The following is a 144,179-nucleotide window of genomic DNA, read 5'->3' as shown; positions in this document are numbered from 1 at the left end:
GTGAACAAATCTTGACTTCGAAAATATGTTGTGTCTTGTTTTAATATGCACCATGTGTATATGTATGAAAATATGTTTGTACAATCCTTTATTAAAAACGTTTATTTCACTATATTTTTAACAGTGTCCCTCAAATTGTTAGTTGTTGCAGGAATTCTAGAGACCACTAAATTGGCTAGAACACTTTAATTACCTATCGTTGAACGTTATAATGTAATTTCTATTTAAGAGATAATAGGTAAGACAGGTTTACTTCTTATTCAGATACAATTGCTAAACTAGTTGTCATTTTTTAATTAAAAAAGAAGACAAGCTTACTTTCAGATGTATTTTTCCTTCCGTTTTGTGTACTGGAGAACACTGGTCCGACATATGTGAGTTCCTGCTGCTGATTGCTAACATCTTAGTGCATCAACTGAGAGTTAACTTCGTGTTGTGTTGATTTTCATATTTAGGGTTAGGGTTACCAAGAATGATTTAGGACATTTTTCCTGTCACCATACATAACGTTAATTACTTCCTCTAAAAAGTACCTGTTCATATCGTTTGACTGTTTATCAGTTGGGGAAGGCCTTGTATTCTTCTGAACTTGAATGAGTTTTCTATATATTTTAGAAATGAGGCCTTTCTCCAGCCAATATTCATAAAAATCCCAGTTTTTTGCTTCCCTCCTAATTTGGGTGCATTGGCTATGTTTGAGCAAAATTTTTTAAATGTAGTGTAATCAATATTATGCATTTTGCATTTCATAATATTCTCTATCTTTTATTTGGTCATAAATGTCCCCATTCTCCTTCAACGGAGAAATAATCTATTCCTTGCTCCCTGATATTTTTATATAGTATCAGTCTTTATAGCTTGATCGTGAACCATTTGGACTTTTTTTTTCGAGCATATGCTCGAAACTATGCCCAGTTTCTGCCATGCTATTTTCCAGTTTTCCCAGCAGGTTTGGCACACAGTGAGTTTGTATCCCAGAAGCTGGAATCCTTGGGTTTCTCAAACAATAGGATCCTATAAGCATTGATTAATGTCTCTTGTGTACCTAACCTATGCCCAACCAACTATGTCTTAGCCAGTACCAAGTGGGTTGGATGATTGCTGCTTTTTAATAGAATCTGAGGGGGCTGTTGTGCAAGATGGGAGAGGGAGAGCGTGTACTCACCTATGCTGTACCAGAAATTCCTTCAGATATCTCTAAAAGGAGAATCTGAATAAATTTGACTTTTCACCACCTCCTCCTGCAGCCTTCCCTTCCTTCTTTTGACCCCACTCCCTTTTACTCTCCTTTACCCTTACTGCTTCTTTCCTCCCTTTTATCTTCCCTCCCTTTTCTTCCCCCTTCCCCTCCTACTGCCTCTGGAGCTAGGTAGGATTATCTACTTAAGGTTATTGTTCCCTGCTTGAAACAAATCAGATGAGAGTACCTCTCAAACAATGCTCATCACCCTCCCCTCTTTCCCTCTACTATACTTTTGTACTTCTTCCTGTGATGTAATTTACCATTTTCTACTTCCTCCTTTTCACATCTCCTCTTAGAAACCTTTGGGCATACTTCAATCATATTTTTAACATGACATCATTTACTTTATGCCCGTTCCCTCTGCATATATCCCTTTGATATTACATAATAGGTGCACAATTCTCAAGATTTACAGATATCATCTTTCCTCATATGGAGGTAAGCAGTTTGCCCAAATTGAGTAACAAGTCCCCCCCCCCCCCCCGTTTACCTTTTTCTGCTTCTCTTGAGACCTGCATTTGAATATCAAATCGTCTATTACTTTCGGGTGTTTTTGTCAGGAAGGTCTGGAAATCCTTCACTTCGTTGAATGGTGGTCTCTTTGCCTAAAATGTTATGCTGAACTGTGCTGGGTAGTTGATCCTTGGTTGTAATCCCTGCTTCTTTGCTTCAAGGAATATTGGGTTCCACTTCCGTCGATCTTTTATTGTAGAAGCTGCAGGGTCCTGTGTGATCCCGACTGTAGCTCCTTCATATTTGAATTGTTTCTTTCTAGCTGCCTGTAGTATTTTCTCCTTCGCTTGATAGTTGTGGAATATGGCCACGATATTTCTTGGGGTTTTGAGTTTGGGATCCCTTTCGGGAGGGGAACGGTGGATTCTTTCGATGAATATTTTGCCCTCTGGATCTAGCACTTCTGGGCAGTTTTCCTTGATGATTTCTTGGAAGATACTGTCCAGACTCTTTTTTTCATCATGGCTCTCTGGCAGGCCAAGAATTCTTAAATTGTCTCTCCTGGATCTATTTTCCAGGTCAGTTGTTTTTCTGGGTAGATAGTTTACATTTTCTTCTATCTTTTCATTCTTTAGATTTTGTTTGACTGCTTCTTGCTGTCTCCTTGATTAATTGGTTTCTAGTGGCCCAATTGTAATGTTTATGGAATTGTTTTCTTCAGTTTACTTTGGCATCTCCTTTTCCATCTGTCCAATTTTTCCTTTGAAGGAGTGATTTTTTCCAGTTAATTTTTGTACTTGCTTTTCCATTTGCCAAAGTTTCCCAGTTTGGTTTTGTTCTTCCTTTTCCATTTGACTAACTTTTCCTTTTAGAGAGTTATTTTCTTCAGTTAATTTTGTATTCCTTTTCCATTTTTTCGATTTTCCTTTTCAAGGAGATGTTCTCATCAGTGAATTCTTTTTTTATCATTTTAAAATCATTGGTCAGTTTTTCTTCTATTTCTTTCTTCAGGTGTTCCAGGAGAGTTGTTTGTGCATGTGAGCTGTTTCTAGACCATTCTGAAGTTTCAGAAGGAAGTACAGCCCCAGTACTGACCTCTTTGATATTTGTGTTTTGGTCCTTATTCCCATAGAAAGATTCTATGGTTTTTGCCCTTCTGCTTTTTCTTGTTCGTGATATTGATTGTGTGTTGTGGCTTCTAATGCTTTCAGTTAGAAGCTGTGCAACTTGGTGTTGAGCTGACTTGTGAAAAAACTAAGAGCAAGTTTTTGCTTTGTGTATCCCATATCAGCCCTGAGGTTAGCTCCTTAAGTATGGGGAGGTGTGGTCTCGTCACAGGAGATCTCCTCATTTGCACTGAGACAAAAGTAAGCTCAGGGGATGGTGATTACAGCTGCCCTATTGTCTTCCCATTTTCTCCTGGAGTGCTAAGACACTCCTAGATGCTAGTCTGAGTTCCCACCCCTTCTGGAGCCCCTCTCACTGTGCTGAGGCTCGGCTGGGCCCCAGTGCGACTTTTCTCTGCCCTGGGTCCTCTGACCTTCTGGTTTGCCTCTGCCACAGTAGGAGAAATCCCCTTTAGCTATATTCCTAGCCTCAGGTGTTAGGAGACTATTTGCCCCCTTTGCTGTTCCCGCTGACTCAGGATTTTTATGGGGAAATATTTTATGGTTCTTTCACAGTCATCAGGGTGGGAGGAGAAAGCACTTACTGATCACTCTGCCATCCTGGTTCCCAGGAGTTCAAGTAGGTTCACCTTGTTTGATCTGAGGGCTGAAAGTCTCAGGAGCTGCTTTGCTGATATCTGGCACTCAGTAGCTCTCACTGGCTTGGCTTTGATGGCCTCCCAAACATGGCTGCAGCTAAGCCCATTCTGCCTGCTGCTATCAGGTTTCCCGGGGCCCCTCCACTCCACTCTGCTGGCCACACTGCACTGTGTGCTGTGGGTTGACCTCCGCAGAACCGATCCTTCCCGTGGACCTTCCAGTCTGTCCTGGGCTCTGAATCCGCCACAGTCTGTCTCTCACTGGATCGCACACCTCCAAAATTTGGTCAGATTCTGCCTTCAGAGGTATCCGAAGGAGTTTTGCCAAGAGCTTAGGTGAGTCGTTCCTTTCACTCTACTATCTTGACTCTACTGCCCTGTTACAATTACCCTGAATCAATCTGAGAGTGGCAGAATCCACTGTGAGATGGAGTGTGGCAGATTTCCAACCCAGGACGGTCTGGAATTTCGATGGGAAGAATCTCTAACATGGGGCTGGGGGAGCGTGGAGTGCACATGCTGCATCAGCACAGAACACACCATAGTGGAGCACCTGGCTGGACTGAAACTGAAGAAGGTATGCGAATTCTCCAACATATCAGCCCAGGAAAGGAGTCCTGTGTAAGTGAGGGAGAGAGATGTACAGGACCCTTGGTAACAGCAGCAGTCACTCCTGTGACTCTCAGCCCACAGATCCAAAGTCTGTAAGTTATCTACTTGAACTTCTGGGAGCCAAGATGGAGGAGTGATTGTTCAATGCTCTGCCCTTCCCCTTGCTGATCTTTGAAAAACCCTTTAAATAATTCCCCAGGACAAATCCTGGAACAGTGGGATCAGCCAAAGTGGAAAACAGTCTCTTAACCTGTGAGGTTCAGAAAATCTCAAAGGGCTGCGTGGTCCCCCTTGCTGAGGCTGAAGGGGACCAGTACTGTAGGTGTTCTGGAACTAACCTGGAAAATATATCCAGGAGAGAAAATGCAAGAATTCTTGGTCTAACAGAAAGCCATGGTGCAAAAAAGGACCTGGACAATTATCTTCTAAGAAATTATCAAGAACTTCAGCGAACAAGGAAGAAATGTGAAACCCCAGTGCGTTGGAGTCCGCAAACCAACACCAGGAATCTATACATGCCTCAGAATCCTAGGGGACTAGGGAAGACAGTAGTGCAGACACGTTCACCAACCACAGAGTGTTCCTATGCTCTAGTTCAACAGAGGAGATCTTCTGTGGCCAGACCACTCCTCCCACACACTTAAGGCAGCTAGCTCTCTGGTAAGTCCTGGGAAATCTTGAATGATTTCATCTAGCCTCTGCTTTCTCACAACAGCCACCTCAGGGTCAGGTAAGCTACAGCTTTTATTCATTCACTGATTCATTCGTTGATTTCAAGTGTTTATCTATTTTTAGTTTTCAACATTTATTTCCACAAAATTTTGAGTTCCAAATTTACTCCCCATGTCTTCCCAACCCCACCTTAAAACACTGAACATCCTCACTACCCCTTCAACCAATATACCCTCCCTTCTATCATACCCCTACATTCCCTTGTCCCCGTCCTCTCCCTTGTCTTGTAGGGCAAAATAAATTTCTGTACTCCATTATCTTCCCTTTATTTCCTTTTTCCCAGTTGTATGCAAAAACAATTCTACAAAATACGTTCCTCAAACTTTGAGTTCCTACTTCTCTACCTTCTCCCACTGAAAGCTACAGTATTCACTGTAATATATCTGGGATTCTACCTGTCAGAAGAAAACCAGGGGCTATATGAACACATTGACAAAACACTTTTTACACAAGTAAAGTCAGATCTCAGTAGGTATTAAAGCATCCGTTGCTCATGGGTAGGCTGAGTCAATATAATAAAATGACAATTCAACTGAAATTACATTATTTCTTTAGTGCAATACCTATCAAACTACCAGATAACTATTTTCGAGAGCTACAAAATATAGAGAAAGAATCATAATTCATCTGGAAGAACAAAAGGTCCAGAAAATCAAATGACTTAATTTAAAAAATGCGAGTGGAGTGGGGTAGTACTTCCAGATCTCAAATTGTATTACAAAGCAGCATTCATCAAAGCCATTTGCTACTGGCTAAGACACAGAGGAGTAGACCCGACCAGGGGAAAAATATAGGTACACAAGACACAATAGACAATGAATGTCCCAATCTATTGTTCGAGAAAGCCGAAGATTCCAGCTTCTGGGAAAGGAACCCACTGTTCGACAAAAATTGCTGGCGAAACTGGATAGCAGTGTGGCAGAAACTGGACAGAGATCAAAACCTGATACCTACACAAGAATAAAGTCCAAATGATCTCGGTATAAAGATTGATACTATAAAGAAATTAGAGGAGCAAGTAATACTGTATTTGTCAATTTTATGGAGAATGGAGAAATTTTTGACTGAAGAGAGAGAGAACATTATGAAGTGCACAACGGATAAATTCGATTATATTAGCTTGAAAAGTTTTTGCAGAATCAAATCCAATTCAACCTAGATTAGGAGGAAAACAGGAAACTGGGAAAGAAGTTTTGCCACTGGGGTCTGTGTAAAAGGTCTAGTTTCTACTATATAGAGAGAACTGAGTCAAGTGGACAAGAATACAAGTCATTTCCCACCTGGTATGTGGTCAAAGGATAGGGATAGGCACATTTTAGAGTAAGAAATTAAAGCTACTTGTAGTCACATGAACCAGTTCTGTAAATCAATACTGATTAGAGCGATGCAAATAATAAAAAACTTGGAGGTGCCATATCACACTTATAAGATAAGCTCACATGAGACAACACGAAGATGATAATTGTGGGAAACGATGTAGGAGAGTTGGAACATTAATTCATTGTTGGTGGACCTGTGATCTGATCCAGTCATCCTAGAGAGTCATTTAGAACGATGCCCAAAGGGCTACAAAAATGTTCATACCCTTTGATACAGCAATATAGGAAAGGGTCTCCCACGTATAAAAATATTTAAAGCAGCTCTATTTATGATGTGCAAACACTGGAAATCAAGGGCATGCCCATCATTTGGGGAATGGCTGACCAAGATGTGATATATGAATGTAAGGGAATGCTCTTCTGCTATAAGAAATGATGAACAGGAAGACTTCAGAGAGGCCAGGAAAGTCTTACAGGTACTGATGCTGAGTGAAAGGAGGAGAACCAGGAGAACTTTGTACACAGTGTGTGTGTACAACCACAGTGTGTGAGGAATTTTTCTGGTAGACTTCGTCCTGCAAAGCAATGCAAGGACTTCAACAATTCCCAATGGACTTTGGAGGCAAAATGCCTTTCATGTCCAAAGAAAGAACTGTGGGATACATCACAGCATGAAGCAAACCATTTTTTGTGTGTTACCTTTGGTTTGGTTTTATGGTTTTTCCCACTCATTTTAAGTCTTCTATACAACACGACGGAGGTGAAATTGCATTCAATAGGAATGTATTGTATAGGCTCTTTAATACCGCTTGCTGTCTTTGCGATGGAGTAGGGAGAGAGGAGACAATGAGGACGAGGATGCTGAAAAAAATCTAAGATAATGGGAAGTGATTGGACAACACTGAAAGCAAATAAAATAATCAGTAAAAAACCCCAAAGAATGAAAAAATAGAAGACAATGTGAAATATCTCTTTGGAAAAACAAGTGACCTGGAAAATAGATCCAGGAGAGACAATTTAAAAATCATGGGACTACGTGAAAGTCGTGATCCCAAAAAAGACCCTAGACACCATCTCTCATGGAATTATCTCAGAAAACTGCCCCGATATTCTCGAAGCAGAAGGTAAAAATTTCACCTCCTGAAAGAGATCCAAAAAGAAAAGCTCTTAGGAATATTGCAGCCAAATTCCAGAACTCCTAGGTCAAGGAGAAAATACAGCACCCAGCCAGAAAGAAAAAATTCCAGTATGGTGCAAATACAATCAGGAAAGCAGAACATCTAACAGTTTCTACATTACGGGACTGGGGAGTTGCAATATGATATTGCAGAGGTCAAAGGACCTGGGATTCAAACCAAGAATCACCTACCCAGCAATATTGAGTAGAACACTTCAGAGGGAAAAGCGGTCATTCAATGAAATAGAAAACTTTCAAGCATTCACGATGAAAACCCCAGAGTTGAATAGAAAATTGGACTTTCAAAGACAAGAATCGAAGAAGCATGAAAAGGTAAACATGAAAGAGAAACCATAAGGGACTTACTAGAGTTGAAATGTTGACATTCCTATATAGAAAGATAATATTCCTAACTCTTGAAACTTTTCTCAGTATTTGGCTAGTTGATGGAAGTACACACACACACACACACACACGTGCAGATAGGGAGAGAGGGAGAGGGAGGGAGGGAGAGAGAGAGAGAGAGGGATAGAGAGACAGAGAGAGAGAGACAGAGAGAGAGAGGGCTTAGGGTATGTTGAATAGGAAGTAATGATAAGTAAAAATTAAAACTAAGAGGTGAGAGGAATATATTGGGAGGCGAAAGGGACAAATGAAAGGGGACAAATGATCTCCTATTAAAGAGGAAAGAAAAAGCTTTCTCAATGGAGTGCAAAAGGGGTGAGGTGGGAGGGAAAAAGTGAAGCTTAATGTCATCACATTTGGCTTAAGGAGGGAATAACATGCACACTCAATTTCCTATAAATATCTATCTTACGCTACAGGAAAATAGGGGAGAAAGGGATACCTAGGGTGTGGGAAGGCAAATGGGATGAGGGAGTAATTGGAGGTAAACACATTAGGGGAGGGACAAAAATCTAAAGAGAAAACAGGAATAAATACGGGGCAGGATAGGATGGAGGGAAATATAGTTAGTTTTTCACAACACGATTATCATAGAAGTCTTTGGCAAAACCCTGCTAATAGAGCCTATATTGAAATGCTTGACTTCTGAATAGGTATGAGTGGGGAAGGAGGAAAGGAGAGAAGCTGAAATTCAACGTTTGAGGAAAGAATGTTCAGAATTGCTTTGCACCCAACTGGGGTATAAGAAATAGAGGTAATGGGGTATAGAAATCTATTTTGTCCCATCATAAAACAAACAAGATGGGAACAAGGGAAGGTAGGGGTGTAATAGAAGGGAAGGCAGAATGAGGGAAGGGGCAATCAGAATGCAGGGTGTTTTGGGATGGGGGAGGGGAGAGACGGGGAGAGAATGTGGAACTCAAAATCTTGTGGAAATGAATGCTCAGAAATAAGAATTTGTAAAAAAGAAAAGACCAGAGGTGAATAGAAAATTTGACTCTCAAATACAAGAATCAAGAGAAATATGAAAAAATAAACAAGAAAGCCAAGTCTTAAAGAACACATTAAATCTGAGTTGCTTACCTTCCTACGTGGAAAGTTGTTATTTACAATTCCTGAGACCTTTTACATTATTAGGGCAGTTAGAGGTAGTATATGTATATGTATGTGTGTGTATATATACATACATATACATATATGTATTATGTATATAATTCCATATGTCTGTGAGTAGATGCAGATATATATGGGTATGTAAATATGTATATTATATATGCCTATGTGTGTCTCAGTATATATGTGTCTGTGTATATATATATGTGTATATATATATATATACGTATATATTTGTATACATACGTGTATATATGTATACACACAAACAATATAGACAGAGGAAACAGGATGACCTGAATATGAAGCGAGAATACCTAAAAAGATGAAACTTACTATTGAAGGGTATGTATTATGAGTAAGAGCAAGGGAGAGGTGGAATGTAGGAAATCATCTCATATGAAAAATAGAAGGAAAGGCTTTTACAACGGAGCAGGCGAGGGGTGGGGGATAAAGGGAAATAAGTGAGCCTTACTGTCATGGGATATGGCTAGAGCGGGCGAATAACATACACTCAACTGCATGTGTAAATCTGTTTTCCCCTACAGGAAGGCAAAGGGAAAGGGCATAGGAGAGGGAAGATAATATAAGGGACAGCAAATTTGGGAAAGGGATAATCAGAAGCAAACACTATTGTGGCAAGATAGGTCAAGGGAGAGAATGGAATAAGTGGAGGGCAGGATAAGACAGAGAGTAATGTGGTAAGTCTTTTAAAACCAAACTATCTGGAAGTGCCCTGCACTGTTAGACATATATGACCTACTTTGAATTGCTTGTTATCTCAATCGAGATGGGTGGAGAGGGCGGGAGAGAATATGAAACTCAAAATTTTAATACTAAATGTTAAATATTGCTTTAGCATGCAAGTGGAAATGAAGATGTACAGGCAAAGAATTACAGAAATCTATTTTTCCTTACAGGAAAATAGAGGTGAAGGGGAATGGAAGGAAGAAAGTGGGTACTAGAAGGCAGGAGAGACTGGAGGAAGGGGTGGATGGGGTGCATGCTGTCCTGGAGTAGGGGCTGGGGAGAGGTGGGGAGAAAATTTTTAATTCAAATTCTTGTGGAATTATATGTTGAGAACTGAAAAATAAATAAATTACATATTTTTTTTAAAATACTTTTGTTTAATTTCATTGAATAGATTGGGATCCTTTCATTTTCAATCTTCAAAGGACATCCTTCAAGAAAAAGATAAATAAAGGAAGCAAATATGTCTGTGTTTTGTCCTCTGTTAAACGACTGGTTGCCTCTGTTACAGAATTTTGTATGATTTTAGCATAGGATTGGGGATATCATGTTTCAGGAGAAGATTAAACGTTTTTTCTGAGTCAAGGACTTTTACAAATTAACAAAGATATCCAAACACGTCCATTTAAGAAGGTATGGTCTGCTTGATAACAACCTCTGAAAACCTTTTCTTCCCTTATGATGCATCCATCCAGGATACCTTGTATGCAAGCACAGTCCATTCCTATGGTTTATCATGATGAGGACTGTGTGTGAGGCTTAATTGCTGCTGTATTTTTGAGTCACATTTTAAAAAGGAAAGGAGCCTCTCCCTCCTTATGAACTCTTTCCTCCTTTCAGATACCTTGAAAACATATTCCTCAGTTCCATCAAAAGTTTGTTGTACTCATTTAATTGATTGTAAATTTTATCGTTATGCAATTCTTCTGGATATGTTGGTTAGATCCAAGTGTTCTTCCTAGTTTTATCTGTTCAGCTGCTGTTGCCATTTCCTCACATTCTAAATAGGGCATAGAAGAGGAAGAATTCAAATGTTGTAGTTCCGTTATCACCACTAATCAGAAAAAATGTTCAGACCTGCTCCATTTCACGTCTCTATATTGTTCATCCACTGTAACTTATGAATCGACTTAGAACCCTAAGAACTCCACACTAACTTTTCCCCCTACTGCTTTTCATCCTCACTGTTTTGTGAGTTTATGTTGTTAGTCATCTTATGTTCTTTGGCCCTAAGCACAGTGACTAGCATATAGTAAATGCTTATGAAACTCTTGTTGATTGGTTAACTTTCTACGAACTCTTACAGTTGGGCTTGTAGTCTAACTCTATGTTGCCCTTCCCTTCCCTGGCCATCTCTGACTGGCAAGAAAATGAAGTTTCCGGACATTCTCCTTGTGGTAAGAATTTTGCCTTCATAAAGCATCAAGCTACTCTTAGAAAGCAAGGTATGGGATTGTAAGAAGGTAAGCACAGAGGCATAGTGCCGGTAGAGCAGCAAAGTAGTTCAATCATTTTGGAAAGCAGTTTGGAGTTGTGCAAATAAAGAGGGTATGACATTCATACTTTCTGAGCCAGAGATTGCACTATTAGGATCTTTGACAAGAATCAAGTCCTCATCCACAAAACAATATTTATTGCACTAATTTTTGTCATAGAAAAGAATCGAAAAGAAAGTAGATGCCAAAGAATTCGAGAATAATTAAACAGATTATGGTACATGAATGTAGTCAGATATTTATCTGTGCTATAATAAACTGCAAATATCATGAAAACAAAGAATCATGGAGACATTTGCATGATCTGACTCAGAGTGAAGAAATCAGAGCCAGGAAAACAATATATACTCGGACTATGGTAATGTAAATGAAACCACAAGCACAAAACAATCAAAAGTGAATGTGGTAGAATGACAAATAAGCCTGTTCCCAAGGAAGAGTTAAAATGGCACTCCCACCTCACTTATTTACACTGGTGGGAAGTTCATCAGTGTGGAATATTGGTTATGTTTCCAGATTTATTTGTTAAATTGAACTTTTCCTAGCTGTTCTCTTTGTTATAGTTTACTTTGAAAATATTATTTTTTATGTGAGATGGCTCTGGAGGTACAGGAAAGGACACTAGGAAAAATTCTGGTGATGGAAGAAAGCAAAATATATTGAAGAAATGATTTTAAAAAAGAAATAGATGAGGGTCTATATCTTTCCTTTTGACCATTTCAAAATACTTGACATTGAATGTTGATATTTCTGGTGTTGCAGCTGATGTAATTCCATGCTATATCCCCTTTTTTTCTTCAAAGATAATTCTACTGCTTTTCTCTACCAAGATTAGCCTCTACCAAGAACATGATTAAACCACATAGAGATAATTCATTATTAAGTAATTATTATGACAGTAACCCATGATTTCCTTTCTTATAAGATAAATGTCTCCATGTGTGTGTATGTCTCTGAGTGTGTGTGTGTGTGTGTGTGTGTGTGTGAGTGAGTATATGAATGTTCACTATATTTGTTGTCTCCCTACTCGACTAAGGAAAATATTCATGTTATATAGGTGTTAGACTTTTGAGTGGTCACTTTGAGTTCTTGATTCTTAGGTATATTTTCGCACGTAGTTTGTGTTACATTTCCCCTTTTCCAGTTTATCACTGCCGTTATCCCGTGCGACAGTGGTGAATCTTGTTAAATTCTTCAGAGTAGAATTTTCATATTTCCTCACTCTCTCCTGCATATTTCCTTATTGTCTACTACATCCACTTCTATATATTATCTAACTGAGTTGTTCTGAGGAGTGAACTTTGTAAATAATAGCATTTTGAGGTGCTGAATAAATGGGAGGAGATAGTAAATATAATAAGTTAATGAGATATTATAAGTACCATGTGATTTAATGTGATACCATATAACATGGCATAATACAATTATAATATATGATATAATAAAAAGATATCATAAAATATGACATAATATATCATGTGATGATGTAATGTGATGTCATTTGATGTGATGTGATGTAACGTGATGTAACATAACAAAATATAAAAATAACTATAATATATTGCAATGCAATGCAATACAGTCTAACAGAATATATGTACACTAGTGTCTTGTAACTCTTTTCTTAGCAATGTTTGATCCACTCACTGAGACTACTAGACGATCAATGCCCAAATCAAATAAACTTTCTAATTTTGTACCCATAATGGAACTAGTGATGGCAAGTATGGGGAAAAACAGAAAATGAAAAGAGAAGTCTGTCTCCTCATCTCGGCAGACTGCAATATCTGATACCACTCCTTTCATCGCTGCTCCAGTGGAAAAAAAAAAAGCTCCTAACCGTTTTTCTCCTTAAGCTTACAACAAGGGTAAGGGTGGAGGGGAAAGAGTAGCTGTGGGAGAGGAGGTTCAGATCAATAGGAATGTTAGGAATTCAGAAGTTGTTACATTGAAGAATCTGCGATTTACTGTAAAAAATTCAGGAATTACTAAAACTCCTATCTCATTTCTTTATTTTTGTTGCTCTCTATGATTAATCATAATAGGATGACACATCTTAAACATTTTGATGAGCAAGAGGTATAGGTGTAAGAGAAAAATGATTGCATAGGAAATTGGAACTTTGACCAGCTATGTAACTTTAGTCACTTCGTCTCTCTGGATGTCTTTGTAAATGACTTATACTTGATTAGCTCTGCAGATTCCATTGCGACCTTCATAACCAATGCCTTTTGAAATATAGCACATTGTTAGCCTTTTGAACATTAACGTAGACTCTTACAATACAGATTAAGAACCTTTGAGTTGTAATAAAAATTTCAACAGTTCTAAAGTAATTCTTCATATCCAAAGTGCAATATCTGTTTTTCTTAAAAAGCTAATGCGTTACTTAAAAAAACACTTTGAAATTCCTTGGACATAAAAGATCTATCCTGCATCAGAGTTATTTTTCCCCTTTCTGACGTCACGAAGGGATTCATTCAAATTTCTCAAGCATTTGTCATGAATTTTTTTGTACTATCTATGAGTTCGTTGTACTAATAACCTTAAAAGGATCTTGCATTCCAAACTTATATTACCTTCGTCAAGGAGGAGAAACTTTTACTGATTGAGGGAGTTTCTTTTCTTTTTTGGACCTTATTGTAGGAACTGTCTTACACTAGGTAAAGTTTTCCAGTCGCTGAGGCTTATAACCTTGGCATCACTTGGACTGTTTCTTTGCATTCATACCACATATCAGATCTCTTACCGAGTCTTGTTTCTACCTTAAACATCATCTCTTGTATATATCCCATCATCGTCATACAGACCCTCATTAACTGGCTCTTGGACTATTCAGGAACCTTCTTAATGGATCTGCTGGCCTCTAGTCACTACCTGTTTCAAGTCCATATCCTATTCTGCAGACAAAGTGGTCTTCCTAATTCCAAATCTTCTAATCATTTCATTTCTCTACACAATAAATTCCACTGGCTCGTTTTTAGCTCTGAGATCAAATACAAAATCCTTTACTTGATTTTTCAATAACTTCATAAACTGCCTCCTTCCTGTGTTTTCAGTTGTATTACACTTCTCCGTACAGTTCTTACCCTTACAGATATTGTCCCTATTCCTCATAACGATTTTATATCACAGAAATACGAGTCTACAGCATGACAAACAAATGCCCTTAATTGTTCATTTTATCATTTTAAACACTCCTATCACTTGTCTCCTTAAGGACATGCAAAATTTTATCTCAGAATTTGTTAATCGTTAGATCATAAATGCCACTATCCTCCACTGCAGAAAAAATGAAAATATATCTAACCTATTTGAAATAACAATCTACGCAAGCTAAAGGGACATATAACAATGGATAATAAAGCGGACATTAGGCTGACCTAGATGTTTTTAAATAAGTCGTTTGACTTTACAATCTCTTCCCATATATGTACCTTCCCACCCTGTCTAAAGAATGATTTTTTGATCAATTTTTCAGAAGATGTAAAATCCCTTCCCCAGCGTCCCTATCCTGTTACCAAAGCTTTCCAGGACCATTGAAAGCTTTATGTATCATGTAAGGAGGAAAGATGCATTCTTTTTTTTTTCTTTCTGACAATTCTTTGAAAATATTCTTCGCACACATGGAAAATTAGTCTATGAAAAATGTAAAAGCTGTTATAAAACCTGAGCATTCGGCTTCTACTCTGAATCTGAGAGCCACATGACCACTGATAACACATTCTGTTCAGAGAAAGACTGAAGACCGAGGCCTACATGTCCAGGAGTTGGAAAATATTCTATTATACTTAATGCTTTAACTTAAGAGAAGCAGGCACTCTTTAATGGGGAAAAAACCCCACAGATTGAAGTCAGATCATTTGGATTCAAATCCCACGCCTCATATTTCTAGTATGAATGTGGAGAGTCAGTTGACATTCCTCACCTGCATTTTTCTCATATCTCAAATAATGGCGTTGGTTGAGATGTCCTCTGAAATCTCTTATACCTCAAGCTTTATGATTCTAATATTTGATTGACCACAGCAAAAGAATACTCAACAAAATGCAATTGGCATATTTCTACATATGTGGTTAAGATGATTTGATGTTGAACAAATGTACAAATGAACAAAATGTAGTCACATTTTAGTTGTTTAATTATTAATTCTCTGGTATTTCATTCTCTTTCTTAATAAAACTAGTAACTCACATTCAAATAGTCTTCTAATGTTTTCATTATTACTCTTAGTAGTATTCTTTCCAATTACATGTATAGTTCTCAACAATCATTATTGTAAAATTTTATGTTCCAAACTTTTCTCCCTCCTTGATTTTCCTCCCTTCTACCCATGACACCAAATAATCAGATCAAGTTTAAATCAGATAAAATATTTAAAAAATGACAATTCAACCTAAATTAATTTGCTTATTAAGTGCCATACCAAACACAAGATAAATATCTTCTAGAAATAGAATAAATAATATCCAAATTCATTTGGAAGCACAAATGGTCCAGAATATCAAGGGAAGTAATGAAAAGAAATGCTCGGGAAGGTGGCCTATCTCTGCCAGATCTCAAATTATAAAATAAAGCAATAATTATGAAAACCACTTGGCTAAGAAATAGAATCTTAGATCAGGGGAATAAGTTAGATACACAAGACACAAAGTCAAGGAATGTAGCAATCTATTGCTTGATGAACCCATGGGGAAAGGAGCAGGAGGGAAGAGGAAAACAACAATCTAAGTTATATGGATATGACTGTACAACACTGAAAGCAAACAAAATTAGACAAAGAAGAAGAGGAAAAGAAAGAGTTTAAGATGAATGAGTCAATTTCTTATTCTTCATGCTGGGGGAAGGTCTTTGATTCCTTAAAATAGAAAAGCGATGCAGAGGACATAGTGCAGTAAAAAGGTTTTCACCCACTTACTGGAGGAATGAAATGAAAATCTTTAGACTACTAGAGTCTTTCCTTCCCTTAAACCAACTCGAGCCCTTTTTTCATAGAGAAAGTCCTTCACTTTTAACTCTATGTTGTATTGTGAAGTTTCTTAATATTAGCGGTAATCATCTTGCAATCAAATTTTGTTTCACCTATTTTTGGTAATTTTCAAATCTCTTTTCAAATAGTTTTCAAATAGTTTATGATTCAGTCCTCCTTGTCGGGGATATTTTTTTATCTTCAGGATTAGAGAAACGGAGAATGAGAGGGAGCTCAGAATTTCTAAGAGGCCCTGGCAAGACTGCACATGAAAGGCTTTCCATCATTTGCTTTCTTCAAACAGTCTATCTCCTTTTGGGAAGACTCCAATTGTTAGAAAATTTGTCTATACGTGAAATCAAAATTTGTGTCTTTGCAGTTTCCACTGATGAGCAAAACAAGCTTGATATTTCTCAGACGTGACAATTTGAAAATCCTTGATAGGTGCTTTTAACACACTATATTTAGATACATTTTATTGGACATGAATTTTATAATGGCAGAAGGTGAAAAATTTGTAACATACAAATCTAGATAGAAAGTCACTGGAGCCTAGAAGATTCATGTAAATATAAATTCCCCAACTTATCTACTGAGTTCCTAAGAGGAGCAAGAAACATGTGACTAGGACTTAAACAGAAAGTATTGCTTTCCAGTCATGGGGAAGATGTAAATCTCAAGGATGTAGCTCTCCAATGACATGCTACATGTTCTAACTACTTCAAGAGGAATATAAAGAGAAGATATTTCACATTCTTCTATGTTATGGAATACCTTATTTTTCAACCTATTAATTTGTCTATCCCTTTCAGATTATACTTGCTCCACTTCCCCCTTGTCAAGAAAATCTCCTTTTTCAGATTCTCCAGATTTCTTTTTACTTGTTTCCAAAAGTATTTTTTTTAATCTGTGTGAATGAACAGGATAGTTGAGTCAAACTCTTTATAGCTCAAATATTATATAATTAAAAAGTATTAATTTTGACCAAGTGCCTTAAACTATTTTGAATCACAGAGAAGGAAATAAATCTAAAAAGAATTCTTGATGTCATCCAACAACATTTTCTTAAAAAACAAAAGCAGAGAAACAGTAGCCTAACTTATCTTTTCATCCCTATTGCAAGAGATGCATATTCAAGATCAGCTCTTCATTAATATAACTTCATTGTAAAATATTCCCCAAATGAGTTTTGGTTATGTTTTAATATTTGTAGAAAGCCAGATAGCTTCCACCAATATAATCCAAAATCTAAAACGTAAGTAAATTTCTTTTGAAAAACGTTTTACACTGATGTGTTTTTGTGTCTTTGTAATTTTAATTGCATATCTGGATAAAGGAGCTAGCGAAGTATTTGAAGGTCCTACTCCACACAATACAAATGATATCATTTAATGTTATTAGACTGCAAAGCTGCATTTATAATATTCCTTTAGTGGATGTAAATATAGACAGTCCCTAACATGAAAAGTCAATTAGAACATTTTGAAAATGAGGAAACCAAGGCCTGAAGACAGAAAACCCTTTGTGAAAACTCATATGGCCAGCAAGGGGCTGAGCCAAGCCTGGGGATGTTGGAAAAGTCACCTTCAAGTGCAGGTATTTCTTAGTATATATGTATCGTATCAATAGATATTATGCATGCAAATATATACTACACAGTAAATGTAGCTATTTGGCAACTGTTCTTGCAGTAGAATTGCTAACTTTGCAAATTTTCATTGACCATTTTTTGTGTAGGGAAGAACAGGACTGGCTTAACTACCACCTCCTCTAACCCCCGACTATAGTGGTCTCTCCTTTTTATAAATATTTACATATATACCATTCAGTGAGTAGTTCTTTATATCTTACCTTGTATTATAAATGAACTTCCACTATTCTGCATTGGCTTCCCAGTGAAAGTGCATATTCTACAAGGAAAGAGGACATGTCTTACACATAGTATTTGTAACCTGGTCAGAATTAACCATAGTTTAACTCACATAACCGGCATTCACTATTTGATGAAGTGTTGAAAAAGGAGGAAACAGTAATTTGGATTAATTCTTATGTAGTAAAAACTTAGTTGCCAGCATAGTCAGGGAAATTAGACAGGGAAGAAATGATGCCAGTTTTCCCTGGAAGGCAATCATGTGAGTTAAGTCATAATGCCAAAGATGGACTCTAACTTAGTGCTTACTTGCTATACCTTCTACTGCTCAGTTCACACGTACCTTCCCAATTGCAGCCTAAAGACAAAAGTTTTGGAAGGCTAATATTTTAATCAATGTGTCCCAAAAAGAATGCGACGGTAATAAAAGGAATGGGTGGTAGGGGAGTTAATTGGGAAACAAAACATATTTTATTCCAGTATTGATTTCTGAGACTTAGAAATATTTTTCAGGTCATTCTAACCCCAGGCCAACATTCTATCCATAATTCCAGCAACGTACCTCCAAGCAGAGAACAACCTCGTCGTCGAAAATTTTATTTTTCAGTGTGCTGGCATAGATTTCTATTACTTTACCATTGAAAATGGGTACAAGACTGAAAATAGGTTTTGAAGGATACCAAGTATATATATTTCTGTAATTTTTGGCTGGTGTAATGATGAATATATTACATTTAAAAGCACAAAAATGTGAGACACAACTGATAATAGAGAAATGTATTTTGCAATAACAAAGGGAACATTTTAGGGAACTTGACTGTGAAACTCTTCTATGCTTTCCTTAGCCTTTATTATAATAATTTTAGTAGTAGTAGTAGTAGTAGTAGTAGTAGTAGTAGTAGTAGTAGTAGTAGTAGTAGTAGCAGTACTAGTACTAGTAGTTCTAGTAATAGTAGTAGAAGTAGTAGTGGTAGTATTGGTGGTGGTTGTAGTAGTAGTACTTGTAGTAGTGCCATTAATAGCAACAGTAAAACATTTTTTATTGAATTTCTATTTTGCCACTGGGGAGACTCTAGGGAATTGGGAACTAATAAAAAATGAGACTAGAAAGACTCAAAGTGGACTATTCCAAATACAGTCCACAAATGACCTTGGAACAATTTTAATGTTAGCTAAACTTTCAACTCAGGGTAAAGTCAAGAAATAAACATTTACTTAGCTTCTTCTTCTTCTACCACTATGAAGATGACTACTACTGCTAATGCCACTACCACCACTACTACTACAATAATGACCATGACTTTTGTTTCCAACAAGCTGTGAAAAACAAATTCTATGGAAGATGACGTTTTATAAACAATCCATGTCCTGAAGGAATTACAGTCTAGTTGAGGAAACAAGCCTTAGGCACACAGAATGGTAGTTTGATAACAGGAACAACATAAGGCTATCAGTATACAGTTAAATAGCAAATCATGTGGTATGAGATGAAAAGTGGAATTCAGAAGACTGTGAAATCAATAGGACTGAAAAGTCCAAAAAAGCATGTAGCAAAAGAATCATTCTTTTGGAATTCAAAAGGATCTTGGAGGTGAAAGAGGTATTCGTGCATCAGGGTGCTGAGGAACAGATAGATTATGGATAGGTAGCAGAAATGGGGAAGTATAATTAAGCAAGAAGAAGAGCATGACTGAAGTTGTGGAGATGCAAAGCAACACGGTGAGATCATTACGAATAAATTAGAGAATATTAATAAGATTATTCATCTAATTAATTTAATTCTCAATGTCCGTTGGCATGCACAAGTTATATATTTACAAATTATGAAGAAATATCATTTTTCTCTTATTCAAGTGGTTTGATTAGAAGTAAGCAACTTCCACTTCACAGAACTGTTATGGGGATTAAATGAGAAAATAAAGATTAAGGAATTTCCAAATATAAAGTGATGGAAATGACTTAGTCAGTACTGTTACTTGGAAAACCACCTCATTCTTTGCATAAGGATAGAAAAACAAAACTGTCAAACACCTAAAGAGTGAATATAATTATCCCAATTGAAGAGTAGAAATGGTGGAGTTTATCAATCTTGTTTTATGTCCATTTGAACGACAGACGCAGTGTTCAGATAATAATGGTAAAAACTGAAGTTACATTGAAAACACTTTCCATTAATCAATGAGCAACTATTGACTTTTTGAATACATACGTTGCATTTATTTTGATGTATTTCCTTCTGCAGTTTTGTTTCATATCTCCCAAATTATTTCCAAAAAGTGATTTACCCTCTAGTTAAGCTTCTGTCCTGGATGATTTTTGAATGAGTAAGTTCTAGTTGAAGCTTTCTTACTGTAACCTAATAGAAATATGTTCGCATTGTTTCTATTAATTAGTTCATAAATTCATATCAGCTTATATAAGAAGAATAAACCTTAAAAATTAACAGATATAAATATTATGACATGCAACATAATTTCATTAATGTATTCACACTTTTGGTACATTTAGAACTAGAAATATTCTCAGGGACTAGTGAATACAACCACCTCATTTTGCAGATGAGAAAAGCTACACCACAGAGGCCAAATGAGTTACGCACGGCCATAACGGTTGCAATTAATAGAGAAATGAAGTGCAATTTGGCTCCTGAGATTACAAAGCTCTTTTGACTATACCACCCATCCTTCATTCAGCATGGATCAAAGGCTATCTTCCTACATTCTCGGTATACTCCTCATAAAGTCATGCATTCAGCCCTATTTCCCCATTACCACTTTCTGAGATTTACAACACCTCCAAGGCCACCTAGGGGCTAAAATTTGTTTTAGTGCAATTCACAAGGAAGATGGGGCAATGGAAAGGAAGAATTTATAGGTTCCTATTCTACATAGAAACTTTAGGGTTTCCTCTTTCCATTTTTCAAAAAAGTAGAGTACTTTATTTGAATAAGGACATCTATTGTAAAAATTGCGTTTTCTTTACTCCCATAGTTTTCCCTGAAGGATGAACATGTGCACTGATACGCTAGTCAAGCTTGGTAAAAACACATGAACAGATTGATTTGGATTTCTGGAAGCCAAAAGAAAAAAAAAAGAAAAAAGAAAAGAAAAACAGAAAAAAAGATCATTCGCTATCATTCACATCTTGAACTGTCCTTGGCAAACATACAATTCAATTCCTTTTTCTGCTAGAATAGGAAGTACGCTCTTGGCTGCAGTCAATAGGCAGAAAAAGGGGAAAATATGTTAATTCCACCACTTAAGTAAAGGGAAATCATTTCATTTCATTTCATGCCCTAATGTAGCAAAACTGCATACATACGTGTGTGTATTTATACACAACACAAATACACAGTTGTATTTTTATAGATATATACAGATATGCTATAAAATCCTATTTATTTCACTATAGAATAAATTATTGTACATATTATTAATAGCAAATAAAACTGAAAAGCAAAAGAAATTAATATTTTTCCATCATTAGATAAAATTAAGTATCATGTAAAAAAAATTTAACTAAAGTCTAGGAAGTTTTAGAAAGGAAACATAAACTAAAGGAAGCCAATATAAAATTGTGAAAGGAAAAATTGGCATAATGAATTGAATGCCTAAAAACAAATTAAGTTCTAGCATGAAATCATGAGATTCAATCACATGATCGTATATATTAAAATTAAATATATATATTATTATACGAAATTTTTTTTACCCAGCACAATTTGTTGTAGTCTGGCCTCCCACTGCATGTGCGAAGAAATCTCAAATAATAAGAACTGCTATCATACCACAAAAGACTAACCATCTTCAAAAAATAAAAGGCAATCATCCAAGAAACTACAATTGTGTGCATTTAGCAAGAAGTGTTAGTAAAACAGAGAAAAAATAGTGAGATAAAAATATGGAGTGGCAATGCAAAGAACATTTTTTAATTGGAAATGTTAATGTAGAAAAAATACTTATCCTTAATGCAGAATCATAATATCTTTGAACAGCATCACCGTCCTAAATTTTAAAGGGACATAGTGGACAGCATTTGGAATAACATTAAAAATATGATCCAGGGATTAATATTTCTAAAATTATTTCCAAGTGTTTGGAATTAAACATAGATCGACTGATAAATATTTTCAAGTAATTATGAAAAGTGTAACTATATTATTTCACACAATCAAAATTCAGATGTACCATTTCAATTATTCCATAATTGCTAGCATAATTTTTCAGGATTTTCTTCAGGTATAGCATTTCATGTAATTTATTCCATGGCAGAATTAAAATGGAAAACTAGGCATATTATTAGAGACATCAATTCATCAGTATTTATGCACAAGGGATTAACCCTACGTGTATTTATGAAAGCCACATTTCATGGGCTACATAATTTCATTATCAAAAAGAGTCATCTTATTTGAAAGATGATTTTTAAATTTTATTTTCATACTTTTCTTTTTAATTTTATTTTTATTCTATCAGTTTCATATTTGAAATTATTTCCATTTAGTTATTTAAATATCTATATTCTATTACATTCTGTTTAATTATTTTTTTCTTATAATGATTAGGTTCATATTTTATTACACAGTGCTACATTATTATTTTAGTAGCATATTCATCGTATTATTGTTTCTCATTCTCCTTTCCTACATATCAGTATTTTTTCCATGAAAGGTAGTATCATCTGCAGACTGAAAATTCAAATCTTCTTTTATCTTGATCAAAATTACTTTGATTTTCATTTTAAAAAGAAAATGCTTATCAAACTATGACAAATAAGGAGCTATCTCTTTTTCTGCTTTCCCATTTTCATATTTGCACATTTGTTCTCTTAAGGGATTATATTCACTGATTACCTCTTTATTTCTCTCTTCTACCATAAAAATTTGTTTTTCAGTATCAACACGAACTTTGCTGAAGACATCAATACATTCTACCTGGTCATCACTCCATACCTTTTCTTGAATGATGCCTTTGTTTTGCGTATCTTCAAGCTGTTGTTGAAGTAATATATTTTCACTCCAGATGTAAGCTAATCTTTCTTGGATAGATTTATGTTTGACAATATATTTGTTCAGTTTTTCTTTTTACACTTGCTTTGTGTGTTCAAGTTTCTTTGCGTTATGTTGGGCCTGTTTTACTTCTCTCTGTGTGCTTTCCAAAATGGCTATCGTTTCTCTAAGGTAGTCATGTACATGGTACAGCTCATTTTTTTACACTGTTGCCTTTACTTTTAGGTGTAGAGAGCTCTTGACAAAGGACACAATTGCCTTTCCCTAACCTAGACAAGTTATGGTTTAGTTTGTCCTGTAAATGAAGTCACTCATCTCTTTCTCCCTGAAAGGTATGTCCAAAGGCTAGTTTCGATGTCTCACTTTGTTCATGACCTCAATAGTAGAAGGGGTGGTATGATTTCATTTCTGTCTCAAGCCTTTCCTATTTTTCTTTGTTGCATTCTCTACCTTAGTGTTCAACACTACATTCTCAGCTGTCCGAACATTTACTTGTCCACTCTACTGGGATATGATTTTTGTTACTGCTCCTTCATTCAGTTGTAATTCCTCTTGAAGCCCATATTTCTTTTCTTTTCAAACCTCAGTTTCTTCTGGATCTTGATTTTCTTTTGCATGATCTTTAATTTTTACTGTATTTAGCTCCAGTTTGAGCATAGCAACTTTGTACTGTAGGGTTCCAATTTTGTCCAGCAGATATTTTTCTTTTTCATTACTATCATTCGGGACCTGAATACAATTAAAAGGGGAAAAAATGCTATTCAAGATTAAATTGTATATTCTGAGTTTTCCTTAGTAATTCAAAACAAACTCCAAGGGGCCAAGAAGCATACGGAGAAAAAGTAAATCGAGGGAGTTGCACGTATTTCACATTTCGGTCAGACTCAGGTTTCCCAAAGAATAGGTCTTCAAGGTGCTTCATCAATCTGAAGATGTGGGTTGGAATTTTAGGCCTGTAAAACTGTCTGCCTTTCAGCATATTTCATTTCCTTTGCTCTATCGATGGGACACCACACTGATTCATCCTACAGTAATGACAAAGGTAACAATACCTACTATTTGCACAGGCATAGTAGGGTTCTGTGCAAATGACTTTCATTGCATTATCTCACTTCAGACTGGCAACACACTTATGAGGGCAATATTCATATTGTTCAATTCATTTTACAGAATCGAACTTAGGTGAGGAGAACTTGTTAAATGTTCCCCCCCCCCCCCGCCCATATCATCACACTCAGTAGGTTTTAGTAGCAGTATTTCAATCTAGGGCTCTTCATACTCGAAGTCTAACACTCTTTTGCAAAAGTTATTTTCCTCTTAGGTGTTGAAGATAAGAATTTGTCCTATATTTAGAGTCATTATTCTGGTACAATCATCTTAGCTGCAAACCAATGAAATGATGACTGTCTTAAACTTTCCTAATACACGTCTTGAGAAACAGCTCTTTTCTGGGAGAACTGTAGCATTTTCATTTTATCATTGATTTAAAACTTTTAGAAGTTTTCTAGTCTGAACATCTCTTTTAAGGATGGGAAAAGTGAGACCCGCAGTGTGGTCAGTACATTGTAACCTAAACTTCCTTTACCATCAAATTTCAAAAGAATAGTGGAAGAATTATTGAGTTCAAAGTATAAAAATTTGATGTTGCAGTGCCATCAGTTCAAGCAAACTGGGCCCCATTCAGGATAGGTGGAAAAGCTATCTCAAAATGCTTAGAAGATCCATTCTATGAGATTCCTTCTATAAAGTCACGAGGAGAGCATGAATAGGGAGCACTCCAGTACCCAGGCGGCAAAGGACTACTAAGGGCTAAATGATTTACTTGCTAAATGATTTACTTCCAATCGATTTTGGATAAAAGAAATGCAAAATCCTAAATCTGGCATTTGAGGAACTTGATTTTTTATCATACAGAGCAATGATGAATGTCAATTACTGAATCATTGTAATGGAAGGAGCCTTATTTTAGAAATCTAACTGAAAGTTATTCCTGTTACAAATCCTTATGTTCCTTCTCTTTCATGGAACATGTGTGAGACAACATCGTGAAATCGATCAAATTATTATCATGCATTTTATCACTCTTTCCCTCTGCCTATGAAAGCAGAAACGGATGAAATCAATTAATGAAGGAAGGAAAGAAATTTGTTTGAGATATCACCTTCTATTGGTTGCATTCCTTCCTCCCTGTAGGTATTAGTGACACTGATGAGCTGCCCCTTTCTGATTCTCAGAAAGGGCAGAGGTGCTCCCTTTGTCTTCCTTCCCTTCTAAAGACCCCGTCCTTTTTCTTTCCCCTTCCTCTTCTTACTGCTTCTGAGCCTAGTTAAGTTCCATACTTAACTGAGTATGTTCTTCCTTTCTTGAATCATATCTGATGAGAGCAAAGTAAAAACAATGCTCATCTCCCTCCCTTCTTTCCCTTTACAGTCATATATTTTTGTGTCTCTTTAAGTGGAGTAATTTACAGTTTTCTGCGTCCTCCTTTGCCCTTCTCCCATTGCAATCTTTTTGTGATACTTAATTCCTTTTTTTGTCACATCTGTTAGTTTATACCCACAGCCTCTGTCTATGTCATTATAAAGATAAAATTTTCAAGATTTTTAAATGTCAGAATAAAGATAAAATGGTCAAGATTGTGAAGAGTATTGTTGTCCCACATAGGTATGTCAACAGTTTTCTCTTATTGAATAAGCTGATATTTTTTTAAAATGTGTTTTTCTTGTTTATTTTTTCATACTTCCCTTGAGTCTTGTATTTGAAGGTCAAATTTCCCATCAATCTCTGCCCTTTCATCAGGAAGATCTGGAAGTCCCTTCTTTCATTTAATATCCATCTCCTTTACTGAAAGATCACCCTCATTTTTGCTGGGTACCTGACCCTTGGATATAGTCCAACCTTCTTTGCCTTACAGAATAGCATATCCCAAAGCCTCTGACCTTTTAATGTAGAAGTTCCAAGGACCTTCGTGATCCTGACTGTAATTCCATGGTATTTGAACTGCTTCTTTCTGAATGCATGCAGTATGTTCTCATTCACCTGATAATTCTGGAATTTGACTACAATGTTCCTTGCAGTTTCAAATTTGAGATCTCTTTTAGGAAGTGATGGGTGGATATTTTTGATGACTAGGAGAAGGAAGTGGAAGAGGAGGTGGAGGAGGAGGAGGAGACAAAGAAGAATGTGACCTCAGCAGATCATATTAAGGAATGGGAAAGATGTTTACATTTAAATTACCATTACCGAAGGAGGAGAATAAAAAGGAGGAGAGCAAAGAGAAGAAGGAGGGGGAGGAGAGAGAGAGAGGGAAAGGGAAAGTGAGCGAAAAAGTTAAAGGTAAAGGAAGAGGGAGAGGGATAAGAAAAGGAGAAAAGAAGTAGAAGAAACAGAAGAAGAAGAAGAAGAAGAAGATGATGATGATGATGTTGATGATGAAGAAGTAGAAGAAGAAGAAGAAGAAGAAGAAGAAGAAGAAGAAGAAGAAGAAGAAGAAAGAGAAGAACAAAAAGGGGAAAAAGGAGGAGGAGGAGGAGTAGAAGGAGGGAAAGGAGAAGGGAGAGGAGGAGGAGGAGGAGAAAAGGACATCATCTTGTGAGTATCCGTTATTGTTGTATTCAGAAGTCCAGTGATCATGGACCTGAATGAACAGAATGAATGTTAGTAGTGCAGAGTACAAATTTCACATCATGAATGGAAAGCTGCAGAGGAAAAAAAGGGGAAAAGCCAAAGACCATGTGGTCATAGCTGGTTGTATTCCCCTTTGCAAGTACTTCCTGAGCTAACATCAATAAAGATCGCCAATCTGCTCTGCATTATATGTACCTTCAAAACCAAGGCAGCTTTCATGATCTATTCTAATGGAAGTCTGCAACAGGACGATACAAACAAATACAGAGAATGAAAATATCCCTGTCGGAAGAGACATTATAAATTCCAGAGTCCAACCTTGCAGTCAATGTAAGAATTGTGTCTGTAGTAGTCACACATAGTCAGACAGTGTCTCCTGAAGGAACTTGTCTCACAACCAATCCATTCCATTGCCATAAATTTTCATTTTTCTTATAAAAGTCACAACTAGGCACCTTTCATCACTGATTTGACCAATCTGTTCTAGAGATACCCAAGTCAGCACAGCAGCTCTTCACGGATCTGAAATTAGACATCATGCCGTCCCTCAACTGTCTTATTCATTCTTAGTTCATCCATATCACTTGTCTCTGAATTGAGTTCAGCCTTCTCCAGTCATCCTGATTCATATATGGCCAAAGAACCCTGCTGGTTCTGGAGGAGAAAGTGAAGCTGGTGACTTTGCACAGCCATTCCTTATTGAAATCCAATTCAGTGGTAAGCCGTGTCATCATCTTCTTCAAGTTCTATTGCTCCTCAAGAATAAAGGAGATACCAAAGCCTGTGAGTAGCTCACTTTAGCTCAATAGGGACCCAGCTGAGCAGTTCTAGTTGGGCTACTCAGCTCGTCCTGTCCTCTCTCCTCTTTTTCTCCCCGACATAGGGTATCACCTCTTTCCTGTAGGGGGTTCTGCCCAAAGAAAGGTGAGATTTCATGACTCAAACCTACATAGTTACCGGACATTTACTGGTTGGATTCGCTTCTTAACGATAATGCCTTCAACTCAATTCACTCTGCCTCTGATTAAGTGAACTATAGGTCGCTGACGAAGTACCACTTAATGAGTATTTTTTGGCCATCCTGGCTTCAGAGTGAATGTAAATAATAATTGTTTCTCTTCAGGAGAGAAGAGAGTTGAATTTTTTTTTTTTAATTTCCATTAAAGTAGATATCCTTTGATTTACCTTTTAAACAGGCTTCTTCACTGAACTGGCATTGCCTCACTCAAAGTGAGAATTTGAAAAGACATTTATTTCAAACGAACAAGTTTCCTCGGCACACGCTGGGTCATCTCCAGTCATGCTGATCGATATGTAGCCAGTGGACTCAGATGGCTCCAGAGGAGAAAATCAAGCTGGTGGCTTTGCACAGCCCTCCCTCCAATCCAGTTGAAGTATAAGTCATGTTGTCTTCTTACTGAGGTCAAGGTCCTCTATCAGAAGGAAGGACAAACCATAATCACAACTCTTAACTTATCAATATTCCTCTTAATATGTAGCCCCCATTATTATCATAGTCTTGTGGACGGGGACCCTGCAGCCCAGAGGTGAATGGAACTGTTAACTTGCGAGATTTAAACTGTATTATTCTATTACCGTAGCCTTTCTTATGATCAGCTAAAACGAACATCACTTTTTCCAAGAAACTGCTGCAACCCACTCTTCCCCTACCCTTACTTAGGACATATCTAGGGCAATGATAATTTTGCAGAAGCTAGGCTTGAACCCAGGGCTTCCTGTCTAAGGCCAGCTCCACCCTCCCCGTGCCAGGCAGCCTGTCCCTGAGGAATCATTGCCCTCCTCTCCTGAAGGTCAGAAGGGAAAAGGAAGAATGAGAGCAAAGAGGAACCTAGGCTACCAGACATCAGAGTAGTAACATGCTACTCGTTTTCAGTCGGGGCGTCAACGAATTCTTAAAGCCTTGTAGACCCTTGGCGGGCTATGGAGAATCACCTCTTCCTTTTACAGACGCAGAAACTGAGGCTGGGAGAGGAGGTGCTTTCCCAAGTGAAACAACAGAGCCAGTCCGGAGTTCGACATTCGAATCCAAGTCCTCTGAATCCAGCTGCTCCAGCTTTCCCATTAGGTCTCCTCCACCCCTTCACAGCCCCGCCCCTATGCATCCTGTCCCAGCGCGAGACCCGGCAGAACCTCTAGCAGGGGAAGCAGCCAGCCTTGGGCCCAGCCACCCTCGCGATCATGACCTTTGGAGCCTTCCAGCAGAGAGTTAATGGACCTGGCACGTGAGCACTCGTGCAGGCTTAATCTTTCCCGTTGGGCGCGTGCGCATGCCTTGAGCGTCTGTCAAGCTCACGCGCACTTCGGTCTCCCTCGAGGCGTTGCTAGGGCTCCAAGCATCTCCAGGATCGATTCCTTTCTAACTGTTGCCCTGTTTGGACGCAGTTTCCTTGGAGTCTCTGACTATCGAAGTGTTTTGGAGAGTAAGCGAGCTCCCGGAGAAGGCTGAGGGTCTCCAAGTGAGTTCTCCAGACCATCTCTGAAGCCCGCCCTCAGGATGAGGAAGATTTTCAAAATCTTGAGAAGGAGAGAGCGGTCTCCATCTGGCTCCTCCTCTCCCAGGAGAGACAGCGAGGTCCGACCCTTGGTCCCAGGTGCCGGTTATGTCATCAGAATGAAGGACCTCGGGAAGATCCATAAAGCTGCCTCCTTCGGGGATGTGGCCAGGGTGCAGCACCTGCTGCTGCTGGGCCAGGCACACGTGGACGATCTGGATAAAGAGAAGCGGTGAGAGGGCGCTGGGGGTGAGAGAAGGGATGGCCCCCCCCAGGAACAGTGTAAGACACCCCCTCCTCCACCCTCCCTCCACGAGTCTGCATGTGCCTTGGCTAATCCTTGGAAAACTTGTCCTTTGAGCACCTGGGCCAGAGCAGGCGCAGGCTCTGCCTCCTGGAGATTGGATCCCAAGTTCTGAGTGCTGGTGACCCCTGACCCTCCTGCCTGCCCATTTTTAATGGAGGGGAAACTCCTTCCTTTTACTTGTAGTCTGCTTCCAGCTGACTTACTCTTTCTCAGTGACGTGGTGGGAGCAAATGCTGCTCTCTTCCAGTGAAATGTTCTTCTGAGTCTGCTATTTATTTCCCAGACGTTTTTGTTCATCATATCCGGTCAGAAGAACTAATGCACATTGTAGATGTCCTCGGGTGAGAAGGGTGGCCACTTATATTTATTTGGGCAGCGATTTCGATTTCAGGCGGAGTAACAATAATGCATTTTATGTTACAAGTATAGTACCTAACAAGAGTACAATTTTGATTTTCGTAATTACCAAGCATTGACTTAGCTCTCATTTTCATAGCACACCTCTACACCTGGCTTCTGCAAATGGCCATCCAGATGTTGTGTCTCTCTTAGTAGAGAGAAAATGCAAAATAAACCTGCGTGACAAGCACTATCAGACATCTTTAATGAAGGTATGCCCTAGTTAACCTTGCTGGTCTATAGAATGCGTTTGGAGTAAGAAAATGTGCTTTACTAAATTATTTAAATATCACTAATGATGTTTTAGTATACTAAATACTTTTTAGAGTATTGATTGTCTCTTTCTCTACATTCCATTCACAGGCAGTACAGTGTCAGCAGGAGGAGTGTGCAAGGATCCTGCTGGATTATGGTGCAGACCCTGCTCTGATGGATACCCATGACAACACTGCACTTCACTATGCTGCCTCTGGACTTAACACAGCCATAGCAGCAAAGCTGCTTAGACATACAATAGACATGGAAGCAAAAAACAAGGTAGAAGTCTACCTCTTGTGTGAGAAAATATTTTCTGAGATCAAATGTGTAAATCAGGTATTTTCCAATGCACATTATATTCTTGGAAGCATTTCTTTAATGCAAGTATCTTAAAATCCATCTCTAGTCAAAGTTCATTGGCCTTGGGAATTTTCTGATGGCCAGGCAAAACGGGGAGGAGACTCCATTCACAACGGAACTCTTAATGAGGAACTTCCCTCGACTGCTTTGGACCAGGGCCTGTTCTAAGATTTAATCTTCGAGTAGGGTTGTTAACCTGGGATCCATTAATTTCAAAAAAAAATCACCATTTATTTTATAGTTCTTTCAATGTTATTGGCTTCCTTTGCATTCTCTGTATTTTAGGTATTTAAAAGCATTATTCTGGAAAGGGGTGCATGACACACACACACACAAAGAGTTATGAAAACGTGACGTAGGGAATGGTTTGTAATGGTGAAATGTGAAGTGACTTCCCAAGCTCACCTAGCCACTCTAAGTGTCTCAGCAGCAGGCCTTGAATCTCTGTTTCACTGATTTTGAGTTTGGCTCTCCATTCAGTCCACCACATCTGTCTCTCTAGAATTTTCTTTGCATGCTATATTAGGTCTGGTACCCAGAATTCAAAGGTTCCATCAAATATCTGTCTGCAATACTTTACATATAAACCTTTACCTATGATAGTACAATGTTAATTGGTCAAGAAGAAATGTCATAATGTTTTAAAAAATATTCTCTTAAAAATTTGTTCAGCATAAAACTGCAGACAGACATTTTACAAGAACAAATTCTTAAGTGTATGTAGGTGTGTTTTTTTTTCTATTTCCTACACACTATGCCGTTTCCTTTCTAGACTTATTGAGTATCTCCTGATTTTTAAGAAAAGGTTTGACTCTTCGTCACTGCTGCTCAAGAAAGAAAATAAAAATCAAAATATACATTAGGAGGGTTGTGAAGGGAGGGAAAATATCAAGAGAATGACTTTCTTCAAGGTTCAGCCACCTTAAGGCAAGATTTTCTTGAGTTTTGAGGCTGGTTGTAACACACTTCAGGGGAAAGGATGAAGAGAACTAGGCAACTTGAAAACTGACCAGAACTTAGTTGTAGCTTGGCCAAGTACTGGGGAAATAAGGGTGACTGCACGCAGACGATCATTGATCATGACATGAAGACAGAGGAAAGGAAGGTACCCCTAAAAGATTAGGAAAATCTCTTACACATCCTGGTTTTCTACGTCCTGATCACAAATTAATAACTGGAAGCAATCCCAGAGGCTATCTAACTTCATTCCCTCATTTTACATGTGAGGAAACTAAGGCCCAAAGAAGTGAAATAATTTACTTACGGTCACATGGAAATTAACTAACAGAAGCTGGATTTATGCCCTGCTCTTCTCATTCCAGAGTTCCATTGTAGCCTACTTCCTTAGTATGTCATTAGCAAGTTCACAGGATGTTCACAACATGCCTTCAACTGAATTCTATCATATAAACAATTCTTGCATACCTTAACTTGATCTTTAATATGATTTTGCAGGAAGGCTGCACACCACTTTTGCTTGCAGTTAAAGAAAATAACCGAGATATGGTAGATCTTTTCTTAAAGAATGGAGCAAATGTGAATACATCGGATAGGCTTGACAGGTACGGTAATTAAAGCTTCCAAGAAAAAAAGAGGTAACTGTTATTAGAGGAATAAGAACAACTTCAGTCAGGGAACTCTTAGTGAGCAACAATAATTGAAATTGTTCATCACTGAGAAAGGGTGACAATGTGCACAAACATCAATTATGAAAAGGGCTACTATTTATGCTTCTGCAGCAGAGAAAGCCATTCATGTGGGCATGCCATCCACCATCAATTAGTGATTTATTTTCTCAGGTTTCATTGTTTGATTTTCAATGACTTAAGATCATCACATAGCTGTTTTGTGTACTCGTGATGCAATTGATTCTCTACATGAAATAATCTTCATGTCAATCATGAGAATTGATGTGTGTAATTTTTCCTTCTTCTTCCTTTCATTGTTCTTAAGGATATGTGCACTGACAAATACAAATCAATACAATAATAAGATGACTGACTTTCATGATCCTGTGACCTTATCACTGTGAATATTTATGCCACTGGCTGAGATTTTAGTCCTTCCATACTTTCTTATGCTACAGGATTTTTGTCCTAATACCAGAAATTCCACATAGAGGATCCAAGAAAGGCATTGAAGCCTTCTCCTGGTTCTTTTAATATTTGAGGACGATGGAAGCACTTACATTGTCACATTTTCTCTCTTTTATTCTTTTAAAATTTATTTATTTTTACTTTTCAATTTTTTGCAGTTTTCAAATTTTGAGTTCAAATTGCTCTTCTTCCTGGGCCTCCCCCTTTCCCAGGATGTTATGCAAACTGATATAGGCTGTACATGTACAATCATATTCAACCTATTTCTACACTGCTCATGTTTGACAGAAGTAGCAGAATAAAAGAGGAAAATCTGAAGACAGAAAAAACAAAAAACCAAAAGGGAGAGAAAATAGTATGCTTCCACCTCCATTCAGACTCCATAATTGTTTCTCTGGATGTGAATAACATTTTCTGTCATGAGACTTTTTCCCCCGGTTTTCTCAGCATTTTTTGTCAACTAGTGAATTCAGAAGCTGGAATCTTTGGATTTCTCATATAGAAGATTACTGTAGTCATTGACCCTGGTTCTTTGATACCAAACATATTCCACTAATCCTACACTCTGTTTCTCAGCCTGTCCCAAGTGGCTTTGATGATTGTCGATTTATACAATAGAATTTTATATATGGTAGAGATAGACCACCTTCACTTGTATTATTTTTGATTAATTCCCTTGGTATTCTGGACCTTTTGTTCATCCCGATGAATTTTATTTTTTAATTTCTATACAATAATTTTGGTAGTTTGATTGGTATGGCACTGAGTAAGATATTACTTTTGGTAGAATTGTCATTTGTATCATATTAACTTGGCCTACCAATGAATAACTGATATTTTTTAGATTATTCAGATCTGACTTGATTTGAGTGAAAAACGTTTTGTAATTGTGTTCATTGTTGGTTGGTTTGTATTGGAAGAGAGATTCCCAAGTATTTTATATTGTCACAATTCTCTTTCATCGCTCAATTCTTTGCACACTTTTCCTTCTACCTCTCTTATATGATTTTAATTTCCTTTCTGAGCTCTTCCATGAGCTCTCTCTGGGATTGAGCTCACTTCTCTTTTTGCTTTGCGATTTTGCCTATACGTGTTTTGGCGTCATTCTCCTTCTCTGAATTTTTTTCCTCCACATTCTTTGTGGCCACAATAACTTCCTATGGTCATTTTTTCCAATGACTTTTTGCTCGTCTTTTTTTCCCCTTTCTTTTCAATTTGAGCTCTGCTCACAATGTGGAAAGGGCACTGTTTCAGAATTTTGTAGCAGGGTCTCCAGGTCCTGGCTGTTTACCTGGTGCTGCAATGTTTTGCTGACTCGTGTGGGAGCCCTCTTTTACGGTGGTTTGCTCGGGGGATGGGAGTGGGAATGAAAGGCACTGCTGCAGATAGTAGGGTTCTGGCAGCTTACCTGATGCTGTCCCGGAGTTCTACTGCTGATGTTTGTCATGTGCTACGACTGGTGGAGTGTTCTTGAGTTTCCCTAGATGTACCCTGAAGTTCTTGGCATTGTAACCATTGGTGGCTGCCTGTTTCCTTAATCACCTGTAGGGATAGACCCTACCTGTTTGGCTGAGTCTATTCTGAGGCATGTCAGTTCTTAGAACTGGAGTCTGCCCACTCCCTATACTGGGACTCCGAATCTACCATTGCTTTGTTGAGATGAGGCTTGCTGCTGCCCTGTTGGGATACTTCCTGTCCTGGAGTATGCTCCCTTTTACCTAAGTGAGAAAGAACTTCCCTGTCAATCTTCCAAGGTTTGGGGGCTCTAAGATTGTTTCACCCTATACCTTTGATGGTTCTGCTGTGGCAGGATATGTTTGAGGGCAGTATTTTATGGTTGTTTCGAGGTGAATATTGGAGAGTTATGGCGATTTACTGCTTACTCCATCATCTTGGATCGCAAAACTAAAAATAATCTTTTAAAAAACAAACCTAATATTTTAAAAGATAGGATAATATTAAGAGCTAATACTATATTTCATAACTCCATCAGTTTCAATCTTTCCCATAATCCTTTATTCCGCGCCACCCCCAAATATATTGTACTCGTTCCTTTTGCTATGTTTGGTATTGAGATTTTGGATCAGAGAAAAACATTTAAACAGAATCAACATTTCTACCTGCCATAAAGAGTTTATTAACACTTGAATATACCTTAAAATATCCATAATTTCCCCATATAATATATTTACATTACATGGATATTTTTGACACTACTTCCACCTTCCACAGAGTTAGCCTATTATATCGGTTATCACTGCGTGAGTGTTCACCCTTCCTTGCAGAGGAAGACCATGCCATCAGGGCAATACTGCCATGACTTGCAATCGACTTTATTTTGAGCGAGGGAGGGCTGTACAGGTTGCCAGCCTCACATCTCCTCCAGAACCATCTGAATCCAGTGACCAGATATTCATCAGGATGACTGGAGATGACCCAGGATGAGACAATTAGGGTTAAGTGACTAGGCCAAGGTCACACACCTAGTGAGTGTCAAGTATCTGAGGTGAGATTTGAGCTCAGGTCCTCCTGACTCCTGCACTCGTGCTCTATGCACTGCACCACCTCGCTGCCCCATGAGTTATCACGAAGTAATCAAGGAACAGCACACCTCTACGTGACATTACTGATATACCTACAATACTGCCTTAGGCAGAAAGACAGTGAATTATTCAACATAACACAAACTCGGAACTTCAGAAGATCTCTGTTTTCACGATTTTGGATATTTTCTCTACTAGTGCAGCTTGTAATCACACTAACTCTTTATCAACTGCCTTCATGGGTTAATGGGCCTTCCTGAAATCCAATGGTCCTAGCTATCTGGTGATGAACCTTTCTTCAGTTACATGAGCTTGTCCATAAACATTACTTTCAAAGAGCCTCCACTTTCCTTTCAAGGCTAGTAAACAAGTGGAAACTTGGTGTAGGCTCCCTTGAAAGTTCTTCACTTTTGTACACAAGTTACTCTGATGCACTACCTTCTTGTTGTCATGAAAATCTTGAATTGGACAGTTCCTGCTAGAACTCTAAGAGGACAAAAAATACCCCTCTCAATCCTGTCTTTCCTTCTTTTCCTAACTGCCATTTTTCATGCTGCATATAAGCACAAAAAGTACTCATCCCTCACGAAGTATTCATGTTGCACATGCGTATAACCTCATATATGAGATATCCTCTTGTTGCAACATATCGAGAGAAATCTAATTACGTGTGACTCCTTTAAATTCTGAAATGTCGATGGTTTCTTTGTTATTCTAGAACAGCCCTGATGATTGCTGCCCGTTGTAAACCAACAGGTGTAGTCAGTCTTCTTCTTCAATATGATATTGATCTCTCTTGCCGAGATGCATTTGGACAGACAGCTGAGGAACATGCTGCTTTCAGTGGTCATTCCATGTAAGTATCAACGTTTTAATTCTAATAATTTGTATGGAATTGCATTTAAAATCATTTCTCCTCTATACAAAGGAGACTGTCTGGGACTTTCATAGTTGCATAATATGGCAAGCATCTGGCAAGCATACTTCAAGGCACTGTGAAGAAGTTGGTCCAAAGGCCAATTTCGGTTATCCAAGTTCAGGAGGACATAAGCATGAGACGAGTTACAAAGTAGAGTCAGGGTATGTGAGATCAGATTTTTCAGAAGTAAGGATAACGAGGATGATAGGTGCCATTTTTATAGTTCTATAAGGTTTTCCAATGTTTTCCATACATTTTAGTATTTGATCATCCCAAAAGTTCACTTCACAAAAATTTATTTATAAAGTCTGCTTTAAAGACACGGTTTTTTTTTCCTGTTTGTTTCTTAATCTTTGCTGATACCTCTAGTTATAGTAGATTTAAAGTTAGTTTTAGGAAAAGCCACATGATATGTTGGACACCTGAAAGTGAGTGACAGCTAAAGAGAATAAGTAATAAATATAATAATCAACATCAAAATTTACAATGAGGCAGTTTGGTCAGGGGAAAGAGTGCTCTAATTGGAATCAGAGGACCTGAGGAAAAATGATGCCTCTCACTTTATGGATCACCCTGGAGAACTGTTAACCTTTTCTGGAACTCAGTTACTTAATATAGAAAATAAAGTGTTTGGAGTAGATGATCTAAAGCTCTGAATCTATACTTCTCTATTACTGTGACTCTGAGTACATGTATACTAGGTTTAGGCTGAATAATTAGCTATACCCTACAGACTTTATCAAAAGAATAACAACAATTTTGCTGATAATCTGATTATTAAAGTCTAAGGTATGCAGAGACCCGGTACGTATAATTTTATCTTGGTTGATGTAGAAATATTTTGTTTTATCTTTTACTTTGTACATAGTCATTACGAACTAATTTATCAGTATGGACAACAGAAGGCACTTAATCAGCCCCTTTCACTCCAAATCAGCAGTTTGGAAAGGGCTGCTGATTCCAGATTTACCGTGACTGGACCTGCCAACGATCAGGAAGGTAAGAGTGACAAATTAAAAAAAATAGCTAATTTTAAAAAATAATGAAAGAGCAATCTTTAATTTCATATATATTAAATATTTATGTATATAAATATATGTATATATGTTCTATTTCCATTTTATACTTTTAAAGGGTAGGAATTGGTCTATTTTTGGTTATTTACTTAATTATCCTTGTAGGTTGATTATCCTGAACAAAACAGCCTCAAGGTATTTTGTGTTATTAATGTCTGCTTTCTCCAAAAATTTCTTTAAGCAAGTTACAATAACAATTATCAGATTTCTCCATTGTTCTAAATGTAATTAATGAAATCATGTGAAAAATTTTGAACATATTTCACATGTATTATATGTAGTGATATTAGTTATTTTTGATGCTAAAACATGGGAAAAATAAGTACGTAAACGTCTCCTGTAACTGTAGCATGTTCACACACAGAGGCACACCGACACAGATGGGCTCATCTAATATTTGGACATATAAAGGCAGAACGGTAAAACAGCTGGAGAGCAAAGCCTTCTTCCTTTTTGGAAGTCTATGAAAATCACTTATCCAAGCTTTGGAAATGGATACATTTTAAACGTTTCCAACATTTCTAAATGTTCATAAAGCTTTCAGTTCAGAGATACCAAAGAGGATGCAAAAGACACAGAAGTTAGGGGGAACAGGGGACAAAGGTTTGAAAGGTAATACATATATGTTCCTAGATTTTTGGTAGATATTTGCACATGTGCCCACTTCCAACATCATCCTAGGAACACTTCCAATCTCCTGATTCAGGCCGTTAAACTTTCAAAGAGAAGAGATTTTTCTGAGTGGTTGCCTAATATTGAATCCTGCCAGCTGGGCCATTGGGAATCTCAATGACCTGGGCTTGCAATAATAACTTCATCCCGTATTTATGAGTTTTCTGTTTCAAATCAATTTACCCTTTACCTTGTGAGAAAAGCAGTGTGGGTATTCTGTTTACTTCCATTTGAATGGTGATGAAACTAAGGAGCAGTTAGCTTAGATGCCTTGCTCATGCCAACAGAGCTCCAAAGAAAGTGTGATCATGCGCATATTACACTACAGATCTGAAAGAGATGAGCTATGTAAATCGTTCCTTAAAAGAAATAAGAAATCACAATGGCACAAGAAACAGTATTTAATTTTAAGTATATCTAGTACAGTCTAAAATCACATCCTTTTCAGAAAACATTCCTTGCTTATAGCTTGTCAGGTGATGAATGAACTTCATTTTTCTTCGTTTTCTTCGTTTGTAAAATAGTATATCTCTAGCTACATACATGCAAATAGAATGAACTTTTAAGATTAAAAATGTCAAGTTGTATTCCTCAATTTCTATTATGTTATCTAGAGAAAGAAATTTAATCAAATTTTTTGAAATTCCAAATCAAATTGTAATAAAAATAATTGTACTTAGGAAACTCAATGAAGGTGGAATGTCTATGAATTTCATCAAACAAGAAAATTTATAGTCTACAAGACGGAAATAAATATAGGGAAAACTGAAAGGATTGTTACTGATAGAACTATTCATAAGTAGGTTTGTGACAGATATCTGAATGCAGACACTGACTTTATGAAATATATAATAACCAGAATCATTTTCTATAGAAACCCAAATCAGAGTGTAAGCGCAACCATAGTAAGGTTAGAATTTTAAAAGCTTCAAACAACTAGGGATAGGAATAGGAAGAAAAAAATTTCTTTTTTTAAATATATTTTTATTAAATATGTATGCTTTCCTTGAAATTCTGTACCATAAGACATTTATTTGTTCTATCTCATTTATGTTCATCAAAGAATTAGTAAAATTTGTTATCTGATACACGAGTGTGGCAGTACAGCATAGCTTCATGCAGCATTAGACAAAATTGGTGATGACTTTTTTGAACTTGAGGAGTCACTGAGCTGTGACCATGAACCTCAAATCTTCATTGTTTTGAGGGGGAGATGAGAGTAGTAATAAAGTGAGGACATATTTTCTTGAGTTTTATTAGTAGTGAACCCTTTGCGTACACATTTTCTTATAAATCATATTGGCAAAGGAAACCAGGCTCTTATCATGAAGTATGAGTGTGATAGAGTTCCGATCCTGGGGCCTGGTAGTCATTTTTCGTTCCCTGAAGCAACATCTTCCTTCCTTGTAATTATTTCTTGTTTTCTTTTGTTCACATTAATTGAGAATAAGCCCAAATTATTTGTCAGAGAAATTCGAAATTTTCTGGTTTTCTGGCATTTTGACAAATTATTGTATTCTGGGGTGGAGCATTCCCTAATCAGTAATTCTCATTTCTTTGATATTTTAATTCAGGGTTATGGTAGCAAAGTCACAAATTATCCCAAAACATTGCAATCCAAAAGTCTTTTTTCTCTCTCTCCCTGATGATTGATATTCAGTTTTGTTTTCATGAAGCCATTACTTTAATTGAGTAATGTCATCTTGTTGCACAACTCTTCATGGGTAATACAAATTGGAAATGCTGACAAGTAAAAGTTGTCCTTCCCAAGTCAGACAGTGCTGTAGTGTAGCTAGATAAGACAGGCAGGATTTAGGACTAAGTGATCTAGTCCTGGCTCTGCCAGGTATTGTGTTGAATTAAGAAATCCAGTGCTCTTGTTAATTACTTTTCTCTTCTTGTCCTTAGCTTTAGGAAACAATGAGATGAATTTCAGTTTAATGAGTGGGTTATATAAATGTCTGCCTCAGGATACAAGCCCATATCACACAATTCTTTTTGGTGATAAAGACAAGACTTGTATTTCCGTTGGCATGAATTATCTCCTTCTGCAAGTGCAGGTTAGCACCTTCTGTGAAACTTCGGGTGGCAGAGAATTGACTTGAGCACTGAAAGGTGAAGGGATATATTAATTTTCACGTAGGCAATATCACAATCAAAGGTGCAACAATAATCCTATATACAAAAACTTGCACAGTAGTACCTGTTTCTTGATGCATTTACCTTTGTGCTCCCCTCCAGAAGGGCTCTAGAGCACGGCCCCATATTTCAGCGTACCAGAGGACCTGACTTTGACTATACATACATACATATTTATGTATGTGTGTGTATCTATGTATACGTGTACATATACATATATATCAATAATTGAAAATTCCCAAAGTTAATAAAAAGTTTTGCATATGTTCATTGATGCAACCAATTCCTCTTGTCAAACTAATTGTAAATACTTAATAAACAAGAAACCCCTGCTAAAAAAAAGCTTTGAATTTAGTAATATATTGTGGACTGATGAATAGTAAAGGTAATTATATAGTTTTGTATATTAAACAACATCTTAAGACGTTTTTGGACTGATATATAGTAAAGTCATTTAATATTTCAAAATAGACAATGGCTGATGTAGGAATTAAAAGATGTAAAATTTCTTCCTCTAAGGACATGAACGAATTGGGCATGCAGGTGAAAAAGCCAGAACAAGAAAAAATTGAAAATCCCCAAGTAAATCCCCAATCAGAAAGACTGAAAACCAGAAGAGAGATTAATAAAATGGAAATTAAGAAAACTATTGAAGTCATAAATGAAACTCAAAGTTGGTTTTATGAAAAACCACAAAATTGAGAAACCTTTGAGCCATTTGATAAAAAAAAAAAAACAAAACCAAAGAAGAAAAGCAAATTACACTATCAAAGATGAAAAGGGTTGAAGTCACCTACAATGAGCCGGAAATTAAAACATTAACTAGAAATTACTTTGCCCAACTGTATGCCCATAAATTCGACAATCTAAAGGAGATGGATGACTATTTTAAAAAATGTGAATTGCCCAGATTAACAAAAGAGGAAGTTGAGTAGTTACATAACCCTGTCTCGGAAAAAAGAAATTGAACAAGCCATCCATGAACTCCCTAGGAAAAAATCTCCAAGGTTGGATGGATTAACAAGTGAATTCTATCACACATTTAAGGAACAGTTACTTCCAATATTATATCGAGTATTTGGGAAAATTGGCAAAGGAGTCCTCTCAAAGTCGTTTTATGATGCAAATATCGTTGTGATACCTAAACCAGGAAGGGCCAAAACAGAAAAAGGAAATCCTGGACCAATTTCTCTAATGAATATTGGTGCAAAAATTTTAAAAAAGATTTTAGCAAAAAAAAAATACAGCAACTTACCTTGAAAAGAATGGTTCATTATTAGGAAAACTATTAACATTATTGATCATGTCAAAAACTAACAGAAACCACATGATTATCTCAAAAGATGCAGAAAATCCTTGGACAATATACAACACCCATTCCTATTGAAAAGACTGGAGAGCATAGGAGTAGATGGAACTTCCCATAAAATAATAAAACAATAAGTAGTATCTACCGAAAACCTTCAGCAAGCATCATATGCAAGGGAGATAAGCTAGATGTACTTGCAAGAAGACCAGGGGTGAAACAAGGATGTCCATTATCACCCATGTTATACAATATGGTACTAGAAATATTAGTGGTAGCAATAGGAGAAGAAAAAGAAAAGGATGGAATTAGAATAGGCAAAGAAGAAACTAAGCTATCTCACTTTGCAAATGATATGATGATATACTTAGAGAATGCCAGAGGCTCTAGTAAAAAACTACTTGAAATGATAAATCATAAACAACTTGGCAAAGTTTCAGGTTGCAAAATGAACAGATCTTCTGCATTTCTATATATTATTAACAAAGCTCAAGAGCAAGAGATAGAAAGAACAATTCCTTGTAAAGCTAGGTTAGACACTATAAAATATTTAGGAGTCTACCTGCCAAGAGAAATCCAGGGATTATCTGAATACAATTACAAAACCGTTTTTGCACAAATAAAGACAGGTCTAAGTAAGCGGAAAAACACTAGTTGCTCATGGCTAGGCCAAGCCAATGTTAAAAAAACATGACAATTCTACCTAAGTTAATTTACTTATTCAGTGCCATAACAATCAAATTATCAGATAATTATTTTCTATAGCTAGACAAAATAAGATCAAAATTCGTCGGGAAGAGAAAAAGGCCCAGAATATCAAGCGAACTAATGAAGAGAAATACCAGGGAAGGTGACCTTGATCTACCAGATCCCAAATTTCATTATAAAGCAACAATCATTAAAACCTCTTGATACGGGCCAAGAAACAGAAGGGCAGACCGGTCGTATAGCTTACGTCCTTCCGACGCAGTGGTCAAAGAATATAGCAATCTACACTTCGAGAAAGCCAAGGAACCCAGTTTCTGGGATAAGGACTCACTACTGGACAATAATTGCTGTGACAACTGGATAACATTGTGGTGGAAACTAGGGTTAGAGCATTGCCCAAAACCGTACACAGGAATAAATTCCAAATGGATACATGCTATAGGAATAAAGATTGATACTATAAATAAATTAATGGAGCAAGGAATAGTCTATTTTTCAGATTTATGAAGAAGGGAAGAATTTTTGACTAAACAGGAGGTGGAAAGCATTATGAAATTCAAAATGGAAAATGTTGATTCCATTAAACTGAAAAGCTTTCTACAACCAAACCCAATGCAACGAAGATTAGGAGGAAAGCAGAAACCTGGGAAACAATTTTTGCAATTAGCATCTGTGATAAAGGCCTCATTTCTAAAGTAGATGGAGAAGTGAGTCAAATGTACAAGAATAGAAGTCAATCCCCAGCCCATTACCGGTCAAAGGTTATGAATAGGCAGTTTTCAGAGGAAGAAATAAAAGCTATCTAGAGTGATATAAAAAAAAGCTCTCAAGAACTTTTGATTAGAGAGATGAAATTCAAACCAACTCTGAGATACCACATCACAGCCATCAGGTTGGGTAACATGACAAAATAGGAAGATGATGCATGTTGGAGAAGATGTGGGAGAGTTGGAACACTAATCTCTTGTGGGTGGAGCTGGGACCTGATCCAACCATTCTGGAGAACATTTTGGAACTATGTCCAGAGAGCTAAAAAATGTGCACAGCCCTTGACCTAGAACTACCGCTTCTAACACTGTATCCCCAAGAGATCACAAAAATGAGAAAGAGTCCCAAATGTACAAAAATATTTATAGCAGCTCTCCTTTGGGTGGTCAAAACCTGAAACTCTACGGGATGCATATCATTTAAGGAATAGCTGAATAAAGTGTGGCACAGGAATGTAATGGAATACTGTTTTGCTATAAGAAATGATGAACAGGAAGATTAATGAGAGGCCTGGAAATAGTAATGTGAAAAGATTGTGAGTGAAAGGAACAGAACCAGGAGACCTTTGTACACAGCAACAACCGCTATATGGGAGGAATTTTTCTGCTAGGCGTAGCACTTCATTGCAATGCAGGGATTTACATAATTTCCAGTGGTCTCTTAAGGCAAAATGCCTTCCACATGCAGGGAAAGAACTACGAAATTTCATCACATAATGAAGCAGATCATTTTCTTTTATATTCTGTTTTGATTTGTTTTAGGATTTCTCTCATTCGTTTTAACTCTTCTATGTAACATGACCAAGGTGAAAATATATTGAATTGGAATGTAAGTGTAGAATCTATAACAAACGGTATGCTGTCTCAGCATGGACATGGGGAGATACGGGGTTACAGGGAGGGGGGAATCTAAGATATATGGAAATGACTGTTGAATACTGAAAACAAATGATATTTTAAAAGTATACAATAGTTTCAAAGCTTCAAATTTTGATTTCTGAGATATATCTCCAACATGTACATAGCTTTCTTTTTCATTAATGGTAAAATACATATGTGGAAAGGGTGTTTATATATTAATAACTTTGAATTACTAAAGGAGATGACTAAAACCATTTTTCTTTCTTGAAATAACTCTCCAAATGGCAAAAGTTTTTCCATCATGTCTTAAAAATATTTTATATACGTTCTTTCCTATATGGATAAACTAAACTTAAAAAGTAGCTTTTATATTTTTATAGTTTTGAACATACACTTCCATTAATTTTACATTTTCTCCCCCTCCTTCCCTTTCCCCCTCCTCAAGACATTCTGCAATCAGATATAGGCTGTACATGTATTTTCCTATCAAACGTTTTTTCACATTAGTCATGTTATATAGAAGAACTGGAGTGAATGGGAAGAGCCATGACAAAGAAAATAAAACGAAAGGAAAATTGTCTGCTTGACTCTGAATTCACACTCCTTAGTACTTTCTCTGGCTGTGGACGGCACTTTCCGTCATGAGTAAAGAAAAACCTTTTAAGACTGATAAATTAATGGATACCAGAGGTGTAAAGATGCCAGTAGGCAGCACTGGTAAGGAAAGAAATGAAACTGTATTATTAACTGTTATTCTACAAGTGTGCATCGAAGTGGATGTATTCAAAACATAATTCTAGCTCTTTATTTCTGAGATAAGAATATCATTTATACATTGTTTGAAAGTACCTTATTGTGACTGCTTACATATTACGAGAATTTCCAAATTATACAACTAATTAAGGAATCATCCACACTGGGGTCCCTTGTGATATAATTGCATCAATCACTGCCATTGTTTGGAAGATATGATGCTGTGTTGCAGCATCAACTTCATAAGAGCCCCCTGGGAATCTTGAGTATCCATCCCTTCAAAAGAATCACCTTTACATGTGTCACTGTGGAGCATGTTATGTACTGCTCCATATACAAATATGTAAAACCCTTGAAGTAGGGTCTATTTGAAATGTGCGTTGCATGTTGTGTTAACACTATATTCTTGTTTTATTTCAAGAACTGATAATTGATTCTAATTGCTGTGATGCAAACGCCATAACCGGAAGTACACCAAATTATGGCTTTCATTCTTTAATTCACATACTGGGATCCAACAAGCCTATTCGTTTTGTGGGAAGTTGTGATGGTATTATATTGCTGAAATACACTTGTTGATAAACCTTTCATTCTTTTTCTTTCAGATTCTCTTGAGAGACATCAAAATGTGAAGGTAATAAAAATGATACTGTTAATTTACATCTGATATTTATTCAAAGCTTTCAATATAACTATCTTCTTCTTATTGGTTTCATAGTCCATTCAACCCACTACAGAAAAGCATGTTTATTACACGAATGATAACCTGGGAAATGGAGTTCAGGAAAAACGAAAGTCATGTAAGTGTCCTAATTCTATAATTTAGGAAGAAAGAAAGTATATTTTTAAAAACGTAAATATTCATATCCTTTTCTCCTTCCATTTCTCCCTACTTATCTTACAGATTTAGTGGAAGAAAGGAACTTAGATGACTCAGATGATATTGACGGTATTGTCTCATTTTCCCCTTTTTTACAAGTAGGAGATTAAATGATTTTTATTTTCAAAAAATCACACCTAATAGGAGATGTGCCCTGCAGTTTTCAGGTTTTTGCTATTGTGTTATGAGTACCGTATTTCAAGTGGCATTTTTGTACTTGCTGCCTCCTTTCTACATTTCCCAAAGCCACATAAATTGAGTTATGTATGTATTATCGCAATTCAGGTTAGTATTTATTAAGGAACGATTATTTATCATGTCAATATCACATTCTTGCTGCTTTATTGGACGATGGAAAGATAAAAACAAACAGTTTTTTTGCCTCAAGAAATTTACTTTCTCTGAAGGGGTACAACGTACAAACTGTGTTAAAATGTCAGCAGTATGGAAGGTAAGGGAGAAGAATTACACTGCTCCAGGAAAATTGAGGGGTGAGAGATCAGGAGAAAGGGTATTGGTTGTGGAAGAAAGGTTTCATAGCCCCGAGAACTGCAGCAGTAAGGTACCACAGAAGGATTGAGAGCAAGAGAATGGCCAGTTCAGTGTCTTAAAGAGATTACTTGATGACTTTGTGTAGAAGGAAGCAGAGAAGGTAGAATTCAGAAATATGAAGACTGCTTAGTAAGCTATGGCAAAAATCCAGGTAAAAGTTGAGGAGTTCGTGAAATGGGGGTTCTTTGATACTGATGAAAAGGGAGAGGATGACAGATGTGGTGGAGGTAGAATCAACAGGGACTTAGCAGCTTTTGCATGTGTATGTTTCTTCATACACACACATACATATATGGATGAGAGGAGTATCAAAGATACGGGCCCATATTCCTGAGAAGATGGCATGCGTTTACCAAAGATAAAAAGTATTAAAGACTGTAGATTTAAGAGCTGGAATGGAGAGAAAAGAAAATGATGAGTTCAGACTTGTTCATGTTGAATTTGAAGCTCCAGGAGGACATACAGGCTGAGAGATCCAGGAGCCAGTCCCAAAAGATGGTGCCCAAAACACAGAACAGTATTTAGGTGTGGTCTGACGAAGGCAGGGGTCAGCTGGATTTATATCTCCCTTCCTCTGAACGTGATTTCTATTTTGATGAAATCTAAAATTGCTTTGTCTCTCACGGCTATTATATTGATTCAGAGAAAGCACATCATCCAAAAAACTCCCAAGAAATTCTGACAACCATTTCTATGTAATTCTCTATCCTGTTCTTGTACTTGCGTTTGTTATTCTGTCCAGAAAGATGACTTGTAGGAATTTGTCAAATGCTTTTCTGAAAGGGAGGCAAAGTATAATGACAATAATACCCTGTTCCGTCAGTCTAGTAAGATTGTCAAAATGTGAATATAGTCTGCTATGACGTGTTCTGACCCTATCTCAAGAAATCATGAGAGTTGCTAACAAATAGCATCAGAGGAGGTTATCCATGAAGCATAGAACTTGAACAGTATGTGATCACGACCATGTAAGGTCAAGAAAGAGTAAGAACGAGGATAAAGGCTATCAGATTTAGCCTTTAGAGACCATTGCTAATCTTGGAATCAGCAGTTTCTGTAGAAGGTTAGATCCAGGGCAGACAAAAGGGTTTGACAAATGAATATAAATAACTCTACTACTTGGACAGTGAAAAGGAGGGCAGATATCAGATAATATATTCCCCACATTCCGTGAAGGCTAGCAAGCCTCTCTCCTGCTCTTTCATCATTGAGAAAAACAAGTAACCCAATGGATTGATTACTCCTGGCCTAACTACCAAAATGATCACACATGACCATTGTTCATTAGTTTACCTTTAATTTTCAAATTTTACAATTTCATCTGGAATGAATACATAAATCAATCCTCACAGCTTCCTGTGATTTGGTATAAAATGAACATCTCACAAGCTACTTAAAATGCAGCAGTTGATTGAGATTACAGAATAATTTGATGAATGCATGATTAGTGAAATCGAATTTTCTTATATTCATTCCTTTCTTGAAAAGAGAATACAATGGATAACTTATAGCTGTCCTGATTGCCACTGCTGATAAGAGGGGGAGGTTTCATTTCTATGAGAAAAATGCTTCTGAATAAAATCACCTGTTACTTAAACATTAATGCCCATTTAACCCAATAATTGGAATTTAAAGGATCATCAGAGGAAAGTCAAGAAAGTTTTGATAAAAGTGACCTGGAACAGGTATGTAATAATAATATTCCAATTTCTGATATTTTGTATTATGCAAAGTGCCTTTCATGCTAGTTTGCTTGCAAGACTTTCATAACTTGGTTTACTTTTCAATGCTTTTTGCAATAACTTTAGAAAATAATGCATGTTTCAGTGACAACGAATAGGAATAGTTAATCTGAAAATGAATAATTTTAGAAATTGTCTCCTAGTCAAATATGTCCATTGTGAATGCTAGAAATTTAATGATAAAGCTGGAATTTACTTCATTTCTCCCTATATATTAAAGAAGAATGTTTATAATCAGGAAGACGTGATTATATATATTATACATATGATATAATAATATATGCTTATATATCGTTATTTTATATACGTTATATGATATCATACATGATATCATATATATATGATAATTTTCACAAGATTCCGAAATAATGTAGCTTCTAATTGGGTTAGGTGGCATACTAGGTAGGGTCAATAAGACCTAATTGTGAATCCATCCTTGGATTCCTAGCTAAGTCTATGATACTGGACAAGCCACCTTACATTTGTAAAATGATTATGAATATTGCTTGTCTCACAAAATGGTTGTGAGAATGCCACGAAGTTTTGTGAAAATCTGAAAGTGCGACAGAAATGTTAGCCATTGTTGTTCTTTAAATATTTGTTTTTTTAATTTTCCCCTGCTGTCATGTATTTTACAGGACACAGTACAGATGGATGCAAACAATTGTGATGACCTCACTCAGTCTTCTGACACAGCTACAGAGGGTGATGATTTACCTGCCTTAAACTATAAGAATGTTTTGTTAGTGATGGAACAACTTAGTGTTGGTTGTGATGGTACGAACGTTTTACAATTTCCTAAGAAAATAACAATGTTCAACAGAAACCAAAGATGTGTGTGTATGCAAGAAGATACCACTGAAGTCCTAACCCATTTTCTCATAGCAAAGTAGAGGTCAGCTTAATCTCTGGCAGGCCTTCACCAAAGAATCACTAAGTACCTATTGTGTGCTAAATATTCAAAGTTTAGATAAGTTTCCTCATTCAATGTGCAATCTAGTACGGAATATAGCCTACATAGATAACTCAAAAATTAATATGTATATTCATATATATATGTATATGTACATATACGTATATATGTACTATATATGTGTGCATATATATGCATATATATATATATGTATGTTTGAGAAGCACAGTCATATTGCTGTTTGAGGTTCAGTGGGGGAAAGACTATCAACATTACAAAATAAATAACCTGTGTGTGAAGGTAGCATTTGAGTTGACTTTTGAAGAATGAGTATGAATTCAGTAGGTAGAGATCATGGGAAAATAATGAGATGAAATGAACATTTTCAACCATGGAAACTCTGAGTAGAAAGGTAAAAAAGTGACACTGAAAAATCCAGTTTTTCTGGACAATATATACCTGTAAGAATTAAATATGGAAAGTTAGGATATTACACATTTGCACAGGGCCTTGATTTTGTCTGTAGTGCACACACTTAAACGTGGAACTTCAGTTTCATAACGTATAAAATGTCATACTTCACAGGATTGTTGTTGGAGGAGGTGTATTTTGTAAGCCTCTAAGTGCTATATTATATAATCTGTGTTAGTAATATTGGTTGATAATAGGAGAACCATTGAAGAGACTGAACTGACTACGAGTATAAAGATCTCAAGGAGTGAACTCTTTCATGAAAAGAATAGTCAAAATATGATAATCTTTCATAAAATGGCCCCAACTATCAAACATCTTGTAAATATTCTGCCTAGTTTTTATAATTCTTCTCTCAGCATGGCATATAGGATAGTGCACTGGACACGATGCCGTGAATAGCTAGGTTCAGATTCTGCCTTTAACACGTTCCAGTTGTGCGAATCTTAACAAATCTTTTAACTTCTCGGTGCCTCAGTACCTTCTTTTCTTTGAATCGGTGAGCTAACCAGTTCCCTCAGTGTCAGCTTCTCTTCTACTCCAGTATGTCTACATCCAGCAATTGGGTTCTCTCTTGTTGCCTCACTTCAGTTCAACAGTGAATGAATATATGATGAATTGGAAGTTCCCAAGGAAAACCCAATAATCAAGTTCGTTGAAACTGTAACGACATAACGAACATTTCTAACTCTGGATTAGGTCTCAATTTGACTCCATATGTCTCTCAAGAATAAAGGGGCAGCTATTTTCTTTAGTGCTCAGAACCATTTTTGACCTTCCTCTGGTGTTTCAAGTTACCAGAGGTTTCGCCAATGAATAAATGAGGATGGATATTTCAATGTGTGAATATTACATACTTGTTGATATTATAAATCTCTAAAGAGGAAACAGTGTTTCCATACAATTATGTAAAGCAAAACATGTTTATATTTCTAAAATAATTCACTATATTTTCAGTATGTAGATATTAAGTATATAATCCCTTGGATGAATCTTATTTGTCCCACCCAGAATACACCTCAAAATACTTCCTTTTCACAAATATTTTTCTTTCATTGTGAAGAATTCTGAGCTTTCAGATTTTTTTATATCAATTAATTTGTCACTTAGAGATTGTGTTTCATTGCCTACAGTGCACACATAGAAATAGGTTATTGTCATCTTCAATGTAAATTTTTGACAACGCATTATTTTGCAATATGTGAGGATTTATACGTGGATATGATTTTGTCATTGCCAGAGTATTTGAATTCTAAGTATACTGCTACGGTTCAGCGGATTTTAAAATACTCATGTTTTTATTGACTTGCGTTTTTCTCTGTACAGATTTTATTAAACTTGTGAAAAATGAAGATGCAATACTTAGATATGATCGATCAGTGGTACGTAAAAAAGGACATTGTCCATTACTCACCAGGAAAGTGAAGAGTTTAGAAAACAAGATTTGTGGACTGCGGGAAGAATTATCAGAAACAAGGCAAATGGTGTCTGACTTAGAGCAACAAAAAGCAGAATGGAAAAGAGAACTCCGTAGCACGAGGTATGGAACTCATGATTTTAAACAAATCCTTGGAAGCTTTTTTCTTACCGTTGAAGAAATGTTATAGAGGATTTGAGGTTAGGAAGGCCAAAATACCACCTCATTCAAACAGTATTATGAATGAACCCTACTTACTCATTTTTACTCTGTGGATATCAGGTAGAGATGCATTTGTAGTGAATTTTGAAAACTGTAACACAAGTAGCTGTGTTTCATTTTTTTCAACATGAAGTAAAAAATCACTTCACTAATCAATAGTAATGGAAAAATGGATGTAATTTCATATGCATCCCCCTCTACACTTTTCACCGGCGAATTTGAAATGTATCAGAACTCGGGAATTTGGAAATAATCTTTTGTTCCAGCTCCATACAATTTATGGAATTTCTCTTCATTGAATACAAGAAACAAAAGCATCCAAGTGAATATATGATATAGTTTTGATAGAATTAAAATGCCCTGGAGCATCCTGGATAAAAAAAATGGGTTCCCCTCTGATTTTGATGACAACTGGCAGAGGGGCAATAAGTGCCACGCAAAGACCAGAGTACCACGGGCAGGTCACCTGGAATGAATTCACAAACTCAAACATTTTTGACATCAAGGTAAAGCTTTCTGACACTTTTCAGCAGCAAGGGTTCTTAGGGAAACTGCAACCCTAGCTGGGTACAGGTAAAGTTTATATACGATAGTCTATAGGAAAACATGTGCCAAATATGCTAAGCAGATGACTCAAGGTGAGACTAGGCAATGGTTAAGCAGAGGTTATTTGTTAAAGGAACATGTAATTTTGGTATCTACCTGGCAGGTATTATACGCAGAGTTCACAGGGAAATAGCATAAGGAGGAGTGGCAACTGCATAGAGATGCGGTTTTAGGACTGAAACATCCCTAAGTCCACTAGTGGTCAGGACAGACTAACGGATGCCAGATTGGTCTCACGAATATCTTGTTGGACAAGAAAAATGTAAGGGAGTGTTCCTATATCTAAATCGAGGAAACATATGATGGGTCAATGAGTAGTCAATGTCGTTCTGGCCATGTTCACAGACTGTTCAGCCAGCACACAGCTGTTCAAACTTCTGAATTCTATGGTTGTAACTGGCTATTGTATCAGGTAAGGAGATAATAGTTGTTGCTGTGACAGGCTGTTTTCTTGCACTGGGGAGAAACTGCCTGAGATAATGTTTTGAGGCTAGGGAGAAATGCGATTTTGAAAGAGAAACGTGATTTTAGAATTGTGTCCAAGCACAGGCACCCAAGAACTCCATCAGTTTCTGACACATCCTGACTTTGTGAGCCTGTGCAAGTTACGTTTATTCTCAGTGTAATAGGGAACAGAAACAGGTCAACTCAAAAGTGTAGAGCACGGACCACTCTGCATGAACAGAGGGAGTTCCTTGACAGGGAGTTCTCTACATAGATCGAGTTCCCAATAAATTAATCTTCTTTTCCTTTAGAAATCCAGATGAGTATATTCAATGGTATTTCTTCCTTATTTCTACTGCATTGTCATTGAAAAAGGACAATTTTCTTCTAGGGTTCCCGGGAAGCAAGAAGAAATTGAGCAAGACGCTGAAGAAAAGCTAGTTCTAAAAATGAGTCACCAGTTCAGAAAAAAAGAACGATGTGGTGAAAAAGTGGAGCTAAGACAGGAATTTCAATACCCTCTCAGAACTCTGGACCTGGAATTGAGAACAGAAACAAATCATTCGAAACAGGTAAATTGGAATTTTAAAGTCACTATTTCCATCTGTTCTTGGTAAGAAAACTTGTGGGTTCCCTGGGAGTGGGGAAGTGAACATCATACTCTTTTTAATCTTGAGAAAGCACTAGGATTTTTATGTCTAGTGTAAGTAAGTTGGGTCTAATCATTTGTAGATATGTACTCATGAATATAAAAAAATATATATCCCATGCAGTAGCATTAGAATGTAAAATTGCAGTCTAAAGAGCCATGAAAGAGTAAAGTGAAATTAGTACTTTTTAAAGTATGTCTCACAGTAGAGGATCACTATGGCGTAGTGAATAGAACTAACCTGATATCCAGAGAAACCTGGGTTCAAATGTTGCCACGGAGTTCATCTCACCTACCCCTGAGCCAAAGGTTTCAAAGTCCCCCAGACCTGTCCATAGAACTCAGTACTGGAGGATCTGTTTGACACCACTGCTCTATCCTCAACTTTGATAGCAACATAAGTTCCAGAGGATTCCTCTCCATTTTTAGAGAGAGTCTCCTTATCTGAAAATACTTTGGGCAATGCAAGTGCAAGTTCGTTCTCTTTTTCTCTTCCTTTCACTACACTTTAGCACACATCCTTCAGGCTTTCAGAAGAGTTTATTGGTCTCTAGGGTCTTTATGTTTTACTTATTTACGTGTTGATTTACTTAAAATTATTGCAGACTTTCTACATGGAGGAAATGCAAACTCTCAAGAAGTCAGAGTACTGGACTGAGCCTATTCATAACATGATATTTAGTGAGGATTACTGTCAAATTATACAATTAGTTACAAAATTAGGTTCATACGTATGAGTTGGGGGAAATAGGTTTAGATAGCATTTTGCCTGAAAAGATATAAGAATCGTGGCCAGTTCTAAACTAAAGTTGATTTATTGATGTTATTTGAGAACCCAAAAGCTAGCGTAATTTTGCATCTTATTCAGAAAAGTATAGCTACCAAAATAGAGAAGGTGAAAAGCACTCTCTACTCTGAAGTGAATAAGTAGATAGGCTTATGTTGTTTAACTCATTTGTGGCTTCCTCAGAATTATGCTCGCTAATAAGCAGAATGGCAAACAGGATGAGGAAGGCCCTTGGGGACCATGACTTTTGAGGATCTGTTCAAGAAAATAGAGCTATTGATCCTTTTATGTTCAAGTTTTTGAAGGAGAGTCATGTGGAAGAAGGACGAAGCTTGCTCTGCTTCAGTGTAAGGATAAGAGCTAAGAGCCATGGATAAGAGTTGCACAAATGTACATTTTTAAGATTAATGAGAAAAAACTTGCCAACAAAGAGAACCATCCACAAATCGAATGAGTTCACTTGAGATATGGTATCTATCCTCACCTGTGAAGACTTCAAGCTGAGGCTTGTAAGAGTTAAGGACTTAACCCTGGGTGTGGATCGCCCTGAGGAGTGATTGAGGTTCCTTTCCAACTTTGAAATGCTTTCCTTCTTGTTGCTTTTCCTTTTCAGTAGCCTGTTTTTCTTTGAGTTTTTAAAGTTAGTTTCCGTGCTTTGTCCGATTCTGTATTCCATTTAAAGGTAAAATGTTGTTGCTGACTGTTGAAGGAAAATGGTGATGAAAATTTTATGAACTTCTTGTCCGCAGGACGAAGAAGAGCTAAAGGAAACTCAAGGACCACTTTTTCCGGAGCTAAATGTTATAGCTTTGCAAAGTGGGATTCTGAACAATCCTCTTTCGAAGCAGAAAGAAAACAAAACAACTGCTTCCAAAATCACTCAGACTTCTGAGGTATTTACTTTGGTCATTTTCAAATCTAACTACATATTTTGAAAGTTCAGATTTCGGTTCTTCATTTTGGGACATCTTTGTTATCCTCAGTCCCGTCCATCTGTCTGCAACAGATAGTTCAGGACACAGCTAGTGACCAAAATCAGCACAATACTGTTTGTCTTGCTTGACCGTTTCTTTTTCTTTTAATTGAATGATCTCTCCCGAGACCCAACTTTACGTCTACTGAAAAAAGTTCCTGGTGCACAACAGTGCCTCTTCCTTTCTGGACATAGGAAAGGGGCAGCACATCAGTGTCACTAACTCCTAGCTTAGAGAGAGAAAGGAATGCAACTAGGTAGAAGGTGACACCTCAAACACAAACCATTTTTCTTCCTTGATTAAGGGATATCATCTGCTTGTACTTTTCAGGGAAGAGAGTGAGGGTTCTGAAATATATGTTAATAGATTGCTCTATTTCACCTTCTTGTCTCCCTCATCTTTCATTAAAGAAAAGGAATAAAAGTATTTGCCACAGAAATAAATTTCACTTAGGTTTCTGACATAAGGCTCTATCCGGGCCATGAATTCCTCCATTCGCTCACATTCATCATTGCTCAGCATGATAGAAACACAAGTTTCTCAAATGCCAAAATTAGAAATTTTCATTTTCTTCTGTTTTTCAACAGTTGTTTGAAGTAAACCATTTGGGTTGTTGGCCCTTAGTAGTCCTTTGGTGCTTGCACACTGGAGTGCTTCATTGAACTCACCTGTGACCAATTCATGCTCTCCTTCTGGCTTTTTAGAAAAGATATCATAGAATGCAGCTTCTAAGCTATTGGACAAAACTCTGTTCTCTGGTCCTGAACGGGATCCAACGCTCATGGAGGAGTTTGGTTGTGATGGGAGTGCAATAGTCATATTTTATTATTTGGCCCCAATAATTCTTTCATCATTTCTTTAACATGTCATGGTTAAGACTAGGTTACCATCAGTAGGGGACCACATTCTAGGCCTGACTTTTCCCTTCCCTAAAATGAGAGATTTCAACTTGATAACTTCTAAAAGTTTTAAATCAATGATGCTATGAAAATGCAACACATCCATGAGAAAATCGATTATTCGTAAGACTTCTACTAAGAAACATAAGACTTATGAGTTCATTGTTCTGGAGTGAAGTTCATTGTACCAGGGCAAGGAGTCTCCATTTAGGACAAATTCTTAATATCAACTGCTGAAAGGAAATAAGCTATTGAAAAAAGTGTGCTAGATTTGGAGTCTGAAGAGACCTGGATTGAGATATTGCTGCTGATACTTACTGAGTGTGATAATGGACAGGTTGTTCAATAATGTATCCTAACCTAAGTTCTAATCTGTAAAACGGGGAGAAGAATATCAATATTTCCCGCATCAGGGTGTGGCAAGGCTTAGGTGAGACAATGTATGGGAAGTACTTTGCTGAATACCACCAAAGGCAATGTGTCACGAAGACTTTAGAGAGGGCTGGAAGGACTTATGTGAACTGATGATGAGTGACAGGAGCAGCACCAGGAAAATATTGTATGCAGGAACAACCAGAGTGTGTGAGGAAATATTCTTGTAGATGTAGTACCTCGTTGCATTGCAAGGACTTAAAAAATTCCCTTTGGCTTCTTGAAGCAAAATGCCTTCCACATGCTGAGAAACAACTATGAAATTTGATCGCAGAATGTAGCACAGCATTGTCTTTTCTGTTACATTTTGTTTTATGGTTTCCCCCGTTCATTTTAATTCTTCTAGGGAGTATAACTAAGGTAAAAATGCACTTAATAGGAATGTATGTATAGATACAAGATACTAGATAAGATATAAGACAAGATATTGATGCTCTATAAGATCGTACACCGTGTAAGGCAGTAAGTGGAGAGAGAAGAAGAAAGGAGGTGGGGGAAAGGGAAAAGAATCTAAGATATACAGAAGAGATTGCACAACACTGAAAATGAGTAAAATAACTCAACATAGAAGAGGCAGTTTGAAAATATTAAGTATTTTAATTCTATTAACAATATGACTTATCAGCGTGGAATAGAATGGACAGAGCAAAGGAAATAAAATATAAGCTTTCTAGGCCTAAAAGTACACTCCATGTCTTTTGATTAATGAAGCACTTTTAAAATGTGTTCTTTGTGAAAACTGACTCTGAGAGAAATGTGAAATAGGGCAAACTCCCTCATTTTAATTTTGTTTTACTAAAGTATGCTTCTTGGTACCTTGGCGTTTATGTGGAATTGCTAGGGAATAATCAGCATCCATAACTTTATTTTGAGTAGCACTTTTTTTCTGTTTATTATGTTTAGATTCCTGACAGCCATGAGAAAGAAAAATATCTGTTCGACAAAAATCAAATCTTAGAGGATGAAAATGCCATGCTCAAACTCGAAGTAGATACACTAAAAATTAAGAATCGAGACAAAGAAAACCATATAGAAATTTTAAAGGAAAAGAATGATTATCTTCATCAGAAATTACAGTTGAATGCAGAAATACTAACAGCAATCAGAGTACAGTACAGTGAAGAAGTAAATGTTGTGACAGCTGAGAATGCAGTGCTGAATTCTAAATTGGACACTGCAAAACAAAACACAGAGAGACTAGAGGGCGAAATTGAATCATACAGGTCTCGTCTGATGTCTGTTATTGACGATTATGAGCAAAGTGAGGCGTCCAAGCTAGCCCTTGAACATTCCTTTCAGGAAGCAAGAGATGAGTGGCTTCATGTACAGGACAAGTTATACAGTGACTTGTCTAGTTTAAGAGAGAACCATGCTTTGCTTTCTGAAGAACTCTCTCAGGCTGAAAGTGGAGCCAAGAGTTTAGAAAATGAGCTAGGCCATGTCTATGAATCCCTCAGACAAAAGACATATATTGTAGAAAACACACAGAGAGAACTGAACCATGCTGAAGAGAAGGCAAAGGAACTTGAAGAAACAAATCGAGTGTTAAAGGAAAAACTCAGCAGATGTAGTTTGGAAAATGAATCTCTCCAAGAAAGATTAGGGCAAATCCAGAGTGAAAATATGGTGCTTCAGCAAGCGCTTGAAGACACACAGAAGAAAGTCACGATGAAAGAAAAGCAACTGCGTGATGCCCAGGTACAGTTTATTGATCTCTTCAACAAAATTTATGCTGATAGTGAAAAACAACTTCTTCTAGTAGAAGACAGCAAGAAAGTGTTAGTCAGTGAATGTAACCACTTAGGAGAACAAATGTGTAAATATGAAATTGAGAAGGCTGAAAGAGGGTTCGGTCATTAAATGTCTTGGACAAAGATAAAGCTTTTTGAAATGAAAGTCAAAGTAATTTTAATCAAGATAATTTAGGAATTTGAATTCTCAACAGGCTGGTGAGGTTATCAACTTTCACTGGGAAAATGCTGATATGTAAGAATTGAGAATGAGAATCCATAATATGATAAACAGAACAAGTAATATCGTGATTTTGAAGATAATATGATTGCAATAATAAGTAAATATCCTGTAATAAAATATAAGTAATTAACTTAAATGAAAATAATGTGACATATAAAATAATAATTTAAAAACAATATAAAACTAAAATTAGAAAACGCTTTTGTGGATAAGATGACTCATTTTGATTGAAGAAATTCTAGTGGCCATGACATTTTGGTTTCATAAATATTTGTAAGGGAAATCGCTAGTGTATAAACACAAATAATTTTTTATATTATTAATTTTCCTAATATTCTATTTGAATATTGAAATGGAATAAATTAATTCCAACGCTGAAGTTTAAGAGAAGTCTTACCAAAAAATGCTAGGAATAATGTAACAGTTGAAAGATAACATTTCTTTTGAGATACTCTGGAATATTCCCATTAGACATCTCATTAACATTTAAACATGCTCAACATTCTGACGAGTTTCAATTCAGATTCCTCTGAACTACTCTTTGCAACGCTAACGACAGGATGATAGTTGTAGTGAAAATCCAGAGTCTAGACACTCCTTTTCTTTTCAATTTAGGACGGTAATTCTATTGAAAAAGAGGTTAATTTTGGGGTTACTAATATTATTTTTTATTGTGCTTCACTACCAATTTTTTTTTTAATCTCAGTACTTTTTATTGTTTTACTAATAATTCTTGCTCGGTGTGCAAAATTGCAAGTTCTGGTATCACTGCCTTTTAGTTGTTGAGTAAGAACAGCTTTACACAGTCTAATAGCAGCTCTCATTTTCTGTGATTTGTCATATATACAATGAGCGTCCATTGTACCATATATTGTACTGGGTAATAATTTCATCTAAAAAATATGAAAATTTTATCTTGTCATTCAATGGTAGAATTTAGTTAACATGTAAGAATTCAGTGAATTGCGCCCATTTTACTTTCTCAACTTTACATTGTCTTCTTTTAGCCTTACGTTTTCTTCAAAACAACTTACCAGACTTGAGTTAAATTTAGTTTCACAAAGTATTTCAACTTGTCTAATAGGAGAAAACATTTTGATTTCTTTTGATTTGGGGCTTCATTTGGTATTCATAATTTATGCAATAACTTGCCTGGCACTATGATGAAAGCAGAGATGAATTTCTGCAGTATAACAGTCCATAAACACACGACTTTGTATCTCTGTGTGTATATTTGCTTATACACATATGTGAATGAATGAATACGTCTGCAGGTACAAAACTCTGATTTTGTAATGTGCTATATATGCATAAGTGGGAGAGCTAGCATATTTTCCGCAGTTTGATTTTTTTTTGCCGATGGACTGAAACCAGGCGTGTAATTCCTATCAGAACAGGAAAAGGAATTCTTTGAAGGCTTAGCAAAGACTCTTGAAGATGGGAACAGCAGCTAGTGACCATATGTGTTCTTCTCATTGTGGCTTTGAGCAAAGCACATCATTCATGTGAAGCGCTTTTACCAAGCCTGACATGCGTACCAGTACCTACGTTCCTTCCCCCGAGTTAAACAATGAGAGGAAGGAAAATTCAAACGTTTCTTGTAGATGTCCTCTTCATTCTAAAGGTTGGTGCATAGAAATGAGGCAGTTAACTTTTCTGAAAAACGGAATGGGAAACCATTAATGTGGCTATCAAGTACAAAAAAGTATACATTCCTCCCCGCTCATTCCATTCCCTTCCATGTGAGTCTCACCTATAATATTTTAGTCCCTAGATAACTTTTGAGGTGATACTATTATGCTCAAAAAACAGGCAATGGGAAATCAGGCTGAATGTTTGAGCAAGTAGAAAGATCTCATTTGACCCATGCTAAATGAAGGTTGAGTAGAATAATCAAAAGAGCTTTCTCGTGTCAGGAGCCAAGTGTCAATCTTTGTCCCTAGAAACGACTAACGTTAGGAGCTTGGGTAACTCAACTAACCTCTTTGGAGTTTGGTTTTTCTCATGTGCAACATGTGGGAATTTTGTTAAATGACATCTAAGATATTAATACCGCAAATCTATGAAAATTATGAATATGTTGATGAAATTAAATTGCATGCAGAACTATAATGACTTTTGATGTGAATTTTGACATGATATTTATTTCACATGAGCTAATTTTGCTTTCTGAAATCAGCAATAGAAATAATTTGGACATATATCTCTCAGGCCAGAGAAAGAAATCTTCAGCGAGAAGTTCCTGTTTCTGGCAACTACCAAGCCATGAGAATAGTTTCGCAACAAGTTACATCATTTTATCGAAGGAATTATGAAGAGAAGGAAAAACTACCGAAGCAAGTAGATGAAACCAAAAGTAAAGTATGTATGCAAAAAGATCAATAATTTGTTCCTGATGAATGGAAATTGTGTGCAGTGTGACATTTCCCTTTTTCTCGTCAACAGTATAAATTTTCTGAACGCTCTGTCAATTAAGTCGAATTAAATTAGACCTACAAACTCCACAATGTGTGCACACGAATTTCAATACAAATATTCACTCATGATGTCCTTGACAATTTGGTTTATCTGTCTTTACAGAAAGCGTGAGGTGTTTTCCCAAGGACCCATAATGCCTAAATCATTTCTATGATTCCTTATGTTTAGAAAGATCTTTACCATTATTTTCTCTTTTAATTCCGAAGCAATACTGTGAAGTAGAAATTACTTGTTTACTTACGTTGAAACTTCTCCTTGAACAACAGGAAAAGGTTGTCTCTTCACAATTTGTAAATATGTAAATTGTACCTGCAAAATGCAATTGAGAATTCAAGTAATGAGATGGATGATTTCATTAATATCCTCTAACTTCATCGATCTGATCTCACCATGTAGATTTCTGGCTCCATACCTTCTTCACACTCTTCTTCTGGCTTACACACAGTTACACGTCCTCATCTGCACTACCCGTCAAAAACCTATCGACTCTTTACCTCCAGCATGCTTGTGCCTTCCAAAAGCATGATTCGTTTGCCATAATGCCATTGGGACTTTTCACCCATATGGATTTCTGAATCTCCTGAAATCCACTTTTCATTTGATATGACCTCATTGGGTATTTATTGCTTTATGCTGTTCACATCTGTTAACAAACTATTACTTCCGTGTTCTACCTCTTGTTTGCCCAACTATCATAGATTTCCTTGAGGACAGTGATCATTTAGACTTCGTTATTTTTGATAGAACGTTGTTTTCAAAGCATGCTGTCAAGAGAAGTAATTGTTATTATTTTTTCAGTACAAGTAGTACTAGTAGTAGTTCTAGTACTAGTAGTTCTAGTGATAGTAGTACTTGTAGTGGTAGCACTAGCAGTAGAAAAACAGGAACAAGGAAACTCAATGTTTTCTGTTGATTTTGCCAGGAGTTGCAAGTTTACCTAAAATTAAATTTGTTCTAAGGTAATGGTTGGGCTAGAGTACTTTGAGTTTCTCTAGTCTGATTTTATATAAAGTTTCAATTTCCCAGACGCCAAAAGTAGAAATTCAATACGAAAGTATTGTAGTTTCTGTGATCATTCTTCGAAATTATTAAAATGAAAGTGCAGTTAAGCGTACAATAGCATGACAGTTAAATTCTTCTAGCCCCTTCCCTTTAATACTATCAAATAGCTTTCTCCATTGTCAGTTGCTTTCCCACATTTCCATGTATTTCTGCATGCTATTCATCATGGTGGAAGGCACAACGTATAGTAAGGGAGATTTCTGAGATTCTTCCAACCGCAATTTCACCCTGGTAGTCACCATAACTTGAAAAGTAAGTAAGTAACTCTGCCAAAGCAGGTTAAAAAAGAACTTTGGATGATGAGATATTTCTCCACTTAGACGTATGTTGGGGGAATTAGCGATAGAAATTTGCGTCTGGGGTTAGAAAAATCTGACTTCAAATGTGTCCGCAGATTCTGTCTGTGTGATCCTAGGCAAGTCACTTAGTTTTTCTCAGTTTCCTCAGCCACAAAATGGGGATAATACTAGTACATACTTCTCAGGGTTGTTGTGAGAATCAAATGAGATCATTATTGTAAATCTCTTATGTTTATGGCCTTTATTGTTGGCACATATTGGACACTTAGGAAATGCTAGTTTCCCTGCTCCAAAAGCATAAAGACCAATGTCCACTATATATAAATAATACTGCCTGCCACATTTGGATAATCATCTCCTAATATTGCAAAAGAGTTTTCTTAACCTGGCCAATTTCAGTGTACTCAGCTTAGTTAAGAAACTATTATGAATTCCAATCTCATTCTTCTGAAAATGACTTTTCTTTTCAATGTCCATGCTTGAGAAATTTTTCAAGGTGTCAGAAATGAGCACTGGAATGAAATAAGTTCTGTTTCCCAAGCAACGCCCCTATCACTTCTTGTCTTCATTTCTCTCACCTTCTTTCTGAAAGACTTGGATTAAAATATGAACCTTCATAAGCTTTTGGCTTCAGGTTGCAGTCAAGAAACGAGGTGTGAACTGACTCCTGGAAGGTATACCAAGCAAGCAGTAACTTAGAGTCCATCGTTGGCAGCAAGAAGTAGGTCATTTTATGGGCATTCTGGCCAAACTGGCACCATTTCTTGTGTAATTTCCCTGATCGTGTAAGTTTTCAGTATGTAAGAATTTAGTGAAATTACAGTTTCTTCCTTGTTCAAACGTTATTTCATCAACTAGTGAATACTGTCTATGTGAACAACACTGTGATAGATCCTGAGCAGGATAAAAGACTGTGTGTCAGACGTGCACTGTCTCCTTGAAGAATTTTCACTCTCTGTGGAAGTTAACACAAAATAGAGAAACTTCATTTATAACAAACGGTAGAATTTAAACAACTACGAAGTGAAGAATTTTCCAGTAAGCATTTATAAAGGAGATATCACTAAAGTTGCACGTTAGAGCAGATGGTAGTAATCCATTCATGTTTTTCCTAATGCAAACATTACTTGATGCAATTTGGTTGAGTTAGCAGCCCTACTGGAAGAGCAATTGCTGAATACCTACCTATTGTATATCTATATCTATCTATCTATCTGTCTATCTGTCTGTCTGTCTATCTATGTATCTATCTATCTATATTAACATGTACATTTATATTTATATATTTATTTATATTGATATATTTGTTCCTGTGTGCATGTGTATATGCACACACAAAAATATACATGTACACATACGTTGATACATGCACATATATGTGTGTGTTTTTACAAATATGTGTCTGAAGTTTGTTAAAACTCTGCATCTAAGGATGACTTTTCCAAGATTTTGTGTTCTGCTTCAGTCCATTGCCATCCAGATGGCTTTCGACAAATGATTTTCTGTCTTTAGGCTTCTGGTTCTTGATTTGTAAAATGAAGTACTAACTCATCAGTAGTGTCCATTATTGCTCGAACAGTCTATAGTTTTACGTGCGTGAAGTGCACTTCTGTTACACAATTAGCAATATGAAGGAATATAAATATTTCCCTCACAAGGGTGGTGCAAATTTTAGGTGAGATAATGTACTGAAAGTCCTTTCCAAAAACCTTGACATGTCTCAGATAGAATCATCAGTGTGAGACAGAATGTATGGAGAAAAGGAAACCAAATCTACTGAAAGACAGACAGCTTTGTGAGTTCAAAAATGGTGCCCAAATCTTCTGGTTGATGAAGCAGTTTCAGTCGTATTCTTTCAGCAAATTGATAGAAATGGGAAAGAGGTGAAAGTCCCTCAGTGAACTTTTTCTCTAAATACACTATGCTTCTTGGCCCCTTGGCGTTTCCTTTGAATTTTGAAGGAAATATCAGAATAAGTCATTTTATTTTGAATAACACTTTCTTTTCTTTTTCTTATGTTTAGGTTCCTGTTAGGAATGTAAAGGAAAAATACTTGCAGGAGAAAAATGAAATCATCCAGTATGAAGTTGCCATGCACAAAGTGGAATTAAAAACAGTAAAAATTAAGGATCAGCGAACCAGAAAGCACCACAGAGAAGAAACTGAAGCTTTGAAAGAGAAGAATGAGGAGCTTCAACAGGAATTAAAATGGAATAGAGAAGCATTAAGAAAAATCCGATTTCAATACAGTGGCCAAGTAAAGGTTCTGAAAGCTGAGAATGCAGCGCTGAACTCTCAATTGGAGAATGCAAAAGAAAACACAGAGAGACTAGAGAGCGAAATTGAATCATACAGGTCTCGTCTGATGTCTGTTATTGACGATTATGAGCAAAGTGAGGCGTCCAAACTAGCCCTTGAACATTCCTTTCAGGAAGCAAGAGATGAGTGGCTTCATGTACAGGACAAGTTAAACAGTGACTTGTCTAGTTTAAGAGAGAACCATGCTTTCCTTTCTGAAGAACTCTCTCAGGCTGAAAGTGGAGCCAAGAGTTTAGAAAATGAGCTAGGCCATGTCCATGAATCCCTCAGAGAAAAGACATATATTGTAGAAAACACACAGAGAGAACTGAACCATGCTGAAGAGAAGGCAAAGGAACTTGAAGAAACAAATCGAGTGTTGAAGGAAAAACTCAACAGATGTAGTTTGGAAAATGAATCTCTCCAAGAAAGATTAGGGCAAATCCAGAGTGAAAATATGGTGCTTCAGCAAGCGCTTGAAGACACACAGAAGAAAGTCACGATGAAAGAAAAGCAACTGCGTGATGCCCAGGTACAGTTTATTGATCTCTTCAACAAACTTTATGCTGATAGTGAAAAACAAGTTCTTCTAGTAGAGGAGAGCAAGAAAGTGTTAGTCAGTGAATGTAACCACTTTGGAGAAGAAATGTGTAAATATGAAATTGAGAAGGCTGAAAGAGGATTGGGTCATTAAATGTCATACTTGGACAAAGATAAAGCTTTTTGAAATGAAAGTCAAAGTAATTGTAATCAAAATAATTTAGGAATTTGAATTTTCAACAGGCTGGTGAGGTTATCAACTTTCATTGTGGAAATGCTGATATGTAAGAATTGAGAATGAGAATCCATAATATGATAAATAGAACAAGTAATATCATGATTTTGAAGATAATATGATTGCAATAATAAGTAAATATCCTGTAATAAAATATAAGTAATTAACTTAAATGAAAATAATGTGACATATAAAATAATAATTTAAAAACCAAATAAAACTAAAATTAGAAAATGCTTTTGTAGATAAGATGACTCATTTTGATTGAAGAAATTCTAGAGGCCATGACATTTTGGTTTCATAAATATTTGTAAGGGAAATCGCTAGTGTATAAACACAAATAATTTTTTATATTATTAATTTTCCTAATATTCTATTTGAATATTGAAATGGAATAAATTAATTCCAACGCTGAAGTTTAAGAGAAGTCTTACCAAAAAATGCTAGGAATAATGTAACAGTTGAAAGATAATATTTCTTTTGAGATACTCTGGAATATTCCCATTAGACATCTCATTAACATTTAAACATGCTCAACATTCTGACGAGTTTCAATTCAGATTCCTCTGAACTACTCTTTGCAAAGCTAACGACAGGATGATAGTTGTAGTGAAAATCCAGAGTCTAGACACTCCTTTTCTTTTCAATTTAGGACGGTAATTCTATTCAAAAAGAGGTTAATTTTGGGGTTACTAATATTATTTTTTATTGTGCTTCACTACCAATTTTTTTTTAATCTCAGTACTTTTTATTGTTTTACTAATAATTCTTGCTCGGTGTGCAAAATTGCAAGTTCTGGTATCACTGCCTTTTAGTTGTTGAATAAGAACAGCTTTACACAGTCTAATAGCAGCTCTCATTTTCTGTGATTTCTCATATATACAATGAGCGTCCATTGTACCATATATTGTACTGGGTAATAATTTCATCTAAAAAATATGAAAATTTTATCTTGTCATTCAATGGTAGAATTTAGTTAACATGTAAGAATTCAGTGAATTGCGCCCATTTTACTTTCTCAACTTTACATTGTCTTCTTTTAGCCTTACGTTTTCTTCAAAACAACTTACCAGACTTTAGTTAAATTTAGTTTCACAAAGTATTTCAACTTGTCTAATAGGAGAAAACATTTTGATTTCTTTTGATTTGGGGCTTCATTTGGTATTCATAATTTATGCAATAACTTGCCTGGCACTACGATGAAAGCAGAGATGAATTTCTGCAGTATAACAGTCCATAAACACACGACTTTGTATCTCTGTGTGTATATTTGCTTATACACATATGTGAATGAATGAATACGTCTGCAGGTACAAAACTCTGATTTTGTAATGTGCTATATATGCATAAGCGGGAGAGCTAGCATGTTTTCCGCAGTTTCCTTTTTTTTTGCCGATGGACTGAAACCAGGCGTGTAATTCCTATCAGAACAGGAAAAGGAATTCTTTGAAGGCTTAGCAAAGACTCTTGAAGATGGGAACAGCAGCTAGTGACCATATGTGTTCTTCTCATTGTGGCTTTGAGCAAAGCACATCATTCATGTGAAGCGCTTTTACCAAGCCTGACATGCGTACCAGTACCTACGTTCCTTCCCCCGAGTTAAACAATGAGAGGAAGGAAAATTCAAACGTTTCTTGTAGATGTCCTCTTCATTCTATAGGTTGGTGCATAGAAATGAGGCAGTTAACTTTTCTGAAAAACGGAATAGGAAACCATTAATGTGGCTATCAAGTACAAAAAAGTATACATTCCTCCCCGCTCATTCCATTCCCTTCCATGTGAGTCTCACCTATAATATTTTAGTCCCTAGATAACTTTTGAGGTGATACAATTATGCTCAAAAAACAGGTAATGGGAAATCAGGCTGAATGTTTGAGCAAGTAGAAAGATTTCATTTGACCCATGCTAAATGAAGGTTGAGTAGAATAATCAAAAGAGCTTTCTCGTGTCAGGAGCCAAGTGTCAATCTTTGTCCCTAGAAACGACTAACGTTAGGAGCTTGGGTAACTCAACTAACCTCTTTGGAGTTTCGTTTTTCTCATGTGCAACATGATTGAATTTTGTTAAATAACATCTAAGATATTAATACCGCAAATCTATGAAAATTATGAATATGTTGATGAAATTAAATTGCATGCAGAACTATAATGACTTTTGATGTGAATTTTGACATGATATTTATTTCATATGAGCTAATTCTGCTTTCTGAAATCAGCAATAGAAATAATTTGGACATATATCTCTCAGGCCAGAGAAAGAAATCTTCAGCGAGAAGTTCCTGTTTCTGGCAACTACCAAGCCATGAGAATAGTTTCGCAACAAGTTACATCATTTTATCGAAGGAATTATGAAGAGAAGGAAAAACTACCGAAGCAAGTAGATGAAACCAAAAATAAAGTATGTATGCAAAAAGATCAATAATTTGTTCCTGATGAATGGAAATTGTGTGCAGTGTGACATTTCCCTTTTTCTCGTCAACAGTATAAATTTTCTGAATGGTCTGTCTGTCAATTAAGTCGAATTAAATTAGACCTACAAACTCCACAATGTGTGCACACTAATTTCAATACAAATATTCACTCATGATGTCCTTGACAATTTGGTTTATCTGTCTTTACAGAAAGAGTGAGGTGTTTTCCCAAGGACCCATAATGCCTAAATCATTTCTATGATTCCTTATGTTTAGAAAGACCTTTACCATTATTTTCTCTTTTAATCCCGAAGCAATACTGTGAAGTAGAAATTACTTGTTTACTTACGTTGAAACTTCTCCTTGAACAACAGGAAAAGGTTGTCTCTTCACAATTTGTAAATATGTAAATTGTACCTGCAAAATGCAATTGAGAATTCAAGTAATGAGATGGATGATTTCATTAATATCCTCTAACTTCATCGATCTGATCTCACCATGTAGATTTCTGGCTCCATACCTTCTTCACACTCTTCTTCTGGCTTACACACAGTTACACGTCCTCATCTGCACTACCCGTCAAAAACCTATCGACTCTTTACCTCCCGCATGCTTGTGCCTTCCAAAAGCATGATTCGTTTGCCATAAGGCCATTGGGACTTATCACCCATATGGATTTCTGAATCTCCTGAAATCCACTTTTCATTTGATAAGACCTCATTGGGTATTTATTTCTTTATGCTGTTCACATCTGTTAACAAACTATTACTTCCGTGTTCTACCTCTTGTTTGCCCAACTATCATAGATTTCCTTGAGGACAGTGATCATTTAGACTTCGTTATTTTTGATAGAACGTTGTTTTTAAAGCATGCTGTCATGAGAAGTAATTGTTATTATTTTTTCAGTACAAGTAGTACTAGTAGTAGTTCTAGTACTAGTAGTTCTAGTGATAGTAGTACTTGTAGTGGTAGCACTAGCAGTAGAAAAACAGAAACAAGGAAACTCAATGTTTTCTGTTGATTTTGCCAGGAGTTGCAAGTTTACCTAAAATTAAATTTGTTCTAAGGTAATGGTTGGGCTAGAGTACTTTGAGTTTCTGTAGTCTGATTTTATATAAAGTTTCAATTTCCCAGACGCCAAAAGTAGAAATTCAATACGAAAGTATTGTAGTTTCTGTGATCATTCTTCGAAATTATTAAAATGAAAGTGCAGTTAAGCGTACAATAGCATGACAGTTAAATTCTTCTAGCCCCTTCCCTTTAATACTATCAAATAGCCTTCTCCATTGTCAGTTGCTTTCCCACATTTCCATGTATTTCTGCATGCTATTCATCATGGTGGAAGGCACAAAGTATAGTAAGGGAGATTTCTGAGATTCTTCCAACCGCAATTTCACCCTGGTAGTCACCATAATTTGAAAAGTAAGTAAGTAACTCTGCCAAAGCAGGTTAAAAAAGAACTTTGGATGATGAGATATTTCTCCACTTAGACGTATGTTGGGGGAATTAGCGATAGAAATTTGCGTCTGGGGTTAGAAAAATCTGACTTCAAATGTGTCCGCAGATTCTGTCTGTGTGATCCTAGGCAAGTCACTTAGTTTTTCTCAGTTTCCTCAGCCACAAAATGGGGATAATACTAGTACATACTTCTCAGGGTTGTTGTGAGAATCAAATGAGATCATTATTGTAAATCTCTTATGTTTATGGCCTTTATTGTTGGCACATATTGGACACTTAGGAAATGCTAGTTTCCCTGCTCCAAAAGCATAAAGACCAACGTCCACTATATATAAATAATACTGCCTCCCACATTTGGATAATCATCTCCTAATATTGCAAAAGAGTTTTCTTAACCTGGCCAATTTCAGTGTACTCAGCTTAGTTAAGAAACTATTATGAATTCCAATCTCATTCTTCTGAAAATGACTTTTCTTTTCAATGTCCATGCTTGAGAAATTTTTCAAGGTGTCAGAAATGAGCACTGGAATGAAATAAGTTCTGTTTCCCAAGTAACGCCCCTATCACTTCTTGTCTTCATTTCTCTCAACTTCTTTCTGAAAGACTTGGATTAAAATATGAACCTTCATAAGCTTTTGGCTTCAGGTTTCAGTCAAGAAACGAGGTGTGAACTGACTCCTGGAAGGTATACCAAGCAAGCAGTAACTTAGAGTCCATCGTTGGCAGCAAGAAGTAGGTCATTTTATTGGCATTCTGGCCAAACTGGCACCATTTCTTGTGTAATTTCCCTGATCGTGAAAGTTTTCAGTATGTAAGAATTTAGTGAAATTACAGTTTCTTCCTTGTTCAAACGTTATTTCATCAACTAGTGAATACTGTCTATGTGAACAACACTGTGATAGATCCTGAGCAGGATAAAAGACTGTGTGTCAGACGTGCACTGTCTCCTTGAAGAATTTTCACTCTCTGTGGAAGTTAACACAAAATAGAGAAACTTCATTTATAACAAACGGTAGAATTTAAACAACTACGAAGTGAGCGATTTTCCAGTAAGCATTTACAAAAGGGAGATATCACTAAAGTTGCACGTTAGAGCAGATGGTAGTAATCCATTCATGTTTTTCCTAATGCAAACATTACTTGATGCAATTTGGTTGAGTTAGCAGCCCTACTGGAAGAACAATTGCTGAAAACCTACCTATTGTATATCTATATCTATCTATCTATCTGTCTATCTGTCTGTCTGTCTATCTATCTATCTATCTATCTATCTATCTATCTATCTATCATCTATCTATCTATCTGTCTATCTGTCTGTCTGTCTATCTATGTATCTATCTATCTATATTAACATGTACATTTATATTTATATATTTATTTATATTGATATATTTGTTCCTCTGTGCATGTGTATATGCACACACAAAAATATACATGTACACATACGTTGATACATGCACATATATGTGTGTGTTTTTACAAATATGTGTCTGAAGTTTGTTAAAACTCTGCATCTAAGGGTGACTTTTCCAAGATTTTGTGTTCTGCTTCAGTCATTGCCATCCAGTTGGCTTTCGACAAATGATTTTCTGTCTTTAGGCTTCTGGTTCTTGATTTGTAAAATGAAGTACTAACTCATCAGTAGTGTCCATTATTGCTCGAACAATCTATAGTTTTACGTGCGTGAAGTGCACTTCTGTTACACAATTAGCAATATGAAGGAATATAAATATTTCCCTCACAAGGGTGGTGCAAATTTTAGGTGAGATGATGTACTGAAAGTCCTTTCCAAAAACCTTGACATGTCTCAGATAGAATCATCAGTGTGAGACAGAATGTATGGAGAAAAGGAAACCAAATCTACTGAAAGACAGACAGCTTTGTGAGTTCAAAAATGGTGTCCAAATCTTCTGGTTGATGAAGCAGTTTTCAGCCGTATTCTTTCAGCAAATTGATAGAAATGGGAAAGAGGTGAAAGTCCCTCAGTTAACTTTTTCTTTAAATACACTATGCTTCTTGGCCCCTTGGCGTTTCCTTTGAATTTTTAAGGAAATATCCGAATAAGTCATTTTATTTTGAATAACATTTTCTTTTCTTTTCCTTATGTTTAGGTTCCTGTTAGGAATGTAAAGGAAAAATATTTGCAGGAGAAAAAGGACATCATCCAGTATGAAGTTGCCATGCACAAAGTGGAATTAAAAACAGTAAAAATTAAGAATCAGCAAACCAGAAAGCACCACAGAGAAGAAACTGAAGCTTTGAAAGAGAAGAATGAGGAGCTTCAACAGGAATTACAGTGGAATAGAGAAGCATTAAGAAAAATCCGATTTCAATACAGTGGCCAAGTAAAGGTTCTGAAAGCTGAGAATGCAGCGCTGAACTCTCAATTGGAGAATGCAAAAGAAAACACAGAGAGACTAGAGAGCGAAATTGAATCATACAGGTCTCGTCTGATGTCTGTTATTGACGATTATGAGCAAAGTGAGGCGTCCAAACTAGCCCTTGAACATTCCTTTCAGGAAGCAAGAGATGAGTGGCTTCATGTACAGGACAAGTTAAACAGTGACTTGTCTAGTTTAAGAGAGAACCATGCTTTCCTTTCTGAAGAACTCTCTCAGGCTGAAAGTGGAGCCAAGAGTTTAGAAAATGAGCTAGACCATGTTCATGAATCCCTCAGAGAAAAGACATATATTGTAGAAAACACACAGAGAGAACTGAACCATGCTGAAGAGAAGGCAAAGGAACTTGAAGAAACAAATCGAGTGTTAAAGGAAAAACTCAACAGATGTAGTTTGGAAAATGAATCTCTCCAAGCAAGGTTAGGGCAAATCCAGAGTGAAAATATGGTGCTTCAGCAAGCGCTTGAAGACACACAGAAGAAAGTCACGATGAAAGAAAAGCAACTGAGCTATGCTCAGGTACAGTTTATTGATCTCTTCAACAAACTTTATACTGATAGTGAAAAACAAGTTCTTCTAGTAGAAGACAGCAAGAAAGTGTTAGTCAGTGAATGTAACCACTTAGGAGAACAAATGTGTAAATATGAAATTGAGAAGGCTGAAAGAGGGTTCGGTCATTAAATGTCATACTTGGATAACGATATAGCTTTTTGAAATGAAAGTCAAAGTAATTTTAATCAAGATAATTTAGAAATTTGAATTCTCAACAGGCTGGTGAGGTTATCAACTTTCATTGGGGAAATGCTGATATGTAAGAATTGAGAATGAGAATCCATAATATGATAAATAGAACAAGTAATGTCATGATTTTTAAGATAATATGAATGCAATAATAATTAAACATACTGTAATAAAAAGTAAGCAATGAAATTAAGAAATGAAAATAATGTGATACATAAAAATAATAACATAAAAACGAAATAAAAATAAAAATAAAAAAATGCTTTTTACCTTAAGAAGACTCAGAGTCCATGACATTTTGGTTTCATAAATATTTGTAGGGGAAATCGCTGCCTCATAAATGCAGATAATTTTTTCCATTTTAATAATTTTCCTAATATCCCATTTGAACTCTGAAATGGAATAAATTATTTCAAATGCTGAAGTTGAAGAGAGATCTTACACAAAAATGCTAGGAATTATATAACAGTTGAAAGGTAAAATTTCTTGTTTGATTCTGTGGAATATTCCCATTAGACATCTCATTAGCATTTAAACATATTCCACAATATGATTAGTTTCAATTCAGACTCCTCTCAACTACCTTTTGATGCATTAACAACTGGATTATATTTGTAGTGAAATTCCGTAGTCTAGACACTATTTTTCTTTCCAAGTGAGGACAGCAATTCTATTCCAAAAGATCATTTTTCTGCATTAAACGTTAACTTTTTGGGTTAATAATCTTATTTTTTAATTGTGCTTCACTAGTAATATTTTAATGTCAGTATTTTTTTATTGTTTTACGAATAATTCTTGCTCGATGTGCAAAATTGCAAGTTCTGGAATCACGGCCGTTTAGTTGTTGAATAAGAATAACTTTACACAGTCTAATACCAGCTCTCATTTTCTGTGATTTTTCATATATACAATGAGTGTCCATTATACCATATATTGTACTGGGAAATAATTCATCTAAAAAAGTTGAAAATTTTATCTTATCCTTCCAAAGCAGAATTTAGTAACCTTATGGGAATTCAGTACATTGTGCCCATTTTACTGTCTCAACTTTACATTGTCTCCTTTTAGCCTTATGTTTTCTTCAAAATAACTTCCCAGACTTTAGTTACAGTTAGTTTCACAAATTCCTTCATCGTGCCTAATTAGAGAAAAAATTTTGATCTCTTTTGATTTTTGCTTCATTTGGTATTCATAACTTATGCAATAATTTGCGTTGCACTATGATGAAATTAGAGATGAATTTTTGCAGTGTATCAGTCTATACACACATGACTTTGCATCTTGCGTGTATATGTACACATACACATATGAGAATGGATGAATACGTCTGTATGTACAAATCGCTGAACTTGCAACGTGCTGTGTATAGATTAGTGGGAGAACTAGCATATTCTTTCATAGTTTCCTTTTTTTTGTCGATTGACTGAAACCAGGAGTGTAATTCCTATCTGAACAGGAACAGGAATTCTTTGAAGGCTTAGCAAAGACTCTTGAAGATGTGAACAGTGCCTAGTGACCATATTTGTTGTTTTCATTTTGGCTTTGAGCAAAACAAATCATTCATATCAAACGCTTTTACCAAGCCTGACATGCGTACCGGTACCTACGTTCCTTCTCCCCAGTTAAACAATGAGAGGAAGGAAAATTCAAACGTTTCTTGTAGATGTCCTCCTCTTTCTAAATGTTGCTGCATAGAAATGAGGCAGTTAATTTCTCTGAAAAAAGGAATGGGAAACGATTAATGTGTCTATCAAGTACAAAAAAGTATACATTCCTCCCCCCTCATTCCAGTATTTTCCATGTGAATTTCACCTATAATATTTCAGTCCCTAGATAGCTTTTGAGGGGCTGTAATTATTCTCAAAAAGGAGTCAATGGGGACACCAGGCTGAATGTTCTGATATCTCAGGATTATACTGAGCAAGTGGAAAGTGCGCATTTGATCCATGCTAAATGAAGGTTGAGTAGAATAATCAAAAGAGCTTTCTTGTGTCAGGAGCCAAGTGTCAATCTTTTTCCCTAGAAACGACTAACGTTAGGACCTTGGGTAACTCAACTAACCTCTTTGGAGTTTCGTTTTTCTCATGTGCCACATGCGGGAATTTTGTTAAATACCATCTAAGATATTTATATCTCAAATCTATGAAAATTATGAATATGTTGATGAAATTAAATTGCATGCAGAACTATAATGACTTTTGATTTGAATTTTGAAACTATATTTATTTTATATGAGCTAATATTGCTTTCTGAAATCAGCAATAGAAATAATTTGAACACATATCTATCAGGCCAGAGAAAGACATCTTCAGCGAGAAGTTCCTGTTTCCGGCAACTATCAATCCATGAGAATAGTTTCACAACAAGTTACATCATTTTATCGAAGGAATTATGAAGAGAAGGAAAAACTACTGAAGCAAGTAGACGAAACCAAAAGTAAAGTATGTATGCAAAAAGATCAATAATTTGTTCCTGATGAATGGAAATTGTGTGCAGTGTGACATTTCCCTTTTGCTCGTCAACAGTATAAATTTTCTGAACGCTCTGTCTGTCATTTAAGTTGAATTAAAGTTAGACCTACAACCGCCACAATTTGTGCACATGAATTTCAATACTAATATTCACTCATGATGTCGTTGACAATTTGGTTTATCTGTCCTTACACAAAGAATGAGTGTTTTTCCAAGGACCCATAATGCCTAAATCACTTCTATGATTCTTTATGTTTAGAAAGACCTTTACCATCATTTTCTCATTTAATCCCCAAACAATGCTGTGAAGTAAAAATTATTTGTATACTTCCATTGAAACTTCTCCTTGAATAACAGGAAAAGGTTGTTTCTTCACAATTCCTAAATATGTAAATTGTACCTGCAAAATACAATTGAGAATTAAAGTAATGAGATGGATGATTTCATTAATATCTTCTAACTTCAGCAATCAGATCTCACCATGTGCATATCTAGCTCCATACCTTCTTCACTTCTTGCTCAGTTACACGTTCTCATCTGCACTCCCCATCAAAAACCTATCTACTCTTCATCTCCAACAGGCTTGTGCATTCCAAACGCACGATATTTTTGCCATAATGCCATTGGGACTTTTCACCCCTAAGGATTTCTGAATCTCCTGAAATCCGCTTTTCATCTGATACCACCTAATTACCTAATACCGAATTGGGTATGTAAGTGAGCATTTATTGCTTTATGGTTTTCACATCTGTTGACAAATTATCACTTCCCTTTTCTAACTGTTTTTTGCCCAACTGTAATAAAGTTTCTTGAGGACAGAACAATGGATACTTCATTCTTTCTCGGTAAAACTTTGCTTTCAAAGCACACTGTCAGTAGAGGCAATTGTTATGATTGTTGTAGTACAAGTAGTACTAGTTGTAGTTCCAGTACTATTAGTTCTAGTGATAGGAGTACTTGTAGTAGTAGTCCTAGTAGTAGGAAAACAGGAACAAGGAAACTAAATGTTTATTTGTTGATTTTGCCAGCAGTTGAAAATGGTTGGACTAAAATACTTGAAGATGTTCTAGTCTGATTTTTATAAATTTTGAATTCTCCAGACCACAAAGAGCAAAGTAGAAATTGAAAACAAAATTATTTTTCAGTTGCTCGTATTATTCTCAGAAATTTTTTAAATGAAGGTACAGTTAAGCGTACAATAGCATGACAGTCAAATTCTTCTAACCTGTTCCCTTTAATGCTAGCAAATACCTTTCTCCATTGTCAGTTGCTTTCCCACATTTCCAAGTATTTAGGTATGGATTCATCATTGTAGAAGGCACAATCTATAGTAAGAGGTATTTCGGATACTCTTCAAAACAAATTTCACCCTAGTCGTCATCATAAATTGCATAGTAAGTACGTATCTCTTCCAAAGCAGGCAAAAAAAGAACTTTTGATGATGGGATATTTCTCCACTTAGACGTATGTTGGGGGAATTAGGGATAGAAATTTGCGTCTGGGGTTAGAAAGATTTGACTTCAAATGTGTCCACAGATTCTATCTGTGTGATCCTAGGCAAGTCACTTAATTCTTCTCCCTTTCCTTAGCCACAAAATGGGGATTATAATAGCACATACTTCTCAGTGTTGTTGGAAGAATCAAATGAGATAATGATTGTAAATCTCTTAAGGTTATGGCCTTTGTTCTTGGCACGTATTAGATACTTAAGAAATATTAGTTTCCCTGCTCCAAGGACATAAAGATCATTGTCCATTTTATACAAATAATACTACATCCCAAATTTTGATAAGCATCTCCAAATATTGCAAAAGACTTTTCTTAACCTGGCTAATTTCAGTAGACTTGGCTTAGTTAAGAAACTATTATGAGTTCCAGTCTCATTCTTCTGAAAATTACTTTTCTTTTGAATTTGTATTCTTGAGAAATTTTTCAAGGTGTCAGAAATCAGCACTGGAATGAAATAAGTTTTGTTTCCCAAGTAGCTCCCCTATCACTCCTTGTCTTCCTTTCCCTCACCTTCTTTCTGGAAGACCTGGATTAAAATATTAACCGTCAAAAGCTTTTTGCATCAGGATGCAGTCAAGAAACTAGGTGTGAACTGACTCCTGGAAGTTACAGCAAGGAAGCAGTAATTTAGAATCCATCTTTGGTAGGAAGAGGTAGGTCAATTAATTGGCATTCTGGCCAAACTGGCACTATGTCTTGTCTAATTTCCCTGATCGCGCAAGTTTTCACTATGGAAGATTTCAGTGAAATTACAGTTTCTCCCTCGTTCAAATGTTATTTCATCAATTAGTGAATAATAATTATGTGAACAACACTGTGATAGACCCTGAGAAGTATACGAAGACTGTGTGTGAGACACGCACTGTCTTCTTGAAGAATTTTCACTCTCTCTGGGAAGTCAATACAAAAGAGAGAAAGTTCATTTGTAGCAAAAAGTAGAATTTAAACAACTACTAAGTGAACGATATTCCTGTAAGTATTTATGAAAGAAGATATCAGTACAGGTGGAAATTAGAGCAGATGGTATTAATCCATTCATGTTTTTATTAATGAGAACATTACTCGATGCAAATTGGTTGAGTTAGCAGCCCTAGTGGAAGAACAATTGCTGAATACCTACGTATTATACATATATATATGTATATATATATATATGTATATATATTTATACTTATGTATGTACATTTATATATTTATTTATATTGATATATCTGTTCCTGTGTGGATGTGTATATGTACACACAAAATTATACATGTACACATATGGAATTACACACACATGTGTGTGTTCATATAATTATATGTCTGAAATCTGGTAAAACTGTCAATCTAAGGGGGACTTTTCCAAGATTTTGTGTTCTGCTTCAGTCCATTGCCATCCACACGACTTTCAGCAAATGGTTTTCTGTCGTTAGGCTTCTGGTTCTTGAATTATAAAATGATGTACTAACTCATCAGTAGTGTCCCCTTTTGCTCTAATAATCTATAGTTTCAAATTCGTGAACTGCACTTCTTTTCCACACTTAGCAATATAAATAAATATAAGTATTTCCCTCATAAAGGTTGTGCAAATTGTAGGTGAGATCATGTATTGAAAGTACTTTCCAGAGACCTTGAAATGTCTGAAATAGAATCAGCAGTGTGAGATAAAATGTATGGAGAAAAGGAAATCAAATATACTGAAAGAAAGACAGCTTTGTCGGTCCAAAAACGCGTTCCAAATCTTCGATTTATGATGCAGTTTTAAGTCCTGTTCTTTGCGCAAATTAACAGAATGGGAAATAGGTGAAACTCCCTCAGTTAACTTTTCCTCTGAAGACACTATGCTTCTTGGACCTTTGGCGTTTATTTTGAATTTTTATGGAAATATCAGAATTTATAATTTTATTTTGAATAACATTTTTTTCTTTTTCTTATCTTTAGGTTCCTCTTAGGAACGAAAAGGAAAAATACCTGCAGAAAAAAAAGGAAATCATACAGTATGAAGTTGCCATGCACCAAATGGAATTACACACAGTAAAAAGTAAGGATAAGCGCACCAGAAAGCACCACACAGAAGAAACTGAAGCGTTGAAAGAAAAGATTGAAGAGCTTCAACAGAAATTACAATTAAATAAAGAAGCGTTAAGAAAAATCGGATTTCAGTGCCGTCGACGAATAATCGTTCTGAAAGCTCAGAATGCCATGCTGAACTCTAAACTGCAGAATGCAGAACAAAACATTGAGAAACTAGAGGACGATGGGGCATCATACCCGTCCAGGTTGATTAAAATCGTTGGCAAATATGAGTTATCAAAATTAGCCCTTGAGGATTCCTTTGAGGGTAAAAGAGATGAGTGGCTTCATTTAAAGGACAAACTAAACCATGACTTGTGTAGTCTAAGAGAGGATAACGGTGTCCTTTCTGAAAAACTCTCTAAGACTGCAAGTAGAGCCAAGAGTTTAGAAAATGAGCTAGACCATGTCCATGAATCCCTCAGAGAGAAGACATACATTTTAGAAAACACACAGAGAGAACTGAAGCATGCTGAACAGAAGGCAGAGGAACTTGAAGAACCAAATCAAGTGTTAAAGGAAAAAGTCAAGAGATATAGTTTGGAAAATGAATCTCTCCAAGAAAGATTAGGCAAAATCCAGAGTGAAAATATGGTGCTGCAGCAAGAGCTTGAAGACACACAGAAGAAAATCATAATTCAAGAAAAGCAAATGAGTGATGCCCAGGTGCAATTTATTGATCTCTTCAATAAAGTTTATGCTGATATTGATAAACAAGCTCTTATAGTAGAAGAGAGCAATAAAGTATTAGTTAATGTGTGAATGGAACCACTTCAGAGAGCAAACGTGGAAATATGAAAATGAGAAGGCCGCAAGAGGGTTCGCTTTTGAAGTATTTTGCTTGGATAAGTTTTAGTCGTTTTGAAATGAAATTCAATTTAATTTTTATCAAGATATCTTAGGAATTTGAATATTCGACAGGCTGGTGATGCTATTATCTTTCATTGTACAAATTCTGATATATAAGAATTGAGAGTGAGAATCCATGATATGATAAATAGAACAAGTAATATAATAATTTTTAAGATCAAATGAATATAAAAATGAAAATAACATGTACTGTAATACAATATAAGTAATAAAGCAAACAATCGAAAGCAATTTTAAACATAAAAATAATAATATAAAAGCTAAAAGTATAAAAATAATTTACAAATTCTTCTTTTAGGTAACGACACATTTTGCTTCAAGAAATCATGCAGTCCATGACATTTGGCTTAATAAATATTTGTATAGGAAATCTCTAGTATCCAAATAAAGATAAATTTTTATTTCATTAATTTTTCTATTATTCCATTTGAATACTGAAATATCACAAATTTTTTCAAATGCTGCAATTTAAGAAAAGTCTTCCAACATAATGCTAGGAACAATATTACAGTTGAAGTATAAAATCTCTTTTGAGATAACTGTGCAATATGCCCTTTACGAGTTTCATTAAAATTTAAACATACTCATCTGTCTAACTAGTTTCAATTTAGACACTTTTGAACTAATTTTTGAAACATTAACGATTGGATTCTATTTGTAGTGAAATTCCGTAGTCGAGCCACTACTTTTCTTTGAAATTTAGGACAGTGCTTCTATTCAGAAACATTATGATTCTTCATTAAGCGTTAATTTTTCAGTTACTAATCTTATTTTTTAATTGTACTCCACTATTTTTTCATCTCTTTTTTTATTTTTTTTTTTTTGTGGTTGGACTAACAAGTCTTGCTCAGTTTCCAAAGTTGCCGGTTCTGGAATCACTCCTTTTAGTTCCTTAATATGAATAATTTATACAGTCTAATAGCAGATCACATTATCTGTGATTTTTCATATATGCAGTGAGGGTCGATTCTACCACGTATTGTCCTGGGTAATGATTTCATCTAAAAAATTTAAAATTTTATCTAGTCATTCCATAATAGAGTACAGTTTACTTGTAGAAATTCAGTGAATTGAGCCAATTTTACTTTCTGAACTTTACATTGTCTTCTCTTAGCCTTATGTTTTCTTCAAAAAATTTGGCGTGACTCTACTAAAATTGACTTTTACAAAGTACTTCATCTTGTCTAATTAGAAAAAAACATTTGGCTTCTTTTGATTTTTGGCTTCATTTGGTTTTCATAATTTATGTAATAATTCCCCTTGCTCTGTAGTGAAAGAGGAGAAGAATTGTTGCAGTATATCATTCTATACACATACAGTTATGTTTTTCTGTGTGGATATCTACATATACATATATGTGAACGGATGAATACGTCTGTATGTCCAAAACTCTGTACTTCTAACATGCTATGTACACATAGCGTGTAGAACTAGCATATTTTCCATAGTTTCCTGTTTCTTCTCCATTGACTGAAACCAGGAGTGTAACTCTTATCTGAACAGAGAAAGCAACTTCCTTGAAGGCTTAGCAAGACTGTTGAAGATGTGAATAATACCTAGCTCCCATATTTGTTGTTGACATTTTGACTTTGGGCATGTTAAGTGCTTTTACCAAGCCTGACAAGCATATCAGTGCCTATGTTCATTCTCCAGCGTAAACCATGAGAGGAAAGAAAGCAAAACCTTTTCTTGTAGATGTCTTTCTTCTACGGACTGGCACACAGAAATAAGGTAGTCAACTTTTCCGAAAAATGGAATGGGAAACCTTTACATTTTCTACCAAGCATAAGAAAGTGTACGTTCTTCCCTCCTCTTTCCTTTACTTTGCGTGGGAATTTCACGTAAAATGTTTTAGTGCCTAGATAGCTTTGGAGGTGGTGTCATTCTTGTCAATTAAGACGTAATGGGGAAAGCAGGCTGACTGTACTGATTTCTGAGGAGTATTCTGAGGGAGTAGAAAGATCTCATTTGCTCCATGCTAAATGGAAGTTGAGTGATATGATCTAAACAACTTTGCTGTCTCAGGAGCCAAGTTTTAATCTTTTTCTTTCTAAACGTCTACCTTTAGGACCTTGGTTACTCATTTAACCTCTTTGGAGTTTAGTTTTTCTCACCTGCAAAATGAGGTTGTTTCCTTAATCCCTAAGAGATTTCTGTCTTTCAATCTTTGATAATTATGAACATACTGAAGAAATTAAGTTGTATGCAAAATTATATAGACTTTTGATTTGAATTTTAAAATTATATTTATTTTATACTAGCTAATGTTGCTTTATGAAATCTGTAATATTAGTAATTTGGACATATTTCTATCAGGCTAGAGTAAGAAATCTTCAGCGAGAGCCACCTGTTTCCTGCAATTATCAGTCCCTGACAGGAGTTTCACAACAAGTCACATCATTTAAGGAAATTGATTATGAAGATAAGGAAAAACTACAGAAGGAAGTAGATGAAACCAAAAGTCAAGTACGTATGCAAAAAGATCAGTAATTTGTTCTGGAAACAAATGAGTGGAAAGTATATTCAGTGTGACATTTCACATTTTTAAGCAATATATTTAGTTTTAATATTCTCCAATCACTACGACAAAACTTAGATTTTTTTTCCCTCCCCAAGAGCCATACAATTCTTTATAGAATCTACATATACATTCCTACTGAGTACATTTTCACTGTAGTCATGCTGTGTAGAGGAATTAAATAGATGGGAGAAATCATATAACAAACCAAAATATAACACACACACACACACACACTCACACACACACAGAAATGATCTGTTAAATTCTGCGATTGAATTCCATAGTTCTTTCCCTGCATGTGGAAAGCATTTTGCCTTAGGGCATCATTGGGAATTTTTTTTTTTTCTATGAATATCGAAGACTACCAGAAAAAGCTCTTGCACACTTTGGTGGTTGCTGTGCACAAAGTTCTCCTGGTGCTGCTCCTCTTGCTCAGCATCAAACCATGTAAATATTTTCAGGCTTCTCTGAAGTCATCTTGCTCATCATTTCTTATAGCGCAATAGTATTCCATTACATTCAGATACCATAATGTCTTCAGCCATTCCTCAATTGATGGGCATCCCCTTGATTTCCAGTTTTTGGCCACTACAAAGAGTGATGCTGTAAATATTTTTGTACATGTGGGGTCCTTTCTCATTTTTATTATCTCTTGGGGATACAGTCATATTGCTGTATATTGCTGGGTGAAGGGGTATGCACATTTTTGTAGCCCTTTCGGCACAGTTCCAAAGCGCTGTCCAGAATGGGTGGATGAACTCACAGCTCCACAAACAATGAATTAGTGTTCCAACTCTCCCACATCCTCGCCAACATTTATTATTTTCCTGTTCTGTCATGTTTGCCAATCTAATAGGTGTGTTGTGGTACCTCAGAGTTGTTTTGATTTGCATCTCTAATCAAAAGTGGTTGAGAGCATTTCTTCTATGATTATAGGTATCTTTAATTTCTTCCTCTGAAAATTGTTTGTTCATATCCTTTTACCATTTATTAATTGGGGAATGACTTGTATTCTGGTACATTTGACTCAGTTCTCTATATACTCTAGAAATGAGGCCTTTGTCCCCAACATTAACTGTCAAAATTCTTTCCCAATGTACTACATCCCTCTGAATCCTGATTGCATTGGGTCTAGTTGTGCAAAAACTTTTCAGTTTAGTGCAATCACAATTATTCACCTTTCCCTTCATAATGCTTACTGTCTTTTCTTTAGTCAAAAACTCTTCCCTTCTCCATAAATCTGATAAATACACTATTCCTTCCTCCTTCACTTTGTCCATGATATCAATCTTTATCCCTAGATCATGTACCCATTCATTCTTGTGCATGGTGTCATGAATTGGTCTATGCTTAGTTTCCACCACATTGTTATCCAGTTTTCCCCGCAATTTTCTCGAACAGTGAGTTCTTATCCCAGAAGGTAGGGGTCCTTGAGTTTATCAACCCAGAGACTGCTATATTCATTGCCTGCTATCTCTTGAGTACCTAGCCCATTCCACTTCTCTACCCTTCTCTTTCTTAGCTACTACCAAGTGGTTTGGGGAATTGCTGCTTTCTCATTTTACCAGTTTTGTCAATTTTCTGAACACTGTGTCTGTAATTTCCGTTGACTTAGAATTACTCCTCCAACTTCCACAATCTGTACACGTAAATTTTAATACTTATATTCACTCTTTCTGTGGTTGACCATTTGGTTTATCTGTCCTTATGCAAAGAGTGAGGTGTTTGTCCCAGGACCAATAATAGCTCAATCATTCCTATCATACTTGATTTTTAGAAACACCTTGACCTTCATTTTCTCATTTAATCCCCCAAACAGCACTGTCAAGTACAAATTCTTTGTTTCTTTCTGTTCAAACTCCTCCTTGAATAACAAGAAAATGTTATTTCTTCACATTTTGTACATATAGAAATTGTACATGGAAAGGATAAATTGGAGTTGAAGTAATTAGATGGATGCTTTCATTAATATTCCCTAACTTAATCAATCTGATCTCACCCTGTGGATTTCCACCTCCATACCTCCATCTTGTTTAGTTACTCTTCTTGTTTAGTTACACTTCCTCATCTGTGCTACCTATTCAAAACCTTTCTACTCTTCACATTCAAGATGTTTTTGAATTACAAAAGTATGATTCTTTTCTCATAATGCTTTTTGGGCTTTTCACCCCTGTTGATTCCTGAATCTCCTCAAATCCACTTTTCATCTGATACCACAAAATCTGGTATTTAATTACAGATAGATTGTCCTATGGTGATCGCATTTCTTATCAAACTATCAATTGCTTTATCTCATTGTTTTTTACCCAATTATAATGGAGTTCCTTGAGGACAGGGAGTATTCATGCTTCCTTATTTTCCATAGAAATTCCTTCTCCCAGGATGTTGGCAGTAGAGTAATTGTTATTATTGTAGTAGCAAAAGTAGTAGTAGTAGTTGTAATAGATTTGGTAGTAGTACTTCTAGTAGAAGTAGTAGTGGTACTGGTAATAATAGTAGTATTACTAGTGGAAAAACAAGAAGGACAAAACTCTATATTCATTTCTTGGCTTTGCCTAGGTTGAAAATGGAGTTAAAATGAAAATTGGCTCAAGGTGATATTTGGACGAAAGCACCTTGAGTTTGTCTATTCTGGTTTTTTATATATTTTCGGTTTCCCAGAGCCTCCAATGGCCACATATAAATTCAGTAAAAAAAAATATTGTTGTTATTATTATTAGAAATTATTAAAATGAAGGGGAGGTTACGCATAGAATACCAACACAATCAAATTCCCCTAACGGGTTTCCATTATTAGGTCAAGTGCCTTTCTCCTTTTTCATTTGCTTTCCCATATTTATATCTAGTTGTGTGTGCTATTCATCATTATGCCTGCCAAAAAGTATAGAAGTGGATATTTCTGACATTCCTCAAACATATTTTCAAATTAGTACCCATCATAAGTGGTAAAGCAAGGGAAATCTAAGCCAAAGTGATCAAAAAGAGAATTTTGTATGATGAGATGTTTCTCAACTTGAAGGGGATTGGCAGCAATTATGGATAAAATCTTGAGCCTGGGCTGAGAAAGATCTGATTACAGATATAGCCTCAGATGCTCTTGGTGTGATCTTAGGCAAGTCACTTAATCTTTTCAGTATTCTCAAACATGAAATGGGGTTGATAATAGCACCTACCTCCCAGGGTTGTTGTGAGAATCAAATGAGATGATAATTGCAAATCACTCAACTTTATGGCCTTTGTTCCTTGCACACGTTAGACACTGACTAAATGCTAGTTTCTCTACACTGAAAACAAAAGACCATTGTCATTTTCATACAAATAACCACTGCCTCCCCAATTTTCATATCTACCTCCTAATTTTTCAAAAGCCTTATTTTGAACTCGTTAATTTCCGTATACTTCCCTTAGCTATGACATTATTACAAGGTCCAATCTCATTCTTAGAAAAACTTCTTTACTCTGGCATTTGACCCTTGAGACATTTTTCTAGGTTTCAGAACGCAGTACGAGAGTGAAACAACTTTTTTTTTCCCAATTAACTCCCCTATCCCTCATTGTCTTCATTTCGCTCACATTGTTTGTGGAACACATCGATTGAAATATTACCCTTCCAAACCTTTTAGTTTCAGGCTGCAGTCCAGAAACTAGGTGTGGACTGAGACCTTGAAGGTAAAGTAAGGAAGAAAAAAGTCAGAGTCCCTCTTTGTCAGTACGAATTACCTCATGTAATTGGTATTCAGTGCAAACTAGCACCCATTTCTAATCTAATTTCCCAGATCATCCAAGTTTTCGCTCTGTAAAAATTAGTCAAATTACAATTTCTTCCTTGTTCAAAATTTACCTCATCAACTAGTGAAAATCCATATGTGAATTCCACTATGAGAGGTTCTGAGCAGGTAGCAAAAGCTATGTGTAAGACATGCACTCTCTCCTTGAAGAATTTTCAGTCTCTCTAGCATTCCAATGCCAAATAGAGGAATTTCATGTTTAATACAATGTAGCATATAAACAACTACTAAGTGCATGGTAAACATGTAAGCATTTATGAAAAGGAGAGATCACTATAGGTGGAGGTTAGAGCAGATGGTATTATCCAGTCCTGTTCTCAGTACAAGAAGTTCCCAGAGCAAATTTGCTGAGGTAGCAACTCTAGTGGAAGAAAAATTGCCGAATATCTGAATTTTATATATGCGTACACACATCTATACATCTGTTCATATGTATATTAATTATTGATAGCATATATAGGAGGGTGAACTTTCAAAATTTTGCGTCCTGGCTCAGCCTCTTGGCATACAACTTGTTTTTATGAATGTTTTTCTCTCTCAAACCTTGGATTCTTCATTTATAAAAAAATCTGTACTAACTCATGACTTGTCCATTTTTGCTCTGCTTATAGTTCTAAATGAGTATAGTGCAGTTGATTATCCTGAAAATATTTAGTGAATTCCTGATAGGTCCCTATACAATATATCACCAGTAGACACTGAAATAATAAAGAACTAAAATGAGAGGTGATTCTCAATGTAGGCATTAACCCGAATAGCATACTCACTCAATGCTGCAGACAAAAATCTCAAAGAATGTAGTGAAGGCAAGGTTCATTGAAGCAAAATAGTAAGGAAAGCATTGAAGAAAAGTGAGAACTTTGAGTTGCCTTCGAGATTTGGGAAGGGATCAGCAGTACAGGAGAGCAATGGAGTCCAATAGGCTAAGAAAGTGATGGATTAGTAGGATAGGGAGCGATAGGAAAATACGAAAAGCATAGGAGTGTGAGGAGGGGAGCCGTAAAGCAATTAGAATTAAAAGTTGGAAAAATGTGATGAAGTGAGATATAAGAGAAAAGAAGACGGAGAATTTAAGCCTCAATCTGATAGTCCATAGAAGTTCCTGTACATGGCAGTAACATGATCTCAACGAAGTTTGATAGTACTTGGCTTAGCATTTTGTAGGAAAGATTGGTGTGCGGGCAAAATTAGAACAGAAAGACTCTGTAGCCCTTTTGTTTTTAATTAAACTGTATGCAACTGATTTAACACCAGTGTGATTGCTTCCTCCTTTGTAAAATGAGAAGGTGGGATTAAATGCTCACCTCCCTCACTCTTTGATCCTCGGCTTGAAGTCATGATCCAGGACCAAAGGGGTCTCCATGAGATAGAAGAGGAAAGAGAAACAGGGTGAAAGGATAATTTATAGGGAAAATAAATTACCAATCACAGAAGAGAAAGAGGATCTATGTTTCAGTGAAGTCAGAGACTAAGAAGAAAAGTTTTTGGATACCAGTATGACTTCTACCTCTTGAGAATGCAGTTGTAGTAGACTAGTAAGGAGGGAATAACTGATTTTATGGCAATGAAGAAAGGCACTATGTTTTAGGAATAGAGATCTTGCCTCAGACGTATGCATAGGTTGAAATCCCAATGTTGACACAAATGGCTTCATGATCCTGGGCCAGTTTTGCATAATTTTGGTGCCCTAAGTTATTCAGTAAAACTCTGAGAGTTGCAGATTCTGAGACGTCGGTTGAGGGCAGGACCTCTTTGTACTGATACGTTATAAACGTTATGACTGGGCATTTCCTATACCAATTAAGTCACAGATAAATAGAAAATAAATAAGGGAAGAGTTACAGATAAATAGATGAATGAAATGGAAATAGGAAGTGAAGAAATTGCAGCTGTGGTAAAAATTCATTGGAGAAATGTGGAAGCAAAGAGGAGAAATAGGAGTGAGTCTACAATACAATCATGCAGTATTCACCACAATGAGCAGGCTTCTGTCTTTCTTTGCAAGAGAGTAAAGAGCACCTGGCTCATAATCGGGAACAACAGATAACCACTCAAGGAGAAAAAGAAAACGTCAATTTACTCACGTTGCATCTCTCTTATTTCAGTACAAAGAGATTAGCAGAACTGTTTTACACCCTTACTTACAAAGACATACATTGTCATTTCAACATAGGAATGTGTGGAACATGGGTCAGGTGTGCCAACGCAAAGGGGAAGTGGAGCTGAACGGATAATTATCATGGGCTCTAGAGAAATAGGAAAGGCCAATGTTCCTCCAAGGTGTGGTGTGTTGGGAAACTTGGCCCACTTTCTATTCATTCCTATTCATTTCAATCATTTCTAAATTTATGAATATTGTCAGTAAAAGTAATACCTATATTGAATCAAATCAGAACTTTCATTGATTTAAATTTCAAAAGAAAAGAAATAGTTTGTAGTGAAATCACAGGAAAGGTATGTCATGTCAAGGAAGATCAATCATTTTCAAATCTTTCCATATTTGTTTTGGTTTAACAATCTATGCTTAAATTGATATTTACAGTTGCAGCTAGAGTTAATGAAGAGAATCCCTTTGAGAAATGCCAGTTCAATTGTGATATTTTTCATTGTAAAATTTTTTTGAAGCTTCGTATTGAAAGGGAAAAATTCACGAGACTCAATGAGTGGAAGCAATGTCTGGAAGATTCTCTAGAACTACAAATGAAGAGAAATGATGAATTAGAGGAAGATTTAAATCGGTAAGACCCCTTTTGGCAGGCCTTTCAAAGGAAACATTAAGTAAGCAAGGATTTCACTCTTTTGTTAAATACTGAGTACAAATTCATTTTGTATATTAACACTTAAAAAATTCCACCATGGATGATTCTAAGTGAACAAAGGGGTTTTTTTTTTTTATTTTCATTTTCTTCACTAACCTACCGCTGACAAATATACCTTGTGTCCTGCATCTCTGAAGCTATAGTAAAATGCTGCATAGCACCTGTACCTTAAAGTATGTTTGGTGGAATGATACTATACAGCATTTGACAGTCGCTTGTTCTGTATACTATTTCTGGACACAAATGCTTCTCTAAGGTAAATTTCTATGTTTTCTGTCCTAATTTATTTCCTTCATTATTTATCTAATTTGTTCAATTGTCATTCAGTCAAAAAGTATTATCAAACATCCATTCTATATAAAATACTGTGCTGGTCCTGGAGTGACAGGGGTCCATTACTAATGTGCAGTCCCTGCTTTGACAGTGAGTGATTGTAGGCTATTCAAAGAGGTAATGTAGGGACCCAAATAAGCTGTGCAAATGAGAATGTATTAAGTGCTTTAGAATGGTCGAAATGAAATGCAGTCAGAGACTGAAGGAGTAAAAGGCATCTTCTAATTTTGTGGGATCAGCCAAACTAAGTTAAGTATATGACTTTTGAGCTAGACCCCACAGCATTTCTTGACCTGGGATATAAGGCTCTTCACGATGTGCCAGCAGCGTGCCTTTTCTCTCTTCAATTATATTATTCTGTCTTCTATACTTTACACTCCTGTTCAACTGGACTATTCTCTGTGCTTCAAAACATGCCTTGGGCTTTCCCAAATCTGTCCTGTGCCTGTGATATTTACCCATGGTATCTACACTCATCCTCACCCAAATGCAGTTCCTCACTGAGGCCTACTCTGATCTCTGTTTTTGGTAATGAATGACCTTCCCCATCAGAGTTGACATTGAAATTTCGATTACACTCCCCTAAAGCTCTTACACGTGGTTGTATATTGTCATTATCTGCACATTTATTTCATATCCCACTTGGATGAGAGCATCGACCATAGTCTGTCTAAATTCTGTATTCTGTCACACTTTTGAAAGGTAAGCATTTAATGCTTTCAAATTGCATTGTAACTGAATTCCAGTGGATGACTTCTAATTGAATGTGGCAAGAAGTTATCACCGCTGAGGTATCAGATCTTCTTACCACAGGAGAGAGGTTGCCGTATTAGTGGGAGAGGAGAATCTCCAAATGGTCCTGCATTTTCCAGGACTTTAATTTAGCAGTGTTATGATAGAATTAGTTTTTGCGGGGCTTTTATTGAACTGCTTTTAAGAGTACTACCTCTGAGTGGGAGGGAGAAATGCCTCCCCTGTTCCACAAAGTCAGTTTGCAAAGGAGCGTTTGAGATCCATCTGATTTTTCAAGTTAGAGACTACCTGTAATTCCATCCACTAAAGCAACATTTTAAATGCAACTTGGTGTTCCAATAGCATTAAATGAGATCATTTGTGTTTTGTAGCCTAGGACCTTTAAACACTTGCCCAGCCAATTTACATGGATCGACAATGAAAATAACGAAGAAACAACACAGCACTGTAAAACTTTTTTTATTCAAAATGAATTTCCTTATCCTTTAATTGTTGTATTATATTATTTGGAAGGCATCCTTCGTTCTACAAATATGACAGCATAACGAGAAATCATGTGGGCAGTGTTCTAAAATGAAGTGACATTAATGTAGAGCTGATGACGAATATATATCTTTTGAAAGAGAGATGAAATCATTGGTGAGGCTACTGTTTCTCTGGTTTTATTTCCCAAAATATCGTCAGATGTGTTGAGTAATGACAACAACTCTTTTTATATTTATTTTCTTCTCTATGATTGAGGATAATTTAAGGTAGTGGTTCAAAAATTACCCTTTTGAAATGTATAATATGTAAGCTATGAAGACATTGACTTAATTATTCTGTTCATTGTCACAGATGTTTCAACGCGTTGCAAACAGCCATGACGGCATTAAAAGAATATGAAAATGGAGATGTTGTTGACCAGGGTGGGAGTGAAGTGAACTCATTCTGAAATGGATAGAGAAATTAATGCTTTAAAAAATCAGGTAATTCTGAATATTGAATTGTGTCAAATGACTTCCCTTGATATACCTTTTGAAATAGTTACAATATGCACCAGGCCATTGGACACCAATGTCCTTGAGATTTACATCTTCCCCATGCTAGGAAGACAACAATTACTATTTCAGGCCTAGTCTCCTCTTGCTGTTCTTAGCAACTCAGTAAACAAGCTTGGGACTTGATAATCTCCCTGAAAATTCTGGGCTCTACTAACTTTCTTTCTAGATTTATATGCTAGAAGGTTTTCCTCTTCTGCCGTCTTGGAACTTATATCAAATAGAATGTATTTAAATATATTGTGTTAATGGTACTTCTCAAGGATTAAAAAGCTTTCTCAGGTGAGAGAAATATTAGACTTGTTCTACTCATCAATGGAAGTGTGCAAAGACAGAAATTTAGATTGGACCTCAAGAAAAACTTTCCAGCAATCAGAGTGCTACCAGAGGGAGATAAGCTATTTGAAGAAACACATGATAGAAAGTCTTTTAGGGGCACTGATTGCAGGATCTCTTAGAACTTCTGAACTTCTTCTGACACTTCTTCTGGATTTCTAAAGATCCAAATCATATCTCCCCCAAAAAGATGACTACTAAGCAGAAACAATTTGAAAAGCACTCGCTCTTTAAGAGCTTTTAAAATGGCAAAAACACCCTCCCCCCACAAAAAAAAACAACAACGAAAGCAATTTGATTGCAAGGTGATTACCGCTGATTAAGAACCTTCATAATACAAGGTAATTGAGTTAAAAGATTTAAAAGTGAAAACAGGACTTGAGTTGTTTTAAGAGGAGAAAGGAGTGGAATACTTAGAAGATTTTCATATCATTCCACCAGGACGTGGGTGAAACCGACTTCATTGCAGTATGGCCTATACATTGCTCTTCTGTTTTAGGGAAGCAAAGATTTTCTCGAACTTGAGGAATAATAAGTTGAGTAATTCATCTTGAACTATTTCTTAATTTGTAAGGATTCTAGTATTTGGTAATATTGAGCCATTTCCCCAACTCCCAGCAGGAGTTGGGGGAAATTCCTAGCAAGGTTTTGAAAAACAAGTGTTCAAATGTGATCCCACTGATAATGCTTAAAGTGCTATTTAAATGCTAACTAATAGTAATACTCTTTTTTTCTATGTCAAGTGACTCCTTAGAAACATTTTATCTTAACTCTCATTAATGTTCGTAGATGATATCTCTTGTCTTGCAGTTCTCATCAATATTTATCATAAAGAATTAACTTCTTAACATTTATTGAGGATTGGTCCTCTGGAAGGCAGTGGTAGCATATGTTTTATTGATCACTTATTTCATTCTGTCCTCTAACCCCTGGGTCTGAAGGAATAACGACCGAGTCCTGTTTAGCGTGTTGGTTTATTCCCTTAAAGCACTTGGGGAGCAGGAAGACGGCCATTTCACAACAGACGCTCTGAGAAACAATGTGATGTCCCTGGGTACTGTCACCTGAGTTTTGAGAAAGACCTCTCTGCTTTTCTCTGGCTCTGTAACCCAAAATCCTACCATGTCGCCTTCAAATGGCTATAAATGTATTTGCTTTCTCAGTGAAGTTTCTGAACATAGAATCAGTGTTCTCATTAGAATGAGAAAGGAAATTGCATGTCTTTCCAAATTCCTTTTGAGATTTCTTGATGCCTTAGGCCTGGCATAAGTGAAGAATTTATTGATCTCCTTCGAGTATGAATTTTATTGATATCTGCGCACTGTATTAAGAGCTGGAAAAAAGATGCATGAGAAAATTAGAGATCACAGAAGAAAATATGGGATGAAATATGAAATGTGGATTACACAGAGTATCAGAGCTAATCAAAGAAATTCTTGGTTTATCATTTCAGTCTTAATTTTGTTTTTGATTTGTCACTTTACCTGAATAATCATTTCAGGAAATACAATTTGTAGCTGTAATATGTAGAGAATGATGCATTTAATTACAACTGAATTAAAAATAATTTAATGTTATCAGTTTAAAATTAGTCTTTAGTTTGAAAGACCTAAATTGAATTGGTGTAACTTGATAATGTTCTTTTATACAGATTAAATACCTTACACAGCAATTGGAAGCAGCATTTTCATTTTATAAACACTTGGCATCAATTAATCAAAATCTTCAAGAAGAGGTTTTTTTTCACGAAAACCTTGCAGAAGAAATGTGACCAGTTGGAAGCAGACAGCAAACACCTGGAAGAAGAAGTTGTTGCTATTAGACATCATCTGGAAATTCTTAAGCTAAAATGCAGCTAAATGGCACAGAATAAAAACATGATCTTGATGAACGAGCATGGCTGGAAACTGATGAAAAACCAAAGGAACTCCATACATTCCTCCAGGTAACTTCATTTACCACGACTCTGATTGTAAAATATTTCAATGTAAATGAAATTTTAGGATATTTTTCCCGGTTCTACACCCAAAGTAAGCATTCCCGGAGATTCTGGAGTTGAAGACAACTTTTGGAATTATACATGTTTTTTGTAATGATCCTAATACTAGCACCAGAGTAAGTACCAGAGTGCAAACTAATGACTAACTTCCTGTAGAAATAGGGCTGTTGTTGCTTTTAGTTAAAATTTAATTCAGATGAACTTTATGATCAATACTTTCAAAGTTCGAATCTATTTTTAGAAATTCAGAATCGGTCTCTGGATCTCTGACTGAAATTAAAGTGAAAGCTAAGAAGTAGACATCTGTTAATTTCCATGATAAAACTGGGCAGTTTCTCATTAATTTCATTCTTTGTTTTCCGTTTGGTTTAGACTCAGCAGAGACAGACAAGTTAGAACAATGAAGAGAAAATAAATTAGAAATATTTATAATTACAAATTAGAAAATAAGAATGCTGATCTAAGGAACCAAATGGAGCAACCAATAAGAGAACTGGAATCCCAACTCTCAAGAATGACAAACTCATTTCAAGACGGTACTGAGGGAGAGAGAGACAGAAATATGCCCAGCTTTCTTTTGAAGATTTAAAAATGAGACAATTATTGTCAAACAAATTATACAGGTAAGCCGAGGCAGAGAAATAATACTTGAACTTATCAGATTGCTCTTGAGCTTTTCGATGATGATTTTTAACAAATCCTTAAGTCACAAATCCATGACTCCATTGGGAACTCGGTATCAAGAGTAGACATTATATTCATTAATAGAAATGAGTAAACCATTTTTTTTCAAAGTTAACTAGGTAGACAGGAATGAAGTGTGGTCCATTGGAGAAACGTTGGCTTGGCTGTAGAAGCAGAGGACCTGAATTCAAATTTTGCCTGTGATGCTTAGTCCCTGGTCTCTCTCATTCCCTGATCCTGAAACCTCTGGTTATTTATTCGCTGTGTCTATCAGATAAAACACAAACTGAAGAAAATGAGTAATAACCTTCATCTTTAAAAAACAATCTTATGTATCTGCTTTCGAAAGGCTGTTAATGTTCAGACTCTTGACAGCAAACGGTGACTGAAGAAAAATGTAGGCAATAGGAAGTCAGAAATATAGATAGTAGGAAATGAGTTCATTGGAATCAGGAAGAAAAAGAAACAAAGAACTCTCTTACTTTCATAAAGTTTGAGGGAGGGTATGAAGGCCTCAGTCTATACTGGGAGTTCTTATTACTGAGTTTTACCCAGACATATGTTTTCCCTCCCTAAATTCATTTATTCAAGAATAGGTTATGCTTTTTGCTCTCACCCTTCTTTGCACCTTTTGCCTCCTTTTCTTGGCGTGTTGCTATCTTGATATGTAGTCTAAGGATATTCAAATGTGGTGGGCATAGGGTAATGTACAAAGTCAAAAAAAATATTTCCAATACCCAGCAGAAAAACACACCTTCCAGCAAATGTTCAGGAGATGAAGGAGCGCTGCCTTCTAGGACCCTTGACAGTAGGACTCTGACCAGTCTTAATTCATCCTGCTCGTCTTCACTCTCATTTTTCAGCCAAACTGCTCTACCACTTACTCTGTATTTTGTCCTGCTCTGTATCCATTCGGGCTATCTGTTGAAATCTCTCTCTTCCTTCAGACACTTTCACAGGTGTAAATTCCAGGAAGCTTTCCTGGATTTTGCTCATCTCCCTGATAATCATTTCCCAATAAATTGATTTATTTGTTTCTTTTAAAGGCATACTAAATAAAAACTCTATCAATTAATGTAACAGAGTACCTACTACTACATGCATGATAATGTAATCCATCCCAAAGTTTGCCAAACTTTGACGTAACAGCCATTTTTTTCTGAACTATTCATAAAGGGAAAGAGTGGACCAATATTAAATAGAAATGACAATGATTATATGTAAGTGTTCAATTATCCCAGGGATCCCTGAATTCATTGGTCTAGACTCTAGCCCAGATTCCCTAAAACTGATACAGATTGAACCCGAGAACCTTTCTCCATCTGGTCTGAGTTACCTAGAGACTTTTTTATTCACTTCTCAGCAAAAACAATCAGCACCTTATTGCCAGGATTTGATTGATCCCCACAAGAATGTACATATAGGGACCAACTTTGATCACATCCAGTAGCATAAGCTATCCCTCTCTCCTGGAAATTAAACCCGTCTTCCAGTTGCCAATAACAATTCCACTGTATCCTTCCTCAACCTGAAAATGCTTCCAGTATGTATGTCCTCTGTTCTCAAAGCAGACCAAAATGACATCATTGTGCTTGAGTCCAGATTCAGTGTGTCTGACTGTGGCTGATGATACCAGTTCCGACTAGCAATGGTCTACCTCACTTTAGGCAGAAATGGTCCTTGTGAGTAGTTGTGAACAAATTTGGGTATCCTGTGTTTCCTTTGAGCTATCTCAATTCAGATTTGTTCACAGAGCACAACACCTTTTATGATGTGGTCACCCCATGATGAGCAGTCCTGTGCCAGTGTCTCCGATGTCACATAATGAATTTCAAAGTTCTTAAGAGAGACCATGAGAGTGTCCTTGCATTGCTTCTTCTAACCACCGTGTGAATGCTTGTCCTTTGTGAGTCCTTCAAAAAAGAGTCTTTTTTGCAAGCGTAAGTTTTTCATTCAAACCATGTGACCAGCCCATCAGAGTTGGAGAGTTTGAAGGCCTGAACATTCAATATCTAGAAAAGACCTCAGTCTGGTACCTTGTCCTTCTAGATAATCTTCAGAATCTTCCTAATACCATTCAAATGGAAGAGATTCCGTTTCCCGCCATGGACCTGCTATAGTGTCCAGGTTTCACAGGCATACAACAGTATAATACAGTTTCTCTTCCATAATATTCTTTGGACCCTCCCAAACACTGAGTTAGGTCAGTCAGTGCCTGTTTCAGCCTCATTACCAAGGCTGTGATGCTAGGTAAGGTGATGAAAGAAAAAGACTTCAAAAAGTGTGATCAGATTTAGCAGTGAAGATACCATTGGCAACCTTGGAGTAAGCAGTTTGAGTAGAGTTTTAGGGTCACAGTCAGATAAATGGGTTTGAGGAGTGACTGTAAATAACTCTAATATTTAGACAGGGAAAAGGAGGGGAGACACTACATAAAAATATCCTGAAGGGATGCCAAATTCAATGAAGATAGGAGAAATTTTAAAAACCCAGAAATTAAACATATATTGGATAGTGTGGTGTTTATATCACCTTTCATACATCATTGTCCTTAATTTGCACTTTTTGAGCCTAGTATAAAGGTCATGTTATAATACCTGAAATGAGAATACATAAACTCTATAAATTGTTATTTGCATTTTAGATTTGTAATGCATATCGAAAGTTAAAAGGTTAATCATGAAGAATTTAGAGTAAACTTTGAACTACCTTATATTCTACTCACATTAAAATCCGTCCTTGGAATCCTAGCTAACTCTGTGGTGCTGGACAAGCCACCTAACATCTGTGAAATGAGTTTGAGTAATGTTTGTCTCACAAAATGGTTGTGAGGATGCCACAAGATGATGTATATAAAGTGTTGTGAAAACCCTCATGTGTGAGAGAAATGTTAGCCACCGTTATTATTTTAAAGATTTCTGATTTTTTTTTTGAATTTTCCCCTACTGTTACTTATTTTACAGGACAAAGTGGTGTGCAAATGATTGGGAGGACGTCACTTAGTCCTCTGAGACAAATAAAGAGGATGACGATTTATCTCCCTTAAACTGTAAGAATATTTTGTTATTGGTTGAACAGCTCAGTAGTGATTGCAAAGGTAAGTACAGTTTAAAATTTCCAAACATAATAACTGTTAAACAGAAATCGAGGACGTGCGTGTATACAAGAAGAGACCATTGCAACCTTATGCCATTCATTCACAACAAAATAGAGGAAAGCCAATCACTGACAGGCCTTGGCCAAGGGGAAAGGGATTGTGTTGATTGCAGGGTCATAAATTTTTCAGCCATCTTCTACTTGTGTCAGTTCAAAAACAATTACTAAGTACCTATTTTGTGCTGAATACACAAAGTTTGTATAAGTTATCTCACTGAGTGTGCAATCTAATAGGGGATATACCCTACCTAGGTAACTCGAATACTGATATGTATATTCATATAAATATAAGTGCATGTGTACCTAAGTAGATATATGTGTACACATGTATATACACGTATATAAATACATATATATGTATTTATATATATAAATAATCATACAAATGCATATTTGTATATATACGCATATGTATGAAATGCACCGTCATAATGCTCTGTGAGCTTCAGTGGGGGAAAGAACACTAACTTTCAAGAAAAAATAACCTGTGTGTGAAGGTAGCATGTGAGTTGAGTTTTAAAGGATAGCTATAGATCATGGGAGTATAGGGAGGTGAAATGAACCTTTGAACTATGGAAACTGAGTAAAAAGGCAGAAAAGTGACAGCGAAAAATCGAGTTTTTCTGGACAGTATTTAGCAGTGAGAATTAAATATGGAAACTTAGGGGATTACAAATTTGCCGAGGGCCGAGATTTTTTCTGTTGCCAAGTCACTTAAACTTGGAGCTTCAGTTTCTTAATCAAGAAAATACCATAGTTCACAGGATTTTTTGGGGGGTGGAATGTATCTTGTAAGCCTCTAAGTGCTATATTATATAATGTGTGTTATTAATACTTCATGGTAGGATAAGGTGCATTAATTTTATTTGCTTGGTTGGTGAAAGGAGAACCATTGAAGAGATTGACTTGACTTCAAGTATCAAGAGATCAGGCAGTGATCTCTTTCATGAAAAGAATGGTTAAATTACTAAAATCTTCCATAAAACGGCACAAAATGTCAACAATCTTGTCAGTGTTCTACCTAATTTTTGTAATTCTTCTGTCAACATGACATATAGTACAGTGTACTGGACACCATACCAGAAATGGCTAGGTTCAGATTCTGCCTTATACACATACCAATTGTGTGAGTATTAAAATGCCTTTTGACTTCTCTGTGCCACAGCTTCTTCCTTTGTTTTGAATCTTTCAGCTTATCATTTCTCTTACCTTCAGCTTCACTTCCTGCTACAATCAGTGTGGCTCCATCTAGCAAGCGAGTTTTGTCTTGTTGCCTCAGTTTTGCTAAACACTGAAATATACGAAGAATTGAAAGTTACCAAGGGAAACCCAATATTCAAATCTGTTGAATCTGTAACTTGACATAACACACGTTACTACCTCTGGGTTAGGTAACAATTTGGCTCCATACCTCTCTGAAGAGTAAAGGGGCAGCTATTTTGCTTAATACTATAAAGAATTTTTCACTTTCCTCTGCTGTTTCAGCTATATTTGTTTCAAGTTACTAGAAGTCTGGCCAATGAATAAACGAAGATTGATATTACCATGTGAATCTTGAACGGTTTTTGCTATTATAAATCTCTAAAGGAGAAGCCGTGTTTCCACACAACTTTGTAAAATAAAACGCAGTTATGATACTTATAAAATCATTCAGTATATTTGAAATATATAGATATTAGGTATAGCATCCATTATATTAATCTTATTTGTCCCATCCAGAGTCCACATCAGAATATTTACTTTCCACATATATTTTTCTCATAATGTGAAGGATTCTGAGCTTTCATATATTTTTTTCTATTAAGTAATTTATCCCTTAGTGATCTTTTATCATTTTCTTCAATGCTCACAGAAAAATAGGTTATTCTGATACACAATGTGAAGTTTTTGACCAAGTAATATTTTGTTATATTCTCCGGATTTATGCTTTCATATTATTTTGCCATTGCAAGAGCATTTCAGTTCTGGGAATACTGCTACTGTCTTGCAGATTTTAAAATACTCATATTTTTATTTTGTGTTTTTGTCTGTATACATCTTATTAAACTTGTGAAACCTGAGGATGCTGTTCCTGGATAGGACTGATCACTACAACGTGAAAAAAGGCATTGCCCACTACTCACCAGAAAAGTTAAGAGTTTACAAAGCAAGATTCGTGGACTACAGGAAGAATGGCCAGAAACAGGACAAAGGATATGTGAGTTCGTACACCAAAAAGCAGAATGGAACAGAGAACTCCATGGCCTTAGGTATGAAACTCGCGATTTTAAAGAAAGCCTTGGAAGCATTTTTCTTACTGTTGAAGAAATGTGACAGGGGATTTGAGATTAGAAAGGCAAAAGGACTACGTCATTAAAACAGTATTATTGTTGAGCCTTACTTATTCATTTGCACTCTAGGGATGTAAGGAAGAGATGTATTTTGAGTGAAATTTGAAAATGGTAGCACAATTATTTGTGTTTTATTTTTCAAAATGAAGTAAAAAAGTCAACTCTGAATAATCAATAGTGATGGGAAAATGGATAGAATTTTATGTACATGCCCTTCTACACATTTCTCCAGAGTCATCCCAATGCATCAAAACTCAGGAATAATGAAAAAAGTCTGTTGTTCTAGCTATATAGAATTTATGGAATTCCTTTTCATTGAATACAAAAAAGAAGTTGTACACAAATAAGAATATGACCCATTTTTCATAGAACTATAATGCCCTAAAGTAGCCTGGATAAAAAATGGGTTCCTCACTGATTTTGATGAAGGCTAGAAGGGGGGCAGTGAGACCCTTGCCAAGATCATAGTACAAGGGGCAGTTCACTTCGAATGAATGCAAAGACTCAAGCATTTCTGAACTCAAAGTAAAGATTTACCTTTATCAGCGGACAAGGGTCCTTAGGGCACCTGCAACCTTATCTGTGTACAGGTAATGTTTCTAGAGCATTTTCTATAGTAAAACATGTGTCAAATAGGCTAACTAGATGATTCAAGGTGGGATTAGGGAATGGTTACTTCTTAAAGGAACATGTAGTTTTGTTACTAGGGAGGTATTTTACCCAGCATGCGTCTGGAAACGAATAAGTGCCACTCCATGGAGGTATGATTTTAGGCCTGAAACCTCACTAAGTCAACTAGTGGTCAGGACTGACCACTGGCCACAGGACTGACTAAAGAATACCGTCCTGATCTCATGAATATCTTGTTGGAGGAGATAAATGAAAGGGAGTGTACTTATATCGAAGTCTAAGATACATATGATTGGTCAGTGAGTAGTGAATGTCATTATGATCAAGTACACAAACAGGTCAGCCAGCATACAGCTGTTTAAACTCATGAATTCTCTAGTTGGAACTTGCTACTGTATCAGTAAATGAGAAAATAGTGGTTGCTGGGGCAGGCTGTGTTCTTGGCCTGGGGGGAAACTGCCTGAGATAGGGTTTTGAGGCTAACAACAAATGTTATCTTTGAAGAGAAATGTGATTTTAGAATAGGAGTCCAATCACATGCACCCAAGCACCCCATCAATTTCTAACATGTCCTGACTTTGTGGGCCTGTGCAGGCCAACAAATTCTCAGTGCCACAGGTAATACGAAAAGGTAAGCTTCAAGGGGTAGAGCACGGACCACTCTGCATCAATAGAGGGAGTTTCTTGACAATGAGTTCCCTACATGGATTTAGTTCAGCTGAAATGAACATTCTTTTTCTTTTAGACATCCAGATGAGTATATTCAAATGGCATTTATTACTTCCTTCCACTGAACTGTCATTGAAAAAAGGCAATTTTCACCTAGGTTTACTCTGAAACAAGAGGAAATGAAGCAAGTGACTGCAGAAATGCTATTTGAAAATATTAGACATCAGTTAAGGAAAAAAGAATGATGATGTAAAAAAGTGGAGCTCAACAGAAACTTCAATGCTTTCTCAGAATTCTGGACCTTGAACTGAGAACAGTAGCAAATCATTTGAATCAGGGAAAATGAAATTTAAAAGACACGATTTCCATCTCTTTTTGTTAAGAATATGTATGGGTTTCCTGGAATAGGGAGGTGAGTATTATAGTCTTTTTAATCTTAAGAAAGGGCTATGATTTTTATATCACATAAATCTAAATTGGTCCCAGGTCATAGAAGAGCTCAGAAAGGATTTTGAAAATCACATAAGAGAAATAGAGGGAAACTGGGAAGAGAAAGGAAAGTAAGGCAAAAAGAATCATACGCAAAATAGGAGTCAAAAATTTCTTAAACGAGACCAAAAGCATCTTCAAGGAAATAACGTGTTAAAAAGAAATGGACTAGACGAAATGGCAAAAGAGGTGGAAAAAATCAATGAGGAGAAGAATGCCTTAAAAAGCAGAATCATCCAAATTTTAAAGGAAACTCGAAAGTTCGTTGAGTAAGTGAGTCCTTAAAATTAGAATGGAGCAAACAGAAGATAAAGAGTGTATCAGAAATGAAGAAATGACGAAGCAAAACCAAAAGAATATAAAACACAAAATAATCTGAAATATCTAACCGAAAAACATCTGACCTGGAAAATAGATGCAGGAGGAATAATTGAAAAAATCTTCGACTACTTCAAAGACATGATATAACAAGAGTCTCTACATCATATTTCTAAAAGTTCTAAAGGAGAACTGATATTCTAGATATTCTAGAAACAGAGGATAAAATAGAAATTGAAAGCAGGCACCTATCATCTCCCGGAAGAGATACGAAAAGGAAACCTCCCAGAATGCCATAGCCAAGTTCCAGAGGTCCCAGGTCAAGGATAAAAAGCAGCCAAAAAGAAATCATGCAAATATTGTGGAACAACAATCCCAATACCACAAGAATTGGGCGCTTGGGCAATATAAAAGTCAGAGAACTTGGAATATATTCTAGAGGTCAAAGTAGCAAGGATTAAAACTGAGACTTACTTACCTATCAAAACTGAGTGGGGGAAAATTATATTCAATGATGCAGAGGAATTTAATACATATTTGAGTAAAACAGAGCTCCACAGAATAAGAATCTTACAAATACAAGACTTAAGAAAAGCATGGAAAGGAAAGTAGGAAAGAGATATCGTAAATAACTTATTAAAATGAAACTGTTAACATTACTATATGGAAAAAAATTTGTAACTCATGAGACTTTTCTCATTATGATAGTTGGCGGGCACTGGGTGAGTTGAATATCAAAGGATGGTATTGAAAAGTAATATAAAAGTTGAAAGAGGAATGTACCGGGAGGAGGAGAAAGGAACAAGGGACAGGTGGAAGGGAGCAATTTATCTCACACAAAAGTGGTAAGAGAACGCTTTTACAGTGGACGGGAAGAGGAGGGAGGTGAGAGTGAGAGAGTCAACCTTACCATCATCAGAATTAGCTTAAGGAAGGAATAACATCCACACTCTCTTGGGTATGGACATCTATCTTACCGTACAGGAAAGTAAGGGGAAGGGCATAAGAGGGGGGGATTGACAGAAGGGAAGAAGTTTGGGGGAGGGGGTAATCCAAAGCAAACACTTTGAAGGAGGAACAGGGTGAAATGAGAGACGAGAATAAATGGGAAGTGTGATTGGATGGAGGCAAATATAGTTATTCTTTCACAATATGATTATTTTGGAAGTATTTAGTATGACTTCAAATGTATAACATATATTGAATTGCTTGAATTCTCAATAAAGGTGGGTGGGGAGGGAGGAAGGGAGAGAACTTGGAACTCAAAGTTTTGAAAACAAATGTTATAAAATTGTTTTTACATGGAAATGGGAAATACAACAGGCAATGCAGTTTACCAAGCTACTTCATCCTAAACAAGACATAAAATAAATAATGTCTTAAATAAATAAGTTATGTTCAATCATTTGTAAATAAGTACACATAAATATAAAACAAACAAAAAAATTCCCGTCTAGTATCATTTGAATGTAAAATTACAGTCTAAAAGGCCATGGAAAAGTACAATGGAATTGGTACTTTGTGAAGTATTTCTCCCAATACAGAATCAGCATGATGTAATGAATACAATAAGCCTCAAGTCTTCTGTTTTAGGGAAGCAAAGATTTTCCCGAACTTGAGGAACAATAAGTTGACTAAATCATCTTGAACGATTTCTTAATTTGTAAGGATTCTAGTGTTTGGTAATATTGAGACATTTTCCCAACTCCCAGCAGGAGTTGGGGGAAACTCCTAGAGAGGTTTTGAAAAACAAGTGTTCAAATGTGTTCCCACTGATAATGCTTAAAGTGGTATTTAAATGCTAACTAATAGTAATACTCTTTTTTTCTATGTCAAGTGACTCCTTGGAAACATATCTTAACTCTCATCAATGTTGATAGATGATATCTTCTGTCTTGCAGTTCTCATCAATATTTACCATAAAGAATTAACTTCTTAACATTTATTGAGGATTGGTCCTCTGGAAGGCAGTGGTGGCATATTTTTTTATTGATCACTTATTTCAGTCTGTCCTCTAACCCCTGGGTCTGAAGGAATAATGATCGAGTCCTGTTTAGCTTGTTGGTTTATTCTCTTAAAGCACATGGGGAGCAGGAAGAGGGCCATTTGACAACAGAAGCTCTGAGAAACGATGTGCTGTCCCTGGGTACTGTCACCTGAGTGTTGAGAAAGACCTCTCTGGTTTTCCCTGGCTCTGTAACCCAAAATCCTACCATGTGGCCTTCAAATGGCTATAAATGTAATTACTTTCTCACTGAAGTTTCTGAACATAGAATCAGTGTTCTCATTAGAATGAGAAAGGAAATTTCATGTCTTTCCAAATTCCTTTTGAGATGTCTTGCTGCCTTAGACCTGGCATACCTGAGGAAGAATTTATTAATCTCCTTCGAATATGAATTTCTTTGATATCTGCTCACTGTATTAAGGGCTGAAAAAAAGATGCATGAGAAAATGAGAGATCACAGAAGACAATATGGGATCAAGTGCAAAATGTGGATTGCACAGAGTATCAGAATGAATCAAAGAAATTCTTGGTTTGTCATTTCAGTCTTAATTTTGTTTTTGATTTGTCACTTTACCTCAATAATCATTTCAAGAAATACAATTTGTAGCTATAATACGTAGAGAATGATGCATTTAATTACAACTGAATTCCAAATAATTTAATGTTATGAGTTTAAAATTAGTCTTTAGTTTGAAAGACCTAAATTGAACTGGTGTAATTTGATAATGTTATTTTATACAGATTAATACCTTACACAACAATTGGAAGCAGCATTTTCATTTTAAAAACACTTGGGATCAATAAATCAAAATCTTCAAGACGAGGTTTTTTTCATGACAATCTTGCAAAAGAAATGTGACCAGTTGGAAGCAGACAGCAAACACCTGGAAGAAGACGTCGTTACTATTAGACATCATGTGGAAATTCCTATGCTAAAATGCAGCTAAATGGCACAGAATAGAAACATGATCTTGATGAACGAGCATGGCTGGAAATTGATGAAAAACCAAAGAAACTCCATACATTCCTACAGGTAACTTCATTTACCACCACACTGATTGTGAAATATTTCAATGTAAATGAAATTTTAGGATATTTTTCCCGGTTCTACGCCCACATTAAGCATTCTGGGAGATTCTGGAGTTGAAGACAACTTTTGGAATTATACATGTTTTTTGTAATGATCCTAATACTAGCACCAGAGTAAGTACCAAAGTGCAAACTAATGACTAACTTCCTGTAGAAATAGGGCTGTTGTTGCTTTTAGCTAAAATTCAATTCAGATGAACTTTATGATCAGTACTTTCAAAGTTCGAATCTATTTTTAGAAATTCAGAATCGGTCTCTGAATCCCTGACTGAAATTAAAATGAAAGCTAAGAAGTAGACATCTGTTAATTTCCACGATACAACTGGGCAGTTTCTCCTTAATTTCATTCTTTGTTTTCTGTTTGCTTTAGACTCAACAGAGACAGACAAGTTAGAACAATGAAGAGAAAATAAATTATAAATATTTATAATTATAAACTAGAAAATAAGAATGCTTATCTCAGGAACCACATGGAGCAACCAATAAGAGATCTGGAATCCAAACTCTCAGGAATGACAAACTCATATCAAGACGGTACTGAGGGAGAGAGAGAGAGAAACATACCCAGCTTTCTTCTGAAGATTTAAAAATGAGACAATTATTGTCAAACAAATTATACAGGTAAGCTGAGGCAGAGACACTAAGGAAATAATACTTGAGCTTATCAGATTGCTCTTGAACTTTTCGATGTTGATTCTGAACAAATCCTTAACTCACAAACCCATGACACCATTGGGAACTCGGTGTCAAGTGTAGAGATTATATTCGTTAATACAAATGAGTAAACCAATTTTTTTTTCAATGTTAACTAAGTAGACAGGAATGAAGTGTGGTCCATTGGAGAAACGTTTCCTTGGCTGTAGAAGCAGAGGACCTGAATTCAAGTCTTCACTCTGATGCTTACTCCCTGGTCTCTCTCATCCCCTGATCCCGATACCTCTGGTTCTTTATTCACTGTGTCCATCAGATAAAACACAAACTGAAGAAAATGAGTAATAACCTTCATCTTTAAAAAACAATCTTATGTATCTGCTTTCGAAAGGCTGTTAATGTTCACACTCTTGTAACTTTGGACAAGAGATTCCATAGGCTGATGACAGCAAACAGTGACTGAAGAAAAATGTAGGCAATAGGAAGTCAGAAATATAGATAGTAGGAAATGAGTTCATTGGAATCAGGAAGAAAAAGAAACAAAGAATTCCCTTACTTTCATAAAGTATGAGGGAGGGTATGAAGGCCTCAGTCTGTTCTGGGAGTTCTTATTACTGACTTTTACCCAGACATATGTTTTCCCTCCCTAAATTCATTTATTCAAGAATAGATCATGCTTTTTGCTCTCACCCTTCTTTGCACCTTTTGCCTCCTTTTCTTGGCATGTTGCTATCTTGATATGTAGTCTAAGGATATTCAAAAGTGGTGTGCATAGGATAATGCACAAAGTTAAAAAAATATTTCCAATGCCCAGCAGAAAAACACACCTTCCAGCAAATGTTCAGGAGATGAAGGAGCTCTGCCTTCTAGGACCCTTGACAGTAGGACTCTGACCAGTCTTAATTCATCCTGCTCGTCTTCACTCTCATTTTTAAGCCAAACTGCTCTCTCAGTTACTCTGTATTTTGTCCTGCTCTGTATCCATTCAGGCCATCCGTTGAAATCTCTGTCTTCCTTCAGAAACTTCCACAGGTGTAAAGTCCGGGAAGCTTTCCTGGATTTTGCTCATCTCCCTGATAATCATTTCCCAATAAATTGATTTATTGGTTTCTTTTAAAGGCATACTAAATAAAAACCCTATCAATTCATGTTACAGAGTACCTACTACTACATATATGATAATGTAATCCATCCCAAGGTTTACCAAACTTTGACCTAACAGCCATTTTTTTTCCCTGAAATTTTCAGAAAGGGAAATACTGAACAAATGTTAAATAGAAATGAAAATGATTATATGTAAATGTTCAATTATCCCAGGGATCCCTGAATTCATTGGTCTAGACTCTAGCCCAGGTTCCCTAAAACTGATACAGATTGAACCCGAGTGTCTTTCCCCATCTGGTCTGAGCTACCTAGAGACTTTTTTATTCGTTTCTCAACAAAAACAATCATCACCTTATTGCCAGGATTTGATTGATCCCCACAAGAATGTACACATACGGACCAACTTTGATCACATCCAGTAGCATAAGCTATCCCTCTCTCCTGGAAATTAAACCCATCTTCCAGTTGCCAATAACAATTCCAGTGTATCCTTCCTCAACCTGAAAATGCTTCCAGTATGTATGTCCTTGTGCTTGAGTCCAGATTCAGTGTGTCTGACTGTGGCTGATGATACCGGTTCCGATAGGCAATGGTCTACCTCACTTTAGGCATAAATGGTCCTTGTGAGTATTTGTGAACAAATTTGGGTATCCTGTGTTTCCTTTGAGCTATCTCAATTCAGATTTGTTCACAGAGCACAACAACTTTTGTGATGTGGGCACCCCATGATGAGCAGTCCTGTGCCAGTGTCTCCGATGTCACATAATGAATTCCAGAGTTCTTAAGAGAGACCATGAGAATGTCCTTGCATTGCTTCTTCTAACCACCGTGTGAATGCTTGCCCTTGGTGAGTTCTTCATAAAAGAGTCTTTTTTGCAAGCGTAAGTTTTTCATTCCAACCATATAACCAGCCCATCAGAGTTGGAGAGTTTGAAGGCCTGAAAGTTCAATATCTAGAAAAGACCTCAGTCTGGTTCTTTGGCCTTCTAGATAATCTTCAGAATCATCCTAATACCATTCAAATAGAAGAGATTCCGTTCCCCGGCATGGACCTGCTATAGTGTCCAGGTTTCAGAGGCGTACAAGAGTATAATACCGTTTCTCTCCCATAATATTCTTCGGACCCTCCCAAACACTGAGTTAGGTCAGTCAGTGCCTGTGTCAACCTCATTACCAAGGCTGTGGTGCTAGGTCAGATGATGAAAGAGAAAGACTTCAAAAAGTGCAATCGGATTTAGCAGTGAAGATACCATTGGCAACCTTGGGGTAAGCAGTTTGAGTAGAGTTTTAGGGTCACAGTCAGATAAATGGATTTGAGGTGTGACTGTAAATAACTCTAATATTTAGACGGGGAAAATGAGGGGAGACACTACATAAAAATAACCTGAAAGGATGCCAAATTCAATGAAGATAGGAGAAATTTTAAAAACCCAGAAATTAAACATATATTGGATAGTTTGGTGTTTATATCACCTTCATACGTCATTGTCCTTTATTTTCACTTTTCGAGCCTAGTATAAAGGTCATGTTATAATATCTGAAATGAGAATACATAAACTCTATAAACTGTTATTTGCATTTTAGATTTGTAATGCACATTGAAAGTTAAAAGGTTCATCATCAAGAATTTAGATTAAACTTTGAACTACCTTATCTTCTACTCACATTAAAATCCGTCCTTGGAATCCTAGCTAACTCTGTGGTGCTGGACAAGCCACCTAACAACTGAGAAATGAGTTTGAGTAATGCTTGTCTCACAAAATGGCTGTGAGGATGCCACAAGATAATGTATATAAAGTGTTATGAAAACCTTCATGTGTGAGAGAAATGTTAGCCACTGTTATCTTTTTAAAGTTTTCTGATTTTTTTTGAATTTTCCCCTACTGTTACCTATTTTACAGGACAAAGTGCTGTGCAAATGACTGGGATGACCTCACTTAGTCCTCTGAGACAAAGATAAAGGATGAAGATTTATCTCCCTTAAAGTGTAAGAATATTTTGTTATTGATTGAACAGCTTAGTGTCGATTGCAAAGGTAAGTACAGTTTAAAATTTCGAAACATAATAACTACTAAACAGAAATCAAGGATGTGCGTGTATACAAGAAGATACTACTGCAATCCTATCCCATTCATTCACAGCAAAATAGAGGCAAGCCAATCACTGAAAGGCCTTGGCCAAGGCAAAAGGGATTGTGTTGATTGCAGGGTCATAAATTTTTCAGCCATCTTCTACTTGTGTCAGTTCAAAAAGAAGTATTAAGTACCTATTTTGTGCTAAATAGACAAAGTTTGTATAAGTTATCTCACTGAATATGCAATCTAATAGGGGCTATACCCTACCTAAGTAACTCGAATACCGATATGTATATTCATATAAATATAAGTGCATGTGTACATAAGTAGATATATGTGTACACATGTCCTATATATGTATTTATATATATATATATTCATACAAATGTATATTTGTGTATATACACATATGCATGAGAAGCACAGTCATAATGCTCTGCGAGTTTCAGTGGGGGAAAGAACACTAACTTTCAAGAAAAAATAACCTCTGTGTGAAGGTAGCATGTGAGTTGAGTTTTAAAGGATAGGTATGAATTCAGTAGCTATAGATCCTGGGAGTATACGGAGGTGAAATGAACCTTTGAACTATGGAAACTGAGTAAAAAGGCAGAAAAGTGACAGCGAAAAATCGAGTTTTTCTGGACATTATTTAGCAGTGAGAATTAAATATGGAAACTTAGGGGATTATAAATTACCCGAGGGCCTAGATTTTGTCTGTTGCCAAGTCATTTAACCTTGAAGCTTCAATTTCTTAATCAAGAAAATATCATACTTCACAGCATTTTTTTTTTGGAGGATGTATCTTGTAAGCCTCTAACTGTTGTATTATATAATGTGTGTTATTAATATTTCATGGTAGGGTAAGGTGCATTAATTTTATTTGCTTGGTTGGTGAAAGGAGAACCATTGAAGAGATTGACTTGACTTCAAGTATCAAGATGTCAGGCAGTGATCTCTTTCATGAAAACAATGGTTAAATTACTGAAATCTTCCATAAAATGGCCCAAAATGTCAACAATCTTGTCAGTGTTCTGCCTAATTTTTGTAATTCTTCTGTCAACATGACATATAGTACAGTGTCCTGGACACCATACCAGGAACAGCTAGCTTCAGATTCTGCCTTATACACATACCAATTGTGTGAGTATTAACATGTCCTTTGACTTCTCTGTGCACAGCTTCTTCTTTTGTTTTGAATGTTTCAGCTTATCATTTCTCTTACCGTCAGCTTCACTTCCTGCTACAATCAGTGTGGCTCCATCTAGCAACCGAGTTTTTCTTGTTGCCTCAGTTTTGCTAAACACTGAAATACATGAAGAATTGAAAGTTACCAAGGGAAACCAAATATTCAAATCTGTTGAGTCTGTAACTTGACATAACACACGTTACTACCTCTGGGTTAGGTAACAATTTGGCTCCATGCCTCTCTGAAGAGCAAAGGGGCAGCTCTTTTGCTTAATACTCTGAAGAATTTTTCGCTTTGCTGTTTCAGCTATATTTGTTTCAAGGTACTAGAAGTCTGGCCAATGAATAAATGAAGATTGATATTACCATATGAATCTTGCATGGTTTTTGGTATTATACATCTCTAAAGGAGAAGCCGTGTTTCCACACAACTTTGTAAAATAAAACGCATTTATGATACTTATAAAATCATTCAGTATATTTGAAATATATAGATATTAGGTATATCATCTATTATATTAATCTTATTTGTCCCATCCAGAGTACACATCAGAATATTTTCTTTCCACACATATTTTTCTCATACTGTGAAGAATTCTGAGCTTTCATGTTTTTTTCTGTTAAGTAATTTATCCCTCAGGGATCTTTTTTCATTTTCTTCAATGCTCATAGACAAATAGGTTATTCTGATATGCAATGTGATTTTTTTGACAAAGTAATATTTTGATATATTCTCCGGATTTATGCGTGAATATTATTTTGCCATTGCAAGAGTATTTCAGTTCTGGGAATACTGCTACTGTCTTGCAGATTTTAAAATACTCGTACTTTCATTTTGTGTTTTTGTCTGTATACATCTTATTAAACTTGTGAAACTTGAGGATGCTGTTCTTGGATAGGACTGATCAATACAACGTGAAAAAGGAATTGCCCACTACTCACCAGAAAAGTTAAGAGTTTATAAACCAAGATTCGTGGAATTACCAGAAACAGGGCAAAGGATATCTGGGTTCAAGCACCAAAAAGCAGAATGGAACAGAGAACTCCGTTGCCTCAGGTATGAGACTCGAGATTTTAAATAAAGCCTTGGAAGCATTTTTCTTACTGCTGAAGAAAGGTGACAGAGGATTTCAGGTTAGAAGGGCAAAAGGACTACGTCATTAAAGCAGTATTATTTTTGAGCCTTACTTTTTCATTTGTACTCTAGGGATATCAGGAAGAGATGCATTTTTAGTAAAATTTGAAAATTGTAGCAGAATTATTTGTGTTTTATTTTTCAAAATGAAGTAAAAAAAATCAACTCTGAATAATCAATAATAATGGGAAAATGGGTAGAATTTTATATACGTCCCCCTCTACACTTTTCTCCAGTCATCCCAATGTGTCAAAACTCAGGAATAATGAAAAAAATCTGTTGTTCTAGCTAAATAGAATGTATGGAATTTCTTTTCATTGAATACAAAAAAGAAGTTGTACACAAATAAGAATATGACCCATTTTTGATAGAAGTATAATGGCCTCGAGTAGCCTGGATAAAAAATGTGTTCCTCACTGATTTTGATGAAGGCTAGAAGGGGGGGCAGTGAGACCGTTCCCAAGATCATAGTACAAGCGGCAGTTCCCTTCGAATGAATGCAAGGACTCAAGCATTTTTGAACTCAAAGTAAAGATTTACATTTTTCAGCAGGCAAGGGTCCTTAGGGCACCTGCAACCTCATCTGTGTACAGGTAATGTTTCTAGAGCATTTTCTATAGTAAAACATGGGCCAAATAGGCTCTTAAAGGAACATGTAGTTTTGCTACTGTGGAGGTATTTTACCCAGCATTCGTCTGGAAACGAATAAGGGCCACTCCATGGAGGTATGATTTTAGGCCTGAAACATCACTAAGTCAGCTAGTGGTCAGGACTGACCACTGACCGCAGGACTGACTAAGGAATACCGTCCTGCTCTCATGAATATCTTGCTGGAGAAGATAAATGAAAGGTAGTGTACTTATATGCAAGTCTAAGACACATATGATTGGTCAGTGAGTAGTAAAGGTCATGATGAAGTACACAACCAGGTCAGCCAGCATACAGCTGTTTAAACTCATGAATTCTATAGTTGGAGCTTGCTATGGTATCAGTAAATGAGAAAATAGTTGTTGCTGGGGCAGGCCGTGTCCTTGGACTGGGGAGGAACTGCCTGAAATAGTGTTTTGAGGCTAAGAACAAATGTTATCTTTGAAGAGAAATGTGATTTTGGAATTGGAGTCCAATCACATCCAGTCAAGCACCCCATCAATTTCTGACATGTCCTGACTTTGTGGGCCTGTGCAGACCAATAAATTCTCAGTGCCACAGGTAATTCAAAAAGGTAAACTTCAAAGGGCAAAGCACGGACCACTCTGCATCAATAGAGGGAGTTTCTTGACAATGAGTTCCCTACATGGATTTAGTTCCCCTGAAATGAACGTTCTTTTTCCTTTAGACATCCAGATGAGTATATTCAAATGGCATTTATTACTTCCTTCCACTGAACTGTCATTGAAAAAAGGCAATTTTTACCTAGGTTTATTCTGAAACAAGAGGAAATGAAGCAAGTGACTGCAGAAATGCTATTTGAAAATATTAGACATCAGTTAAGGAAAAAAGAATGATGATGTAAAAAAGTGGAACTCAACAGAAACTTCAATGCTTTCTCAGAATTCTGGACCTTGAACTGAGAACAGTAGCAAATCATTTGAATCAGGGAAAATGGAATTTAAAAGTCACTATTTCCATCTCTTTTTGTTAAGAATACTTATGGGTTTCCTGGAAATAGGGAGGTGAGTATTATAGTCTCTTTAATCATAAGAAAGGGATACGATTTTTATATCACACAAGTATAAATTGGTCTCAGGTCATAGAAGAGCTCAGAAAGGATTTTGAAAATCACATAAGAGAAATAGAGGGAAACTGGGAAGAGAAAGGAAAGTAAGGCAAAAAGAATCATACGCAAAATAGGAGTCAAAAATTTCTTAAACGAGACCAAAAGCATCTTGAAGGAAATAACGTGTTAAAAAGAAATGGACTAGACGAAATGGAAAAAGAGGTGGAAAAAATCAATGAGGAGAAGAATGCCTTAAAAAGCAGAATCATCCAAATTTGAAAGGAAATTCAAGAGTTCGTTGAATAAGTGATTCCTTAAAATTAGAATGGAGCAAATCGAAGCTAACGAGTGTATCAGAAATCAAGAAATTACTAAGCAAAACCAAAAGAATATAAAACAGAATATAATCTGAAATATCTAACTGAAAAGGCATCTGACCTGGAAAAATAGATGCAGGAGGGATAATTGAAAAATTCTTCGACTACTTTAAAGACATAATATAAAATGAGTCTCTACATCCATATTTCTAGAAGTTCTAAAGGAGAACTGATATTCTAGATATTCTAGAAACAGAGGATAAAATAGAAATTGAAAGCAGGCACCTATCATCTCCTGGAAGAGATATGAAAAGGAAAACTCCCAGAATGTCATAGCCAACTTCCAGAGTTCCCAGGTCAAGGATAAAATATTGGAAGCAGCCAGAAAGAAATCATCCAAATATTGTGGAACAACAATCCCGATAACATAAGAATTGGGCGCCTGGGTATTAACAAAAGTCAGAGAAGTTGGAATATATTCTAGAGGTCAAAGTAGCAAGGATTAAAACTGAGACTTACTTACCTATCAAAATTGAGTGGGGGAAAATTATATTCAATGATGCAGAGGAATTTAATACATATTTGAGTAAAACAGAGCTCCACAGAATAAGAATCTTGCAAATACAAGACTTAAGAAAAGCATGGAAAGGAAAGTAGGAAAGAGATATCATAAATAACTTATTAAAATGAAACTGTTAACATTCCTACATGGAAAAATATTTGTAACTCATGAGACTTGTCTCATTATGATAGCTGGCGGGCACTGGGTGAGCTGAATATCAAAGGATGGTATTGAAATGTAATATAAAAGTTGAGAGAGGAATGTACCGGGAGGAGGAGAAAGGGACAGGTGGAATGGAGTAATTTATCTCACACAAAAGTGGTAAGAGAACGCTTTTACGATGGAAGGGAAGAGGAGGGAGGTGAGAGTGAGAGAGTCAACCTTACCATCATCAGAATTAGCTTAAGGAAGGAATAACATCCACACTCTCTTGGGTATGGACATCTATCTTACCGTACAGGAAAGTAAGGGGAAGGGCATAAGAGGGGGGGATTGACAAAAGGGGAGAAGTTTGGGGGAGGGGGTAATCCAAAGCAAACACTTTGAAGGAGGGACAGGGTGAAATGAGAGACGAGAATAAATGGCAAGTGTGATTGGATGGAGGGAAATATAGCTACTCTTTCACAATATGATTATTTTGGAACTATTTAGTATGACTTCAAATGTCTAACATATATTGAATTGCTTGAATTCTCAATAAAGGTGGGTGGGGAGGGAGGAAGGGAGAGAACTTGGAACACAAAGTTTTGAAAACAAATGTTATAAAATTGTTTTTCCGTGTAAATGGGAAATACAACAGGCAACGCAGTTTACCAAGCTACCTCATCCTAAACAAGACATAAAATAAACAATGTCTTAAATAAATGAGTTATGTTCAATCATTTGTAAATATGCACACATAAATATAAAACAAAAAAAAATTCCTGTATAGTAGCGTTTGAATGTAAAATTACAGTCTAAAAGGCCATGGAAAAGTACAATGGAATTGATACTTTGTGAAGTATTTCTCCCAATACAGAATCAGCATGATGTAATGAATACAATAAGCCTCAAGTCCAGAAAGATCTGGTTTCAAATGTTGACACAGAGTTCATCTTACCTGACTCTGAGCCAGAGGTCTGAAATTGGCCCGAATTTCTCCACAAAACTCAGTCCTGGGGGAATCTATTTGACACCACTGATCTCTCCTCACCTTCCATAAGAATATAAGTTCCAGAGAAATCCTCTCTTTTTGCAGAGAGTATTTCCTTACCTGAAAATTCTTGGCGAATGAAATTTCAAGATCATTCCGTTTTGCTCTTTCTTACATTACACTTTAGTATACATCCCTCACTATTTCAGAATAGTTCGTTGTTCTCTAGGATCTTTATCTTTTACTTATTTTCTTATTGATTTACGTAAAATTATTCAAGTCTTTGTACATGGGGGAAAGGCAAAATCTTCATAAGTCAGAGCACTGGATGGAACCTGTTAATCACATGAAATTCAGTAAGAATGAATACAAAATTATATAATTAAATACAAAATAGTGTCATATGCATAAATTGGAAGAAATAGAATTGGACAGCATTTTGTCTGAGAAGATGTTAATCTTAGTCAGTTCTAAACTGAAGCTGAGTTAGTACTGTTATCTGAGAACCCAAAAGCTAGTGTAATTTTGCATCCTATTCAGAGAAGCATAGCTTTCAAAACAGACAAGGTGAAAATCCCTGTGTACTCTGAAGTGAATAGATTTACTTATCCTGATTAATTCATTTGTGACTCTCACAGAATTATGATAAATAGTAAGAACGATGCCTAACAGGAAGACCCTGGGGGTCCATGACTTGTGAAGATCTGTTAAAGGAACTAAAGATATTGATTCTTATGTCTTCAGGATTTTGAAGGACAGTCATTTTGAAGAAAGATGAAGCATTCTGTGCTTCAGACTGAGGATCAGAGCTCGGAGCAATGGATCAGAGTTTCCAAAATGTACATTTTTAGGGTGAATGTCAGGAAAAAATTGTTAACCAACAGAAACATCTTGAAACAGAATGCGCTCACTTGAGACGTGGTGGCCACCCCCACCTGTGAAGACTTCAGGTTGAGGCTTGTAAGAGTTAGGTCCCTAAGAATTGATAAGGCTTGCCTTGGTTACTGACTGAGGTTGCTTTCCATCTTTGAAGTGCTATAATATTTTGGCTTTTCATTTTCGGTAGCCTGCATTTCTTTGAATCTATAAAGCTATTTTCCTTGCTTTTTCACATTCTATATTCCAGTTGAAGGTCAAATGTTGTTGCTGACTTTGGAAGGAAAAAAGATGATTAAAAATTTTCTGAAATTGTTGTCCCCAGGACGAAGAAGAGCTCATCTCAAAGAGACTTTTTTCTGGAGCTGAAAGCCAGAGTTGAACAAGGTGGAATTGTGAATAATCCTCTTGGAAGCAGAAAGAAAAAGAAGTAGCTTCTTCCCAAATCACTGAGATTTCTGAGGTATTCACTTTGATCACTTTCCAACCTAAGTCCGTATTTTAAAAATCAGGATCGTGCTTCTTCATTTTGGGACATATTTGTCATCCTCAGTCCCGTCCATCTGTCTACAGCACACAAGTCGGGACATGGCTGGTTATCAAAATCCGCACACGCTGTTTGTTAAGTTTGGTTGTTCCTTTTTCCTTTTTCATTCAATGGCCATTCCTGAGACCCAACTCTACTTCAACTCAAAAAATTCCTGGATTTCAGTAATGCCTTTGCCTTTTCTGGTCAGAGAAAAGGAGGAGATCATCAGTGTCATTAACCCCTAAATTAGTGGGAGAAAGGAATGCAAAGAGGTAGAAAGTGACACCTCCAAAACAAACCATTTTTATTCCTTGATTAAGTGATTCATCTCTTTGTACTTTTCACGAGAGAGATTAAGGGTTACTATTTATATATGTAGAGAGAGAGAGACCAAATACATATAAATAGAGCAATAATATATAATAATATATAATATGTAATATAATAATATAATATATATACGTATATATATACATATATATGTATATACACACACACATATTATTAATTTGCTGTATTTCACTTTGTTGTCTCATTCATGTTCCATGAAAGAGAAGTAAAAAAATATTTGCCGCAGAAAAACTTTTCTTAGATTCCTGACCTCTGGCTTTATCTGTGACCTGAATTCCTACATTCGTTCTAATTCAATATTGCTCACCATGATAGTAATACATATTCATCAAATTCTAAATTTACAATTTTGCATTTTCATATTTTCTTCAAAAGTTGTTTGAAGGAAATCATTTGTGTTGGTGGCCCCCAGTAATCCTTGGTTAACGGTGCCTTGGAGTGCTCGTTTTAACTCAGCTGAAACCTCATCATACCCTCCTCCTAGACTCCCAGAAAGGATGTCACAGAATGGAGCTAATAAGCTTTTTGATATAACTCTTTCCACCAGTCCTGAATGGGGAACAATGATCCTGGACCAGTTTTACTATGATAGGAGTGCAATATGCACTTTTTACACTTTGGCCTCAGTAATGCTTTCATCATTCTTTTAAAATATGATGGTGAAGGGTAGGTTACCATCACGAGGAGACCGCACTGCAGATCTCACTTTTTCCATCCCGAAAATGAGAGGTTTTGACTTAACAACTTCTAAAAGTTTTAAATCAGTGTTGCTGTGAAAACGTTACAGCTATCAGCAAAGAGAATTTTCTGAGGACTTCTACTAAGAAATTTATGACTTATCACTTCATTGTTCTGGAGATAATATAATTGTAACAAGACAATGATTCTAAACGTAGGACAAATGCTTGTCTTCAGCTCCTAAGAGGAATTAGCTATTCCAACAGCATCTTTGATTTGGAGTTTGAAGAGATGTGGTTTGAAACACTGCTACTACTACGTACTGAGTGTGACAATGGGCAGGTTATTCAGTAATGTGTCCTACCGTAAATCCTGATGTGTAAAATGGGAAGAATAATATAAATATTTCCTTCATAAGTGTGTTGCAAATTTTAGCCGTGATAATATATTGGAAGAACTTTCTAAAATACCTTAAAAGGCAATGTGGCATGAAGACTTCACACAGGCCTGAAAGGATTTATTAGAAGTGATGATTAGTGATACGAGCAGAACCAGGAAAACTCTGTACACAGAAAAAACCACAGTGTGCCACGAATTTTTCTGGTACACTTAGTAATTCATTGCCATGCAAGTACCTAAAAAATTCTGAATGGCCTTTAGAGGCAAAACGCCTTGCACATCCTGAGACAGAAATACTGAACTGGATCACAGAATGAAGCAGACCATTTTCCTTTGGATTACGTTTTGTTTTATGGTTTCTCCCATTCATTTTAATTGTTCTCTGCAACGTGACAAACAGGAAAATGTGTTTAATAGGAATGTACGTGTAGAACCTATATAAGATTGTACACAGAATCAGGGAGAGAGTGTGTAGAGAGAGGTGATGGAGGAGGAGGAAAGGGAAAACATCTAACCTATATGGAAGTGACTGTAGAACACAGAAAACAAAAAAATAATTTAATATATAAAAAAGGCAATGTGTAAATATTAAATATTTTTATTTTTATTGTAGCGCTTTGACTAAGCAGTTTGGAATAGAATGGATACAGCAAAGGAAATAAAATATGCTGAAAGGCAGCTTCGTGGGACTAGACGTTCACTTCATATCTTCTGATTGATGAAGCACTTTTAAGACCTGTTCTTTATGAAAACTGAGTCTGACAGAAATGTGAAATAGGTGAAACTCCCTTAATTTAATTTTTTCTGAGGAAACTCTGCTTCTTGATATCTTAGCATTTATTTTGAATTACTAAAGAAAATCAGAATACATAATTTTTTTGAGTAATAATTTTTTCTGTTTGTTATATTTAGATTCCTAATGGCAATGAGAAAGAAAAAAATGTCTGTTGCATAAAAATCTAATCCTACACGACGAAGTTGCCAACCTCAAACTCGAACTAGACACAGTAATAATTAAGGATGAAGAAAAAGAATGTCATTGTATGGAAGATATAAAAGTTTGAAAATAAAAGATTGTGGAGCTTCAAAAGAATTACAACTGAATGAAGAAGTCTTAAGAAAAATTACATTCCAGTGCAGTGGAAAAGTACATGATCTGACGACTGAAAATGCAGTGCTGAACTTTAAATTGGACAATGCAAAGCAGAGACAGACTAGAGAGGGTAATTGCATCATGTAGTTCCCATGTGATTTCTGCTGTTCTCGATCATGAGCAAAGTCAGCCATCAAACTAGCCCACGAACATTCCTTTCAGGGAGAATGAGATGAGTGGCTTTGTTTACAATACAAGCTATCATGACACGCCTAGCTTAAGAGAGAACAATGGTGTCCTTCCTCATGAGCTGTCTAAAGCTGAAAGAAAAACCAGTAGTTTACAGCATGAGCTGTCTGGTGCACGATTGCCTCAGGGAAAAGATACTCATTTGAAAAGCATACAGAGAGAATTAAACCTTGCCCAACAGAAGAAAAGGCACTTCAACACACAAATCAACTGAAAAAGGGGAAACTGAACAAATACGTTATCAAATGGGAATCTATCCAAGAAAGATTAGCAGAAATCCAGAGTGAAAATATGTTGTTTCAGCAACAGCTTGAAGACACCCAAAAGAAAACCATGACTAAAGAAAATTTCTTGAGTGATTCCCAGGTACTGTTCATTGATCTCTTGAATAAAGTTTGTGCTGACGCTGAAAATCAAGTTCTTACGGTAGAATAGAGAAATAAAGTGTTGACCAGTGAATGTATGTACTTAAGAGAGCAAATGTGTACATATGAAAATGCGAAAGCTGAAAGCGAGGTAGGGTTTTAAATATTCAGCTTGGGTAAACATTTAACTTTTTGAAATCAAAGTCAAAATTGTTTTGATGAAGATAATTTAAGCATTTGAATTTTCAGCAGGCACCCAATATTATTAACTATTATTGTCAAAATTTTGAAATGTAAGAAAGAAGAACGAGAAACAATAGAATGATAAAATAATACCATAAGAATGCACAAGTAAGTGTGAATTTAATAATAGTAATGAAATGTAATACAGTAAAATACAGGTAATAAAGTTAATAAAAGTAAATACTTAATATATAAAATTAAAATTTTTATGAAATAAAAATAAATTTTCATAAAGAAAATATTTATGTAGAAATAAAAAAAATAAAAATATGTAAGCATAAAAATAATATTAAAAAATAAAGTGTCAATATCATCTTTTAGATAAGATGACTCACTTTGCTTAAAGAAATTGTATAGTCAATGAAATTTTCTTTTCATTAGTATAGATAGTGTAATCTCTTGTGCATAGATATTGATAAATTGATTATTCTAATTCCTTTCCAAATATTCCATTTTCCTAACGAAATGGAATAAATTATTGGAAATGCTAAAACTTCTGAAGAATCCTACAAAATTTTGCTAGGAATAATGTAGCAATTAAAATCACATATCTCCCTTGAGATACTGGTGAGTATTAGCATTACCCTTTTCATAAGAATTTTAAAATGTTCATCAGTCTGACGAGTTTTTATTCATACTCCTTTGAACTAATTTTAGAAACTTTGAAGAACGAATCATATTTTTAGTGGAATTCCAATGACTAGTCTCTACTTTCCTTTAAAATTTAGGACAGTATTTCTATTAAAACGAATATAATTATGCACTAAGCATTAATATTTTCTGTTACTAAGCTTATTATTTTTTGTTTTTTGCAGCTGCAAAGTCAACCAGTACATATTTACTTTTGGGGGGATTTTTAAAAAAAATTTATTTATTTAGCTTTTAACATTCATTTTCACAAAATTTTGGGTTCCAAATTTTCTCCTCATTTCTCCCCTGCCCCACCCCAAAACACCAAGCACTCTAATTGCCCCTATTACCGATCTGCCCTCTCTTCTAACATCCCTCCCTTCCCTTGTCCCGATCTTCTCTTTTGAACTGTAGGGCCAAATAACTTGCTATACCCCATTAGTAGTATTTCTTATTTCCTAGTAGTAAGAACAATACTTGAGAGTTGTTCCTAAACTTTGACTTCCAACTTCTCTTCATCCCTCCCTCCTCACCCATTCCCTTTGGGAAACAAGCAATTCAATATAGGCCATGTCTGTGTAAGTTTGCAAATGACTTCCATAATGGTCGTGTTGTGTAACACTAACTATATTTCCCTCCATCCTATCCTGCCCGCCATTGCTTCTATTCTCTCTTTGGATGCTGTCCCTCCCCAAGAGTGTTGACTTCAAATTGCTCCCTCCTCCCAATGCTCTCCCTTCCATCATCCCCCCCACCCTGCTTATCTCCTTGTCCCCCTCTTTCCTGTGTTGAAGATCAGTTTTCATACCAAAATGAGTGTGCATTTTATTCCTTCCTTTAGTCGGATTGATGAGAGTAAGCTTCATGTTTTTCTCTCACCTCCCCTCTTTTTCCCTCCACTGAAAAGTCTTTTGCTTGCCTCTTGTATGAGAGATAATTTTCCCCATTCCATTTCTCCCTTTCTCCTCCCAATGTATTTCTCTCTCACCGCTTAATTCCATTTTTTTTAAAGATATGATCCCATCCTCTTCAATTTACTCTGTGCTGTGTGTGTGTGTGTGTGTGTGTGTGTGTGTGTCTGTGGGTGTGTAATCTTACCAACTACTCAGATACTGAAAAGTTTGCAGAGCTATAAATATTGTCTTTCCATGTAGGAATGTAAACATTTCAACTTTAGTAACTCCCATATGACTTCTCTTTGCTGTTTACCTTATCATGCTTCTCTTCGTTCTTGTGTTTGAAAGTCAAATTTTTTTTTCAGCTCTGGTCTTTTCATCAAGTGTACTTGAAAGTCCTCGATTTCATTGAAAGACCATTTTTTCCCCTGAACTAATATACTCAGTTTTGCTGGGTAGGTGATTCTTGGTTTTAGTCCTGGATTCTTTGACTTCTGGATAATCACATTCCACGACCTTCGATCCCTTAATGTAGAAGCTGCTAGATCTTCTGTAATCCTGATTGTATTTCCCCAGTACTTGAATTGTTTCTTTCCAGCTGCTTGAAATATTTTCTCCTTGACCTGGGAACTCTGAAATTTGGCCACAATGTTCCTAGGAGTTTCTCTTTTTGGATCTCTTTCAGGTGGTGATCCGTGGATTCTTTCAATATTTATTTTGCCCTCTGGTTCTGGAATCTCAGGGCAGTTTTCCTTGAAAATTTCATGAGAGATGATGTCTAGGCTCTTTTTATGATCATGGCTTTCAGGTAATCCCAAAATTTTTAAATTGTCTCCCCTGGATCTCTTTTCCAAGTCAGTTGTTTTTCCCATGAGATATTTCACATTATCTTCCATATTTTCATTCTTTTGGTTTTGTTTTGTGATTCCTTGTTTTCTTATAAAGTCATTAGCCTCCATCTGTTCCATTCTAATTTTTAAAGAACTATTTTCTTCAGTGAGCTTTTGGACCTCCTTTTCCATTTAGGTAATTCTGCTTTTTAAAGCGTTCTTCACCTCATTGACGTTTTGAAACTCTTTTGCCAATTAACTTAGGCTATTTTTGAAGGTGTTATTTTGTTCAGCATTTTTTTGGGTCTCCTTTAGCAAGGTGTTGGCCTGCTTTTCATGCTTTTCTTGCATCTCTCTCATCTCTCTTCCCAGGTTTTCCTCCACCTCTTTAACTTGATTTTCATATTCCTTTTTGAGCTTTTCCATGTCCTGAGCCCATTGAATATTTATTTTGGTTGTTTGGGATACAGAAGCCTTGACTTTTACGTCTTTATCTGACGGTAAGCATTGCTTTTCCTCATCCAAATGTATGAGAGGAGATATCTGCTCACCAAGAAAGTAACCTGCTACAGTCTTATTTTTTTTCCCTTTTTTGGGCATTTTCCCAACCAGTTACTTGACTTTTGGGTCCTTTGTCAAGAGTAGGGTATTCTCCGGGAATCTGTGAGATTTCACTTCCTCCAAAGTGGCACAATCAAGCGTGTCCTGGTCTGGATGCAGAGAGGGATTTCTATGCCAAGAATCTTAGCAGATACCTCTCCACTGGCACTTGGCCTCGAGTTCCCAAGTCAGCACTTGGGGCTGATTTTCAGATAGGCTGGATGGCAGGGCCATCATTCAGTGTGAGGCAAAGAGCAGCAAGCCCAGGGCCTCCACCCAGGGCAGAGGCAAGACTCAGCTCTTCAATGGCCCCAGGGGTTTTTACGCTCCAACAAGGGAGCTCCCATAGGGGCTGCTGTGCAAGATCTGTGGCCACTGCCTGCTGCCAGAGCTATGGGAAAGCCGTCTCCCTTCCTGGCCTGCTGATTGAACCCCGTCACTGACCTTTGGTGCCTGTGGGCCAAGGGGTCTGAGGCCTCACTGTTGCAACTGCAGATTCAGCCCCTGAGGTGTCCTCACTAATCTTACTTTTTAATTGTTTGGGCGTCCCTACTAATTTTTTTTTTTATCTCAGTATTTTTTATTGTTTTAATAACTATCCTTGCTCAGTGTCCAAAATTGCAGTTTCTGGAATCATTGCCTTTTATTTGTTGAATATGCATTGCCCCTTACAATCTACAAGCAGTTCTCATTCTCTCTGATTCATCATCAATTCAATGGGGAAACACGTCATAAAAAAATTTTTAAATTTTATTTTTAGTATATATGGTCATGAATTTGAATCCAGTCCTTCCATACTACAATTCAGTTTACTTGTATGAATTCAGTTAATTAGGTCAGTTTTATTTTCACAAGTTTTTATTGCCATCTTTCTGCTTTCTCCTTCCTTCAAAAATTTACTAGACGTTATTTAAATTTAGTGTTACAAGGCACTTAATATTATCTAATAAGAGATAAAAAAGATTTGGTTCCTTTTATTTTTTGGTTTCATTTTCTCTTACTCATTGGTGCATTCATATACTTTGCTGTATGGTGAAGTGAAGATGATATTTTGTAGCATATCTCTCTATGCATTTGTGACTGTGTATTTCTGTGCATATTTGGACATATGGATATGTGCATATGAATGAATATACTTATGTATGTAGAAACACTGACCTTGCAATATACTGTGTATACATAAGTGGAAAACTACCCTATTTTTATTGTTTCCATTTTCTCTGCCCATTGGCTACAGCCAGACGTGTAATTCCTATTCTAATGGATAAGAGAATTGCTTTGAAGGCTTGGCAAAGAGAGTTGAACATGTGAAAGGTAGTTAACAACGATATATGTTGCGGTTTTGGCTGCGAGCAAACTAAAACATACTTGTCAAGTCCTTTTACTAAGCCTGATAAGGATATCAGCGCCTATGTTCATTCTCCAGGTGAAACTCCGAGAGGAACGAAAATTCATCCCTTTCTTATGCATGTCTTCTTCATTGTAAAGGCAGGAGCAGAGAAAGAAAGTAGTTCACGTTTCTGAAAAAGGGAAGGGGAAACCCCTAATGTTTCTATCAAATATAAAAACTATTGATTATACCCACTCCATTACATCCCCTTCCATGTCAATTTCAGATAAAAGGGTTTAGTCCCTAGGTAACTTTGGAGGTCTTTTAATTTTTCTCTGAAAGAGGTAATGGGGAAATCAGGTTGAATGCATTGCTTAATGGGGAGTACACTGAGCAAGAAGAAGACAGCATTTGATCCATGCTGAGTGGAGGTGAAGTTGTATAGTTAATTGAGCTTTGTAGTCTCAGGAGCCAAGTTCCAATCCTTTTCTCTCTCAATGACTGCCTTTAGGACCGTGAGTAATTCAATTAACTTTTTTGGCCTTCAGTTTTCATGTTGGCAAAATGAGGTGCTTGTATTAAATAGTCCTTAAGATATCTCTAGCTCTAAATCTATGGTAATTATGAATATATAAATGAAGTTAAGTTGAATGAGAAAATATTAATTTCTGTTCATTTTAAAAGTGTATTCGTTTTTTTATGAGCTAATATCATGTCATGGAATCATGAACAGAAATAATTTGGAAATATTTCACTCAGGTTACAGTAAGAAAGCTTCAAGAAGAACTTGCTGATTCTTTGTGATATCAGTCCATGACAGTAGTTTCACAAGTTGCATCATTTTATCGAACTGATTTTGAAAATAAGAAAAAACTACAGAAGAAATTAGATCAAAGGAAAAGTAATGTATGTATGCATAAAATCTGTAATTTCTCACTGGTTAATGGAAAGTGTGTTGAGGGTGCTATTTCCTTTATTTCATCAATATTATAAATTTTCTGAACACTCTGCCTGTCATTTACACTCACATAAAGCCAGACATAAAAACTCCATCACCTGTACACTTGAATTTTAATATATTAAATTAAATTGATATTTAATATTTTTTTTATTTTTCATTTGTAACATATTTCATATCACATAAAACAATTCCCACCTTTGGTCGGGTGATGTCTCTTTTAAAGTGTTCACAATGTAGACCACAATGTAATTTTTTTTAGCGGTATTCAACTGAGATAGTAATGATAACTATGTATGCTAACTTCATAAGCCCTTGTTCTAATTGTCTCCACATTCCTACTAAGAAGTAGACGACCTTAGCTTACTGTTGTTGTTCTAAACTCCTAAGCCTAATAGCTTAATTTTAGACTTGACCTTGGATGTTCCCCTACCAACAAGCTATAATTTAATTGATCTCGTATTAGGCTTACCACCCTTTTGACTAGAGGAAATTGCCACTAAGTGTTAGGACATTGCAGCGAAAAACAAATCTCCCCAAATTCCTGTCAGTTTCAGGCAGGAATAGATTGTCAACTTGCATTCACTGAGGCTTCGAGTCTGCCAGCTATCAGTGGGGAAATTGAGTCAGGAGAATCCTACCTCAGCCCAGGCTGTACAGCCGCTCTCCCACCCTTCCCATGAGATCACCTTTTTCAATTCCTATACAGGCTTAATGGCACCATGGATTGGAGGCTCAGATTACTATTTTGCTATCCATATATGGAGTTAGATTCAGAAGAACAGTCACTTAGTAGTCTCATAGCATCTTCCAATAGCAAGTTGCAATGACCACGGTTTCAGTTATGACTATAATTTCACATTGGCTAAGGCACATCTTTTGAGAGAAGTCTTAAGTGACTTCCATGCCGTTCTATACCTGTTTTAGTTCCCACTTAAATAACGATCATAAAAACAAATTTACTAATCAAACCTTAACCTTTCCATCAATGCCAATTTTACCCCAGGTTACCTGACTCTAGGAGGTTTAGAACAAAATTCATTTCCCCAATCTAACGATGTCTCTGATGTAGTCTCAGTAATTAATTCTGTCAATTGTTTTAATGTTAAGTGCTTTAACATCACTTTGTAACATGTCCAATTATTCTCCCTATCTCTCCCGTCCCCACACGAACTAATTCCCTGCATTCTGATTACCCCTTCACTCGATGAGCTCTCCCTTCCATCACACCACACCCTTCCCTTTTCCCCATCTTCTGTCTTATTTTTTAGGGCAAGATAAATTTCTGTACCTCACTACCTGTGTTACTTGTTTATGGGTTATATGCAATAATAATTATCAGCATTCCTTTCTACTGCTTTGAATTCAACCTTCCTTCCCTCCCTCACTCTTTCTCTCCCTCCCTTCCTCCCTACTCCTCCCCTTGAGAAGGCAAATAATGTAATACAGACTAAATACAGGTCGTTTTGAAGAAGACTTCTGTAATGATCATGTTTTCTGATACTAAGTATATTTCCCTGTATCCTGTTCTATTCCCCGTTATGTTTTATTCCTTCATTTAACCTTCCTCCTTCCCAAAAGTGTTTATATCTAGTTATTCCCTTCTTCCATTTGCCCTCACTTCTATCATTCCCCTCACCCCTCTTGTTGTCTCCTCCCCTACATTCCTCTAGTATAATAGAGACTTTTATACCAAATTGAGTGAGCATTTAATTTCCTCCTTTAGATGAATGTAGAGAGAGTAGCATCACTTACCCCCTGTCCTCTTCTCCCTTTTCTCCTCCATTGAACAAGATTTTTCTTTATCTCTTTATGAGTTATAGCCTGTCCCATTGCATTTCTCCCTTTCTCCTCCCAGTATTTTACTCCCTCACACTTTAGGTTTTTTATATATATTTTTTGTAGATATCCTCTCTTCTGATTCAACACAGCCTGTACTCTTTGTCAATGTGTGTGTGTGTGTGTGCATGTGTATACAATCCTTCCACCTACCCAAACACTGAGAATAGTCTCAAGAGTTATAAATATTTTCTTTCAAAGTAGGAAGATATACAGTTCAGCTTTAGAAAGTTTTCTATGACTTTTCTTTCCTGTTTATCTTTTCAAGCTTCTCCTGATTTTTGTGTCTGAAAGTCAAATTTTCTATACAAGTCAAGTCTTTTCAACATGAATGCTGCAAAGTCCTCTATATCACTGAATGACCATTTGTTCTCCTGAAGTATTGTACTCAGTTTTGCTGGGTAGCCCATTCCTGGTTTTAATCGCATTTCCTTTGACTTCTTGAATATGCTTTCCCTAGCCCTTCCATCCCTTAATGATGAAGCTAACACATCCTGTGTTATCCTGATTGTATTTCCACAACACTCGAATTCTTTCTTTCTAGCTGATTGCTGAATTTCCTACTTGACCTTGGAACTCTGAAATTTGGCCACGATATTCCTAGGAGTTTGTCTTCTCGGGTGTTTTTCTGGAGGTGGTAAGTGGATTCTTTCAATGTTTATTTTGGCCTCTCGTTCTAGAATATCAGCACTGTTTTCCTCAATAATTTCATGGAAGATAATGTCTAGGCTCCTTTTTTGATCATGGCTTTCAAGTTGTCCCATAATTTTTATATCTTCTTCCCAGGATCTATTTTCCAGGTCATTTGTGTTTCCATTGAGGTGTTTCAAATTATCTTGTATTTTTTCAAACTCTTTTTTGTTTGTTTTCTAACTGCTCGGTTTATCTTACACTCATTCGTTTCCCTGAACTCAGTTCTCTGTTTCAGAGAACTGTTTTGCTCACTGAGCTTTTGAACCTTCTCCTTCTTTTGCCTAATTCAACTTTTTATTGCCTCCTTCTCCTCCCTGGCTTTTTGGACCTCTTTTCCCAATCGAGTCAGTCTCTTTACAAAGGTTTTATTTTCCTCAGCATTTTTGTGATTGTCTTTGAACCAGGTGCTACCTTGCTTTTCGAGTTTTTCCATTGCCTGAGTCTACTTTAAGTTCAGTTTGGAGGCCCTGGAGGCAGAGGTCTTAACTTCCTGTGACAGTAAGTCTTGTTCTTTCTTGTCTGAAAGGATGGGAGGAGACAGCTGGTCACCAAGAATGTAACCTTTGATGGTCTTACATTTGTTCCCTTTTTGGGGCACTTTCACAGCCATTTACTCTCACTCAGGGATGACGTTTAGATCAGCTGCTCCCTACTGCCAGAGGCTTTCAGTTGAGCTTCTTGAACAATGGACCCAGGTTACTTCCCACCCTCTGTGGCTTCCCGTGTCTGCTCCTGGCCTCTGCCATCACTTTGGGCTATTGCTGAAGAAATCCCTTTATCTCTCCCCAGCTGGGAAATCGCTCCCCCATTGACTTTGGGTGATTTCTGTGTTGCTTGTGGGTTGAAGTAAGTGGGATCCTCCCTGTTAGGAGCTCTTCCCAGAGGTCTGTTCAGGTCCTCTTCCTCCCAGTGCCACATGGCCAGGGTTGAGCTCTGCTCTGCTCAGGGTCCTATGAGAGAGACCTTTCCTGTAAGATAGACCTTTCCTGTAAGCCTGCAGGTTGCCTTTGACTGGAAACCTCTTTCGCTCTGTTGCTCTGGGGCTTCTGTTGCTCTACACTTTGTGGAGAGACCTTTTTACCGTTATTTTGTGGGCTGTGGGGGAAGTGCTAAAGTATATGCATCTTCCTACTCCTCCATCCTGGCCCCACCCAATATTTAATCATTTCATAGCATTCACTGTTTATGTATTTGACAATTTTGTTTATCTAGCCTTACACAAAGAATCAGGTATTTTTCCAACTGCCAATAATAAGTAAATCATTTCTATCATACTTCATATTTAGAAGGACCTTTACATTTATTTCCTGATTTATTCCCCCAAACAGCACTGTGAAGTAGAAATTATTTGTCTCCTTCTCTTCGAACTACTCCTTGAATAAAAGCAAAATGTCATTTCGTCAAAATTTGTAAATACGTAAAATACACAAGCAAAATGCCATTGAGAATGAAAGTAATTAGGTGGAGAATCTCATTATTATCTTCTACCTTAATCAAACTGACCTCACCATGCTGATTTCCAGCTCCATACCTTCATCACCCTCTTCTTCTCACTCAGTAACACTTCCCTACTTAGTATACCTATCCAAAACCTATCTACTCTTCACTTCAAGGTGACTTTGAATTACAAAAGTATGATTCTTTTGCCATAACGCTTTTTGAACTTTTCATACCTATTGAATTCCTAATCTCCTGAATTCCACTTAGATTTGGACAAACCATAATTTAGTGGTTAACTTTATACTGATTGCCTTATGGTGTTCACATCTGTTAACAAATTATCATGTCCTGATTCTAAGTCTTTCTTTTCCAACTAGATTGTGGTTCCTTGAGGACAAGAATTATTTATTCTTCATTTACTCAATAGAGCTTCCTTTTCCCAAAGTGTTGGCAGTATAAGTAAGTGTTATTACTGTAGTAGTACAAGAAGTTGTAGTAGTTGTTCTAGCAGTAGTAGCACGAGTAGTAGAAGAGGAAGAACAAGGAAAGTAAATGTTTATTTGTTGATTTTACCATGAATTGAAAGTTTACGTAACATTAAATTTGTTCTAAGGCAATAGTTGGCATTTTTTGTTTTTCTAGTCTTATTTTTTATGCATTTTCAATTTCCCAGAGACCCAGTGGCAAAATAGAAATTCAGTATAAAATTATTTCATTCTCAACATTTTTAGTATTAGAAATTGTTACGATGAATGTGAAGTTAATCATAGAATAGCATGGCAGTCAAATTCTCACAACCTGCTCCCTTTATTACTATCAAATACCTTTCTCCATAATCAGTTGCTTTCCCACAGTTACGTGTCATTATGTAGTAGGCTATTTATCATGATACCAGCCCAAAAGTATAGAAATAGATATTTCTGATAACCTTCAAAACACAGTTTCAACCTAGTACCCATCACACGTGGAAAACTAAGCAAAATCTATGCCAAAGCAGTCAAAAATAGAACTTTGGATGGTGAGAGTTTGCAGAGATACATTGGGGGAATTTTGTATAGAAATTTGGACCTAGACTTACAAAGATCTGCCCTCATATATGGTCTCAGGTGCTATCCGTGCAATCCTAGGCAAGTCACTTAATCTTTTTCAGTTTCCACAACCATAAAATGGGGAATATGATTGCACCTACCTCCCAGGAAGTTTGTGAGAATTAAAGGAGATAATAATTGTAAATCTCCTAACTTTATGGCCTTTATACTTGGCACATATTAGACAGTTATTAAATATTAGTTTCTGTGCTAAAGAAAGATAAAACAGCTGTGAATTATATAGAAATTATTACTGCCTGCCACATTTTGATAAGCACCTCCTAATATTGCAGAAGAGTTCTCTCAACCTGGTTGATATAAGTATATCTGTATTAACTAAGAAATTATTGTGAGATCCAATTTACTTCTTAAAAAAATTCTTCTATTTTGCATTTGTATGCTTGAGAAATTTTTCTTGGTTTCAGAGATCAGTACTGGAATGAAATATTTTTGTTTCTGTACTAACTCCCCTATCACAGGTCGTCTTCATTTCCCTCACATTCCTTTTGGAACACATAGGTGAAAATATTCACCTTCAAATGCTTTTGGTTTCAGGCTGCAGTCGAGAAAGTAGGCATGGACTGAGCTCTCGAAGGTATAGCAAGGAAGCAACAATTTAGAGTCCATCTCTGACAACATGAAATTGGTCATTTAATTCACATTCAGGGGAAAGTGGCACCATTTCTTGTCTAATTTTCCTGATGATGAAAGTGTTCACTATGTAAGACTTCAGTGAAATGATAGTTACTTTCTTGAACAAAACTTATTTCATCAACCAGTGACTGTTAATTATGTGAATAGTACTATGATAGGTTCTGAACAGGTTACAAAGACTTGGTGTAAGACATGGCCTGTTGCCTTGAAGAATTTTCAATCTCACTGGGAAGCCAATACAAAATAGAGGAATTTCATTTATTATACAAGGTAGAACTTAAAGAAGTATTAAATAAATGCTATACCTGTAAGTATTTATATAAAGGAGAGATCACTATAGATGGAGATTCGCGCAGGTGGTGTTGATCCATTACTGGGTTCCCAACACCAATAATATTCCGTATAAATTTGCTAAGTTAGTACCTCTGCTGGAAGTACAATTGCCAAGTACCTACATTATATATGTATATATGTATATATCTGTATATATCTATACACACATGCATATATATAAGCATATGTGTATATATGTATATCTGTTCCTGTATATATATATATATGTATGTATATATATATATATATGTATGTATATATATGTACACAGAAAAATATGCATGTGTACATACACAAATTTGTTCAAAATCTGCGTCTGAGTGTGACTTTTACCAGATTTTGAGTCCTAGCTCAGTCCATTGCCATCCAGATGATTTTCAACAAATGGCTTCCTGTTTCAGGCCTCTGATTCCTCATTTATTCCATGATGTGCTGACTCATCGCTAGTATCCCTTTCTGCTTTCACAATCTATAGTTCTAAAAGAGTAAACTGCACTTCTGTTACACACCTAGCAATGGATATGAATTGGACTGAATAGTTGTTGAGGATCCCTTACAATTTTGAAATGATATCCTTATTCCCTTTCGTTTTCAGTAGCCTCCTTTTCTTAGAATTTTTATCTCTTTTCCATCCTTTTTCACATTCTATATTCCAGTTAAAGTTAAAATGTCTCTGCAGAATTCTGAAGAAAAAAGTGATGAAAAACTTTACAATATTGTTCTCCCCAGGTTGAAGAAGAGCAAAATGACACTCAAAGACAAAGGCAGGGTCTGAGTGTCAGTTCTTTGCAAGATGGAATTCTGAATAAACCTCCATGAATGAACAAAGAAATAGAAGCTACTACTTCCAAAATGACTCAGGCTGGTCACCATTTCAAGTGAGCAGTAACGCCGATGGGTGAGTGGCGATACAAATATATGGAAGACAACACTCCATCAGGAAAAAGCTGTTCAGAATGTCTCTGTCAAGCCAACAGATGGCTATTGCCAACCCCCTTCCACCAGAGTACATAAATGCCAGAAAGACTGGCCTCCTCACAAACCAACTGCAGTAATTGCAGAAGGTTGTCCTGAAGGCTCTATGGCAGCACAGTTTCTCTTTACCCTTCCAGCAGACTGTGGATGCGGCCAAGCTCACTCTCCCAGATTATTACAGCCTCCTAAAGCTCTTGGAACATAAATAATATGCGGAAGCCTCAGAATGTATAGAAGACTTGAAAATATTGTTTTGCAATTGTTTTGCAAGCCAGGTGATGACATTGTTCTAATGACACAAGTCTTAGAGAAACTGTTTCTGCAAAAACTGTCTCAAATGCCTTCAGAACAACTAGTGGCAGGTGGAAAGGAAAAGAAAATGAAAAGGTACTCAACAATCTTTAGGAGTTTCCACTATGAAAGAAAAACCATTCCCTAGGGCATCAGAAAAGGTAGCTAAACAGCAAGTGATTCCATCTCCAGTATGTCCTGAGACATTACTTTCTGCATTGCACATTGCTAAAGCCGCTCCACCACGCTATAACACACAACTGTAACATAAGTTAAAAGGGGTGTGAAAAGGAAAGCAGATACTACAACCTGTATAACGTGGATAGATACATCAAGTAGCGAATCTTCATCAAGCCTGGTTGAGCACAAATCTGCTAAAATACCACTTGTAATAGAAAAAGTAGGGAAGAATATCATACCAGATTCTCAGCAAAAATATAGAGTTGGGAACATGTTAAATTAACTGAGTAATTAAAATACCGTAATGAAATTCTTGAAGAAATGTTTTCAAAGGACAAGGTAGCATATACTTGACCTTTCCATAAGCCTGTTGCTCTAGAACTCCATAAGTACAATGATGTTGTCAAAAATCCAATGGACCTTGGCACAACTAAAGAAAAAGGTATAACCAGAAATGTAAGGATGCACGTGAATTTGCTGCAGATGTTCAGTTAATGTTTATGAATTGCTCCAAGTATAACCTACCAGATCTTGAGGTGGTAGTGATGGCAACAACACTTCAGATGTTTTTGAGATTCAGTTTCCAAGATCACAGATGAACCCATTGCAAGAATGTCTATGTGCTATATAGAAACGGATGTCACCAAAGCATTCTGTAGAGAAAGTAGCAGTGGTGCTTCCTTTGAAGACAACTCTTTTGGAGAGTCTCCTGATGAGCGAGTGCAAAACTTCAGGAGCAACTTAAATGTATTCATCAACACGTGCAAGTTCTGTCTAAAGTACCTTACCATAAGTTGAAGAAAAAGAATGAAAGATCTAAAAGACAGAAGCAGAAAGAAACAAAGAAATGTATCAAGAAAGATGAAAGTCAGAGGGAAAAAAATAAGCAAATAACTACAGAAAGAGCTGAAAAATTGCCTGCCAAACAATTCAAGGAACAAATGTTGGCAATAAATCTGGGGAGGAAGATAATGCTAAGCCTAGAAACTATGATGAGAAAAGGCAGTTAAGCTTGGCTATCAACAAACGCCGCAGAGATAAACTTGTGTGAGTCGTCCACATAATAGTGTCAGGAGAATCATCTTTACTGAATTCTAATCCTGACAAGATAGAAATTGATTTTGAAACACCAAAAGCATCAGTCCTGAGAGAAGTAGAAAAATACGTTATGGTGTGTCTGAGAAAGAGACCCAGGAAATGTCACACTGTGAAAACACAAGTGTCCAAGGCCACGCGGGGGGCGGGCACAAGGTTGAGCCAGAACAGCAGCAGCAGCGACGGCGGTGGCAGCAGCTCCTCACCCTGGGGTAGCAGCAGCAGCAACTCGACATCTTCTAATAGCAGCGATTCCCATTCAGGTTAGTGTCCCTTTTCCATCTCTCTGTGTAGGTGGCACACCTGTTCCTTGAAAGACCAGAACTGTTCTCTTTATGGAGTATTTGTTGCATGCAACAGCAACGTGTGATTTGTACTGCCAGGTCCATTTGCCTTGCTTTCCATCCCAATCTTTCCTTCCCACCTTCAAGTATGTGAACTTGTACAAGACTCTCATAGACTGGTAATGTTCCAGAGATATTAACAGTTGACGAAAACAGGGACGATAGCTTAATAAAACGTTTGAAAATGTGAAATCTCCATCAGCTTATCACAGTAATAAAGGGTTGCTAAAGGCATGTCACTTTATAGTGACTGTGACTATCATCAGGTTCCTCATGGAAAGCAAGCCTACAAAACGTTGTCTCTGGTGTGGGATATTTCATTCATAAATTCTCATCAGCAAAATGGGGAGGATGACTACAAATATGTGTCTCATAAGGGTCATCCAAGTTGTAGGTGACATGATGTTTTGAAAGTACTTTTGAAAAACCTTAGAAGGCCCACATAAATAATTAGGTTTTGTTACTTTTATTGTAACACCGTGACTAATCCGTGTGGGATAGAATGGATAGAGCAAAAGAAATCAAATATACCGAAAGCAGACAGCTTTGTGGGCTTAAAATTACAGTCCATATTTTCTGACTGATGAAGCACTTTTAAGACCTGCTCTTTAGGAAAATTGAGTCTGACAGAAATGTGAAATAGATGAAACATCCTCAGTTTACTGAAAACACTATCCTTCTTGGCCTCCTGGGGTTGATTTTGAATTTCTAAGCAAAACTCACAATACATGAATTGATCTTGAGTAACATATTTTCTGTTTATTATGTTTAGGTTCCTGTTAGGAATGAAAAAGAAAAATATCTTTTGGATAAAAATGGAATCATACAGGATGAATTTGCCACGTTCAAAGTGGATGTAGACACAGAAATGATTAAGGATCATGAAAAATAAAATCAATATATAGAAGACACTGAAGTTTTAAAAGTAAAGAATGATGAACTTCAAAAGGAATTACAACTGATTAAAGAAGCATTAATAAAATTCATATTCCACTAGGGTGGAAAAAATAAAAGTTCTGACAACTGGGAATGCAGTGCTGAACTCTAAATTAAACAATGCAAAGGGAAGGACAGCAGTCTAGAGAAAGAAATTGCATCATACTGTTCCCTTCTGATTTTTGCTGTTCATGCTCATGAGCCAAATGGGACATCAGAGAGAGCTCTTGAAAATTCCTTTCAGGGACAACGTGAAGAATAGCTTCGTTTACAACACAAACTAAGTCATGACTTTTCTAGCCTAAGAGAAAACCGTGGTTTCCTTTCTTAAGAGCTCTCTAAAGGTGAACAGAACCAGTAGGTTAGAAAAAGTGGTGTACCATGTACATGATTCCCTCAGAAAAAAGACATCCATTTGAGAAATCATACAGAGAGAATTGCACCATGAAAAACAGAAGGCAAAGGAATTTGAAAACACAATAGAACAGGAAAAGGATGAACCGATCAAATGTGTTGTCAAAGGGGCATGGTCAAGATGATGGAGTAGAAGCACGCACCTCTAGCACTCTCCTCCCACAGCCCATTAGATACGTGTAAAAATTAAATCTAAACAAATTCTAGAGCAGCACAAGCCACAAAATGTCAGATTGAAAGAGATTTCCAGCCCAGAGCAGCCTGCAAGTACACAGAAAAGGTCTGTCATGCTGTGCAGAGTGAACCACAGAATAGGTGGCACAGTGACAGGGACAAGACTGGAGCAGGCCTCAAGAAAGCACCAGCAGCAGCTGCATGTCCCATATTCCTCAACTCACAAATGCCAAAGACAGCTTCAAAGGTCAGTGAGAAAGCTCTTTCATTTGGGTGAGAAGGGAATGCAACAGTCTAATGCAGGACCCAGGCAGCTGCATCTTCCATTGTTGGAGCCCTGGCCTAAACCCCTGGGTGAATTGAGAAACTGATGTGGATCTCAATCCTGAGTGGGGACCTTGGGGTGAGAAGGAGTGGTAGCTGGTGTGGTGGAGTTGGTGGAGTCTCTGTAGAGGGAATACTGCTCAAGACCTGATCAGAGGCCAGGAGAGGAATCAATCCCTCCCCCTTGTTTTTGCCACCTCGCAGGCACTGAGAACTTACATGTACCTAGAGTATACCCTTCTCTTGATTAAGGATTCAAAAGTCAAGAAACTGGCTGGGGAAAAGTTCAAACAAGGGAAAAAACATCAGTATAAAAGACTATTTTCTTTGTGAACGGGTATTTCTTCCATTCTTTGGATGAGGAAGAATAATGCATAACATCAAGGGAAGTCAAGTCTTCTACATCCTAAACCTCTAAAATACATATGCAGTGGTCTCAGGCCATATAAGAGGTCAAAAATGATTTTCAAAATCAGCTAAGATAGGTGACGAAAATTGGGAAGTGTTATGAGAGTAATGCAAGAATATCATGAAAAACGAGTCAACAGCTTGCAAAAAGACAACCAAAAAAATACTGAAAAATTTAGCACCTTTAAAAATAGACTACCTCAAATGGCTAAAGCAGCCCAAAAAGCCAATGAGGAGAAGAATGCTTTAAAGAGCACAATTAGTGAAATGGAAAAGGAGGTTCCAAATCTCACTGAAGAAAATAGTCTTTGAAAAATCAGAAAGGAGCAGATGGAAGCTAATGACTTTATGAGAAACCAAAAAATTACAAAACACCACCAAAACAATGAAAAGTAAAGAAGATAATGTGAAATATCTCACTGGAAAATCAACTGACCTGGAAAACAGGTCCAGGAGAGACAACTTAAAAATTAAGGAACTACCTGAAAGCCATGATCAAAAATAGAGCCTAGACATCACCTTTCATGAAATTATCAAGGAAACTTGCCCTGATATTGTGGAACCAGTGGGCAAAATAAATACTGAACGAATCCACCAATCACTTCCTGAAAGTGATTTGAAAAAAAAACCACCTAGGAATATTGTAGGCAAATTCCAGAGATCCCAGGTCAAAGAGAAAATATTTCAAGCATCCAGAAAGAATCAATTTGAGTATTGCAGCAACACAATGAGGACAACACGGGATCTGGAAGCTTCTACATTACGGGATCAAGGTGCTTGCAATATGATATTGCAGATGTCAAAGGAAATAGGACTAAACCGAAAGATCACCTAGGATGCGAAACTAAATATAATACTTTAAGAGAAAAATAAGGGTCATTCAATGAAATCGAGGACTTTCAAGCATTCTTGACGAAAAGACCAGAGCTGAATGGAAAATCAGACTTTCAAGCACAAGAAACAAGAGAAGCATAAAAAGGTAAACAGTGAAGAGAAATCATAAGCTATATACTAACCTGAAATATTTACATTCCTACATGGAATGATAATATTTGTAACTTTTGAAACTTTTCTCAGTATTTGGTAGTTGAAGGGGTTATACACACACACACACACACACACACACACACACATATATGTATATATATATATATATATATATATATATATATATATATATATATATATATATATATATATATATATATATATATATATATGTAAGTATATACGTATATATGGAGAGAGGGGGAGAGAGAGGGAGAGAGGGCAGAGATTGACTTAAATAGGAAGAGATGATATGTAAACAAACTTATGGTAAGGCAGAGGTGAGAGGGAAAAAATGAAGCTTGCTCTCATCATGTATGATTTAAAGAGCGAAGAACATGCAAACTCAGTTTGGCATGAAAATTTATCTTACACTACAGGAAAGTATGGGGGAAAGGGATAAGTAGGGTTTGGGAGATGAGAGAAGGGAGGGTAAATGGGAGGAGGAAGTAATTACAAGCAATCAGTTTTGAGGAGTTTCAGAAATGACTCTTGTGAATTGTTTTTTCACATAACTGGGAATAAGAAATACAGGTAATGGGGTGTAGAAATTTATATGGGGTATAGAAATGTATCTTGCCCTACTGGAAAAGAGAGAATATAGAGATATGGGAAAGAAGGGGTGTGACAGAGGGAGGGGAGACTGGGGGAAGGGGTCATGAGAATGTACGCTGTTTTGGGGTGGGAGAGGGGAGAGATAGGGAGAAAATTTAAAACTCACAATCTTGTGGAAATGCATGTTGAAGATTAAAAATAAGTAAATAATTTGGGAAAAATACGCAAAAATACATACTGTCAAAAACGACTCTATCCAAGAAATACGTGCCCAAATTCAGTGTGAAACTATGTCACTTCAGCTACAGCTTGAAGACACCCAAAAGACAGTCATCCTTCAAGAAAAGCTATTGAGTCTTGCCCAGGTACAGTTTCTTGATCTCTTCAATAGAGTTTATGCTGATACTAAAAAGGAAGTTCTTGTGATAGAAGAGAGAAAAAAATGGTTAAATCAGTGAATGTAACCAATTTAAAGAGCAAATATGTAAATATGAAAATGAGAAAGCTGAGCAGAGGTAGGTCTTTAAATAATGTATTTGAGAAGCATTTAACTTTCAGAAATGGAAGTTAAACTAATTTTGATCAAATTAATTAAGGAATTTAAATTTTCGGCAGGCAGACATTTTTAACTTTATTGTAAAAATTCTGCTATGTAAGAAAGGAGCATGAGAATCAATAATATGACATATGATAAGAAAATAATGACACAATAGTCTCTTATTTAATATGAATGTAATAAATTAGTGTAATAAAATACAGGTAATTAAATAAACAAATGAAAATAATCTTAAATATAAAAATAAAATGAAAATAAAATTATACAAATAAAATTTTAAAATCATCTTTTAGGCTAGATGGCTCACTTTGCTGAAAGAAATTATGTACTGCATGAAATTTTGACAATAAATATTGATAGGGGAAATCATTAATGCAGAAATACTGATAAATTTATTGTTCTAACAATATTCCTAATGTTCCATTTTAATACTGCACTGGAATAAATTATTTGAAATGCTAAAACTTAAGAAAAATTCTACAATGTCATGCTAGGAATAATATCACAATTCAAATCAGACATCTCTTTTGAGATACTAGAGCATATTACCATTATATGTTTTACAAGAATGTAAACATGCTGAATGGTCTGAGTAGTTGCAACTCAGACTGCTCTGAACTAATTTTTGAAACACTAAAGATTGTATCATATTTTTAGTGAAATTCCTAACATGAACCACCACTTTTCTGGAAAATTGAGGACAGTAAATTCTGTTCAAAAGGATTATGTTTATGCATGTAGCATTAAGTTTTTTGTGTTATTAATCTTATTTTTTAATTGTGCTTCCCTAGAATTTTTTCATTTATCTCCATTTTTTTATTGCTTTGGCACTTATTCTTGCACAGTGTCCAAAATTGCAGATTCTGGAAGCTAATATTGATTTATGAAATCTTTAACAGAAATTATTTGGACATATTTCTATCAGTCTAAAGTCAGATACCTGCAACAAAATTTCGTCTTTCCCTCAAATATCAATTGCAGACCGCAGTTTCACAGCAATTTTATCGAATGGATAATGAAAATCAGAAAAAAATACAGAAGGAAATAAAGAAAACTAAAATCAAATTACGCAATCGGTAATTTGTCCCTGGTTAATGAAAAGTATGTTCAGTATGATGTTTCTCTTTTTTCACCAACATTATAAATTTTCTGAAAACTACTACTACTAATACTAATGCTACTACTGATGCTACCACTACTACTAGTACTACTGCTGCTGCTGCTGCTGCTACTACTACTACCACTACTACCTCTACTACTACTACAACAACTACTCCTACTCTACTCTTCAACTTCAAGAGACTTTTGACCGAATGTATTGCCATGCTCCTTTTTGGACTTTTCACCTCTCTTGCTTTCTTTATCTCCTGAATTCCACATGTTATCAGATATCACATAATTTAGGATTTAACTGTATATTCATTATGGTGTTCACATCTGTTATCAAACTATCATTTCTTTTTTCTAAGTCTTTGTAACTCAACTAGAAAAATGTTCCTAGAAGACAGGGATTACTTATACTTTGGTATTTTTGAAAGGATTCCTTTTCTCAGCATGTTAGCAGTAGAAGTAATTTTATTATTGTAGTAGTAAAAGTAGTAGGAGTAGTTGTAAGAGTCGTGGTAGCAGTAATTCTAGTAGCAGGAGTACGAGTATTAGCAGTAGTACTAGTAGTAGTAGAAGAAGAAGAAGAAGAAGAAGAAGAAGAAGAAGAAGAAGAAGACTAAAGATTTATTTGTGGACTTTGCCATGAGTTGAAAGTTAAGCTAAAATTAAAATTGTTGCAAGGTGACATTTGGACTAAAGCATTTTGAGTTTTTCTAGTCTGATTTTTTTAAACACATTTTCAATTTCCCAGAGCCCTCAATGACAAAATACATATTCAGGACATAATTATTGTATTGTCACTATTATTATTATTGGAAATTATTACAATGAAGGCAAAGTTAAGCGTAGAATAACATTGTAGTGAAATTTTCCTAAAGTGTTCACTTTATTACCATCAAATAGATTTCTCCATTCTTGGTTGCTTTCTCATATTTGTATGTAGTTATGTGTGCTATTCATCATTATGCCAACCAAAAAGTATGGAAGTGGATAATAGCGATGTTCTTCGAAACATATTTTCAACCTAGTACCCATCATACGTGATAAAGTAAGTGAAATTTAAGCCAATGTGGTCAAAAACAGAATTTTTGAGGATGAGATTCTTTTCCACTTAGAGGTACTTTGAAGGAATTATGGATAGAAAGTTGAGCCTGGGGTTAGAAAGATCTGAAATCAAATGTGGCCTCAGATGCTATCTGTGTGACACAACTCCTTTAATCTTTCTCATTTGGGGGATAATAACAACAGCTATTTCCCAGGATTGGTGTAAGAATCAAATGAGATAATAATTGTAAATCTTTTAGCTTTGTGGCCTTTATTTTAGGCACATATTAGACACTTAATAAATGCTACTGTCTCTGCTCCAAAAACATAGTGACCATTGTCGATTATGTTAAACTAATCACGGCCTCCCACATTTTCATAAGCACTTCCTAATTTTAAAAAAGTGTTCTCTTAACCTGGTTCATTTCAGTTTACTTGTCTTAACTAAGAAATTATTGTGAGGGCCAGTCTCATTCTTATGGAAACTTCTTTTCTTTTGCATTTTTATGTTTGAGAAATTTTTCTAAGTTTCAGAAATCAGTATAGCAAAGAAATAAGTTTTGTTTTCCATTTAACTCCCCTATCACTCATTGTCTTCATTTCCCTCCTTCTTTTAGGAGCACATTGATGGAAATATTAACCTTCCAAAGCTTTTGGCTTCAGGCTGCAGTCAAAAAACTAGGTGTGGACCGAGCCCTCGAAGGTAAAGCAAGGAAGCAATAAGTTAGAGTCCATCTTTGGCAGTACAAATTACCTCATTTTATTTGTGATCAGGGAAAACTGGCAGCCTTTTTCGTCTAATGTCCCTGAGCATGCAAGTTTTCAGTATGTCAGCTTTCAGTCAGATTACAGTTTCTTCCTTGTTCAAAACTTACATCATCAACTAGTGCATGTTAATTATGCTAATTACACTATAGTAGGTCCTCAGTAGGTTGCAAAGACTTTGTGTAAGACATGCCCTCTCTCCGTGAAGAATTTACAGCCTCAATAGGAAGCCAATGCAAAATAGAGGAATTTCATTTTTAATATAAGGTAACACATAAACAACTATTGAGGGAATGATATACATATACGTATTTATAAAAGGGAGAGATCACTACAATTGGAGATTACAGTGGATGGGATTAATCCCGTGGTGTTCTTCTTAACACGAGAAACACTCCATGCAAATTTGCGGAGGTAACACCTCTACTGGAAGAACAATTGCCAGATACTTAAATTTTATGCATGCAAATGTACTTATGTTTTTATGGATCAACTCTCCTATGCCATCTGTTACTTCCTCAGTTGTAGCCATATATAAATGAACACGTTTCATGTACCCGTGAGAAGTGCCATTCATATTCCTTAAAATGAATTCTAGACACACAGGGAGACAAGATGGCGGAGTGAAAGCAACGACTCACCTAAGCTCCTGGAAAAACTCCTCTGGATATCTCTGAGGGGAGAGTCTGACCAGACTTTGGAGGTGTAAAATCCAGTGGGTGACGGACTTTGACGGATTCGGAGCCCAGGCTGTACCGGAGGGTCCAAGGGAGGGATCTGTTCCGCGGGGGTAAGACCCCGGCGCACAGCGCAGCGTGGTCGGCGCGGCAGGGCGGAGGGGACCAGAGGAGCCCGAGAGTGGCGGGCGAGACCAGCGGAGCAGGAGATAAGCCAGGCCGAGCCGGTGAGAGCCGCTGAGTGCCAGACATCAGCGCAGCAGCCCTTGAAATCTTCAGCCTGAAGACGGACTTCGGTGGGTCACTACTTGAACTTCCAGGAACTGGGATGGCAGAGTGATCAGTAAGTGCTCTCTCCTCCCCCCTGATGACCGTGAGGGAACCATAAAATTCTTCCCCAGATTAATCCTGGATCAGCGGGAACAGCAGAATGGGGCAGGTGGTCTCATAACACCAGAGGCTGGAAAAGTGGCAAAGGGGGATTCTTCCTACTGTGGTGGAGGCGATCTTCAGGGACAGATGACCCAGGGCAGAGAAAATTCGCACTGAGACCCAGGCAAGCCTCAGAGCCGGGAGACGAGCCCCAGGAGGGGCGGGAACACGCATTAGCTTCTAGGCGTGCCCCAGCCCTCCAGGGGAAAAGGGAAGACAATAGGGAAGCTGGGATTACCATCCCCTGACCTTGCCTTTGCCTCAAGTCAGCTGAGGAGATATCCTGAGACCAGACCACACCTCCCACACACCTAACAAGCTAACCCCAAGGTTAATTGGGGAAACAAAAAACAAAAGCCTGCTTTTAGCCCAGACACACATCAGCTCAACTTAAAGATCTGTACCTTCTGACTGAAAGAACCAAAAGCTACAACACTCAGCCAACATGATGAATCGGAAAAAGCAGACGAAAAGTGAAAAAACCATAGAATCTTTCTATGGGGATAAGGACCAAAACACAAACACCAAAGAGGTTAGACCTGAGACTGTACTTCCATCTGAAACCTCAGATGGGACTATGAATTTCTCGCAAGCACAACTAGATTACCTGGAACGTCTGAAGAAGGATATAAAAGAAAAACTGGCCAATGATTTTAAAACTATAAAAAAAGAATTCACTGATGAGAACATCACCCTGAAAAAGAAAATTGAAGAAATGGAAAAGGAAGTTCAAAAATTAACTGGAGAGAATAATTCCCTAAAAGGAAGAGCTAATCAAATGGAAAAGGAAACCCAAAACCTAATTGGGAAAATTGATCAGATGGAAAAGGAAACCCAAAACCTAACTGGGAAAATTGGTCGATTGGAAAAAGAAGTACAAAAATTAAATGTAGAAAATAGCTCCCTAAAGGGAAAAATTGGTCAGATGGAAAAGGAGATGGAAAAGCTAACTGAAGAAAACACTACGATGAAGATTAGAATTGGGCAAGTAGAAACTAATGACTCAATGAGGCAACAAGAATCAGTCAAACAAAATCTAAAGAATGAAAAGATAGAAGAAAATGTAAAATATTTAATTGGAAAAACAACTGACCTGGAAAATAGATCCAGGAGAGAAAATCTAAGAATTATTGGCCTGCCAGAAACCCATGATGAAGAAAAGAGTCTGGACAATATCTTCCAGGAAATCATCAAGGAAAACTGTCCAGAAGTACTAGACTCAGAGGGCAAAATAGTCATCGAAAGAATCCACCGTTCCCCTCCCGAAAGGGATCCCAAACTCAAAACCCCAAGAAATATAGTTGCCAAATTCCAGAGCTATCAAGTGAAGGAGAAAATACTACAAGCAGCCAGAAAGAAACAATTCAAATATCAAGGACACACAGTCAGGATCACACAGGACCTTGCAGCTTCTACATTAAAAGATCGAAAGAATTGGAACCCAATATTCCGTAAGGCAAAGGAGTTGGGACTTCAACCAAGGATCAACTACCCAGCAAAGTTCAGCATAACATTTCAGGCAAGGAGAAAGTCATTCAACGAAATAAGGGATTTCCAGAGCTTCCTGACCAAAACACCAGAACTCAATAGACAATTTGATCTTCAAATGCAGGTCTCCAGAGAATCATAAAAAGGTAAACAGAGGGGAAAAAACAAAAACAAAAACTTGCTACTCAATTAGGGCAAACTGTTTACCTCCCTATAAGGGAAGATGATACCTGCTAATCTTGAGAACTGTGCAGCTATTATGATAAAAGGGATATATGTAGAGGGAACGGGCATAAAGTAAATGATGTCATGTCAAAAATATGATTTAAGTATGAGAAGGGAATGTAATAGGAGGTGTGGAAAGGGGGAAGCAGAAAATGGCAAATTATATCACAGGAAGAAGTACAAAACTATAGTAGAGGGAAGGAGGGGAGGGAGATGAGCATTGTTTGAGAGGTACTCTCATCTGATTTGTTCAAAGGAGGGAACAATAATCTTAAGTAGATAAGCCTAACTAGCTCTATAGGTAGTAGGAGGGGAAGGGGGAAGAAAGGGGAGGGTGGCTAAAAGGGAGGAAAGAAGCAATAAGAGTAAAGGGAACTAAAAGGGAAGGGGGTCAAAAGAAGGAGGGGAAGGCTGCAGGAGGAGGGGGAGAAAAGTGAATACTATTGAGGAGGGGAAGGGAGACAGGAGAGCTAAAAGCACAAATGGTGGGAAAGAGGTTGGAGGGAAATACACAGATTGTAATCATAACTGTGAATGTGAATGGAATGAACTCTCCCATAAAACGGAGACGGATAGCAGAATGGATTAAAAGCCATAATCCATCAATATACTGCTTACAAGAAACACATTTGAAACGGGGGGATACACATAGGATAAAGGTCAAAGGATGGAGCAGAATATATTGTGCTTCAGCTCATGTAAGAAAGGCAGGAGTAGCAATCCTAATCTCAGTCAAAGCAAAAGCAGAAATAGATCTAATCAAAAGGGATAAGGACGGAAACTATATCCTGCTAAAAGGCACCATAGACAATGAAGCAACATCATTACTAAACATGTATGCTCCAAGTGGTATAGCATCCAGATTCTTAGAGGAGAGGTTGGGGGAGTTGAAGGAAGAAATTGATAGCAAAACTATACTAGTGGGGGACCTCAACCTCCCCCTCTCTGAACTCGATAAATCCAACCTCAAAATAAACAAGAAAGAGGTTAAGGAGGTAAATAAAACTCTGGATAAGGTAGATATGATAGATCTTTGGAGAAAATTAAATGGGAATAGAAAGGAATATACTTTTTTCTCAGCGGTACATGGAACATTTACAAAAACTGACCATGTACTAGGACATAAAAATCTCACAATCCAGTGCAGAAAGGTAGAGATAATCAATGCATCCTTTTCGGATCATAATGCATTAAAAATTACATGTAATAAAAGGCCATGGAAAGAGAAACCAAAAATCAGTTGGAAACTAAATAATCTAATTCTAAAGAAGGGTTGGGTTAAAGAAGAAATCATAGAAACAATCAACAATTTCATTCGAGAGAATGACAATAGTGAGACAACATACCAAAACTTATGGGATACTGCAAAAGCAGTTATTAGGGGAAGTTTTATATCTCTGAATGCTTACATAAATAAAATAGAGAAAGAGGAGATCAATGACTTAGGCTTGCAGTTGAAAAAGCTAGAAAAAGAACAAATTGAAAATCCCCAAGTAAATACCAAATTAGAAATACTGAAAACCAAAGGAGAGATTAATAAAATTGAAATTAAGAAAACTATTGAATTAATAAATAAAACCAATAGTTGGTTTTATGAAAAAACTAATAAAATTGATAAACCTTTGGTCAATCTGATTAAAAAAAAGAAAGAAGAAACCAAATTACTAATATTAAAAATGAAAGGGGTGAACTCACCTCCAATGAGGAGGAAATTAAAACAATAATTAGAAACTACTTTGCCCAACTTTATGCCCACAAATTCGATAATCTAAATGAGATGGATGAATATTTTAAAAAATACAAATTGCCCAGATTAACAGAAGAGGAAGTTGAATACTTAAACAACCCCATCTCAGAAAAAGAAATTGAACAAGCCATCAATGAACTCCCTAGGAAAAAATCTCCAGGGCCAGATGGATTCACCAGTGAATTCTATCAAACATTTAAAGAACAGTTAATTCCAATACTACATACACTATTCTTGAAAATTGGGGAAGAAGGAGTCCTCCCAAATTCTTTCTATGATACAAATATGGTTTTGATACCCAAACCAGGAAGAGACAAAACAGAGAAAGAAAATTATAGACCAATTTCCCTAATGAATATAGATGCAAAAATTTTAAATAAGATTCTAGCAAAACGAATACAGCATCTTATCACGAGATTAATACATTATGATCAGGTAGGATTCATACCAGGACTACAGGGCTGGTTCAATATTAGGAAAA

General features: G+C 36.4%; 2 protein-coding genes and 1 pseudogene across 2 annotated transcripts; all 3 read left to right on the top strand.

Moving 5' to 3' along the window:
* Positions 1-29,054: 29,054 nt before the first annotated feature.
* On the top strand, positions 29,055-64,202 carry LOC140522463 (uncharacterized). The gene is made up of 18 exons (XM_072637899.1): positions 29,055-29,284; positions 29,856-29,970; positions 30,122-30,352; positions 31,832-31,938; positions 35,734-35,871; positions 36,803-36,933; positions 44,638-44,766; positions 44,822-44,850; positions 44,935-45,016; positions 45,121-45,165; positions 47,284-47,333; positions 48,029-48,167; positions 50,101-50,314; positions 51,855-52,035; positions 53,649-53,792; positions 56,108-56,329; positions 59,390-59,539; positions 63,041-64,202. Exons 1-18 carry the CDS (start codon positions 29,055-29,057, stop codon positions 64,007-64,009), a joined length of 3,306 nt encoding a protein of 1,101 aa, XP_072494000.1. The 3' UTR covers positions 64,010-64,202.
* Positions 64,203-70,788: 6,586 nt separating this feature from the next.
* On the top strand, positions 70,789-87,089 carry LOC140524325 (ankyrin repeat domain-containing protein 26-like). The gene is made up of 5 exons (XM_072638733.1): positions 70,789-70,876; positions 73,390-73,539; positions 77,002-77,799; positions 80,320-80,469; positions 86,938-87,089. Exons 1-5 carry the CDS (start codon positions 70,802-70,804, stop codon positions 87,052-87,054), a joined length of 1,290 nt encoding a protein of 429 aa, XP_072494834.1. The 5' UTR covers positions 70,789-70,801; the 3' UTR covers positions 87,055-87,089.
* A 10,126-nt stretch (positions 87,090-97,215) lies between these two features.
* LOC140524324 (bromodomain testis-specific protein-like) lies at positions 97,216-141,279 on the top strand (annotated as a pseudogene).
* Positions 141,280-144,179: the final 2,900 nt, after the last annotated feature.

Source organism: Notamacropus eugenii, chromosome 2 (assembly GCF_028372415.1).
Source record: "Notamacropus eugenii isolate mMacEug1 chromosome 2, mMacEug1.pri_v2, whole genome shotgun sequence".
NCBI classification, from domain to species: domain Eukaryota; kingdom Metazoa; phylum Chordata; class Mammalia; order Diprotodontia; family Macropodidae; genus Notamacropus; species Notamacropus eugenii.
Note: the sequence above shows the minus strand (reverse complement) of the source record. Positions and strands in the feature narration are given on the sequence as shown.

What these genes read in the sequence shown, in the direction of transcription:
- LOC140524325 (XM_072638733.1), top strand. Translation starts at nt 70,802, where the DNA reads ATGGTGCTTCAGCAAGCGCTTGAAGACACACAGAAGAAAGTCACGATG. An exon ending in AGCAACTGAGCTATGCTCAG is followed by an intron (nt 70,877 to 73,389) that starts GTACAGTTTATT and finishes CATATCTATCAG; the next exon opens with GCCAGAGAAAGACATCTTCA. An exon ending in TAGATGAAACCAAAAGTCAA is followed by an intron (nt 80,470 to 86,937) that starts GTACGTATGCAA and finishes ATTTTTTTGAAG; the next exon opens with CTTCGTATTGAAAGGGAAAA.
- LOC140522463 (XM_072637899.1), top strand. Translation starts at nt 29,055, where the DNA reads ATGAGGAAGATTTTCAAAATCTTGAGAAGGAGAGAGCGGTCTCCATCT. An exon ending in ACATCGGATAGGCTTGACAG is followed by an intron (nt 31,939 to 35,733) that starts GTACGGTAATTA and finishes TTGTTATTCTAG; the next exon opens with AACAGCCCTGATGATTGCTG. An exon ending in AGAGAACTCCGTAGCACGAG is followed by an intron (nt 50,315 to 51,854) that starts GTATGGAACTCA and finishes ATTTTCTTCTAG; the next exon opens with GGTTCCCGGGAAGCAAGAAG.